The 101,938-nt window shown below is 44.3% G+C and overlaps 3 protein-coding genes and 2 non-coding genes across 8 annotated transcripts; 1 reads left to right on the top strand and 4 right to left on the bottom strand.

The window, feature by feature from the left end:
- Positions 1–17,525: 17,525 nt before the first annotated feature.
- Positions 17,526–78,446, bottom strand: LOC121571159 (DENN domain-containing protein 4C). 2 transcript variants are annotated; one of them, XM_041882490.2, is made up of 34 exons: positions 78,059–78,446; positions 58,163–58,473; positions 52,760–53,012; positions 52,195–52,264; positions 50,880–51,049; positions 50,062–50,303; positions 49,766–49,832; positions 49,624–49,682; positions 46,508–46,652; positions 46,126–46,301; positions 45,547–45,647; positions 44,234–44,452; positions 41,713–41,858; positions 41,163–41,201; positions 40,866–40,999; positions 40,552–40,684; positions 33,845–34,051; positions 33,469–33,597; positions 29,185–29,329; positions 28,708–28,851; positions 27,636–27,761; positions 27,338–27,469; positions 25,974–27,130; positions 25,468–25,672; positions 25,215–25,309; positions 24,778–24,953; positions 22,905–23,090; positions 21,994–22,165; positions 20,468–20,578; positions 20,039–20,176; positions 19,728–19,845; positions 19,333–19,486; positions 19,132–19,196; positions 17,526–18,937 (listed from the first exon to the last, which is right to left on the bottom strand). In XM_041882490.2, the coding sequence occupies exons 2-34, from the start codon at positions 58,459–58,461 to the stop codon at positions 18,801–18,803; spliced, it is 5,850 nt and encodes a 1,949-aa protein (XP_041738424.2). In that variant the 5' UTR covers positions 58,462–58,473; positions 78,059–78,446; the 3' UTR covers positions 17,526–18,800. The 2 variants fall into 2 exon arrangements, with proteins under 2 accessions (XP_041738424.2, XP_041738425.2); XM_041882491.2 differs by having other exon boundaries at positions 25,215–25,306.
- A 1,698-nt stretch (positions 78,447–80,144) lies between these two features.
- LOC121571157 (HAUS augmin-like complex subunit 6) lies at positions 80,145–90,976 on the bottom strand. 2 transcript variants are annotated; one of them, XM_041882486.2, is made up of 16 exons: positions 90,533–90,976; positions 90,234–90,329; positions 90,064–90,142; positions 89,804–89,936; positions 88,252–88,396; positions 87,847–87,909; positions 87,628–87,682; positions 87,345–87,518; positions 86,848–87,047; positions 86,481–86,610; positions 86,271–86,373; positions 86,104–86,182; positions 85,685–85,817; positions 82,190–82,288; positions 81,236–81,368; positions 80,145–81,133 (listed from the first exon to the last, which is right to left on the bottom strand). In XM_041882486.2, the coding sequence occupies exons 1-16, from the start codon at positions 90,658–90,660 to the stop codon at positions 80,376–80,378; spliced, it is 2,508 nt and encodes an 835-aa protein (XP_041738420.1). In that variant the 5' UTR covers positions 90,661–90,976; the 3' UTR covers positions 80,145–80,375. The 2 variants fall into 2 exon arrangements, with proteins under 2 accessions (XP_041738420.1, XP_041738421.1); XM_041882487.2 differs by having other exon boundaries at positions 87,865–87,909.
- LOC121573140 lies at positions 82,026–82,156 on the bottom strand. The gene has a single exon (XR_006002004.1). It is a non-coding gene; the product is annotated as a small Cajal body-specific RNA 8 (non-coding RNA).
- Positions 85,904–86,034, bottom strand: LOC121573139. Its single transcript, XR_006002003.1, has one exon. It is a non-coding gene; the product is annotated as a small Cajal body-specific RNA 8 (non-coding RNA).
- A 58-nt stretch (positions 90,977–91,034) lies between the features above and the next one.
- Positions 91,035–94,821, top strand: LOC121571158 (tripartite motif-containing protein 16). Of its 2 annotated transcripts, none has more exons than XM_041882488.1 (6): positions 91,035–91,862; positions 92,284–92,379; positions 92,589–92,879; positions 93,257–93,416; positions 93,533–93,592; positions 93,718–94,821. In XM_041882488.1, the coding sequence occupies exons 1-6, from the start codon at positions 91,272–91,274 to the stop codon at positions 94,245–94,247; spliced, it is 1,728 nt and encodes a 575-aa protein (XP_041738422.1). In that variant the 5' UTR covers positions 91,035–91,271; the 3' UTR covers positions 94,248–94,821. The 2 variants fall into 2 exon arrangements, with proteins under 2 accessions (XP_041738422.1, XP_041738423.1); XM_041882489.1 differs by having other exon boundaries at positions 91,036–91,862; positions 92,589–92,822.
- The last annotated feature ends 7,117 nt before the right edge of the window (positions 94,822–101,938 follow it).

Here is a 101,938-nt window from a genome sequence, read left to right as displayed (position 1 = left end):
TTCCTTCCAGTTCTCTGCTGCCAATGACTGGAACGAACTGCAAAAATCTCTGAAGCTGGAGACTCTTATCTCCCTCACTAACTTTAAGCATCAGTTGTCAGAGCAGCTTACCGATCACTGCACCTGTACACAGCCCATCTGTAAATAGCACACCCAACTACCTCATCCCCATATTGTTATTTATTTTTGCTCATTTGCACCACAGTATCTCAATTTGCACATCTATCACTCCAGTGTTAATACTAATTGTAATTTTTATCATTAACTTTATACAACAGGTGGGTCCAATCCTGAATACTGGTTGGTTAAAAGCGAATTCCAGCCGGTGTCTGTTCCACAAACTACCACCGGCTAAATCTATGACGTTAAAATGCCAATTTACTCTGTTCCATCTGACTGCTCAATCCATTGTCTCATCAACCCAGCCAGGCAAATTATAAACTTGATCTCCACTATAAAAAGCATCTAGACTTTATGTCACATTTCTTTTAGAATAACATTTAGTTTTCAACAGCGGAGATTTGTACAAACCTTGCTGTCAGTCTCTCCGACATTTGTAACATTGTTTCAATATTCAAATTCGATCTCCAGCTGTCGCATAGTAACGAAAGTGTAGGGTTGGGGAGTCGGGACGAGACAGAGAGGTAGCGTTTCTCAGCCAGTCGAAATCATGAATCAGCTGGCATCATTTTTATGGATATACAAATACATTTAAATTGAAAAAAGGTCAAACGAAACGAAGTGCAGCTAGTTTGCAATCTTTACAGCTTCAGTGTTTGAAGTGATTGTGTTAGCTGTGTTGTTGGCCTCTGAACAACAGTGTCCTGACGAGAGATCATATTTTCTATGCCAGGCGAAATCGCGCCTCATTAGCTCATTGTTATGGATGTATCCAAATAATATTAATAAATTAATCAAAATAAAGTTTTCATGAAAATATGTCAATCATTATTTGAATATGTTGGTAACCCCTTGCATAAAGTGATAATGCCCGATAATCTGGGGTTTGGAGGATATATTGGCAAGGTTTGCAGGACCTCGACTTCATCTCGGTCTTAACAACACCTGTGCCTTCTTAAAAGTTAATTTGTGGAATTTATTTTCTTCTTAATGCGTTTGAGCCAATCAGTTGTGTTGTGAGAAGGTAGGGGGTGTATACAGAAGATAGCCCTATTTGGTAAAAGACCAAGTCCATATTATGGCAAGAACAGCTCAAATAAGCTCGATTAACTTTTAACAAGGCACATCTGTTAATTGTAATGCATTCCAAGTGACTATCTCATGAAGCTGGTTGAGAGAATGCCAAGTGTGCAAAGCTGTCATCATGGCAAAGGGTGGCTATTTGAAGAATTTAAATATAAAATATATTTTGATTTGTTTAACACTTTTTTGGATACTACATTGATTCCATATGTGTTATTTCATAGTTTTGATGTCTTCACTATTATTCTACAATGTAAAAAATAGTACAAATAAAGAAAAACCCTTGAATGAGTCGGTGTGTCCAAACTTTTGACTGGTAGTGTATATGCCCAGGCAAAACAGTGTTTGTTAATGAATTGCTACATTTAATCAAAGTACAGTGTCCGCGGATTCCTTGTTCTCACAGCATCTCATCAACGTTTTCTCGACACTACATTAAGTTACATGTAGGCCTAATGAAAATAATATAGTAACTCGTAATTAAATGTAGCAATTCATTAACAAACACCGTTTTGCCTGGGCATATACACTACCAGTCAAAAGTTTGGACACACCGACTCATTCAAGGGTTTTTCTTTATTTGTACTATTTTACAGACATCTGCAGACATCTGGAGAATAACCGGCCCCAATCTCTAAAATGTTATTCTCCCCTCCTTTGTCCCAAACCATAGTATATATATCCTATGTAACCTGATATGGGTGTTTTCCCCTACAGACCAATCCCAGGACTCCACCTAACAGACTTCCTCTGTTTTAGGGTGCCCCTATAGAACTGCTCTCCAGATGCTCCCTTAAGCTGAGTCAACATCCTCTAAGACCATTTGCAACCGTCAGCAAAGTCATAAATTGTTCAGATACCACACTACATTTAAGCATTATTTGCAGTTGTCCTTTTGACAATGAACACACCCTGACTTGTGTGTCTTGTGTTACCACCTTCCAATAGGCAGTGTGCAGTAGGACGCGTTGATCAGTTGATTGACAGGTGTAAGACTGCAGAACGATAAACTGTTAGTGTCCTCTAGCCTGGCTGCTCACCAACGTTTTATAGTTATTGGCTTGGTGGATGGCCCTTAACTCTGACACAACATAACTAACTTTATTATCCCACTAAGCTACAGTGGGGAAAAAAAGTATTTAGTCAGCCACCAATTGTGCAAGTTCTCCCACTTAAAAATATGAGAGAGGCCTGTAATTTTCATCATAGGTACACGTCAACTATGACAGACAAATTGAGGAAAAAAATTCCAGAAAATCACATTGTAGGATTTTTAATGAATTTATTTGCAAATTATGGTGGAAAATAAGTATTTGGTCACCTACAAACAAGCAAGATTTCTGGCTCTCACAGACCTGTAACTTCTTCTTTAAGAGGCTCCTCTGTCCTCCACTCGTTACCTGTATTAATGGCACCTGTTTGAACTTGTTATCAGTATAAAAGACACCTGCCCACAAGCTCAAACAGTCACACTCCAAACTCCACTATGGCCAAGACCAAAGAGCTGTCAAAGGACACCAGAAACTAAATTGTAGACCTGCACCAGGCTGGGAAGACTGAATCTGCAATAGGTAAGCAGCTTGGTTTGAAGAAATCAACTGTGGGAGCAATTATTAGGAAATGGAAGGCATACAAGACCACTGATAATCTCCCTCGATCTGGGGCTCCACGAAAGATCTCACCCCGTGGGGTCAAAATGATCACAAGACCGGTGAGCAAAAATCCCAGAACCACACGGGGGGACCTAGTGAATGACCTGCAGAGAGCTGGGACCAAAGTAACAAAGCCTACCATCAGTAACACACTACGCCGCCAGGGACTTAAATCCTGCAGTGCCAGACGTGTCCCCCTGCTTAAGCCAGTACATGTCCAGGCCCGTGCTAGAGTGCATTTGGATGATCCAGAAGAGGATTGGGAGAATGTCATATGGTCAGATGAAACCAAAATATAACTTTTTGGTAAAAACTCAACTCGTCGTGTTTGGAGGACAAAGAATGCTGAGTTGCATCCAAAGAACACCATACCTACTGTGAAGCATGGGGGTGGAAACATCATGCTTTGGGGCTGTTTTTCTGCAAAGGGACCAGGACGACTGATTCGTGTAAAGGAAAGAATGAATGGGGCCATGTATGGTGAGATTTTGAGTGAAAACCTCCTTCCATCAGCAAGGGCATTGAAGATGAAACGTGGCTGGGTCTTTCAGTATGACAATGATCCCAAACACACTGCCCGGGCAACGAAGGAGTGGCTTCGTAAGAAGCATTTCAAGGTCCTGGAATGGCCTAGCCAGTCTCCAGATCTCAACCCCATAGAAAATCTTTGGAGGGAGTTGAAAGTCCGTGTTGCCCAGCGACAGCCCCAAAACATCACTGCTCTAGAGGAGATCTGCATGGAGGAATGGGCCAAAATACCAGCAACAGTGTGTGAAAACCTTGTGAAGACTTACAGAAAACGTTTGACCTGTGTCATTGCCAATAAAGGGTATATAACAAAGTATTGAGAAACTTTTGTTATTGACCAAATACTTATTTTCCACCATAATTTGCAAATAAATTCATTAAAAATCATACAATGTGATTTTCTGGATTTTTTTTCCTCATTTTGTCTGTCATAGTTGACGTGTACCTATGATGAAAATTACAGGCCTCTCTCATCTTTTTAAGTGGGAGAACTTGCACAATTGGTGGCTGACTAAATACTTTTTTTCCCCACTGTACCTGCCGCCCTAGTAGTTCTAGCTAACGTTAGCGAACATGAATGGAATAAATATAAAATTACACTTATACTTGTTTACTTGACTCTATAAACTCTACAAATGTACTCTTGCAAGTTTGCCACAGGCGCGCTGCAGTAGGGAAGTAAAGCGGAAGTCGAATCCATCACTTCCATTGTTTGGCAGTGCCCATAGCAACGTTCGAAAAAGAGGTGGATAACTTTGTTGAATTTTTATCAATGGCCACTTTTATTGTGCCAACAAGAAAATGCCATAAGTAATTTATGAAAACAAATTTAAAAATATGGTTTTAAAAACATTTTTTAAGACCAATAATTAAAAAATACGGTGTTGACACTGGTATGTTGAGAATGTTGGGCTGTACAGATAACTTTTGTATCTTTCTCAGCTAAAGTGGGGTGCAAAATACTCAGTAGGGTCTCTACTAACCAAATGTGGTTAGTTTTGGAGAGCGACTGTGTCGCACGGCCTTCTGCTGGCTTTTCACTCCACCTCCTCCATAGCCCCCAATGCAATACACTGTAATAGACTGTGTATGGGATACATATTGGCTTGTAGAGAGATAACTTTTCTACCTGTCTCAGCTAAAGTAGGGTGGAAAATACTCTGTATGGTCTCTACTAGCCGTTTCTTTAGAGAGAAATCAAATCATTCATGAGAGGAATAAAGTCAAGAACTTTGTGGAACACTGGGCTGAAGGGTGTTGCAATTTTCATTAAGCAAATATTCAACCTAGTTCTGCGCAAAAACGTGGCAATTAATTACAATGAGCATAATCCGTTGCCCTTGTTTGTTCCGGCTCAGAGAGGAAGAGGCAAAGCGAGATGTTTCACACTCGCCAAAATCTGTGCAAAATAAACCTGATGTGTTTCTGTGGGTTTATTTTGGACCTAAGCTTGTCGCCTGCCTTCCCGCCTTTGGGACAACGACTCCCATTGCTAGGGCATAGACATGAGCATCTCGTCATTGTATACAGATCTCTGGACAGATAGGCCTACACTTTTAAACCTGCTACCTTGGGTTAGATACACACAGACCACATGAGAGAGGAATGTACACAACACAAGGACGAGAGGGACAGAGACAGTTCGTGAACATCTACCTAATCTACTTTGAAGAACTAGTCAACTGATTTTGTCAGACAGCTCTGCAGCATACTTAGGATGACTAAGGACAGTAAGTACAGTATGGAGAGCACACTAGCTGACTGCTACTGCCTGAGCAGAGATGATTACTTTAAAGGACAAATCCACCCAAAACCACTCATTCCTTTAATTTACAGTGTTAAATAGCACAAATATGTGAAAACAATATTTTTTGTGAACAAATGGTTTATTTTGGTGTTATAAGGTTAGTAGCAAAATGGAAAATCGTTGTGGAAATCTGTTGCAGCTCCAGTCGACTACAAAGTCCACAATGCAATGCTCTCTCTATGGGCTGGCCGGCTAGCTAGCAAACGTAGCGACACACAATAATACCAAAAACAATATCAGCATATAACATAGTTCGCTGTAAAATCGCCTAAACAAACTGCACTATCAATTTAGGAGTCTACAGTCTCACAATGTTCAACCTGCAGATCGGAGTAGAGTCTAACATTCGCAACGGCAGATATACTTTGGAGGAGATGGAAAACGTTGCCCATGCTACGTCAATAGGCCGCGCAGTGCATTCTGGGCGATTCCGGGACAAGGAGAGTTCTCCTTCAAGGAGTGAATGGGAGTCTATTGGGCGCTAGCTCAAAAACCCAACATTAGCACGAATTTTGTCAACAAGTAGTACAACATTACAAATCTTTTCCGAGACGTGAGATAACTAACTTGCTATCTGTAGTATCGTATAGCTTTGGAATCGTGACATTACGTACTTTCTAGGAAAATAGGCACATTTCTCGACATATATGCTGACTTTGAGAAGGCTTGCGTGATGATGAATTTAGCAACCGCGTGATGCAGCATCACAACGTGAACGCCAATTGGTCGACAGTCTGCTGGGTGGGGCGTTATATGTTCCTTTATTCGTTGAATTGCTATCTCTTTTCTATAATATCTTGGGCAATAGCACCATGCAATGCACCCTGGACTAAAGAGGCAGACAAATAGGAAAAATGTGCTAGACCCTCCGTTAAATAAAACATTTATCGAGGTAGGAATATGGCAAAAATATGATCAATGGCTCATTCAAGAGAAGACATCCTCCCGATTTATGACATCGGCCGGTATTAAAATCTGACATGTATGATAGACGTTTGATATTACTCTATTGAGTAATTCCAAATAACAAATATTTGTATTTTATTAAAAATGTGTTCCTTTAAATATGGCCTACACAATAGCTTTCAATATACCAGTATTTGTGTAAACTTTAAAAAGAAATGCTGGTATAAATAATACAGTTGTGAAAACAGTTGTACTGCACTAGAGTGATAAAAAATATCGACATTTCCAAAGTTTATCATGTCTTTGCTGAGGGACTCTTATTTGTATTTTTTATCCGCGCCATCATAATATCCTGCTGCTAGGAAAATAGTAATATCGTTCCTCCACAGTTACTGCTACGTTTTTTAAAGGACTACAACTGCAACTAATCAGATGTTTGGCTATTAAAAAGTGGGCTGTACTTCCTCCCTCTTGTTGCCCAATCCCAACTCGACCCCTAGTCCCTATGTGCTTGTGAAGATCAGAAAGGATTGGATGTGTATACATTTATTATTATGGTTCCACTTTACCCTCTAATATGGTGGGATTTTTCATTTTCTTAAACCTATTCAAATTGTTAACATCCAAAAGTCAATAGAGGGCGAGGGCTAGTGGTTAATTTGGGATTGGGTGCAAGTCTGTGGCGCTGTGGTTGCAAAGGCTGAATTCCAAATCCACCATTAGTTCCTAGCACTTCATGCAGCTCTGAAAGAATCAGAAAGGTAAAATATGTAAATGATATGCTACTGTATCCAGACGTCACAGCTGTTTTGCTGCCTTCAAATTACAAGCCCTACAACAACAAAAAGTGTGTAATGTATCAAATGTATTATTTATTCTAAAGTTTCTATTGGATGGATTAAAAGCTCTTGATTGTAACACATGTAGGAAACAGGATACGTTTTTCAAGTGTATATTTAATTCACCCACCACACCAGAACCTACAGTCTATCAACTCTTGTTCATTGATAGCCGGGAAGATAAATGACCCTAATCCTTTTCTCCTTGGTCATAGGCCTACTCCAGATTCAATAAAGCATTTTCGCCCTCCAGTGGTTAGAATGGGTAAATACTGTGTATGTGTGTGTGTGTGAGTCGGAGAGATGTTTTCAGTGCTAAACCTGTGGCTGGCACAGCTCTCTGCCCTTCCATCTCTGAACTTCCCGATGATTACATAATCCGTATCACTCCTATACATCACAGTGAGAGACAACAGCTTCAGCGGGACACAGTTTGTGCTGAAATGGAAGGAAACACAATATTATTGAGCTACAGTGGTCCTCTGTAGCTCAATTGGTAGAGCATGGCGCTTGTAATGCCAGGGTAGTTGGTTCGATCCCCTGGACCACCCATACACAAAAATGTATGCACACATGCTAAATGGCTTATTATATTATATTACAACTGAGGTCACAAAATTCTGGTAAATTTACACAAAATTCAGAGGTTTTCCGTAAATCCTGGATGGATGATTCCCAGAATCAAGCGGGATTAAGCAGGAACTCCGGGAATCCTCCAACCGGGATTTCTGGAAAACCTGGGAATTTTGGGAAAGTTACCAGAGTTTTGCAACCCTAATTATAACAATCCTTTAGCATAATACAGGCATAGTAGAAATGAAACTACACAAAGTGGATCTCTACAGTGAGGGGAAAAAGTATTTGATCCCCTGCTGATTTTGTATGTTTGCCCACTGACAAAGAAATGATCAGTCTATAATTTTAATGGTAGGTTTATTTGAACAGTGAGAGACAGAATAACAACAAAAAAATCCATAAAAACGCATGTCAAAAATGTTATAAATTGATTTGCATTTTAATGAGGGAAATAAGTATTTGACCCCCTCTCAATCAGAAAGATTTCTGGCTCCCAGGTGTCTTTTATACAGGTAACGAGCTGATATTAGGAGCACGCTCTTAAAAGGAGTGCTCCTAATCTCAGCGTGTTACCTGTATAAAAGACACCTGTCCACAGAAGCAATCAATCAATCAGATTCCAAACTCTCCACCATCGCCAAGACCAAAGAGCTCTCCAAGGATGTCAGGGACAAGATTGTAGACCTACACAAGGCTGGAATGGGCTACAAGACCATCGCCAAGCAGCTTGGTGAGAAGGTGACAACAGTTGGTGCGATTATTCGCAAATGGAAGAAACACAAAATAACTGTCAATCTCCCTCGGCCTGGGGCTCCATGCAAGATCTCACCTTGTGGAGTTACAATGATCATGAGAACAGTGAGGAATCAGCCCAGAACTACACAGGAGGATCTTGTCAATGATCTCAAGGCAGCTGGGACCATAGTCACCAAGAAAACAATTGGTAACACACTACGCCGTGAAGGACTGAAATCCTGCAGCGCCCGCAAGGTCCCCCTGCTCAAGAAAGCACATATACAGGCCCATCTGAAGTTTGCCAATGAACATCTGAATAATTCAGAGGAGAACTGGGTGAAAGTGTTGTGGTCAGATGAGACCAAAATCGAGGTCTTTGGCATCAACTCAACTCGCCGTGTTTGGAGGAGGAGGAATGCTGCCTATGACCCCAAGAACACCATCCCCACCGTCAAACATGGAGGTGGAAACATTATGCTTTTGGGGTGTTTTTCTGCTAAGGGAACAGGACAACTTCACCGCATCAAAGGGACAATGGACGGGGCCATGTACCGTCAAATCTTGGGTGAGAACCTCCTTCCCTCAGCCAGGGCATTGAAAATGGGTCGTGGATGGGTATTCCAGCATGACAATGACCCAAAATACACGGCCAAGGCAATAAAGGAGTGGCTCAAGAAGAAGCACATTAAGGTCCTGGAGTGACCTAGCCAGTCTCCAGACCTTAATCTCATAGAAAATCTGTGGAGGGAGCTGAAGGTTCGAGTTGCCAAACATCAGCCTCGAAACCTTAATGACTTGGAGAAGATCTGCAAAGAGGAGTGGGACAAAATCCCTCCTGAGATGTGTGCAAACCTGGTGGCCAACTACAAGAAACGTCTGACCTCTGTGATTGCCAACAAGGGTTTTGCCACCAAGTACTAAGTCATGTTTTGCAGAGGGGTCAAATACTTATTTCCCTCATTAAAATGCAAATCAATTTATAACATTTTTGACATGCGTTTTTCTGGATTTTTTTGTTGTTATTCTGTCTCTCACTGTTCAAATAAACCTACCATTAAAATTATAGACTGATCATGTCTGTCAGTGGGCAAACATACAAAAACCAGCAAGGGATCAAATACCTTTTTCCCTCACTGTACATATACAATGGGGGAAAAAAGTATTTAGTCAGCCACCAATTGTGCAAGTTCTCCCACTTAAAAAGATGAGAGAGGCCTGTAATTTTCATCATAAGTACACGTCAACTATGACAGACAAATTGAGAAAAAAAAATCCAGAAAATCACATTGTAGGATTTTTTATGAATATATTTGCAAATTATGGTGGAAAATAAGTATTTGTTCACCTACAAACAAGCAAGATTTCTGGCTCTCACAGACCTGTAACTTCTTCTTTAAGAGGCTCCTCTGTCCTCCACTCATTACCTGTATTAATGGCACCTGTTTGAACTTGTTATCAGTATAAAAGACACCTGTCCACAACCTCAAACAGTCACACTCCAAACTCCACTATGGCCAAGACCAAAGAGCTGTCAAAGGACACCAGAAACAAAATTGTAGACCTGCACCAGGCTGGGAAGACTGAATCTGCAATAGGTAAGCAGCTTGGTTTGAAGAAATCAACTGTGGGAGCAATTATTAGGAAATGGAAGACATACAAGACCACTGATAATCTCCCCTCGATCTGGGGCTCTACGCAAGATCTCACCCCATGGGGTCAAAATGATCACAAGAACGGTGACCAAAATCCCAGAACCACACGGGGGGACCTAGTGAATGACCTGCAGAGAGCTGGGACCAAAGTAACAAAGCCTACCATCAGTAACACACTACGCCGCCAGGGACTCAAATCCTTCAGTGCCAGACGTGACCCCTGCTTAAGCCAGTACATGTCCAGGCCCGTCTGAAGTTTGCTAGAGTGCATTTGGATGATCCAGAAGAGGATTGGGAGAATGTCATATGGTCAGATGAAACCAAAATAGAACTTTTTGGTAAAAACTCAACTTGTCGTGTTTGGAGGACAAAGAATGCTGAGTTGCATCCAAAGAACCCCATATCTACTGTGAAGCATGGGGGTGGAAACATCATGCTTTGGGGCTGTTTTCCTGCAAAGGGACCAGGACGACTGATCCGTGTAAAGGAAAGAATGAATGGGGCCATGTATCGTGAGATTGAGTGAAAACCTCCTTCCATCAGCAAGGGCATTGAAGATGAAACGTGGCTGGGTCTTTCAGCATGACAATGATCCCAAACACACCGCCCGGGCAACGAAGGAGTGGCTTTGTAAGAAGCATTTCAAGGTCCTGGAGTGGCCTAGCCAGTCTCCAGATCTCAACCCCATAGAAAATCTTTGGAGGGAGTTGAAAGTCCGTGTTGCCCAGCGACAGCCCCAAAACATCACTGCTCTAGAGGAGATTTGCATGGAGGAATGGGCCAAACTACCAGCAACAGTGTGTGAAAACCTTGTGAAGACTTACAGAAAACGTTTGACCTGTGTCATTGCCAACAAAGGGTATATAACAAAGTATTGAGAAACTTTTGTTATTGACCAAATACTTATTTTCCACCATAATTTGCAAATAAATTCATTAAAAATCCTACAATGTGATTTTCTGGAGAAAAAAAATCTCATTTTGTCTGTCATAGTTGACGTGTACCTATGATGAAAATTACAGGCCTCTCTCATCTTTTTAAGTGGGAGAACTTCACAATTGGTGGCTGACTAAATACTTTTTTTCCCCCACTGTAGCTAGGCTACTGCAGTAGGCTATCTATAATGCATAGTGGATATTGAGTTTTCAACACACATATTGACTGATCTCTCCTCAGTTGGTCTTCTCTGTCTAAATCCTTCTATGGACACTCCTGAATTCCCAATGTGGCAGGTACTTCTGAATGGGATGACACTCCCATTATAAACACATAAAAGCTTAGGAGTTGGATGATCACTTCACTACCCAGTCTGCAGGCAAGATTATTGTAATGATGGTCGTTAACTAATGGTTAAATAAAAAATGTAAGTACACATGAATTTGATTGGGGTCGATGTGTCAACCTTACATAAAACAACATTGTGATACTGTATGCCTCGCTCATAACGATATCGACCAATATCGATATTGTATTAAATTATCGATATTGGCGCACACCACTAATTACAACAATTATGTTTGTGTGACCTTCCCACCTGCAGAAGGTAGCGTTGAACCCTGTAGGATCCAGTTGGCCAGATCGCCCTTGTTGAAGTCAACATAACAGTGATGGAGGCGACACTGTGGGTAAGGAGTGGCATCATGGCGGCGGCACTTGTAGCCGTTTTGTTTGGCCAGGAAGAGGTCCCTCCTCTCGACACTCCTCCTCATGCTGCAGTGCTGATGCTGTCTTCGCTCAGGGCCGAGCCCGTTGGTGTCAGTGGTCGTCTGGAGGCAAAGCGGCCTAGCCTGGTACACCACCAGCAGGGGCTCGCTGAGGGAGCTGCCCTTCAGGCAGTAGAGGTTCTGGGTCAGTGCCTCGTGGAGCACTAGGCTCCCACTCTCATCTGTGTAGCGCAGCTGGAAGCCCACCACATCCAGAGGCTTGGAGGAAAACATGAAGGGGGACACGTCAAACACGTTTTAGCCGGGTAGCTGATCCAGGGTCAGGAGCCTCTCCTCCAGGAGGAGACTCACGCTCAGGCCCCCCGGGTCAGGCTGTGTAAAGCCACTGTGACACTGAGGGGGTCGGGGTGGAGGGTCTTGCGGAACAGGACGAGCTCAGCCATCCTGGGGGGACATGTGATGGGTCTGCTTGTTCCAAGGAACATCCAGATAGACAATGTTGATCAATGGAGTTGATTGCATCAAAAGTCGGCCCATAGCACACAATAAACATAGACATGATGTTCCTGGGACAAGACAAGACACGGGCATCAATTAACAACATCACATACATAATTTTCCTGGGACAACTATGGTATACTGTAATGCAGTTGATATTAGTTAACTACAAGCTAACATTTTTTCAGGACTAACAGGAATTTAATTAGCTACAAATCAGAAAACATCTTTCTCAAATTCCATGTGAGGACCGATCAATGTCAGGAAAACATCTTATGTATGGTAACTGTTTCAAGTTAGGCTCCTACCCAGGACACTCTGCCCCAGTGTTCCATCAGAGCTGCCCAAGTCTCGGGCCTCTTGTGTGTCTAGGAGCTGGTAAACCTGTCTCATGTATGGGTGTGGTTTGGCCTGCTGGGCTGCAGACAGCTTACTGATGTGCAACATCTCCAGAAAAGCTTTGCCCAACTCCTTCTTCTCCTCCATGCCACCTTCCAGGTCGTCTGTGAGAAATATGCCCCAGACACAATTCAGCAGGAGAAGGAACAACATGACATGTAGGCATCTCAAACAGGCAGCGGTAGGTTAATGCACCTAATAAGCTGATTTGCATACCACCATAAAACTGTAAAGAAAAACCTTTGATCAAAAAATATTCTCAAACAGGCGCCGGAATGAGCCGATGTGTAATAATCTTATCATATCCCAGAATGATGGGAAATGATAAAGCCTAAATCTCATGCCTTAGAAGGACAGAAAGGCGGGTCGCTCACTAATTGGGTTGTTAGAACTCCATGAGCCATCAGAACTTTGTGAAAGCAATTAGGTATCACACAGACAACCTCTGGAATGGCACACTCCATTTGACAAGCATTGTTATAGTCACGGTCTCTGCAATAGGGGCTGAGTAGAACATTGTTCCCTTGTTCGGTTTTGGAATTAAAAAGCACTCTGAGATTTTCAGTTGCTGCTGATGTAAAAGTATGATCACATGTTTTATACCGTATAATTTTGTTTAAGAGACTGAAATATTTTTTTGCAGCACCATTGATTCCATACGTTGTTCAGATCACCTAATCAGAATATATACTGAACAAAAATATAAACGCAACATGTAAAGTGTTGGTCCCATTTTTCATGAGCTGAAAGCTTATTTCTCTTAAATTTTGTGCACAAATGTGTTTACATCCCTGTTAGTGAGCATTTCTCCTTTGCCAAGATAACCCATCCACCTGACAGGTGTTGCATATCAATATTCTGATTAAACATCATGATCATTACACAGGTGCACCTTGTGCTGGGAACAATAAAAGGCCACTCTAAAATGTGCAGTTTTGTCACACAACACAATGTCACAGATGTCTCAAGTTTTGAGGGAGCGAGCAATTGGCATGCTGTCTACATTAATGTCCAACAGAGCTATTGCCAGAGAATGTATTGTTCATTTCTCTACCATAAGCCCCCTCCAACATTGTTTTAGAGAATTTGGCAGTACATCCAACCGGCCTCACAACCACAGACCATGTGTAACCACGGCAGCCCTGTACCTCCACATCCTGCTTCTTCAACTGTGGCATTATAGTAAGGGTCAACAAGCACTTTACATGCAATGCCTCGATTGTTGTTTTAAATGTTTTAGTTTTACATTGCTCCACAATAGATAACTACTTTAAGAACAAAAGCTGCTCAATTATTATTTTTTTTTTACAATATTAAATAGTTTACAGTTGGGCAGGCGGCCGAGGCCACCCTTAAGCAGTCTAACCAAATCAAATGTTATGAACAGACTACTCAATCAATCAGTTAATGCATTTCCAAAGCAATACACTCATCACTGCTTTTTTCTGTAAATATGTAAAAGTGGCAATAGAGGGGGATAATTCACTAGACTCAGCCTGACAGAAGCTGATCATTACAGGGGAAATCAATAGTTGAAACAATAACAAAGCGGAGTCCCCACCACTGTTTCGGTAAACAGCTGAGGGATGGGGCTGGAGAAATGTAACCACTCTCAAATTCATATACAGAGCCATGAATGCAACGACTGACCATGCATGATAACAAAATTATAGTTTTAACCATGTTTTGAGGCTATATAACTGTTTATTTACATTTACTTTGTTTACAAACATTGGAGTAAAACAAGCTTCTATTTTGGGTTCTGATGGTTGAACTGAGCTCATGAGGCATTAACACGTTATATTCTTTAAGAATCAATGGGAACATATCATTAGTTTTAGAAGTCCAAAAATGTATGTAGCAACTGCTGATTGCCCCTTTAAGGTTAATTCAATTCAAAGATGCAGCTATGCTCCATAGTTTTAGGAATACTCTGACCACAGACAGGCAAACTTGTCCTACATGAAAAAATGATATATGGTAGATACTGAAATAAACGTTTTATGCCAACTCAAACTTCCCAATAGAAGTTGATAAAAGGCTTAATTACCAGCTTGCTAACAAATCACTAAATCTGTTTTCTATTAACTGGCTGATGAAAAATGTATTTGGTGCCACAGTTCTCTGAACAGCAGGGAGGTGGGTGTTGCCAGTGTGGGCAGCAAGTCTATCTGTTACTACTGTGTGTGTGCGTGCGTGCGTGCGTGCGTGCGTGCGTGCGTGCGTGCACTCGTCTATGTGTGTGTGTGGGTCTGCATCAGGAGATAAAGCTGGTTCCACTTATGTCCATCTTACACAAACTGCATGTGCCAATGGGCCTCAGGGAGCAATAAACCGTTTCTCAGGGACTGAACTAGCTAAAGCACTGTTTTTGCAGCATACCCCCTTTTAGATGTATTTTCTATTTTATTAGATTGTAAACTTTAGGATACTGGTAACAGATTTAGCTTTACAGTTTCTAGAAATACATTTTGAAAAGGTAGATCTCATCTTATGTAGAATAGAAGAAGAGTCAGGATTAGACAAAAAATAGTACGGTTGCATATAGGATGTAAAACTTTAAAACACTAAATATATATTTAAAAAATAATAATACTGTACTTTTATTTATATGGGTTTAAATCAGGGGAAGGGTCAAGGAAGAGGAGATGGTGAACAGTAGATTACACAGTGTTTGGTTTGACACAGGTCAAAGGTTATTCCAAAGTTTGGTGGCTTTGGTGTAGTTGGGTGTGTCACTGTGACGAAATATACTGATGGATTCTTACCTTGGAGTGAGACATGATTTAGGTTGCTTTAGACAACACTTAAGTATGTTGATGATACCCCTTTTGCATATATCAGAAACACTCTTCTAGAAGACTATGTTTTTTTGTTTGATCACTATCTGTATGTGCGAACAAGACAATGGTTCAGAAAAAGCTTTCCAAACAGCCCAAGTGTTTTCCCTGCATTGGGCGGCATCTGTTCATAGGTTAGGAGTAGGTTAGCCGACCTGCAAAGCAAGCACTTAAAAAACTGTAGGTGTTATTTTGTACTTTACAGTGCTGATGGCTTTCACACGAAAGACCACGAAAATAAACGTATGGGGGTAGTGAGACAGGAAGTAGGAGAGATAAAGACGTAGATAAACTAGAAAAATAAGCTTTGAAGATGTTTTTCTTGCGGTCATAATCAGATATGCTCAGCTGGTAGAGCACGGCGCTTGTAACGCCAAGGTAGTGGGTTCGATCCCCGGGACCACCCATACACAAAAAATGTATGCACGCATGACTGTAAGTCGCTTTGGATAAAAGCGTCTGCTAAATGGCATATTATATTATTATTATTCTATCTCAGCCCACTTCCTGTATATATTGACAAAGGTCTTGGTCCCAACCACAGTACCCTGGGAGCACTTAGAGGACCCCTACAAATATACCAATAAAGTTTTTATGATCTTGTACATTACTTGATTTACCTTGTACTCATGTATTGGTGTTTTTGCATCTTGTATCATTTATTGGCTATTGCAAAGGGCTATGATGATAATTGCCAATGTGCATTCATGTGTGTGAAGCCAAAAGGAATTGGTTTTACATCTACACTGAACAAAAATATAAACACAACTTGTAAAAGTGTTGGTCCCATGTTTCATGAGCTGAAAAAGCACAAAAAGCTTATTTCTCTCAAATTGTGTGCTCAAATTTGTTTACATCCCTGTTAGTGAGCATTTCTCCTTTGCCATGATAATCCATCCACCGGACAGGTGTGTCATATCAAGAAGCTGATTAAACAGCATGATCATTACACACGTGCACCTTGTGCTGGGGAAAATAAAAGGCCACTAAAATCTTTAGGCTTAGGGCCTGATTAATTTATTTCAATTGACTGATTTCCTTATGAACTGTAACTCAGTAAAATCTTTGAAGTTGTTGCATGCTGCATTTATATTTTTGTTCAGTATATATTTGTATTCTTTTTCTTAAACATAATTGTTAGTATTTTAAAATAATAAATTCTAAAGTTATTTTTCCAGAATTGTGTTGGTGTTTTGGTGGCAAGATGTACTCTCTTAATGCCATGTTGAAGAGTGGGTTAGTAATTTTCTCCAAACCCATGCAGTGACTACTGCAAATAAATCACTAGATGCAGGGTTTGTTTTGAATCAGGTCACAACTCATTCATTGCGGCACAATAGTGTATAGACATTCACATCCATTCCACAGGACGGTCGCGGGTCCATTTAACCATTTTGTATAGAACGGTCTTTTCTGTACAGCCTCTGGCGAGCACATCATCATAAGCTCTTAGCCAACAGGAAACGCTCAAATGTACAATGCCACATATGGTGGAATCACTTCGGTATAAGGAGAAGTTAGTCAAACCCATAACACCATTGTGTGATTGGATTGATACATGTTCTGTAGTCCATATGTTACCATATCATAATAATACATAGTTGGAATTAGGTTTATTTAAGGTTTCCTGTAGGTTTTAGATTCTCATCCCATTGTTTTGGAAAGAAATGGTAAATTAAATGTTCAGCGGTGGTAATTTTTGATGTTTAAACCTTTAAACATGTTGGAACAGAGGATACCGATTGCGGTTAAGTCATGTACTAATCGAAGCAGTGCATTCTGACCAATTAACAGAATATTCACACATCTGTGTATTCACCAATTGTCTTACAACTTGGTGTGTAGAGCCGTTGTAGGAGTTATGATACTTTCTGGAATGTAATTTGGGTCCGTATTCTTAAAGCGTCTTAAGAGTGCTGATCTAGGACCAGCACATCTCTCCTGTTTGAATACACTATACCACGTTGGTTTTAATGAGTCCTTTAAATTCTGTGTAAAGTCTCTTCCACTCTTCATTGTCAAAGTTGATATTCCATTCACAATCAATAGAAAACAAGAGACATGACAAAATGAATTAAGGCAGACCACACTAATATGTAAACCTTAAAAGCTAGCTTGTCCAAAGCAAACAGTATTTGCCTCAACTACAATACTTCATGATGCATTCCAAGGGAGATATACTAATCAATATATTATGGTTTATGATTAAGGAGTAACCCAAGCATGTACACAAGCAGATTTTTAATCACATAAATGCATATTTTACCATAATCGTTTTAACTGTACTGTATGTTGCAGTTAAAAATGAAATCGTTAAAAACATTACACAATGGACTGACTGACTGGTCACTACTCCTGCGGTACCACAGTAACTCACCATGGTTTATTTTCCTGTGAGAGAACAGCTCGTGTCTTGCTTAAGGCATGGAGCGATGGAGGGAGAAGGAAAGAGCTGCACTTCAGTGGTTTGGCATCTCAGTTCCCTTCCAATTCACGCTTACGTTTGATGTCTAGCCCCAAAATGTCTGGAACATTCAAGGTTTTTGATTATGCTATCTCTCTGCTATTGGGATGTCAATATATCATATTGTTCTTGCTTTTGTTTTAAGACACAAGTGCAGGGTTCTGGAATGTTCTCGAACTGATCTTGACTGACTGTCTGCGGTGGCCTCAATCCACCCTCATCCAACACTTATTTACACACAAACAAGAGAAACATACTTCTCAAAAATAAATTGCATCGAGAGACAAACACCCACAATGACAATAACATTAGTTGTTAAGACTGAATCTGGAGAAATCATCAAGGCATCAATATTCTTCCTCGTTTTGAAAAAAAGGCAATCCCGGTTTTCAAATTTCCCCCATGTACAAAAATATATAAAAAAAGACAACCAATGGATTGGTAAAACGACAGTTTCTAAAAGTGCACATCAATAACAGGATGACCAGTATTCTGTACATGGGTGAATGGCCTCCTAGGTTACTACAAGGTGGTTCTAGAATCAGGGGTGTAGAGGTCACCCTGGGGCTACAGGGCAGTAGGACAGAGCTGGAGCAAGACCACTCAGGACTGGGCAGTGAGACACACACACAATCGATCGCAAAAGGCCTTCATTCTCTCTACACCATCAATAAAGAAACACACCATTTCATAAAGAACAAGTCTGTCTCCCTCTTCCTCACCCTCCAGAATATTCACATAAATAACTATTTGAGTTACAAGCGGCCCGCGGGAAAAGCTGCGAGAGGCAGGAGAAAAAACATCAACAAAAGGGCCTTTCGGGCAAAGGGATAAATAAGTACCATCTTTGGGCGATATGAGGGTGTAAAAATGATCTGTCCAAGATTCTCCCTTACACCCTGACCCACCACTACCCATCAAGTTTCTTCCCCCCTTTCTCTGTCTGCTCTCTCTCTCTGCTTCTCTCCACAGTGTGGAGTGAGGGCCACAGGTGGAGCGTTTCTCAGACCGTCCAGCAGAGGGCAGCAGTGGCAAGATTAGATGACTGGAGCTCCGAAGCACTTGAGGCACCACTGGACGTTGCTGTTGGGTGGCCGGTCGATCTTGTGCAGGGCCTTAAGCTGCTCTGGGCTCAGTTTATCAAAGGCCTGGCAGTATTCACGGTCAAAGGCCTCTGTTGGAAACACAGGAGGGAAGAATATAGAATCAGAACATGATAGAAACATGGAAATAGAATTTGAAGGTTTTTTATACAAATAGCTTAGTGGTAACTATAGCCATCTCAACAAGGCATTGGTTGACTGGAATTACCCAAATCCAAGTCTTGGTTTAAAGAGAGTCATTGGGTCATGAAGACAGTTCACTCACCGACGTCAATGTTCTCCCTTCCCAATGCCACAAGCGCCAGGAAGAGGATCTCCCTATAGATACCCCTGATAAGAGACAGATCGATTGATTAATGAAAAGACCAAAACAGTACAGACAGACACCAACAGAGAACATGGACAAATGCAATGCTTTCAGCTCACAAAACGGATCACCCAAAAACATAAGCTTCAGAGGACAGACCTTTGGCGTTTGACCTCTGGGTGCCTCTTGACCTCTCGGAGGAGCAGGTTGATGGGGCCGTATACGTCGTTGGTCTGGATGCTGCGGACGATGCTGTTGAGGAGGGTCCGTGTCTCCTGGTGGTCCGTGGGGGCCAGGGTACCCTTCTTCTCCACTGGGGAACAACAGATAGTTCATTACTCATTACATTCACTATTCAATACATTAGAATAATGTGTGCCATGGGTATGGATCTTTTTAATAGCAGACATCTCAAAGTACTTTCCATTAACGAATATGGCCCAAAATACATTACACACACACACACACAGAGACCCAGAGAGACAGAGAGACAATGCAGTGTTCTGAGGATGATTGCTTGATCAGACATGTGTGCACCGCGTGTGTGTACTCACGCAGGGTCCTCCAGCTCTGGTAGAGGGGATCGCCAGGCTCCTGGTGCAGGTTGATGTTGTCCCACAGCAGCTGCACATACACCTGTTTACTGTCCTGGGACAGGGAGGTCTGTGGGAGCTGTATGAAGAATACAGACAAACATATTCTGTTGCCCTACTTTAACAGTGCTCTGGCGTGATCATAACTAGAGAGAGCAATGTTCGTAAACTGCGTGTGATTATCTGTGTCAGATTGACCTGTAGTCTATTGTTGCAGTACTTTCAGGTGAACAGGAGTAGTCTGTGTGTGTGTTCCCTGCATGGCCATGTACCTGTACGCCATTGTTGCAGTGTTCTGAGGTGAGGATGAGGCCAGGCAAGTAGCTGGGAAGGTCCAGGCGACAGAAATAAAACACCAGGTTCCAGAAGATGATGGGGTGCTGACTCAGGAACGTATGGGTGTAGATCACCTGATTGCGAATTAAACAGTGCTCAAAAAGGGGTACTGCAGCTTATTGTTAACATCTGTAAAGTCACTAGGATGATGGAAACAGCAAAAGTAAGTTTGAAAAATGACAATTTCATCTGCTAAATGACTTCAATGGAAATGGGCCACATACAATAGCTACATCTTGACAGTATTGCCACATACAATAAGTCATATTATATGTGACAATCTATGGGTTCTATTTTGCTGTCCTGTCTAGTCGAAATGTTGCTTCTTTCTGAACATATTCTTAGATCTGTTAAATGTGCGTTACCTGGTCTCCCTCGTTCTCCAGTAGGGTCTCCAGTTCTTTGCGGAGGACCAGGGGACTGAGGTAGGGCACAGACACTGGCATGGGGTTGGGACGCTTCTGTCCCAGGCCATCCTGATACACATACACACACACACACACACACAGGGCTTTAAGCAGTTGCGTAACTCCTTCTGACCATCCACACAATAACTTTTGTTGGAAGGTGAACCTTCGCCCCTGTCCGAGGTCCTGAGCGCTCTGGAGCATGTTTTCATCAAGGATCTCTCTGTACTTTGCTCCGTTCATCTTTCCATTCGATCCTGACTAGTCTCCCTGTCACTGAAAAACATCCCCACAGCATGATGCTGCCACCACCATGCTTCACCGTAGGGATGGTGCCAGGATTCCTCCAGACGTGACACTTGGTATTCAGGCCAAAGAGTTCAATCTTGGTTTCATCAGACCAGATAATCTCGTTTCTCATGGTCCTTTAGGTGCCTTTTGACAAACTCCAAGCGGGCTGTTGTGCCTTTTACTGAGGAGTGGCTTCCGTCTGGCCACTCTACCATAAAGGCCTGATTGGTGGAGTGCTGCAGAGATGGTTGTCCTTCTGGAAGGTTCTCCCATTTCCACAGGAACTCTTGAGCTCTGTCAGAGTGACCATCAGATTCTTGGTCACCTTCCTGACCAAGGCCCATCTCCCCCGATTGCTCAGTTTGGCCGGGCAGCCAGCTCTAGGAAGAATCTTGGTGGTTCCAAACTTCTTCCATTTAAGAATGATGGAGGCCACTGTGTTCTTGGGGACCTTCAATGCTGCAGAAATGTTTTGGTACCCTTCTCCAGATCTGTGCCTCGACCCAATCATGTCTCAAAGCTCTACATACAATTCCGTTGACCTCATGGCTTGGTTTTTGCTCTGACATGCACTGTCAACTGTGGGACCTTATATAGACAGGTGTGTGCCTTTCCAAATCACGTCCAATCAATTGAACTTACCACAGGTGGAGTCCAATCAAGTTGTAGAAACATCAAGGATGATCAATGGAAACAGGAAGCACCTAAGCTCAATTTTGAGTCTCATAGCAAAGGGTCTGAATAATTATGTAAATAAGGTATTTCTGTTTTTTGAATCTATTAGCTAAAATTTCTAAAAACCTGTTTTCGCTTTGCCATTATGAGGTATTATGTGTAGATTGTTGAGATTTGTTTCTCTCCATTTAATCAATTTTACAATAAGGCTTTAACATAACAAAATGTGGAAAAAGTCAAGGGGTCTGAATACTTTCTGAATGTACTGTAAATGCATGGCCAGTGTGCATGCTGCACTTCTAGAGTACCGGTAAATTACATTTCAATGAAAGTCCACATATAGAAATAGTCATTTTCGATTCATAAGATGAATTTCAATTAATACCCTGAATTGACTTAACTGAAACGTAATTGACTCAAGCCCTGGTGCGCTGTAAGTGGTAAGGATTGCGAGGACATTACTGGGACATTGTGAGGACATTATTGGTACATTATGAAAACATTCTAAGGACACTCACCACCTCTGTCAGGCTGCAGGGCAGGCTGGTGGTGGACACGCTGTGTTCGGGTTGTCTCTGGACAGAGACCAGGCTCTGTAGAGGCCCGCCCACGCTGTTACTGCGCGTCAGAGACGTCCCCCGCTGTTCCAGCAGGCCCAGAGGGTCCGACTGAGCCGGTTCCGGTACCAAACTGACAAACGTACAGAGGTGAGGGCAAATACAGAAACATAGGAACTTTAACAGCAGAAACATTTACAGCAAGAGTGAGTCAAGTCGTCAGCTTGTGATGTTTTGGCTCTGACAGTTCAATTTACAGGAGGAAGAAGTTAGCATCATTAGGGTGATGGCCCTTATAATAGTATCAAATATATTTATAACCCAAGATAGTTCATGTGTGTCTTTTCAATGGGAGCAAATGAAGCATAGTGGGCAGAACAAGAAAAGTGGGCAGAGCCAAGCACAAGCTAGATACTATTGGCGCATTCTAACATGCATTTGAATATTTCCGTTAGGGTTCATCTTCTCTGTGAAGTGAACAACGCCATTTTTTGGAAACTTTGGCAAAGGGTCACGTCTACAAAACGTAATGCACTCTGTTCGTAACAGATTCTAGTTTTGGGAGGAGAAAACTGTATTGAGATCGGGCTTCAGATCGGGCTATTGAAATCTGCAGAATGTAAGCCCAGTTCCATCTAGCTCGATACTTCCCCACTGCCGGCCACTGGGCTTCCTCTCCTCACCAGATTTATACATCCGGTGAAACATCTGGCTCCTTGTTCTATCTGTGTTAGTATCGTCACTAAGTCATTCACGCTAAACTGTATTAACCCTTTAATTTTCTGAATACAAGACACCAAATCAGATGAAGAATGAAAAGTGATATGATGGTTAAATAATATTTTTTGAGTCAGGCATTTCTGTGAACAGACCTCTTGTGAGTGGCGGTTTGGCTGGCCGGGGCCTCCCCTGGGTCCTCAGAGGAGGATTCTGGGAAGCTGATGAGATCCGGGCGCGGGGTGTCTGCTGCACCCCCCACCTTGTGCTCGGTGGAGCCCGTAGTTGTGGGTTGGTCGCTGTGGATACTGTCTCCTGATGCACTGGGCTTCAGGTAGAACCTGGAGAGGAGATCAATACTATGAAACAGAATAGAGCATACACAACTATCCAGCCACATACACAACTATCCAGCCACATACACAACCATCCAGCCACATACACAACCATCCAGCCACATACACAACCATCCAGCCACATACACAACCATCCAGCCACATACACAACCATCCAGCCACATACACAACCATCCAGCCACATACACAACCATCCAGCCACATACACAACCATCCAGCCACATACACAACCATCCAGCCACATACACAACCATCCAGCCACATACACAACCATCCAGCCACATACACAACCATCCAGCCACATACACAACTATCCAGCCACATACACAACCATCCAGCCACATACACAACTATCCAGCCACATACACAACTATCCAGCCACATACACAACTATCCAGCCACATACACAACTATCCAGCCACATACACAACTATCCAGCCACATACACAACTATCCAGCCACATACACAACTATCCAGCCACATACACAACTATCCAGCCATATACAGTGCTGTGAAAAAGTATTTGCCCCCTTTCTAATTGTCTCTATTTTTGCATATTTTTAATACTGAATGTTATCAGATCTTCAACCAAAACCTAATATTATATAAAGGGAACAAATAACAACAATTACATACTTATTACATTTATTTCATAAACAAAGTTATGCAACACCCAATGCCCCTGTGTGAAAAAGTAATTGCCCCCTTACACTCAATAACTGGTTGTGCCACCTTTAGCTGCAATGACTCCAACCAAACACTTCCTGTAGTTGTTGATCAGTCTCTATCGTTGCTGTGGAGGAATTTTGGCCCACTCTTCCATGCAGAACTGCTTTAACTCAGCAACATTTGGGAGTTTTTAAGCATGAACTACTAGTTTCAAGTCCTGCCACAACATCTCAATTGGGATTAGGTCTGGTCTTTGACTAGGCCATTCCAAAATTTCAAATTGGTTGCTTTTTAGCCATTTTCATGTAGACTGGATTGTGTGTTTTGGATCATTGTCTTGCTGCATGACCCAGCAGCGCTTCAGCTCACAGACAGATGGCCAGACATTGTCCTATAGAATTCTCTGAAACAGAGCAGAATTCATGGTACCTTCTATAAAGGTAAGTCGTCCAGGTCCTGAGGCAGCAAAGCATCCCCAAACCATCACACTACCACCACCATGCTTGACCGTTGGTATAAGGTTCTTACTGTGGAATGCAGTGTTTGATTTGCACCAGGCAAAATGGGAACCATGTGGTCCAAATGTTTCAACAATTAAGTACCTTACTGTGATTGTTTTAAATTAAAATGGTTAAAAAGAAACAAAAATAGTGTCTTAGCAAAGAGTAAGAATTTTGCTAGGCCTGTCTAGGAGTGGTCTGAGTGGGAAACTGAAAACTAGCTGTTATCGGCAGAGAGGTTTGGAACTCTTTCTTATTGGGCTATTAACTAATTTACCGCCTGGTGATGTCACCAAGCAGGCCAAAACTCCATCCCACCAAAACAGGCAGAAATGTCAGTCTTTTCAAACAGCTCTTACAATTAAAAGGGCATTATCATTATTTTCAGTATTATTCCAACCTCATAGTGGGCCTTTACAACAGGAAAAATTATTCATCCTATTTATTTAAATATACTATTAAATGGATCTATTCAATGATCGACAAATCCACAGACACCCACCCTGCGTTTGTGCGCAGGTCGTGGAACTCGACGTGGAGCAGGGGCAGGAAGGAGGTGCGGCAGAAGGGACAGGTGGTGTTGAGGTTAGAGTCGTCTGCCGTCCAGCCCGCCATGATCTCCTCGTCGTACACCAGACACTCACACGACCGACACTGAGAGCAACTGGACATCAGCACCTAGGGACACGCGGACACACACACACACACACGCAGAAGCATTACAGATGCACCTGGCATAGGCTACTTGAGGCTCCCTGGCTAGATAACAACAGCAAACTCCTGTTACGGATAGCAAGATGTCACAGTCCATAATGAGTCTATAGCTCCTATGTATGTACTGTCAGGTTATTAAAGCATTTGTACTCAGTCTTTGACTGGGTCTTTGTGAGACAGTATATTGAGTAGTGTAGCCAGTAATTGTGAGTATGATATTCTCACCTCTATGGCACAGTTCTGGTAGATACTAGAGGAGCTGGCGTGGTGGGAGCCTTGATCAGAGTCTGGACCTCTCCCTGGCCTTCCTGGAGCCACTTCTTCACACACACACACAGAGTATACAGTCACACACTTCTACACTCAGTTTTCAACCATACACCCGTCCACATCTTTTTACTGTGTTTGACTGCGTACATGGGTAACGCTGTGACTGTGGGCACGTACACGGGCGTGTGCGCGTGTGTGTGTGTCTTACGTGTGGAGTGAGGTCTTCTCCCTGTGTCACTGCTGCTACTGCTGCTGGCCAGGCTGGTGCTGCTCTGTGTCAGTCCGTTGGACACCAGGCCTTGGGTTGGCCCTCTGTGGGTGGGACTGTCTCCTCCTCCACCCCCTGACAGCATGGACTCATCCAGCCCGGCAGGGAAACTATCCCTATCCCTGTAGCCCGGGGCAAGCTCATCCTGCGGAGAGGGGGGAAATAAGAAAAAATGTAAACTTCTAAACCTATTGTGAATCTTCATATTACTCCCATGTACAACACTGAATGCATTCTGCAATTTGATTTGCGAGGTGAAACTGAAATGAGAAGCTCTGCTTGTATAGTGAAAGTCTTACATTATTTGTCTGTATATAATGGTGTTTGACAGTATGGTATCTATATCATCCGGCTGTTGCAGGTTATTATTGTGTAATTAATTACCATTTTACTGTTATTTCTTAGTTCATCTATGTATGTATGTTCTGCAGTCCACCCCCGCTCACCTCGTCGTCGGAGTAGGAGTAGGCGGAGGCCACGGCCCCCCACACCTTGCTGGCCAGGTTCCCGGCCTGCTTCATGCCCGACTTTAACACGTCCATCTTGGGACCAGAGAGCAGGGCATCCATCTTCATGCCTGAGATGGAGTTGATGACCGAGCCCAGCGAGCCGCTCTGCGATGACCTCACCAGCGCCGTCAGCGACGACCTCGGGCTGGCTACAACGCCGCTGGAAGAGGCGGGGCTCCTGGTGGCCTTAACGGCAAAGGTCTTGGAGCGAGTGACGGCAGCAGGGCTGCGTTTGGGCGTTGAGTCCCCGCTTGACCCCCCTGGATGTTTGACGGGGGGCACAGGGAGGCTGGACCTCCGTTCTATAGGTTGCTTAACTGGGGAAGTGTCCGGGGAAGAGTCCCCTCCCTGGAACCCCTGTTGGAGCTCCATGCTGGAGGACTTGGGGCCCAGTGGGCTTCGCAGGCTCATGTACATCTCAATCTCGTCTGCCAGGTTTCGGGACACCATGGTGGGCAGAGAGTGCGGCAGCTCCTGGCTGGTTACGGAGGCCAACTCTTCGTGCTCTGAGACCAGCAGGGAGAGGGGATCAGCCCCCATCTCCACCTCCTTCATCTCCAGGGTTGGCAGAGAGCTAGCACCCCTCCCCCCTGAATCTCCTTCCTCTTCTTCCTCCTCCTCCAACTTCAGTCCCATCTCACCCTCCCCTGAAGCCTCCTCCCCATCCATTCTCTTCTCCTCTTTCCCTAGCCCCTCCTCCAGTGGGGTTGGGTCCATTACAGGCCCCTCCTCTGACAGTTTCCTCAGCATCGGACCACGCCCCTCCTCAGACTCCAACTCCTTAAAAAAGGCCTTGGATGGCGGATTTGTAGGCGGGGGGGTGGTGCCACACCCAGAAAGGGCAGCGGCGAGGATTCGGGCATCGGCACCCATGTGTCTCGCGATGTGGTCCACGCCATGTTTCTCCATCAGCATGCCGGCACGACTCTCGGCGCTGAAGCTGCAGCTGCGCTCCGAGAAGGCCTTCTGGCGCTGGCCCTGCCCCTGGACCGCAGACCCCACCTCCCCGGAGCCACCCGGGGCTGCAGACTCACTCTCCTCCGGCAGAGAGACGTCCTCGCTCTGGCTGTGCAGAGAGAACAGCTTTCCTGGGGCTGGTGGTAGAGATGAACACAGAAGCATGCCTTCAATTCTGGGGGACGTTTTCTGTCCGGAAGTTTCCCCAAATAACTATAACATTTGACATAATGTCCCGCCCCCCAGAGTTCAGTGATATTGCAGACATGTTACCCTTAATATCAAATGTGTCAACCTCAGATTGAGATTAGGTTTATAGGTTTGAGTCTGCTCCTGTCACTTACCGGTGTCCCCTCTCTTCATGGCGGTATCGAAGCTCCCTCCTGTGGACAGCTTGACAATGCTGGGGACATGTGGGAGGGCTTCAACAGGGCTGGGGGGCTCCGCTACAACCACTACACTGTCCACCGAGCCAGCTATGTCCCCACATGAAGAGACATGATCCCAAATCAATTGAAGAACGTTTTTTTAAATTAATTTTTGCTAATAGAAAATCCTGAATAAAAATGCATGCTCAACCAGCAGATGAGCTCTTCTATATTAGACTGGAGTTTATATTCTGGAGATGCCGGTGTTGGTTACCGTTGTGCTGTGCTTTGGGCTTGCTGCAGTGATCCACATCGATGAGAGGGGCTGCTGATTGAGCCAAATCCACTAGCTCCTGATGCAACTCATCTTTAGAGCCGTAGCCCTGGTCAGACTGACCTCCTGTGGGACACAAACATATTGTTTTCATCTACCCAGTCCGTTCAGATCTGTGAATATCTAAGGGGTTGGGGGCTAGCAGCTAGGGGATATGGGCTAGGAGCTAGGGGATATGGGCTAGCAGCTAGGGGCTAGCAGCTAGGGGATAGGAGCGAGCAGGTAGGGGATAGGGGCTAGCAGCTAGGGGATAGGGGCGAGCAGCTAGGGGATCGGGGCGAGCAGCTAGGGGATCGGGGCGAGCAGCTAGGGGATAGGGGCTAGCAGCTAGGGGATAAGGGCGAGCAGCTAGGGGATAGGGGCGAGCAGCTAGGGGATAGGGGCGAGCAGCTAGGGGATAGGGGCGAGCAGCTAGGGGATAGGGGCGAGCAGCTAGGGGATAGGGGCTAAGGTAAGGGGGGGTAGAAGGATTACTTTATCCTATCCCAGGTATTCCTTAAAGAGGTGGGGTTTCAAGTAGCAGCTAGGGGATAGGGGCTAGCTGCTAGGGGCTAGGAGCTAGGGGATAGCAGCTAGGGGCTAGGAGCTAGGGGATAGGGACTAGCAGCTAGGGGATAGGAGCTAGGAGATAGGGACTAGCAGCTAGGAGATAGGGACTAGCAGCTAGGGGATAGGGGCTAGGAGCTAGGGGCTAGGAGCTAGGGGATAGGGGCTAGCAGCTAGGGGATAGGAGCTAGGGGATAGGGACTAGCAGCTAGGGGATAGGGGCTAGGAGCTACGGGATAGGGGCTAGGGGCTAGGGGCTAGGGGCTAGGGGCTAGGGGCTAGGGGCTAGGGCGTAGGGGCTAGGCAAAGTTGTTTGAGGGGCCTGGTCCAGTGTCTCCAGGCTGCAGTCTACCCGTGCTGCTGCAGTCTACCCGTGCTGCTGCAGTCTACCCGTGCTGCTGCAGTCTACCCGTGCTGCTGCAGTCTACCCGTGCTGCTGCAGTCTACCCGTGCTGCTGCAGTCTACCTGTGCTGTAGTGGTTGTCCGTGGCGTCTCCTATGATGAGGCTGCGTGCGAACAGTATGTGATCATCTCCATTCACCTCACTGGAGGGGTCTGCACTCCCGTGGCTCAGCCGGTCGCCGCTCACCAAGCCGCTCACCGACACCACTACAGAGAGAGAACAAGCCTACATCACTTCCTGTGTCCCAGATCATAGTTTTAGGTGAGTAAGCTAAAAAAGGGAGCTACTGCCCTTTACCATTTAGTAGTTATGCAAAGAAACAAAGCAAGTAGCCCTGTACCGTATAATATACTGTATTATTGTGAATTGAGTTTATTGTCCTACAATCAAGCACAGATTCATTATATTGCAAAGTTAAAATTGATTTTTTAAATGTAGAAAGAAATATGCATTTGGTGCAAAAACTGCGGTGATTCCACTCCAACCTAAGTGATTGACACTCAACCATTCTCTGTCTCTGTAGTGTTCTGACACCTCACCTGTCGTGATGGTGGGTCCTTTCGTGGCAGGCGTCTGGTGGAGTGCCTGTTTGAATTGGGCCACGGTGCGCACTACGTTGCGAACCTTGGCCCACATGAAGAGACCGCTGCGGTTCCGACTTGGCCAGGGGCCTTCCAGAACAGCCTGGAGTAAAGAGTGGATAGCAGGTTAACGTGGACCTGCTTTGGATATAGGTATTTGTATGAGCTAGTTTAAGTGCCCTAACCCTCCCTACCCCTACGCCCTAATCCTAAATGTTTGCAGATATAAGGTCAAATCAAATCAAGTTTTATTGGTCACCTACACGTGTTTAGCAGATGTTATTGCGGGTGTAGCGAAATGCTTGTGTGTCTAGCTCCAACAGTGCAGTAATATCTAACAAGTAATATCTCACAATTTCACAACATATGCCCAATACACACAAATCTAAGTAAAGCAACGGAATTAAGAATACATAAATATATGGACGAGCAATGTCCATTCAGTGAAAATGGTGCCGACAGAGAGGGCTGCCTTGCGTCTAGCCCTTAGGAAACGTTGCAGTATTTAGTTTTTTGATGTATTATTTGTTAAGTTATTAGCCCCCAAAAATTGTTTGTTTGTGTTATTACATACAGCCGGGAAGAACTATTGGATATCAGAGCGGCAGTAACTCACCAGCATTACGACCAGGAATACGACTTTCCCGAAGCGGATCCATTGTTTGCACCCCCCAGGTCAATTGAACTGATTCCAGAGGCCGACCCAAAACAACGCAGGCGGAGGAGAGGTACTCGGAGCGGCCTTCTAGTCCAACTTAGGAGGCGTGCACACCACCCACCACTTCCGATTATATTACTCGCTAATGTTCAGTCTCTGGATAATAAAGTTGACGAGCTCAGGGTGAGAGTTTCTTTCCAGAGAGACATCAGGGATTGTAACATACTCTGTTTCACGGAAACATGGCTCTCTCGGGATATACTGTCCAAGTCGTTCCAGCCAGTTGGATTCTCAGTTCATCGCGCACACAGGAATAAATATCTCTCTGGGAAGCAGAAGGGCGGAGGTGTATGTTTTATGATTAACGACTCATGGTGTAATTGTGATAACGTACAGGAACTCAAGTCCTTTTGTTCACCCGACCTAGAATACCTCACAATCAAATGCCGACCATATTATCTCCCAAAATAATTTTCTTCGGTTATAGTCACAGCCGTGTATATCCCCCCTCAAGCAGATACCACGACAGCCCTCAAAGAACTTCACTGGACTTTATGCAAACTGGAAACCACATATCCTGAGGCTGCATTTATTGTAGCTGGAGATTTTAACAAAGCAAATTTGAGGAAAAGGCTGCCGAAGTTCTATTAACATATCGACTGTAGTACTTGTGCTGCTAAAACACACGACCACTGCTACTCCAACTTCCGGGATGCCTACAAGGCCCTGCCCCGCCCTCCTTTCGGCAAATCTGACCACTACTCTATTTTGCTCCTCAACTCAAACAGGAAGTACCCGTGCTAAGGACTATTCAACGCTGGTCTGACCAATCGGAATCCACACTTCAAGATTGTTTTGATCACGCGTACTGGGATATGTTCCAGGTAGCTTCAGAGAATAATATTGACGGATATACTGATACGGTGACGGAGTTTATCAGGAAGTGTATAGGAGATGTTGTACCCACTGTGACTATTAAAACCTACCCTAACCAGAAACCGTGGCTAGATGGGCAGCATTCACGCAAAACTGAAAGCGCGAACCCCGGGAATTAACCACGGTAAAGTGACTGGGAATATGCAGAATACAAACAGTGTAGTTATTCCCTCCGCAAGGCAATCAAACAGGCAAAATGTCAGTATAGGGACAACGTGGAGTCGCAATTCAATGGCTCAGACACGAGACGTATGTGGCAGGGTCTACAGACAATCACGTACTACAAAAGGGAAACCAGCCATGTCGCGGACACTGACTTCTTGCTTCCGAACAAGCTAAAACACCTTCTTCGCCCGCTTTGAGGATAATACAATGCCACCAGCAGGCTGGTATGTTTATGGACATATTCAATCTCTCCCTATCCCAGTCTGCTGTCCCCACATGCTTCAAGATGGCCACCATTGCCCCTGTACCCAAGAAAGCAAAGGTAACTGAACTAAATGACTATCGCCCCGTAGCACTCACTACTGTCATTATGAAGTGCTTTGAGAGACTAGTGAAGGATCATATCATCTCTACCTTACCTGCCACCCTAGACCCACTTCAAATTTGCTTACCACCCCAATAGATCCACAGACGATGCAATTGCCATCACACTGCCCTATCCCATCTGGACAAGAGCAATACCTATGTAAGAATGTTGTTCATTGACTATAGCTCAGCATTCAACACCATAGTACCCTCCAAGCTCATCATTAAGCTTGAGGCCCTGGGTCTGAACCCCGCCCTATGCAACTGGGTCGGGAAGCCGGTCAGGATCTCAGTGACTTTGAAGGAGTGGTCTCAAAGGAGCATAGGGGGTTTAAAGGGTGTGTATATATAAAAAAAACTCAGCAAAAAAAGAAACGTCCCCTTTTCAGGACCCTGTCTTTCAAAGATAATTCGTAAAAAAAAACAGATCTTCATTGTAAAGGGTTTAAACACTGTTTCCCATGCTTGTTCAATGAACCATAAACAATTAATGCACCCGTGGAACGGTCGTTAAGACACTAACAGCTTACAGACGGTAGGCAATTAAGGTCACAGTTGTGAAAACTTAGGACACTAAAGAGGCCTTTCTACTGACTATGAAACCCCCCCCAAAGAAGAGGCCCAGGGTCCCTGCTCATCTGCGTGAACGTGCCTTAGGCATGCTGCAAGGAGGCATGAGGACTGCAGATGTGGCCAGGTGTCCATACCTTGAGACGCCTAAGACAGCGCTACAGGGAGACAGGACGGACAGCTGATCATCCTTGCAGTGGCAGACTACGTGTAACAACACCTGCACAGGATCAGTACATCCGAACTTCACACCTGCGGGACAGGTACAGGATGGCAACAACTGCCCAAGTTACACCAGGAATGACAATCCCTCCATCAGTGCTCAGACTGTCCGCAATACGCTGAGAGAGGCTGGACTGAGGGCTTGTAGGACATCAGACATCACCGGCAACAACGTCGCCTATGGGCACAAACCCACCGTCGCTGGACCAGACAGGACTGGCAAAAAGGGCACTTCACTGACGAGTCGCAGTTTTGTCTCACCAGGGGTGATGGTCGGATTCGCGTTTATCGTCGAAGGAATGAGCGTTACACCGAGGCCTGTACTCTGGAGCGGGATCGATTTGGAGGGGGAGGGTCCGTCATGGTCTGGGGCGGTGTGTCACAGCATCATTGGACTGAGCTTGTTGTCATTGCAGGCAATCTCAACGCTGTGCGTTACAGGAAAGACATCCTCCTGCCTCATGTGGTACCCTTCCTGCAGGCTCATCCTGACATGACCCTCCAGCATGACAATGCCACCAGCCATACTGCTCGTTCTGTGCGTGATTTCCTGCAAGACAGGAATGTCAGTGTTCTGCCATGGCCAGCGAAGAGCCCGGATCTCAATCCCATTGAGCACGTCTGGGACCTGTTGGATCGGAGGGTGCGGGCTAGGGCCATTCCCCACCGAAATGTCCGGGAACTTGCAGGTGCCTTAGTGGAAGAGTGGGGTAACATCTCACAGCAAGAACTGGCAAATCTGGTGCAGTCCATGAGGAGGAGATGCACTGCAGTACTTAATGCAGCTGGTGGCCACACCAGATACTGACTGTTACCCCCCCTTTGTTCAGGGACACGTTATTCAATTTCTGTTAGTCACATGTCTGTGGAACTTGCTCAGTTTATGTCTCAGTTGTTGAATCTTGCTATGTTCATACAAATATTTAAACATGTTAAGTTTGCTGAAAATAAACGCAGTTGACAGTGAGAGGACGTTTCTTTTTTTTTTGCTGAGATATATATATATATATATATATATATATATATACACAAATACACACACACACACACACACACACGTGTCTCAGTCACCAGATCTCAACCCAATTGAACACTTATAGGAGATTCTGGAGCGGTTTCCACCACCATCAACAAAACACCAAATGATGGAATTTCTCATGGAAGAATGTTGTCGCATCCCTCCAATAGAGTTCCAGACACGTGTAGAATCTATGACAAGGCGCATTGAAGCAGTTCTGGCCCAACGCCCTATTAAGACACTATGTTGGCGTTTCCTTTATTTCGGCAGATACCTGTAAGTGCATGGGCTGGTTAAAGTAACCTACCTTGTTGTAGTATCCATAGGTGATAGCGTTAGGGTGCACCCCCGCCTTCTTCATCTCCACCAGAACACGGACGGCCATGACAGGCTGACCGTACACACCACACAGCTGCATCACTACACGGTAACACACCTACAGAGGGAGAGATGGTGGCTAATAATAACTTAATAGCTACAGTAGACTTCCACTGTAGTCGTTATCCCTGTAGCGGGAATGATGACACCAACACACACACACACAAGCCTACTCAAAGACTCATGTTAACAAACATTGACAAACAAACACTACCCCCTTACATACCAATCTCCCCACCATCCCCACAACCAAAACCCCACAACGCAACCCTTCCCATACCCCCACTCCCCTCCCTTCCCCTCACCTCATCCAGGACCTCCACCTCAGAGGTCCTCATCTTGAGCAGGACGTTGTAGGCCTGCTGCATGGCCCAGCTCTTGGACTGGACCAACCTCACCCCCACGGGCAGACAGATGAACCACAGGCTGTAGCAGTGGCTGAACAGACACTTGGCCCACAGCGGAGGGTTGGAGTAGAAGCGCTTGGCCATCTTGTAGGCAAGCTTGATCTCCTGCAGAGGGACACAGACACACAGTTCATTTCTGTTCAGTTTAATTAGTTTTATTTGTGGAAAATGTGAATACAATTGACTGATTATGAGTGATTCCAGATGATTTTCAGTTTATTATTATCCTGTGCTATTTCCTCATAGTCAGAGTTGGGAGGAGAGAGTTGTAGTGAGTGTGACTTTGCACGTTCCTAATGGTGAACCTCCCCTCCCTCCTCTCTCCGTAGAACAGTGGCCTAATAATACCTGGCCTTATGAGGCGAGTCTTTCAAGCGCCACAGAAATATTAACGCCCACATACTCACTTGATATCTTGTCACGACACCCACCACGCAGTGTTTGTGGTACGTGTGTGAATATAAAAATGTGTGGTGCATATTATGTAATCCATTTATATAATTAGATTAGTAAAAATAAATGTTTTGTCATACCCGTGGTATATGGTCTGATATACCACGGCTCTCAGCCAATCAGCATCCAGGGCTCGAACCACACAGTTTATATTAAGTAATCCATTTATATACACAAGGTACTTTTTAGCTCTTCTACACGTAGCCAGACAAATACTACACATACACAGCAACACAAACTGTCTGAACCGGAAAAATATATTGGCCTCCCACAAAAGCGGAGGACGACAAAACAACAAGAATCACAAGACAAAAAAAGCCTGTTTCCTGGGAGGTCTATTATTCTAAAAACACGTCACAGTGACCACCGTCCCCTCCCCAAAAACACACACACACCACTCTTCCATCTCTGTCCAAAGTAAGTCTGACTGGCTTTGAGTCTGTACCTGGCCTAGACAGAGCTCAAAGAGCAGCGATGTTACAGCCCAGAGTCTGCTATTCTACTCTGCCCTGCTGTAAATAAGTAGCTGCTGATTACAGTGGTGAGTGACATATTTTTTATTGGAACCAGCCAGTGCACCATCCCAGACAGAGAATGGTTGTCAAAAATATTCCCTACATAGTGCACAAATGACCCTATAGGCCCTGGTCAAAAGTAGAGTACTATATAGGGAACAGGGTGCCATTTGGGACACGGCGTGAGAGAATGACTCAGCAGCCGACAGCGTCCACGGCAGGCAATGTTATTCCCTACCTGGGGAATTGGTCATGTGGTCAGGGCAGTAGACAGGGCAGAGTAGGTAGAACTAGAATGAGGAACAAGACTGATCAGGACAATGTCGTTGACCAAGATGGCGCTGCAGTGAATAGTAGCAGTCTTATGTGCTCCTGATCAATTCTGCTATTTGTGTGTTTTTTTATGTTGATCGAAATACTATGATCGAAAACAGCATCTGGACATCAGAACAGCTTCGAGGCAAGCAACACTGAACCATGCGTGATCTCGCTTTCCAGAGACCTTTAAAACAGGTTAACATTCTCAAGGCCACATGGCCAGACAGAATACCAAGACACATACTCAGAGCATGCGCTGACCAGCTGGCAAGTGTCTTCACTGACATTTTCCAACCTATCCCTGACCCGGTCTGTAATACCAACTTGTTTCAAGCAGACCACCATATTACCCGTGGCCAAGAACGCCATGGTAACCTGCCTAAATGACTATTGCCCCGTAGCACTCACATCTACAGCCATGAAACGCTTTGAAAGGCTGGTCATGGCTCATATCAACACCATCATCCCGGACACCAAGTGGTGAGGGTAGGCCACAACACTTCCGCCATGCTGACCATCAACACAGGGGGCCCCTCAGGGGTGTGTGCTTAATCCCCTCCTGTAGTCCCTGTTCAACCAGGACCGCGTGGTCGATGACGACACAACAGTGGTAGGACTGCTCACCGACGACGATGTGGCAGCCTATAGGGAGGAGGTCAGAGACCTGGCAGTGTGGTGCCAGGACAACAACCTCTACCTCAACGTCAGCAAGACAAAGGAGCTGATCGTGGACTACAGGAAACGGAGGAGCGAGCACGTCCCTATCCACATCGATTGGGCTGTAGTGGAGCGGGTCGAGAGCTTCAAGTTCCTCGGTGTCTACACCCCCTCAGGAGGTTGAAAAGATTTGACATGGGCCCTCAAATCTCAAAAACTTCTACAGCTGTACTGCCATCCTGGACCTCTATATCAGGCAGTGTGAAAGGAATGCCCGGAAAATCGTTAAAGACTCCAACCACCCAAGCCATAGACTATTCTCTCTGCTTCCGCACGGCAAGCGGTACAGGCGCATCAAGTCTGACACCAACAGGCTCCTGAACAGCTTCTATCCCCATGCCATAAGACTGTTAAATAGCTAACTAAATACACTACATGACCAAAAGTATGTGGACACCTGCTCATCGAACATATCATTCGCCCCGTTTACACTTTTGTATTATTATTTTTTTAAACCTTTATTTAACTAAGCAAGTCAGTTAAGAACAAACTTCTTATTTACAATGACAGCCTGCCCCGGCCAAACCCGGACGACGCTGGGCCAATTGTGCGCCGCCCTATGGGACTCCCAATCACGGCCGGATTGTGATACAGCCTGGAATCATACCAGGGTCTGTAGTGACGCCTCTAGCACTGAGATGCAGTGCCTTCGACCGCTGCCCACTCGGGAGCCCTGCTCGAGAGATCAATGGTGGCGAGCTTTACACCACTCCAGCCAACACTTGGCATTGCACATGGCGATCTTAGGCTTTGTGTGCGGCTGCTCGGCCATGGAAACCCATTTCATGAAGCTCCCGACGAACAGTTATTGTGCTGAGATTGCTACCAGAGGCAGTTTGGAGTGTTGCATCCGAAGACAGGCGATTTTTACGCATTACAGCACTCGGCGGTCCCATTCTGTGAGCTTGTGTGGCCTACCACTTGTCGGCTGAGCTGTTGTTGCGCCTAGACATTTCCACTTCCCAATAACAGCACTTACAGTTGACCGGGCAGATCTAGCAGGGCAGAAATGTGACGAACTGACTTGTTGGAAAGGTGGCATCCTATGACGGTGCCACGTTGAAAGTTACTGAGCGCTTCAGTATGGGCATTCTACTGCCAATGTTTGTCTATGGAGATTGCATGGCTGTGTGCTCAAATTTTATACACGTGTCAGCAATGGGTGCTGCTGAAATAGCCGAATCCACTAATTTGAAGGGGTGTCCACATACTTTGTATATACAGTGTAGCCAAATATATTTTATATTTGAGATTCTTCAAAGTAGCCACACCTTGCCTTGATGACAGCTTTGCACACTCTTGGCATTCTCTCAATCAGCTTCATGAGGTAGTCACCTGGAATGCATTTTAATTAACAGGTGTGCCTTGTTAAAAGTTAATTTGTGGAATTTCTTTCCTTCTTAATGCGTTTGAGCCAATCAGTTGTGTTGTGACAAGGTAGGGGTGGTATACAGAAGATAGCCCTATTTGGTAAAAGAACAAGTCCATATTATGGCAAGAACAGCTCAAATAAGCAAAGAGAAATGACAGTCCATCAGTCAATTCAGAAAATGTCAAGAACTTTGAAAGTTTCTTCAAGTGCAGTCGCAAAAACCAACAAGCGCTATAATGAAACTGGCTCTCATGAGGACCACCACAGGAAAGGAAGACCCAGAGTTACCTCTGCTGCAGAGGATAAGTTCATTAGTTACCAGCCTCAGAAATTGCAGCACAAATAAATGCTTCACAGAGTTCAAGTAACAGACACATCTCAACATCAACTGTTCAGAGGAGACTGTGTGAATCAGGCCTTCATGGTCAAATTGCTACAAAAAAAACACTAATAAAGGACACCAATAAGAAGAAGAGACTTGCTTGGGCAAAGAAACACAAGCAATGGACATTAGACCAGTGGAAATCTGTCCTTTGGTCTGATGAGTCCAAATTTGAGATTTTTGGTTCCAACCACCATGTCTTTGTGAGACGCAGAGTAGGTGAACGGATGATCTCCGCATGTGTGGTTCCCACCGCGAAGCATGGTGGAGAAGGTGTGATGGTGTGGGGGTGCTTTGCTGGTGACAATGTCTGTGATTTATTTAGAATTCAAGGCACACTTAACCAGCATGGCTACCACAGCATTCTGCAGCGATACGCCATCCCATCTGGTTATCTGGGACTATCATTTGTTTTTCAAAAGGACAATGATCCAACACACCTCCAGGCTGTGTAAGGGCTATTTGACCAAGAAGGAGAGTGATGGAGTGCTGCATCAGATGACCTGGCCTCCACAATCACCTGACCTCAACCAAATTCAGATGGTTTGGGATGAGTTGGACCGCAGAGTGAAGGAAAAGCAGCCAACAAGTGCTCAGCATATGTGGGCACTCCTTCAAGACTGTTGGAAAAGCATTCCAGGTGAAGCTGGTTGAGAGAATGCCAAGAGTGTGCAAAGCTGTCATCAAGGCAAAGGGTGGCTACTTTGAAGAATCTAAAATTTATTTTGATTTGTTTAACACTTTTTTGGTTACTACATGATTCCATGTGTGTTATTTAATAGTTTTGATGTCTTCACTATTATTCTACAATGTAGAAAATAGTTTAAAAAATAAAGAAAAACCCTTGAATGAGTAGGTGTGTCCAAACTTTTGACTGGTACTGTATATGTACATACAGTGGGGAAAATAGTATTTAGTCAGCCACCAATTGTGCAAGTTCTCCCACTTAAAAAGATGAGAGAGGCCTGTAATTTTCATCATAGATACACGTCAACTATGACAGACAAAATGGGAACAATTTTTCCAGAAAATCACATTGTAGGATTTTTTATGAATTTATTTGCAAATGATGGTGGAAAATAAGTATTTGGTCAATAACAAAAGTTTCTCAATACTTTGTTATATACCCTTTGTTGGCAATGACACAGGTCAAACGTTTTCTGTAAGACTTCACAAGGTTTTCACACACTGTTGCTGGTATTTTGGCCCATTCCTCCATGCAGATCTCCTCTAGAGCAGTGATGTTTTGGGGCTGTCGCCGGGCAACACAGACTTTCAACTCCCTCCAAAGAATTTCTATGGGGTTGAGATCTGGAGCCTGGCTAGGCCACTCCAGGACCTTGAAATGCTTCTTACGAAGCCACTCCTTCGTTGCCCGGGCGGTGTGTTTGGGATCATTGTCATGCTGAAAGACCCAGCCACGTTTCATCTTCAATGCTCTTGCTGATGGAAGGAGGTTTTCACTCAAAATCTCACGATACATGGCCCCATTCATTCTTTCCTTTACACGGATCAGTCGTCCTGGTCCCTTTGCAGAAAAACAGCCCCAAAGCAAGATGTTTCCACCCCCCATGCTTCACAGTAGGTATGGTGTTCTTTGGATGCAACTCAGCATTCTTTGTCCTCCAAACACGACGAGTTGAGTTTTTACCAAAAAAGTTCTATTTTGGTTTCATCTGACCATATGACATTCTCCCAATCCTCTTCTGGATCATCCAAATGCACTCTAGCAAACTTCAGACGGGCCTGGACATGTACTGGCTTAAGCAGGGGGACACGTCTGGCACTGCAGGATTTGAGTCCCTGGCGGCGTAGTGTGTTACTGATGGTAGGCTTTGTTACTTTGGTCCCAGCTCTCTGCAGGTCATTCCCTAGGTCCCCCCGTATGGTTCTGGGATTTTTGCTCACCGTTCTTGTGATCATTTTGACCCCACGGGGTGAGATCTTGCGTGGAGCCCCAGATCGAGGGAGATTATCAGTGGTCTTGTATGTCTTCCATTTCCTAATAATTGCTCCCACAGTTGATTTCTTCAAACCAAGCTGCTTACCTATTGCAGATTCAGTCTTCCCAGCCTGGTGCAGGTCTACAATTTTGTTTCTGGTGTCCTTTGACAGCTCTTTGGTCTTGGCCATAGTGGAGTTTGGAGTGTGACTGTTTTGAGCTTGTGGGCAGGTGTCTTTTATACTGATAACAAGTTCAAACAGGTGCCATTAATACAGGTAACGAGTGGAGGACAGAGGAGCCTCTTAAAGAAGAAGTTACAGGTCTGTGAGAGCCAGAAATCTTGCTTGTTTGTAGGTGACCAAATACTTATTTTCCACCATAATTTGCAAATAAATTCATAAAAAATCCTACAATGTGATTTTCTGGATTTTTTTTCTCTCCATTTATCTGTCATAGTTGACGTGTACCTATGATGAAAATTACAGGCCTCTCTCATCTTTTTAAGTGGGAGAACTTGCACAATTGGTGGCTGACTAAATACTTTTTTCCCCCACTGTATCTACCTCAATTTCCTCATACCACTGCACATCGACTCGGTGCTGGTACTCCCCATGTATAGCCATGTTATTTTTACTTGTCATTGTTATTCGTTATTCACTGTGTATTTACTCCTCATGTCACTTTTTCTATTTAATTTTTAACTCTGCGTCGTTCGAAAAGGACCCGTAAGTAAGCATTTCACAGTCAGTCTACACCTGTTGTTTTACGAAGCAAATAAAACGTACCAGAATTTGAATGTTGCAACTGATCCTCTGGTTGACTCTTTATTGTATTGTACACACCATTGCATCCATTCCATGGTCCTGCCACTGTGCGTGTGTGTATATATGCATGCATGTGTACCTGCTTGGTCCTCTTGGCCAGCAGTGCAGGGCTGCTGGACAGGCTGGCCCCTGGTGTGCTGCTCCTCAGCGCTGGCATCACCTCTCTGGGACGGTCAAACAGGTCCATACGCAACCGAGGAAAACTCTTATAACTAACAGAGAGTGAGCGAGAGAGAGAGGAAAACGCCACAGGTATGAGAGTGAAGTTAACGTAGACCCGCATCCCTTCTTCGGAGCCAGATGCACTGTCCACTGTAAGACACTACCAGGATCACTGGTGTTATTGTGCTGTCAATGTGTTAGTGGTGCAGCATGTACTGGAGGTTAGCTCACCTGTAGCGGGCAGGGAGGTCAGATTCGTCCTCGGTGGCGGGAGGTTCTGGGGGCATGACGAAGACTGTGTGCTCACTCTTCTGTGATTCGTCTAGTTCCATGAGCTTAATGTCCTCTGATGACTCACCCTCCACCTATGGAAAGGAAAACATGTTCTCAGTGTCCACGCACATGGCCGCACGTACACACACAGACAAATCAAAATCACTACAACCATTCTTCTAATGCATAATAATGAGACAGACTCTAGTTGGAAAAGGAGGTGTGTTAAAACTTGACTAGGGTCTGAGGGATTACCTTAGTGGCTTTGTCACTGCCTTTATCAGAGGGAAATAGCTGCAGAGGAAAAGGGTAAAGGAACAGATTCAATCAGAGGAAATGAGCCTTCCTCCGTCAGTCTCCCCTGGAGGAATGTTACGACTGAATCATCAATAAAACAACACGTTAAACAAATGCCACAAAAATCGGGTTCGAAAATTGACATCGGTCTGAGGCACTCGCCGGGGACGATGGAGGGAAGCCATGTTCTTGTCTAGCTGGGTGTGGGGGTCAATTCCAATTCAAAAATCTAAAAGTGACATTTATTTTCAAAGATTCATTTTCAATTCATTATTCATTCATTTTCAATTCACTTCCTGGCTTTATGGGAGTTGGAATGGAATTGGCCCCAACCCAGCAAGCAAAGCAGGAAAAATTGAATCATTACAACCAGTTTTGGCTGCTGGGAACACTGTTCAATTTGTCAAAATCATTCACTGAATTTCAATTAACTTCCTGGATTGATGGAGTTGATATGTAATGGACCCCCCACACTGACTCCTGTTGCCTGGTGCTTGATAACGCTCACCTTCTCGATGCAGTCGTCGAAGAAGGCAAGGCCTGTGTCCTTGTCGCTGACGAATGTGCACTCCTCGATGAAGCGAATGAAGATCTGAGTCTTCGTCAGCTGCGAGTAGAACTTCTGGTGGGCTCGCTCCCTGCTCTTTAGGAACCCTGGGAGAGGACAGAGAGCCAGGTCAATGGGCCTGTCCCATAGGAAACGCTCAGGAAATGCTACACAAATGTTCTCTAAACACTTAACAGGCAACGCTGTGTGGCCAGAGTTTAAATAAAAATGCTGAAAGGAAATATGCATTGTGTGGATTTTAGTGGCCTTATTTTAAATTACAATTCTCCAGTAAAAAAAAAGCTATATTATATTTCAGTGAATGGGTAGTATGGGACTCAGTCTTCAATACCCCAGTGAGATTGTGAACTAACCTTTTAAATCAAATGGGCAATAAAATAGAATGGTATAACTATATTTTCTTCCAAATGCATTATGTACAGTGCAGACCCCTTCACTTTTTCCACATTTTGTTACGTCACAGCCTTATTCTAAAATGGATTAAATACAAAAAATCTCATTAATCTACACACAATACCCCATAATGACAAAGAGAAAACAGGTTTTTAGACGTTCTTACAAATGTATTAAAAATAAAAAACAGAAATACCTTATTTACGTAAATAATCAGATCCTTTGCTATGAGACTCGAAATTGAGCTCAGGTGCATCCTGTTTCCATTGATCATCCTTGAGATGTTTCTACAACTTGATTGGAATTGTCCGTAGAGCGCCGAGACAGGATTGTGTTGAGGCACAGATCTGGGGAAGGGTACCAAAATATTTCTGCAGCATTGAAGGTCCCCAAGCAACACAGTGGCCTCCATTCTTAAATGGAAGAAGATTGGAACCACCAACCTGCCCGGCCAAACTGAGCAATCGAGGGTGAAGGGCCTTGGTCAGGGAGGTGACCAAGAACCCGATGGTCACTCTGACAGAGCTCCAGAGTTCCTTTGTGGAGATGGTTGTCCTTCTGGAAGGTTCTCCCATCTATCTATGCAGCACTCCACCAATCAGGCCTTTATGGTAGAGTGGCCAGACGGAAGCTCCTCCTCAGTAGAAGGAATGACAGCCACTTGGAGTTTGCCAAAAGACACCTAAAGACCCTCAGACGATGAGAAACAAGATTCTCTAGTCAAATAAAACCAAGATTGAACTCTTTGGCCTGAATGCCAAGCGTCACGTCTGTAGGAAACCAGGCACCATCCCTACAATGAAGCATGGTGGTGGAAGCATCATGCTGTGGGATGTTTTTCAGTGGCATGGACTGGGAGACTAGTCAGGATTGAGGGAAAGATGAACGGAGCAAAGTACAGAGAGATCCTTGATGAAAACCTGCTCCAGAGCGCTCAGGACCTCAGACTGGGGCGAAGGTTCACCTTCCAACAGGACAACGACCCTAAACACACAGCCAAGACAACGCAGGAGTGGCTTCGGGACAAGTCTCTGAATGTTCTTGAGTGGCCCAGCCAGAGCCCGGACTTGAACCCGATCAAACATCTCTGGAGAGACCTGAAAATAGCTGTGCAGCAATGCTCCCCATCCAACCTGACAGCGCTTGAGAGGATCTGCAGAGAAGAATGGGAGAAACTCCCCAAATACAGGTGTGCCAAGCTTGTAGCGTCATATTCGAGGCTGTAATCGCTGCCAAAGGTGCTTCAACAAAGTACTGAGTAAAGGGTCTGAATACTTATGTAAATGTGATATCAGTTATTTATTTATTTTTTTTGCAAAAATGTCAAACAGTTTTTGCTTTGTCATTATGGGTTATTGTGTTTAGATTGATGAGGGGGGAAAAATTAATCAATGCCATAGATGGTTGATTTCTGAGTAGGCCTGTGAAATTAGAGATTTGCCTGTTATGAACACTTGGAACAGCAGTCAGATAGGCGGTCTGTTTAACACAGCTCCTGGATGACATTCAAATAATGTATAATATACATTGCGCAATTATAATACTTGTGTAAGATGTTTTTTTTTCTCCCCAATTTTTGTTATATCCAATTGCGATCCAATTACGATCTTATCTCATCGCTGCAACGGGCTTGGGAGAGGTGAAGGTCGAGGTCATGCGTCCTCCGAAACATGACCCGCCAAGCCGCGCTTCTTAACACCCGCTCGCTTAACCCGGAAACCAGCCGCACCAATGTGTCGGAGGAAACACTGCCACAAGGAGTCGCTAGAGCGCAATGAGTAAAGTTTTAGTATTCAAAGTCTTTCCTTAAAAAACTGTCTATTAGCACATTTTACGTCTGTTTTGTGTAGTCTCTCGAGATAGACAATAGAGCCTGTGCGCAAGATTTTGTTCTGGGTGGGGTGATACATTTTGTGGGCAAATATATGAACGAAGGACTAAAAACGATCCATCCATTCCCCATTGTTACAGTGTAGGTCGTTTAGTAAGTCTGAGGCGGTGGCCTTATTGGAGCGGACCTGGGTGATGGGTTTGAGATAAGAGCGGTGAAAAACACCCACACACTAACCCTGTAGGTCATATAGTGAGTCTGCAGAGGTGGCCTTCTCGGAGGGGGCCTGGGTGATGGGTTTGAGGTAGGAGCGGTAGCCCTTCAGGATGTTGGCCATGAAGCGCAGCAGGGACTCTTGGATCTCCATCTCTAGGGAGGTCATCTTCTTGTGCCAGGTGAAGTCCGCCTCGATGGGGGTCATCTCCACCGCCAAGCCCTCCTGGGCCGTCCGACGCACTGGAAAACAGCCACCAGATGGGGATAATTACATTTCACATACTAAAAGGACTGGGGATAGTAGGCTAAACATACTATTGACTTACACTACCAGTCAAAAGTTTGGGCACACCTACTCATTCAAGGGTTTTTCTTTATTTGTACTATTTTCTACATTGTAGAATAATAGTGAAGACATCAAAACTATGAAATAACACATATGGAATCATGTAGTAACCAAAAAACGTGTTTAACAAATCAAAATATATTTTCATATTTTAGATTCTTCAAAGTAGCCACCCTTTGCCTTGATTACAGTTTTGCACACTCTTGGCATTCTCTCAACCAGCTTCATGAGGTAGTCACCTGGAATGCATTTCAATTAACGGGTGAGCCTTGTTAAAAGTTAATTTGAGGAATTTCTTTCCTTCTTAATGCATTTGACCCAATCAGTTGTGTGTGACAAGGTAGGGTTGGTATACAGAAGATAGCCAAGTCCATATTATGGCAAGAACAGCTCAAATAAGCAAAGAGAAACGACAGTCTATCATTACTTTAAGACATGAAGGTCAGTCAATACGGAAAATGTCAAGAACTTTGAACGTTTCTTAAAGTCCAGTCGCAAAAACCATCAAGCGCTATAATGAAACTGGCTCACATGAGGACCGCCACAGGAAAGGAAGACCCAGAGTTACCTCTGCTGCAGAGGATAAGGTCATTAGTTACCAGCCTCAAAAATTGCAGCCCAAATAAATGCTTCACAGAGTTCAAGTAACAGACACATCTCAACATCAACTGTTCAGAGGAGACTGCGTGAATCAGGCCTTCACGGTCAAATTGCTGCAAAGAAACCACTACTAAAGGACACCAATAAGAAGAAGAGATTTCCTTGGGCCAAGAAACACAGGCAATGGACATTAGAAAATAGTAAAAAGAAAGAAAAATCCTTGAATGAGTAGGTGTCCAAACCTTTAACTGGTACTGTATATCATTTTCACCAATCATACTATGCTGTATCAGATCATTTCCAGCATGGTTCCAAGCCGCAGACATGAAGCAGTTGCTATGAGACTCGAGAGTAAAGTTGAAATATAATTCTATGACTGTGTTTGTACCGATGCCCAGCTGGTGGTGCAGGTTGTTCAGGGAGTTAAACAGGCTCTTGCAGGGCTTCTTTGGGAGGTTCTTCCAGTTACTGTGTTTCTTCTCCTCAGACCTGCAGAGATGGTTCAGAATGTTAGTAAGGTGTATTTGGAATATGCTCATTCTGGTGTAAGTGATAAAAAATACCTAATTAAGCAATAAGGCCAGAGGAGGTGTGGTATATGGCCAATATACCACGGCTAAGGGCTGTTCTTATGCATGACGCATCGCGGAGTCCCTGGACACAGCCCTTAGCCGTGGTATATTGGCCATATACCACAAACCCCCGAGGTGCCTTATTGCTATTATAAACTGGTTACCAACGTAATTAGAGCAGTAAAAATAAATATTTTGTCATACCCGTGGTATCCGGTATGATATACCACGGCTGTCAGCCAATCAGCATTCAGGGCTCGAACCACCCAGTTTATAATATGCGATATATGGACTGGAAAACTGTCTCTGGGGTATCGACAACAGTTAGGGTAAGTGTGTTAACAGATCCATATGTCAAAATGGGGGAATGCTTCTTTAAAATGTCTGGATCTTACAGGTAGATAGTGTTGGTGTCCAGGTCCACACAGACCACGTCCGGCGGAGGGTCATAGAGGTCAAAGTAGCGGGAGTCCACGCCCACGATGAAGGGACAGGGGGCGTTGAGGACCCCTGCCAGGGAGAGCGGGCAGAGGGGGATGTACGGGCACTGCCACTGGAATGGAAATATCATCTAGATAGTAGGACACAGACGGAGAGAAAATCAAACTTCTATTTCACATTTTCATCCAACGTTTTCACATATTAACCTAACGTCATTCCTACATGGGCCACATCATGTATACAAACTCCAACCAACCAACCAATCATCATTTATATAGTCCTTTATAAAACACTTGTCACAATCAAAGCTGAGTGACCATATCCTTTATCACTCACCGCCACCACAGCCTCTGCTACCCCGGTGAGTACAGCGGGTCTCAAGGAGTGTAGCAGGATCTTACTCTCCAGCAGGACAAAGTGCAGCAGCGTGGCACAGTTCTCTGGGCCCAGGTTAATCAGCAGTGTACTGTAGTCTGCACCACTGTGGAGAGGGGGAGAGGGGAGGAGAGAGAAGAGGGGAGGAGAGAGAGGAGAGGGGGAAAGGAGAGTTGGGAAGAGAGGAGCACATAGGTATTGGGGAAAGGATTCAAATGAGACTCAGGGATACAATGGGTCATGAAAGGTTGGATTGGATGAAGGGCAGCCATCTTTGAAGGGGGGTTTGTAAACGGTACATGTGCAGTAAAGAAGGTGTGTGGGTAAATCAGGGAGGGGTGAAGGTAAACTGGATTGAGACAAAAGCTCAGGTTACATTGCGCCCTTGTGTCAAAACCTGGTTCTTTTAAAAACCTTTTAAGGGGAAAAATACTTTTATTTTATTTTCAGAGAGTAACCGGTCCAAACTTTGCATATCAACAAACAGCTGTGCCAAAGGCACTAGCCAGCAAGTCTTCCAGCCCCGAAAGGCATGAGCTCACTAGCTGACCATCATCTATAGAAGAGTTTGGGGTCATACACACATCCTTAACTTAGGTGCTGGGCTAATAAAGTGAACACTGTGGGGTTTGGCTCCGGCCCTGTTCCTGGGGGGCTGCCCTCCGGTGGGTTTGGCTCCGGACCAGTTCCTGGGGGCTGCCCTCCGGTGGGTTTTCAGTCCAACCCCAGTTGTAACTAACCTGATTCAGCTTATCAACCAGCTAATTATTAGAATCAGGTACACTGGATTGGGGTTGGAGTTCAAACCTGCGGGAGGGTATCTCTCCAGTAACGGGCTTGGAGTTCTAAACCCGTGGGGGTTGCATCTTCCCGGGTTGAAACCTGCAGGGGGTTCTCTCCAGTGGGCTTGGGGTTGAAACCTGCAGGGGGGTATCTCTCCAGTAACGGGCTTGGAGTTGAAACCTGCAGGGGGGTATCTCTCCAGGAACGGGCTTGGAGTTTAAACCTGCAGGGGGGGTATCTCTCCAGGAACAGAGTCGGAGAGCCCTGCTATAGACACTGTAGGCTGCGTTGTGTATTTCTTGTGGTTCTACACTATATATACAAAAGTATGTGGACACCCCTTCAAATTAGTGGTTCTGCTATTTCAGCCACACACGTTGCTGACAGGTGTATAAAATCGAGCACACCGCCATGCAATCTCCATAGACAAACATTGGCAGTAGAATGACATTACTGAAGAGCTCAGTGACTTTCAACGTGCCACCTTTCCAACAAGTCAGTGAATCAAATTTCTGCCCCGCTAGAGCTGACCCAACTGTAAGTGCTGTTATTGTGAAGTGGAAACATCTAAGAGCAACTACGGCTCAGCCGCGAAGTGGTAGGCCACACAAACTCACAAAACGGGACCGCCGAGTGCTGAAGCACGTAAAAATCATCTGTCCTCGGTTGCAACACTCACTACCGAGTTCCAAACTGTCTCTGGAAGCAACTTCAGCACAAGAACTGTTCGTCAGGAGCTTCATGAAATGAGTTTCCATGGCCGAGCAGCCGCACACAAGCAATGCCAAGCTTCGGCTGGAGTGGTATAAAGCTCGCCGCCATTGGACTCTGGAGCAGTGGAAACGTGTTCTCTGGAGTGATGAATCGTGATACATCATCTGGCAGTCCAGCGGACTAATCTGGGTTTGGCGTATGCCAGGAGAACTCTACCTGCCCCAATGCATAGTGCCAACTGTAAAGTTTGGTGGAGGAGGAATAATGGTCTGGGGCTGTTTTTCATGGTTCGGGCTAGGCCCCTTAGTTCCAGTGAAGGGAAATCTTAATGCTACAGCATACCAATTACATTCTGGACGATTCTGTGCTTCCAACTTTGTGGCAACAGTTTGGGGAAGTCCCTTTCCTGTTTCAGCATGACAATGCCCCTGTGCACAAAGCTAGGTCCATACAGAAATGGTTTGTCGAGATCGGTGTGGAAGAACTTGATTGGCCTGCACAGAACCCTGACCTCAACCCAATCGAACATGAATTGGAACGCTGACTGCGAGCCAGGCCTAATCGCCCAACATCAGTGCCCGACCTCACTAATGCTCGTGGCTGAATGGAAGCAAGTCCCCGCAGCAATGTTCCAACATCTAGTGGAAAGCCTTCCCAGAAGAGTGGAGGCTGTTATAGCAGCAAAGGGGGGACCAACTCCATATTAATGCCCATGATTTTGGAATGAGATGTTCGACGAGCAGGTGTCCACAAACTTTTGGTCATGTGGTTATATGTATTTAATGTGGTTATATGTATTTCATGTGCATTCCTTTAAAGAAAAATGACCTCCCATTTAGTTGATTTATTTAATAAACCTCATCGTCTGTGGTAAAAAATAAATAAATAAATAAAGTTAACATGAAAAGAACAGAAAGGTCCGCACGCTGAATATGCTCCCAATTTACCACCTTTATTGACAATGTTTCGATCCAACACGGATCTTTGTCAGGTGAAACGAAAATCTGTGTTGGATCGAAACGTTGTCAATAAAGGTGGTAAATTGGGAGCATATTCAGCGTGTGGACCTTTCTGTTCTTCTCACTAGCTGACCAACAACAACATATTCAACTTTGAAATGAAAAGTCTGGAGAGGAAAAAAGTCTGATGGAACACATTGAGGTTTCTTGACAGAATGCAATTGCAGCATAACAGTTTATTTCATCTGTACAGGCTGGATTTCTACACTAAATAATGAAGGACCTGTCCACAATGTGACAGACAGGCAGTGCTGTTTCTGGGACAGTCCTAGTGCCTGTTTTCATGTGGCAGTTTCAAACTGGAAAACTATCAGGAATTAATGCGTTTAGTATTACCGAGCCAGAAAGTTTGGAGGATTGCCGTTTCTAACCCCGGTATTTCCTCTGGAAAAACTGTGGTTGATGCTCTGCCATGACAACGGTAAGGACCGGGCCCTTTCTCCCTTTCTGTTCCTGAAGTTTTCCCTTGGGCCCTAGATTATCCTGTCTCTAAACTAGTTGTCATACGGACGTACCCTCTGAAATGCAGCTATTTTTTTTATGGCCTATAAAAGATCTTACCTGAGAGGCATAGGAGTACACACAGGCTGTGCGAGCATCAAGGTGTCGTGTGCAGAGAGCTGAAAGGGAAAACAACACTGTCACAACAGCGACACCAACATAAACTGCATTCGCCAGCACAAAAATCATAATGACATCTCACCTGGACCAAGATTCTGGGCCTCTGAGGTGAGGGGAAGGACACGTTGTGCATGAAGTGTGAGATGTGCCTGTCAAAGAAACACACGCAAGCAAAGAATAGCATTAGCTTCAAACCTCACTCCTCTCCAGACCTGGGTCAAATACATGTATCAAACACTTTAATCTTGAGCTGCGTCTTTAGTTTTCCTGGTACAATGAAACATGGAATAGTCCCAAAAGTGCAAACCCCAAGCTAAATCAAGCACATCTCCAACTCAACCCCACCCCCCCACCATTGACAAATGACGTCATCCTTACTTTTCAATGGGCAGCGGGTGGGGGCCCGAGACGGACAGCTTGTAGAGGAACATGAGGAACTTGCGGAAGGACTCGAAGAAGGGCCAGCGGGAAAGGAGGCAGATGCACTTGTTGGTGTTGACCGTCCGGTTGGGGATCATCTTCTTCTCCACGGTGGTGAGCAGGCCCAGCTGCACCTTCTGCTTCTCACTGAGGAGATCTATGGGGTAGGCCTCGTAGAACTGGATGGCTGCGCCGTACACCTGGGACAGATCAAATTACATTCGATGAAAGATAGATTCCGGTGATAATATTAGGGACGTTGACGAACGCCCTTCACACATTTTTATGACAGGGTGAGTAACATTTATGCACCCATGATTAAATAGCAAAATGCAACACATTTACATAAAGTACATTGAGAGGCAAATGCCCTATTCCCACTAGCTCAGGGAAATGCGACGTGGTTTGTGACATAACTTGTGATGAGATTGTAGTTTGCTCAAGAGGCAGCTGACATTCAGGTGCCTTGATACACACAGCCTGAGGAGAAAACTAATACTTCTCCCCAATCCCAATGTCACATGCAGCTCGGGAAGTGAGACTTGAATGTTGACTATTACAACTATCTATTCATATTTCTGTCACTGGGCTGTTCAATTCCTGTCTTGGAGGGCCAAAACACTTCTGGTTTTCATTCTCTCCTAATAAAAAAAAACTAAACAAAAACAAGTGTTTCAGCCCTGCAGGACATAAATCAAACAGCCCTGATCAATCTAGTCACGAATCATTGTAAATCCCTGTTTACTGATATAATGCCATTGTTCTAGTCCACCTACCTTTTCCCCAGAGGAGTTGGTTAACACAAAGGTGGAGAAGACGGGCAGAGGGTAGCGTGTGTTGGGGGCCCAGCATTCGATCTTAGCCCCCATGGGGAGGCAGAACAGGGGCACAGACTCAGACAAGGGGAAGGACTCATAGTCATCCTCTGGGTAGCGGAAGATGAGGCCTGGAGGAGAGTGAGCAATCTAACTTTTTTATACTGCTAGTCACACATAAAACATATAATAAACCTAGCTACATGTAATATGAATTTAATTGGTGTACACTCACTGACCAAATGAAATGATGTCAACAAAGCACACTACACAATCATAACACAACATTGAAGAAGTGCAGAGAGGAGGATGGAAGGAAGGAGAGAGATTGGAATAAGATCAAAACACCCTTTCCCTTGTCATCAGCCAGTGTGCGGAGATTCCGAACACATTCTTTTCAAAGGAAATCAACACCTTGCTAACCAATGAATGTTAAGAGAATGTTATAGAAAAAAAAAGCGATTGAAGGAGTAGGCGGGGTAGGAAGCAGTCTGTGGTCTGGCAAACAAACATCGTCACCTCACAGGAAGAAGGCCTAGCGAAGATAAAGCGTGTGTGCCTGTGCATGCGTAGTCTCTGAACAGGCGCCCGTCTAAGCCAACACCCAGCTCTGACCTCAGAAAGTAGCAAGTTCGAGACGGGGACAAACAGCTGCATTTACAAGAAGGTGGATACATAGTGTGAATGAAACCATCTGAACAACAAATGTCTGATTTAAGGGATAAATGTCTTCAGAAACATGACCTTTCTACACATGCATTTGTATAGTCCATAAGAACCTGTTTGGAGGTAATTTAAGTGAAAAACCAAAAGCGAAAGGATAAACCATTTCACACAGGGTGACAGCAATGACGCACAATGACACTATTTTCCACCTTGAAATAAATGGGCACCAGAAATAGGCTTAGAAATGCCAATGAGAGTCATCGTGAACCAGTCTAATGTGAGGCGGTGCCCATTTAACATCAGGGAGTGTGTTGTGCAGTTTCCAGGCATTTCAGTGACAGATAACAGAGCTGTCATTTGCCAGTGCATTTAGTCTTATCGACAGCACACAGAAAGCTCCTTTCAACTCAGTTCAATCATAGGAGATCAGCATACAATTACTGTGAAGTCAACTCAGGCACGAAGCAAGAGGAAAATGCATGGTAAACAGCATTGAACAAAGGCCAGGGAAAATAATAGCTATCCATCAATGAGCTCAGAAAATAGAGACTGATGCGGAGAGATGGGTAGATAGAGTAACAATAAAGAATCAATAGCGTGTGAGACTCACCGGCTTTGTAATTAATGGAGTTGGACACCGACACTGATTTCTTGTAGCACAGGAAAACACTAGAGCCCCACTGGAGGAAGAAAAACAAGACCATGTGACTTTGGGCTCAAAACAACATTTTCAAGGCGTCATTTCGACAGAATGTACTCAGCTAGGGGGTGAGTGGCATGGCCTGAATTTCATATCACGTTATATTCCAGATCCATACTGTACATTCCATCCCCACTGCTTCCCCAAAGCTCTACTTTTGTGGGCCAGACGAAGACCCTTTCAGGGGTCGAAATGTTGTAAACCAACCTAATAAAAGGTATGTGTTGGAGCAATTGAGTGTGTGGGCCTTAAGAAAGTAGGCGTGTCCAAACCAGAACTGCCCATAGGGCAGGAACCCATCTCCTGTTTCTGTAGCATGAGGCAGCTTGATGTCCACCCCTGCCATTTTGAGAGTCTTTGATATGACTCGAAGAGGGAAGGAAGCCCCAACCTTCCAATCTCAGGACGGAAACTCTAATCACAAGGCCACTGAGTTGGTCATGAGCCTACTTCATTACCAGTGGCCTCAACTCACCATGCCACAGTTGAGGTTCTTGTCCACCTTGCAGAAGGTGTGCGGCGGCGTCTCGCCCTTACTGGTGACAATGACGCAGATGTCGGTGACGGACAGGGAGTTCTGGGGCTGGACGGGCGGCGCGCGGCGTAAGGTGATGAAGATGCGCTGCGAAGCGGCAGAGCTGTTGTTGACGTTGGCACAGCGGCCATACGGTGTGGCCTGGATCACCTCACAGTCCTGGATGAGACGCTCCTTACCTTCATATAATACCCTGAGACACACAGACAGACAGAGCGAGAGAGGGGAGACAGAGCGAGAGAGGGGAGACAGAGCGAGAGAGGGGAGACAGAGCGAGAGAGGGGAGACAGAGCGAGAGAGGGGAGACAGAGCGAGAGAGGGGAGACAGAGAGGGGAGAAAGAGAGAGAGAGGGGAGACAGAGCGAGAGGGGGGAGACAGAGCGAGAGGGGGAGACAGAGCGAGAGGGGAGACAGAGCGAGAGGGGGAGACAGAGCGAGAGGAGACAGAGAGAGGGGAGACAGAGAGAGAGGGGAGAGAGAGAGAGGAGAGAGAGAGAGAGAGAGAGAGAGAGGGGAGAGAGAGAGATGAGACAGAGGGAGAGGGGAGAGAAAAGAGAGGTGAGAGAGAGAACAATATTAGTCAAATGACATGTACACATTCACATTCACCCACATCACACATGAACACATACAACAACAAACATTCACAAACGAGACGGAATCATTCTACAGATGAAGCGGATTGGAGGTTGGGGAAAAATGGATTCGGATGGATGAGCAATGACTGTGGACAGTTACAGAGCCTTTCACAAACTGGTAAGAATGAAAGTGAAACAAAAATACCCAATACCTACATGGCCAAAAGAAAATAAGCCTAGGTATGCCCAGTCCCTCTATCTACAGGACACCATGGGAGTGAATTTTCTAAATGTTGTCCTACATATCCCACAGGTAGGTAAAAACTAACACAGAGAGAGACAGGGAGAAAGAGAGAGAGAAAGAGTCACAGACTAATGCCTTCGCCCATGCGGCTACCCTCTGACCTGCATTCAAAAGGCCTGAGCGTCAACGTGTGAGGAAGCTGAGATTGGCGGATAGCAGAGTGTTGCAAAGTGCTGGCAGCGGAATGACTCCTGCCCACACATAATCAGTGCTCACTCAGACCTGGCCTTTTTTTCACTCTCTGTAGTAGGCAGTCACTACCAAAATACACTTACAAAAAGGTTTCACTGAGCTATCTCTAGAGTTGAACACCAATAGATACTGCACATTCTACTTTGAAAACATACAAATGGAAAATATTCTGAAGTTTATTCAACCTTGCAACACCAAAAGAGGTTTTGGAGTCTCGATGAGTTTGCATGGTGCAAAGTTTTTCAACTTCAGTGGTCATATTTCAAGTAAAGTCAATGGGGGTAATTTCTACGCACCTCCCACACTGGCCACAGAACATTACATGGCAGCTGGAAACTAAACAGACATGCAGCGAAGGCAAAACGCAAAGGAAGAGTGGATATTTTCCACTGGTGGGGAAATATCTGGTGTTTCTTCTCACCGAAGTGTTGAGAAACTTGTTCAGCCTCGTCCACAGCCTATGAAGTGAACCAACCAGGGCTCCGAAGCTCACCGAGCTCAACATGGCAGGCTAGAGATGAGGGAACCTGGTCCCAGATCTGTTTGTGCTCTGGCCAACTCCATTGAGATCATTGTCCAGCCAAACATGCTTGACGTGACAATGAGTGACAAGGAGTTGGCACGATAGCACAAACAAACTGACTCACAGGCTAGAGATGAGGTCGTGTGGCTAGAGAGGTGCTGTGGCCTAACATATTCTAGCAACCTTAGTACATTGACCTTAAATGCTCAGCTATGAAAAGACAACTGACATTAACTCCTGGAGGTGCTGACCTGTTGCACCCTCTACAACCACTGTGATTATTATTTGACCCTGCTGGTCTTCTATGAATGTTTGAACATCTTGAAGAACGATCTGGACTTAATGGCCATGTACTCTTAAAATGTCCACCCGGCACAGCCAGAAGAGGACTGGCCACCCCTCAGAGCCTGGTTCCTCTCTAGGTTTCTTCCTAGGTTCCTGCCTTTCTAGGGAGTTTTTCCTAGCCACTGTGCATCTACTTCTGCACGAGACAGCCTACAGGAAGGTGTTGAGGGCTCTGGGAGTGTGGTGCCAGGAAAATAACCTCTCACTCAACGTCAACAAAGGAGATGATCGTGGACAGGAAACAGCAGAGGGTGCACCCCCCTATCCACATCGACGGGACCGCAGTGGAGAAGGTGGAAAGCTTCAAGTTCCTTGGCGTACACATCACTGACAAACTGAAATGGTCCACCCACGCAGACAATGTGGTGAAGAAGGCGCAAAATAGTTTTTTGGCTTGGCACCCAAAACCCTCACAAACTTTTACAGATGCACAATTGAGATCATCCTGTCGGGCTGCACCGCCCGCAACCACAGGGCTCTCCAGAGGGTGGTGCGGTCTGCCGAACGCATTCCCGGGGGCAAACTACCCGCCCTCCAGGACACCTACAGCACCCGATGTCACAGGAAGGCCAAAAAGATAATCAAGGACATCAACCACCTGAGCCACTGCCTGTTCACCCCGCTATCATCCAGAAGGCGAGGTCAGTACAGGTGCATCAAAGCTGGGACAGAGAGAATGAAAAACAGCTTCTATGTCAAGGCCATCAGACTGTTAAATAGCCAACACTAGCACATTAGAGCCTGCTGCTGCCTATTGAAATCACTGGCCATTTTAATAATGTTTACATATCTTGCATTACTCATCTCATATGTATATAACGCATTCTATAATATTTTACTGTATCTTAGTCCATGCCGCTCTGTCATTGCTTGTCTATATATGTATATATTCTTAAATTCCATTCCTTACTTAGATTTGTGTGTATTGGGTATATGTTGTGAAATTGTTAGATATTACTTGTTAGATATTACTGCACTGTCGGAGCTAGAAGCACAAGCATTTCGCTACACCCGCAATAACATCTGCTAAACATGTGTATGTGACAAATACAATTTGATTTGCTTGCTCTCTGGGGTTTTAGGCTCGGTTTCTGCATAAGCACTTTGTGACAACTGCTGTTTTAAAAAGGTCTCTATAAATACATTTGATTGATTGACCTAGCGATCAAAAGATTTGGACCTCTTGGTGTAAGGGCTAAGGTGTTGAACAATCGCAGGAACCTAGATTAAAGTCCTGTTTGGGCTACCTCCTGAATTCGCTGTGATATCAAGTGCACGCTCACAGGTTGAGGGACGTGTGACGGGGTGGGTAAATGATTTATCTATTCTATTTACCAATCTCTCTTCATTTACTGTAAAAAAAAAAAAAATCCCAGTTTAACATGACATAAACATAGCCATGACAAGTAATCACGGTTTTCTATTTGTGGAGAGGAACTTGGTAGTTTGTACAGCATTAAAAAGGGAGTATGTGGCCAGAACTCCCTGTTTCTGAGGAAAATGTTTTTCCTATCAAGGCTTCCCCTTAAATGAGTCAGTCCTTCCTCTGAGCAGAGCTCCTCCAGGTCAGACATCTTTAGCACATGACTCATTTCAACCTCCAAGACAGCAGAGAGCAAACTGGGAAACTGGGAGCTACCATGTACTGATGAATTACAAGAGGAAGTTGACCGAATAACTAGGCTATATCTTGTGTATTTAGTATTATAGCAATGCACGTCTTCAGATTTCAGTATTCTATGGGTTTTTAAAACTTCCTCACTGTATCCACCCACACAGGAGTCTAGATGTTTTCAGGAATGCAATCAGTCTACCGCTGCACTAGACTCAGAGTGACAGGAATGACTGCAGGGGTTCCAAAGCAACAGCTATGTGTCTGAAAACGTTCCTAGCAGTCAAATCCTTGCTTCCTCCTTGGTTCCTCCGACCTTATATCCTCCAAGGATTTGACAGAGGAAGCAAGGATGACAGCTTGTAACGTTTTCGGATACAGCCCTCGTCTCTTCTGTGCAGCAAGCCTTGGGCACAGCCAAGAGCCTTGCCCTCCTTGTACCAAGTCATTGGAATCTTGGGAAGGTCACAGGAGCCGATGAAGGGTCACACTGTGGCATGAGGAGGAACACAGACAGGCTCTCGTGCTTCATATCTGGCAGCCGGTACACCGTTCATTCTGAATGGGAGCCAAAAGAATCCAAAGGAAGGACAAGCAAACTCTTAATTAAGACACAAAAAGGAGTCCGAGTTGGAACAGTGACAGACAACACTGAACACGGAGGGCAAGGAAATGGGGTCTTACAACTGCAGAGGATAGCAGAAGGAAGATGAATAATTTACAGGAGCCATTTTTATTTACCCATTCTTATGGTGAAGCTTTCCGACAGAGACGAATGTCATGTGGAATAACCATCAGCAGAGGGCTGGGATGCCTAGGAGAGCGTCACAGAGCCCCCCAAAAATTCTGACCTTATCTCCACCTCTTCCTCCCCCTTGCCTGACAAGAAGTGGACCCTTCCAAAACCTTTACGGAGTCAGCCTGTGAAACAATCCCATGGTGCAACAGCTAACAAGGCCTGCAGTTCATAACACTTGTATGTGCCCAAACCCCAAACCAGTCCCTTCCTAAACAAAGGTTATGGCTCCTCTCAATGACTGTTGTGTATTTTTATATTTTTGGGGAAACACTTGATATCTGATCTGCTGTTTACACTCTAATCAGTGAGGGCTATAGAGACTTGTGTGTTCAAAAGCAGGACCGAGGATTTCAAAACATCAGTCGAGCCAAGTAACTGGAAACTCCAGTTTGTTGTTTTGGCTAAGAAGAGCGGATAGATGTGGCTAGCAAATATTTCAACAATCTACTAAACCGAGAACAGCGCGTTATGACAGGCATCAACAAACCACTCGGCTCAAGGTTAAATATCTAAATAGACACTAATTACAGTATAGCGGGAGGCATCACTCTTCCAAAACGCAACATTATTGGGTTTATTTCCCTAATAGATAGAAAAGGAAAAGTGCCTGAAAATGAAATGATTTACTTCACAAATTGGGATGCATTCAATTAATCTAGCAAATAACCCAGTCAAATGTAATATAAGCACTCAAAATAATAAGCAAGCACTATATCACAAAGGGGTTAAATAACACACGAGAAGCAATTTTCCACTACCATTTTCTCTCTTATCAGTGGAAATGTATTAAACGATATGTACTTATCAGCTTTATTAGAGGTGACTACTCTGGTAACTGGTCACATTGGGGAGAGTAAGGGATTTAGAGGTTATGGTTTCCTGTTTTAGAGTTAACCCTAATGATCCCATTGTGTAACACTTTTTTTAACTGGTGTGGTGCTCACACACTTTGAATAGTTCATTTGGGTTCAGAGCAGAGCACACACCCACCCGATGTCAGTGAGTGGGGGCTTGTCGCGGCCCCTCTTGTAGCAGAGAAATATCTCGGGGCTCTTAAGGCTGCCGTGGTTGAGGTTGGCCTGCTGCGCACTGTAGGTGCTCTCGATGCAGGTGAAGCCCTCCGGCACCGTCTCGCCCGCCGACTTGTTGATGACGGCCAGGTCAGTGATGGGCGCCTTGGGCCCGCTGGACTTGGTCTCCGACAGGTCCTGCTCCAGTGGCGTGGACTTGTCCGTCAGCCCGGCCACCACAAAGTAGTCGGTCACACGGTGACCCTTGTCCACAATCATGACTGGGCGTGCCTGAAGAGAGAGAGAGAGAGAGAGGAGGCAGAGGGGAGAAGGTCAAAGGTGAGGATAAAGGTCAGAGAATGTAGCCTAGGTCTTAGTCTGCATCACAAATGGCACCCTATACCCTAGAAAGTGCACTACTTTTAACCAGGGCCCATGGGGCGCTCTAGTCAAACGTAGTACACTATGTAGGGAATAGGGTGCCATTAGGGTGCTAAAATAGTCCAATATATAGAGAATAGGTTGACTTTTGGGACGCAGCCTTAGTCTATAGATGGTACAGAGGAAGTCACATGGGAACAACCTGCTCTATATCTATCTATCTATCTACACACATATACATATATAAATAAATAACACTTTCACCATGGAACAGGCCTATACATTCTAACAGCGTATGTAGAATCCCTAATATGAGTGTATATGTCTAACAGTAGGTGGGTGTCTAAACAGCATCCCACCATAAAGTACCTAATGTACCTAAGAATGACAGGGGTCTTGTGAAACGACTGGACATGTTCACTTCCTGGTCCCAGACTAAGGGACATGGAGAGAGTTAGGAGCTTCGTGACTAGGGAGAGGCAGAAGAGAGCAGAGTGGAATGGAATGTACCAAAACACCACTGTGAGCATAAATCAAGTCTTTAAAAAAACGCTCTGTGAAAACTAAAGAATTGGAGTCCTGTTTTTCTTTTCACATGGAATATAAAACTTTTCCATCCGTAGAATAAGGACGGCTAAATGCTAAAGCTCAGAGATGATTTAACAGATGTTCCTGCTGTAGAAGACGTAGCATGATGACAATTAGCAGTAATAAGCACTATGGGAAATATTTAGTAATTAGCACATGTAATTAGTCATATGCAATTTATTCCTCATGTTATTATTTCTCTCTGCATTGTTGGGAAGCATTTCACTGTTAGTTTACACCTGTTATTTACAAAGCAGGTTTGACTCCGTTAGATGGGGTGGCAACTATCACAGCTGCTCTCTCTTGGTGTGTATAAAAACCAAATTACCTTTATAATAGTATTTATGTTACTCAAATCCCTTAACATATATCTTTGAACAAGCCATTGACTAGGCACGATAACCACAAGCATAAATACTGTCAATGGTACAGTCTCTCAAATAAGTTGGCAGCATAAGACCAGGTCATCTTACTTGCATAATGTGACGTGTGAGAGTGTGGGGATCCCTCTGAAGACAGACTGCTTTATACACTTTGGAGCAATTGGAGGAAGTCTCTATGGTGCAAATAGGGCTTATTCAGACATCCAAGAAAAACACTGGGCTTTGGAAGGAGAATAAAGCATATAGAAGCAACAAGGCCATCTAAGAAGAAAGAAAAGCTAAGAAAGCAGTGGAGACCCACGCAGGAAGAGACATTTTCCAGTCGTGAGTCAGCTGCAGCATGGGGCAGGAGCCAGAAGGAAGAAAGGAGAAAAGTGGCTCCTCTGAACTGAAAGAAGAGCACACGGCTCTGGACTTAATTTAGCCGACTTCATAACAGTGTTTAAATCATCTCCGTCTCTGACTTTTAGCACGGCACCATGACCTTGTTCTTGCCACTTAATTGGTCAGATGTTATCCAGCGCGTCACGTGTAGCAACATGAGCAACAGAGGAAGAAAGGGTTAAATCTCCCACAGGCTGTTGGGGAGGGAAGTATAGCACGGTTTCTTTATTCACCAGCAGCCAAAGTCAAATGGGAGTTTAGGATATCCCTCTCAAATGAGCAGCCTTTTATTCTCTCACTAAAAAGGTGTAGGGATAAACAGAACTGCTACCAACTCAACGAAGAGCAATCCTTTAGATCAGCAGTACACAGCTCAGCATGTATCAAGCATCTCAGAGTAGGAGTGCTGACCTAGCATCAGATCCCCCCCCCCGTCTATGTAATTGTATTAATTGTCATCAAAAAGGCCAAACTGATCCTAAAATCAGCACTCCTACTCTAAGACTCTTGATACAGTTACAGTATGCTAATCAAAGACTGATTTCCCAGCACGACTAAAGAGTCTGAGTGGTGCATCCCTGTTGGATTTCACCCTCAAAGCATTACATCATGGTCCAGAGCCAGAAAATACAGTTTCATGTTTTGTGAAAGATCGAGGAAGAATGACTCAGGGTTTCCACAAACAAGAAAGGCAATAAAAAATGCCTTGAATAATGAGGGAGGGGTGGCGCCCCCTTTCTGGTGTGGTTTGGTTGCTCCAGGGGAGCAGAATAGAATGGAAATGCTAAAGTTCCCTGGAGCGTTCCAATGGTCAAATGGGGAGGGAAGGGGGACGGACGACATATGCACACAGTGGCTTCCTCTTTGGCTAGCCCAACGGAGAGAGTGAGTAGGACAGGCAGGCCCGCAGGGCTCAAAGGAGCTCACAGATGCATCCCATAGAACACTCTTTCCCGTGGCCATCTCCTTTGCTCTGAGGGGAGGGGGGGCAAAACCACAGCCAGCATTCCTTCCATACCATGAGGGTTTGTCATGCTATTGAATCTATACATGTCCCATGTAGTCTAACTGTGGGTAATGTTAGCCTACTTAGGGGTACATTCCAAATTCTGAGGATAGAGACATACGCTGGTTACTGATCATAGCTGACATTGAATCTTGGCCAAAATTCTTCCTCAGAGAATGTGTATGTGTGTGTTTGCGAATCAAAATGCAGTCTAGTTCTTTTCGCGTCGCACAGTAAACAAAGTTCTCATCCAAATAATGTTGTTTGTCCAACCCCTTCACCATTCAGATAGTGAGCTAGTTTGATTCAACAAACCCCTTAGTATGCTATGCAGTGCACTATAGCAGACCGAGGAGACAAGGCACTGATGGTCCTACTTTCTGCAGAGATTTACATCGTATCCATGGTTACACCTCACCGGTAACTGAGTCAAGAACTACTTTTTTTTTTATACATTGTTTACCATATAATAAAACACACCATAAAATGTGTTCCAGCTAAACGCTCTGTCATGACACAGAGAATGTGTTTGTCTGGTGGTGGTTAGTGGACTTGTGACTGGAAAACAACTTGTCTTGTTAGTTTTTAAATGCGTAGGCATAGCGTGGTCTGGCTCTCTCAAAGTAGTGTCAGACATTTCACATCAAAACTCTGAAGTAGGCTTTTAACAGAAGCAACACTGGTCTGGTGTATGCATTAGAAACATTGGTACCTTAGAGCTTTAGGTTAGAAAAAGCTACTCCTAAATAAATATATTTCAGATGTCGTTAAGGCTTCTGAGTCAACATGTTTGTGTGACCACTCAAAGTACAAGATGAATGACATTGGAATTGTGTCATCTAACACACACACACACATCCCAATTCTGATCTATTTCCACTAATTGGTCTTTTGACAAATCACATCAGCGCTTTTCACATCAGATCTTTTTCAGAGCTGATCTGATTGGTCAAAAGATCAATTAGTGAAAAAAAAGATCAGAATTGGACTGCCAGTGTAAACGCACCCACAGAAACACACACAGCTGAATTTATAGGTTTTTGCAGCATGGCAACATAACACAAAACTTAGTGGCTGACGTATTGTTTGTTTCAGAGCTAATCAATCAATAGCATACTGTATGTTTCACTTAACACACACCTGGGACTGAGACATTTAAATGCATCTTGCCATAATATCTAAATTATTACATTGCATTACCCACAGCTTAACAAGGCTAGCCTGAATGGGCTTTTAAAGCAGCTTGCTAAGTGCCCTGTGACAATGAAAATATGGCTATTGATGGACTATGGACACCTTGTCATGATAACTAGACCAGAGGTTATTCAGAGTAGGCTCTAGCCTTGTTCATTCAAGCAGCTGTCACTCAAAGTGTGTTGTCACGTTCGTCTGAGTCTGACGCCTAAAGGGGTCTACACAAACAGAGCCGACAGAGGTCCGTTTGCGTCGCTCTAGACGTAGTTGTACATACATTTGCGCTGCTTAATTTTTGGAATCTCTGTCGGCTCCGTTTGCCTAGACCCCTTTAGAGTGAACAGAGGAGTGAGTGTTGAGAATTAAACTATGAATTGGCATTGAGCTAGGGTGGATGGGTGCTAGCCTTAGCGCCATGCGTAGCTAGGCTATCCTGGGGTGCTAAGCTCATGTTAATTGATGAGAGGTCAGGGGTCAGCTGCAGAGCAGACAGTGTTCATTCCTTGACCCACAGGCCTTCATTCTCTAGCACTGTCCATGTGATGCCAGTATGGAGGAACTTGATTTCACAAATCACTTAATGTGGTAAGTAGTAGTAGTAGTAGTAGGCCTAGTAATAGTAGTAGTAGTAGTAGTAGTAGTAGTAGTAGTAGTAGTAGTAGTAGTAGTAGTAGTAGTAGTAGTAGTAGTAGGCCTAGTAGTAGTAGTAGTAGTAGTAGTAGTAGTAGTAGTAGGCCTAGTAGTAGTAGTAGTAGCAGCACTAGTAGTAGTAGTAGTAGTAGTAGGCCTAGTAGTAGTAGTAGTAGTAGTAGTAGTAGTAGTAGTAGTAGTAGTAGTAGTAGTAGTAGTAGTAGTAGTAGCAGCACTAGTAGTAGTAGTAGCACTAGTAGTAGTAGTAGCACTAGTAGTAGCACTAGTAGTAGCAGTAGTAGTAGTAGTAGCACCAGTAGTAGCAGTAGCAGCAAGTAGCAGCAGCAGTAGCAGTAGCAGCAGTAGTAGCAGTAGTAGTAGTAGCAGCAGCAGTAGTAGCAGTAGTAGTAGCAGTAGCAGCAGCAGCTAGCAGCTAGTAGTAGCAGCAGTAGACTAGTAGCAGTAGCAGTAGTAGTAGCAGTAGTAGCAGTAGCAGCAGTAGCAGTAGTAGTAGTAGTAGCAGTAGCAGCACTAGTAGTAGTAGTAGCAGTAGTAGTAGCAGCTAGGCAGTAGTAGTAGTAGCACTAGTAGTAGTAGTAGTAGTAGTAGCACTAGTAGTAGTAGCAGTAGCAGCAGCAGTATAGTAGTAGTAGCAGTAGTAGTAGTAGTAGTAGATAGTAGTAGCAGCTAGTAGTAGTAGTAGCTAGTAGTAGTAGTAGCAGTAGTAGTAGTAGTAGTAGTAGTAGTAGTAGTAGTAGTAGTAGTAGTAGTAGTAGTAGTAGTAGTAGTGTGTTTGTGTGTGTGTAAACCAATAAAGCAGAAATGATCGACACCGATCACTTGTCGCAGGCATTTTGCTGGTATCGTTCATTACGATAAGTAGCCTATACTAGAGACATGGGAAGTTTGAAATGAAATAAGTTGACCAATATGGGGGATTGTTAATGGGACAATTGATGGCTACAACCATAAAACCAATAGTAGTAGTTTCAAGGGTAATAAAACATTTAAAACTGTGGTGCAGATTAATGTTATAAACGTATCATTCTATTTATCCTTATACCATCAATTAGGCAATTTATCGTGATATGGATTTGTCCATATAGCCCAGGTGGGGGAGTTAGGCCACTAAAATCCACTTACACAAACCATATTGCCTTTTGGTACATATTTGCTGTTGACTAAAATGACCAACTCAAACGATTAGTTCACAATCTCACTGGATTATTGAAGACTACACACACACACGGAGTATAAAGCATTTTTACTGTGGACACTTAACGTTAGGCCACGAACATCCACTAACACAAACAGAACTCCTTGTTCTCTAGCTGCCAGTGTGGTGCCAGCAGGTGTGGTGAACAAACCCTTATCCCAGATCATCCTTTAAGGTGGTAGAACTAGTAGTGGTGGGGGGTATGACTCATTCATGGCCATGCCAGCTTCCTGGCAGCATGGGCACATATGCCTGCTCCCTTTCATTAACAAGGAACACATGCAGACCGACATGCAGACATGTGGTCGCTGTTGGCCATGAGAGGATCCACACGACAAACAGAGATCGGCAAACCAACACTACTGCCACACTGTACTGCCTGACCTGCCAACCCACCATTATGCCAACGCAGTAAGGTGTAGGCCTACATCAAATCTGTCAATCTGCACCTTGTAAAGCTCAGAACAAAATAAATCCCCCAAAACTCCCCTACAACCACAACGAAGTCATGACGTAATTTGTGTAGGCCTATGTAAACTAATGCACACAGCATGGGACTGTGAGTTCGAAAGATGGGACTGTGAGTTCGAAAGATGGGACTGTGAGTTCGAAAGATGGGACTGTGAGTTCATTAAAACAGAAGAGGCATCATCACTGTTTCGTATTCAGCACAGGGTCCTGACAGTCATTAGCTCCACCGCCGTTTCCCTGACAACGGCACTCTCAACCAACCTCGCTTGGAATTCTGCAGCACAATGGATTACCTGCTGAACACCTACACTTGGAAAAGTACCCTCAACACACACCACACCCACACACATCCTGAGAGAGAGAGAACGAGATGTGCTGCCTGCCTGCCAAACACCTACTCCACCATGCCAAGAGCATCCTACTGACAGATAGGCCAGATCAAATTCCTCCGACAGACAGACAGACAGAGAGACAGAGAGAACCGAGAACGAGAGGAAAGAGAGACAGTGAGAGATAGAAAAAGAGAAAGTTGAGAGAGAGAGAGAGAGAGAGGCCCTTGTCGGGTGTGTCAGGCCACATGCACACACACAGAGCAGAGGATGTAGGTGTTTCCTTGTGGGATAAAACAGTTACCCTGAACACACGATACGATTCACATATTGCACTAATACAATAAGAAGGAAGACAAGTAGGCGGCCAGTACGTTGCAATAAACTTTAGTGAACTATTAACAGAAAATGTTGACATAATAATACATATATTGTGACATGACTGTAAGTCGCTTTGGATAAAAGCGTCTGCTAAATGGCATATTATTATATAGGAGTAGATAAGCATTGTACATCAGGACGCACAACTGCAACGTGTTTCGGCAACTAGAGTCTTCCTCGGGCAGCATTGTACAATAAGAGAAGGACAAGCAGAAGTTCTTCTCTTTGTGGGCAGACCGTGCAGGGTAAACAAACACTGGCGCTGCCATGGCAACCCAACCCCAACAATGCCAGGCAGCCTGGTGTTATTCCATCTGGCCAGGGGTGAGTTGCCGCAGGAAATCAATCTGGTGTGGGTCTTTAAAGGGTGGCACGAGGAGACTGTATCCCTACATGCACTCTGTGGCCTTCAAACAGTTCAAATCAGATGTAGGCCATTTTAAAGTCCACTTTAAACATCAGGAAAGCAAATAAAGATAGCTTGGGCAGGGATTGAACTAAAAGCCTTTGAGGTTTGTGGTACTTTATGGCTTAGTTGGTAGAGCATGGCGGTAAAGCATTTCTCTACACCCACAATAACATCTGCTAAATATGTGTATGTGACCAATAAAATGTTATTTTGATTCTATTGGGAGTTCGATACCCGGCGCCACCCATACGTAAACTGTATACACACGACTACATGTCGCTTTGGATAAAAGCACCTGCTAAATAGAATACATTAGTATATATTAAAAAGAAGCGTGCATGGACTCCATTCTCATTCGGCCATCTTGTCTTGTGAGGATAGCGGCCTATGTAGACTACGGGGAAACATGGCAGAGGCATCGGCCAATCAGACTGCGTGGCCAGAACTAACCGTTTTACAATCTGACACCAACATAAAATGAATTAGCAATAAATGTGTTCAGACAAAAAAAGTGACTAAAGCAACTGCAGGCCTCAGACTAATAAAACAAATTAATATGAGAGCATTATCAAGCACAGAGGTTCATAATAATAAAGGACAATTTAACTGGTCTGTGAAATTTCCATTGTACTACAGTCTTTCCTAAATGTTGTAACTTGAGCCTGAGTCATTAAAGGCTGTGAACATAAAATAATGGCCCCTCCCTAAGAAAAACCTGTTCCTGTGTACCTCTGGGGCAGAGCTGAACTACTCGGGCGTCACACTGTATTTGTTTGGCCTTCACTATGAGGGCACTGTCTCCACTGGGCTTGCTGTGTGAGTGAGCAACAGAGGCCCATATCAAGTGCCAACACTACTCTAACCACTCTTGTTTCACCCAACTTTCACGTGTCGTATTTATTAGACACAAAAACAGAAGACAATGGACAGAAAAAAAACTGACTAACAGGGAGGGACAACCTGGACTTCTCCAATAAACACTCATTTTCGTTGCAAAACTATTCGCTACGGTTTTCCCTACTGAATATGGCCCAAGAAAAAACCATTCTGACATGGAGATGCTACCTGGACTTCTCCAATAAGAACAGACATTGTCTGTACATTGTGCCCTTCAGAACACAGCCCTGCTGAAAGCCATATGGCAGAAGTTCCCTTCGTCTTTGGCCGCTGGTCAACCAGGGGGGCGTGCTGGCCAGTTCCTCACTCCCAAATTATATTCATCTCCATTGAGTCTCTCTATTCACAGGGAAAGGGAGGCCAGGCCCCTCTATGCATGTGTATTGATGGAGGTCATGTTTCTTGGCTGTGGCGCTGGTCTCAACTTGAAAACCTGACAAAAGCATGCAGCGCCGGTCCAACGGTCCTCAGGCAGAGGAGGACTTTTCTAGGAACCCTCACCACACGCAAACACACTAGGGTGGCTCCCTTAACAGGACACAGTGTGCCAACTGCATTTTGGACTCCCAGTATATTACAACAGCGATAGACTGAAATAGTATGTCACCACTGCTCAACGAGGATAGCCTAGGCAGCTGCCAACACCTCAAAACATGACACATATACGCCGACATCACCCCAGTATCCCTACCACCCGAGCAAGACGAAAACGCAAAAAACTAAGTCTTCTATCCTTTGCATTGAAGCAGCAGATTCTGACCGGGCCGAAGAAATTACAAGAGCAATAGGTACAGTTGAAGTCGGAAGTTTACATACACCTTAGCCAAATACATTTACTCAGTTTTTCACAATTCCTGACATTTAATCCTAGTAAAATTTCCAGTTCCAAAACCAAACCGTGACCCCAAAACCGCAATTCGTATCGAACCGTGGGTTAGGTGAACCATTACACTCCTAACGGTATTTTAAAAATCCATACTGGTATGTACGATATATCGCCCTTCCCAGCACTCTTATAAAGTTTATGATTTTACGTTGTCAACTTCTAAGCAAGATCTACGCAAATCAAGCGACTAAGCAGTAGGGGCAAAAAGGCCTTATCTATAGGGTTATAGTGGTTCATTGTTCAGCGTGGAACACCCCTAACTCCATCCCCAATGGTCTCCCACACCCACAGTTGGTGATCTCATTCCTGTCACACAAAAGACCATGGATGCTAGATCTTGTGGGGGGAGGGATGGGGGCGAGTGTGTGTGTGTGTGTGTGTGTGTGTGTGTGTGTGTGTGTGTCGTCATGGACAGCAGACAGCCTTGTCTCAATTATTCCAGCAGATCAGAGCCCCCGTCATGCAGCTCCGCTCAGTGGGGACTGGGGACCAGCTTGTCTGAGGAGAATGGCAATGGCAGTGAGTGACACACACACACACACACACACCTGTCATACGGAGTTAGTGAGAGAGATATGAGCGCGTCACAGAAAGAACTAACAGAGTTCGCCTACCGAAGAACAGATGCTTCTCTCTATAACTGTTTACAGAAAGTTTCAATAGGTTGCAATGACACGAACCGATCACATTACCTTATTTTCAAGCATCTAAGTTACCGAGTTGAAACCCTACACAATTTAGTACGCTATCTCCTTCCCATTTACAGTACTATAATCAAACAATACTTCTGAGCGAACACTAAGCAATTGAATTGATATAAACTTGAGGCTCATTCCAGTTCACACAGCAAATATTGCTCTGACAATGAATTCAAACCTACATTCTTAAAAAGACAAGAACAACGTGTATTTTGTCTCATCCCCATAACATGAGGAATCTGGATATAGATTTTGATGAAATATCCTTCTAAATACTTTAATATACAAGACACAACAGCATATCACATATAGCCTGCCCTAAACTCATGGTAAGAGCCTCCTTTCATCAATCTGGTGACAGTTCGGACTAATACCCCTATAGCGCAGGACCCATGTCTCCCTCAAGTGCCACTCCATGGTTATAGTCTGCCTAGAGCTTGTGGCAAAGCAGCGGCGCTGCCACCTGTCATCACAGAGCGGTGTCTGTCTGTGCCACAGAGCTGGGACAAGGTGGCGACGTTGAAACAAAACTCCTATTTGAAAGGAAAGAACAACAGTAAAACCAGGGCTTCTGGTCTGGAGGAGGAGTCAGGCTTTTAAATGGGGTCAGTTCAAGTGAGGTGAAAACCCCTCTGCCTGATTGGATTCAGATGGCAAAGGCTGTGTGTGTGTGTGTGTGTGTGGGGGGGGGGGGGATTCCAACAAATTACCTCAACCATTAATTAATCAAAACAATACGTTGTGAGAAGACTAACCACCCTCTTTGGCATAGGAATAGTTGCTAATATCTCTCTAGGTCAGTTTTGGGTTAAGAGTAAACAAAAGGGGGGGGGGGGGGGGTGCGAGAGAAGAGATGCGTTGAGAGATGTTGCCATTTCAGTATGCACGAGGCATTCCACTCAGTGAGACCTAGGCCAACAACACTGAGGCCTATCCCTGAGCCTACTCATGCCAGCCAATGAGTCAATCACCAATGTATGTTGATTACCTAGTCATTACTTGTCAATCATGACTGAGAATAACTCACAAACAAGGTCATGGTTACAGAAACACCAATTTTTACCCCCTCCCAAACACATTTGGTCATGTCTACACTTGACACTTACATGAGACTTCTGCTATCAGAATATAAAGATCGCATTGAAAAGACAGGTCTAGACACACAAAAGTTGCTTTGTGGTCTGATTGTGTTCAGATCTGTCTGACCACTTCAGGGAGGTGGTCAGGGATGCATTGTGTGTGGATTTCTCCTCAGCCTGGACGCAATCAGGCTACCGAAAGCGCATACAGTGGGTGACATCATCAGCACTCCTCCCACAAGTCTCCAGAAAAAAAATTGTTTTTGGGAGCGAGAGGCACCTTTTCATTATAACGTTGGAGGAAATACGTTCCTAGCATGTGAGGAACGCGTTTACTGGCCTCAAATGCTAGCCAGCTAGCTTATATTTAGAAAAATGTTTTATTTTGGGTGGGTGAGAGTTATGTTAACCCGTTTGCAATCCCTTTAACGTTGCTTGCTAGCTAGCTACAGAGGTTAGCTGGCTAGTTAGCTACTACCATCAGTTGTAGCGTTATATTTAGCCTATTTATAGAATGCATATTGGCATTTGAATATAGCGCGGGAAAAGGGAATCTGGACAAGGTAGACACATTTTAATGTAGGTGTAGACACGTGACACGTTTGGAATTCCATGATCGGAACTCTATGATCTGAACACTAAAGCTGCATGAACTGTCAAGTCTAGACACGGCCTTTGATAACAGGCAGCAATCAGCCAAATGCCACCAATGCGCAGGTAAAGCGGAAAATATCCAATAGCTTATTAAAAAATGTTTGCCGGAGGCAATAAGCCTCATCTGCAATTTGCAGCAAAAGGGAAAACATATCTGGCTACATAGATGGAGAAAATCATGCAGCCATCCAGCAGAATGGGGAAAACAAGAAGACAAGTGAAAACCCACATGACTGGGAAAAAGAGCGATTCAAACGTATTCCATGGGCACCACCTGTTTTTCAGTGCAAGCAACATGTTGATTCAACTCCTGATGTTTTTTCCTTGCTCTGGGTAACCAAGTGCAGTCCAACGTCAAGACTAGTACATTACACAACTCAAATCAGCTAGACCTAAAGCATTAACCTAGGCCAGGGTTTCCCAAACTCGGTCCTGCACGTTTTGGTTTTTGCCCTAGCACTACACAGTTCATTCAAATAATCAAAGCTTGATGAGGAGTTGGTTATTTGGATCAGCTGTATAGTGCTACGGCAAAAACGTGCACCCAGCAAAATGTGCACCCAGGATGGGTCCCAGGACCGAGTTTGGGAAACCCTGGTCTAGCCAACCTCGAAAATAAGCCTAGTCATCACTGAATTACGTCTTTCTAGTTCTTGACAGAGAGAGGGAAAACAGATACCTTTTCTTATCATTTGTCTGGGTCAATAGTCAATATTTCTGAGGTGTGAGATATAAAGCAAAGAGCCGCAGGGAAATAGATAATTCAGTGTAAAAACATGGCCTGTAACCTACTACTGACATTGACAATGATGATGAAAGACAGTCTGCAAACAGGGAAATGGTTCCAATCATGTTTCCCCATAGGAGATTTTAGAAACACTTAAAATAAGGGCAGTGTTTGATGTAGGCTTACCTACGATATGATAACCATGTAAATCTCTCTAGGACAAGGTGACTTATCAATACATCCTTGCCAGCTCCTGCATGTCATGTCTAGGTGACACCTTCACTAACAGGTATTGTGTCAATTTAAAACTTGCACAAGACAGTTCACAGAATTGGCCACTGAAAGAAATGTAGCTGATTTATTAATGACTAGATTTAGCCAACATTAGATGGTAAGAATCTCTGGATTAATTTTTGCCTCGATTCGGCAGTCTCATCCAGATTATCATGGCATTTATAGTTCTTTATGATTGCCACATTAGCAGCTAATTAGCATTTCATTTGTTGGGGGGGTAAATACAGGCAAAGTCCTAGAGAGATTTACACGGTTATCAAAACGTCACGCCAGGGTAAGCCTACACAAAACACAGCCCTTATTTTAAGTGCATCTAAAATCCCCAATGGGAAAAATGAATGGTGGAAAAACGATTGGAACCATTTCCCTGTTTGACCGCTAGGTTTTATGGGTATTATGACTCATACTGTGGTACTCTATGATAATGTCATACTGCTATTTCCTTAAAGAAATAGGCAATGTTCCATGTCCTAGTGATTATCCGATTTCAGTCGGAGCATCATCTGACTTCAACAGACAAGCAGAGTATACGCAACAGTCGAGAAATAGAGTGGCAGAACAATCAATTCTATGCACCACAAGCTGTAAACTTCCCTCGCACCAATTCTATGAAAAGCTGTGTCAAAAGTTATGAGTTTTTCCAAGGCAATTTCATGACGCATCTCATGTAGGCATAAGAGCACAATAACACATATCATCAGCACAAAAAATGTAAATATGTTTTGTCACATACACCGGATAGGTGCAGTGAAATGGGTTGTTTTACAGAGTCAGCTATAGTAGTACGGCACCCCTGGTGCAAATTAGGGTTAAGTGCCTTGCTCAAAGGCACGTCGACAGATTTTTCACCTTGTCGGCTCGGGTATTCGAACCAGCGACCTTTCGTTTACTGGCCCAACGCTCTAACCGCTAGGCTACCTGCCGCCCACAAGTTAAATACAATAGGCTACATTACAGTGCATACATACGCAAGAGCACAATATCTCAATGCATATTTGTGGCTTTCCCAGGTGGAGTGACTGCTTCACTACCAGCTAATGGAAAAAGGTGACATGCAGGCAGTGTTAAAAAAAAAGTATATACCGGGGTCAGTTAAACTGAGTGACACCGACAGGGGTTGGTTCACTGACTGTATGAGGTTATGAGGGTAATTTATGGGTGCTTTTGAATGACAGTGTGTTTATAGTGATCTACAGTGCCTTCAGAAAGTATTCACACCCCTTGACTTTTTCCACATTTTGTTGTGTAACATCCTGAATTTACCATGGATTCAAATGAAAAAAAATGGTCACTGGCCCACACACAATAACGTCAAATTGTAATTATGTTTTCCCAATGCCTCGCAAAGAAGGGCACCTATTGGTAGCTGGGTAAAAATATAAAAAAGCAGACTTTGAATATCCCTTTGAGCATGGTGAAGTTATTAATTACACTTTGGATGGTGTATCAACACACGCACTACAAAGACACAGGCGTCCTTCCTAACTCAGTTGCCGTAGAGGAAGGATACTGCTCAGGGATTTCACCACGAGGCCAATGGTGACTTTAAAACAGTTCGAGTTTAATGGCTGTGACAGGAGAAAACTGAGGATCTACAATTTACTCTACAATACTAACCTAATTGACAGTGTGAAAAGAAGGAAGACTATACAAAATAAAAAATATTCAAAAACATGCATCCTGTTCGCAACAAGGCACTAAAGTAACACTGCATAAAATGTGGCAAAGCAATTAACTTTATGTCTTGAATACAAAGTGTTATGTATGGGGCAAATCCAATACATTACTGAGTACCACTCTCCATATTTTCAAGCATAGTGGTGGCTGCATCATGTTATGCGTATGCTTGTAATTGTTAAAAACTGGGGATTTTTTCAGGATAAAAAAATAAAACGGAATGGAGCTAAGAACAGACTAAATCCTAGGGGAAAACCTGGTTCAGTCTGCTTTCCACCAGACATTGGGAAATTAATTCACCTTTCAGCAGGACAATAACGTAAAACAGAAGGCCAAATCTACACTGGAGTTGCTTACCAAGAAGACAGTGAATGTTCCTGAGTGGTCGAGTTACAGTTTTGACTTAAGTCTACTTGAAAATCTATGGCAAGACCTGAAAATTGTTGTCTAGCAATTATCAACAACCAATATGACAGAGCTTGAAGAATTTTGAAAAGGGTAATGGGCAAATGTTGCACAATAAAGGTGTGGAAAGCTCTTAGATGCTTAGCCAGAAAGACTCACATCTGTAATCACTGCCAAAGGTGCTTATACAAAGTATTGACTCAGTGGTGTGAACACTTATGTCAATTAGATATATTTCTGTATTTCATTTTCAATACATTTGCAAACATTTCTAAAAACATGTTTTCACTTTGTCATTATGGGGTATGTGTGTGTAGACGGGTGAGATTTTTTTTTTTTTTTATCAATTTTGAATTCCATCTGTAACAACAAAATGTGGAATAAGTCAAGGGGTATGAATGCTTTCTGAAGGCACTGTAACTACTACAGACAGGACGATACCAGTATCGCAAAATGTTTTCCCATGGCAAAAATGAAAACACTTAGCAGACCAAACATGTAAAATATAGTCTACTATAACTTGGAAAATAAATAACTCTGGATGACAACATAATGATGTACATTGGCAACATTAGTGCTGTTTTCCTAAAGAAGTTGAACCCACTTTGTGTTTGTTGTTTATCACTTATTTTCTTTGGTGCAAATAAATTAAACCTAAACAAAGAAAATCCTATATAAAAGCACTGAAAACATCTCGTCCTTGGAGCTAGCAACCTGAGGCTAGAATGCTATCTCTAAAGAGAGTCTTGTAAAGAGAGATGTCAATACAACCTGACGAGAGAGTGAACATTTTCACTCATCAGTCGGGCAACTAAAAGCAGGTTCTCACTCTGTGTCACAGTGTTCCATTCTAAGACGGCTTTGTTACCATCTGAAAGTAGAGCACTATGAAATATAGTACTGTTGCGTTGGTGTTTATAATGCACTTAATGTGAAAGAATATGTGCCGCCTACATACCCAACAAAAGACATGCTTTACATACAAGCCTGATAAAACATTTGCACTGCAAGGCGTGACGTTGTCTACTGCCCATGACAGCGGTGTTGGCTGTAGGAGATACAGAATAAATACAAGGCTAACTAACCCTCTTGATCATCTGTCTGACTTATGATGACTATAAGCAGGAAACAGAGAGAAAATGGGAGAGAAAGAGTTTTCAAAAGGCTAAAATATACTTGAAAAAGGCTTAATTATAATATGTATTATTTAATAGCCCTGGTGCCATTGTAATACTTTGGGGTGCTCATTGACAGATGAAGTGCAGCGGGGTCGAATCAGACAGAGGTAGCCGAGGGGTGAAGGAGAGCTCAGCCGAAACGTCAACTCACTGCCTCCTTCCTCGAGCGTGACGGGCGGCCAGACAGAAAGCATTGTTTCCACAGGGAAGTGGAGGGAGGGGGGAAACACTCACTGCCCTAACTAACCACACTGACAGACAAAAAGCACCCAGATCCATTGAAAGTTCAGAACAAAAAGATTGCAGAGACATCCGAGTCAGGGGAAATGAATAGGTCACCTGAGAAGACACCAAAGAATGGATTCTTTCAATTATGCTTTAGCAAAGTTGGACGAGTAAGCCTATCTCCATTTATTGTAAGTCGCTCTGGATAAGAGCGTCTGCTAAATGACGTAAATGTAATGTAAATAAACAACTTCCTGACTGTGTGTGATGTGCACGTCTTATTTAGAAAACTGGAGGCATGTGCTACAGTGTCAATACTGCATTGTGGCTTCAGGTGAACTGAGGCCCATGATGTCTATAGAAACATGAGTATTGGGATGCAAAATCGTCAAACTAAGAGTAGGACTAAATTTAAATACAGTATTTAGAAAACAAGACCATTTAAAAAGGCTAAACATAAAGCTTTGTTGTGAGCATTAGAATACCAATTAATTTTAACTATACATGGCCAAACTAAATTCCCTCATATGAACTATTGCTGTAACTCAAATAAGATTGAAGCTATATTCATATTTCTCCTCGGCTTCACACATAACGGAGCCACAATCGCCATCATAATTTCCTTTGTGGCACATCTGAGACGCACCTAAACAGCATGGACCTAAACAGAACGCGGAAGTGAAGCATATAAATGGTATCATATTTCTTTTTCACAGGAAAAGGCCTACCTAAGTACTGCAGTACAAATGAATGATTACCTTTTCAACATTGTATGTGTCAGCGCATTGGCAGTGCCATTGAGGCCAGCTCCATTTTGAAGTAGTCAATTTTCTTCTTCTTCGAGTTGGTAAACAAACTAAAAGATTGTGTACTGCCACTTGAAGTGTGTGTTTGTATATAGCCTCCCTACTGTTATTTTATTATTCTGCTGCTCTTTAATTATTTTTTACTTACTTATTTTTCTTAAAACTGCATTGTTGGTTAAGGGCTTGTGAGTAAGCATTTCACTGTAAGGTCTACACCTGTTGTATTCGGCACATGTGGCAAATAAAATGTGATTTGATTTGAACAGGTACAAAAGCCAAGGTTGGCAATTTACTGCCACATGCAGTTATGGAAAGTTTGCTCAAGAGTATAATTAATTGGCTGATCTCTCCTGATGACCCGGATGGAATTATGTGATCCTTCCTTAACCCATAGGAAGTCCCACCCAGTTGACCACTTCAAAATGGTGAAAGTCCTCAATGGCGTTGCCCATGCTAAAACAGGCTTTTTGGCACTAGAGTCCTCTATCTCTATGGTTGAGCCCTGTCAGTTGTTGTTCCCTTGCCAGTCTGCTTCCTTATTTACCCCCAGTCACCTGACACAGACCTCCTGGCACATAGTTGTGGCGCAAATTAAATATACATATGCACAAAGACACACCCAACTGGGGCCATGACCCAGTTAGTCATGGTAGCTTAGTGGTTAAGAGCGTTGTGCCAGTAACCGAAAGGTCGCTGGTTCTAATCCCCGAGCCGACTAGGTGAAAAATCTGTCAATGTGCCCTTGAGCAAGGCACTTAACCCTAATTGCTCCTGTAAGTCGCTCTGGATAAGAGCGTCTGCTAAATTACTAAAAATAAAAAACATTTTAAAAAACATTGAATGTGGCAAAACTTACTCCAATACCCACTCAGTGACAAGTTCTCACAACAGACACACTAGTAAGTACTATGGTAGCACTTGCTACAGAGCAGCATTTCAGTGCATTCCAACACTAGGGGTTGGGCTGAAATATTGTTCAAACTAGAAATCTGACTAGATTGAATCATTGTTGTGTAATTCATTGTTTCCCATGCAGAGACAAGTCAGATAATGTTCCTCCCTCACGAGAGTATAGCCTTATTTTAGAGAATACTGTGCCACAAACTGCATTGCTAGTAAAATGCCTGAGCTGACGCACACCCAAAAAAATGTGTAGAGGTGCTGACTAACGAAGAGCAAACTGTAGAAAAAGAAAGAAAGTCACACTTTATATATGGTCAACTATTTCATGTGTTAATAATTTAACCTAATCAACATTTTGGCAATGCAGCACCAATGTACCCATTACATTTGGGAGCATATAGAGCATGGATGGGAAACTGGCGGCCTGCAACCCCAGGATCAATATTCTCTCCGCCCATGGAATATTGTGTAGAATTGTAGCAAACTTGCTTTAAAACTGCAACATTTTTTCTACGCCCCATGACAAAAGTTGTACAATTGCAGGGCCCCCAATCGCAGGGCCCCCAAAAGGCTAGGTAACCTGCTCTGACTGCATATGGACAGGCAGACCAGCGAGCCACTGTGGCCCCTCATGATGAGTTAATATATTTTGTGGCGCACACCTGCATCAAATTTGCCCATCCCTGATTTAGAGGGTGAGACTTTCTTTATTTTTGCACAAACGGCATTGCTACTCTAATGAAAACCTGAATGTGGCTACAGTACCAATGGGGAAATACCATTATATGCCCTGCTGGGACCAATGCCGTAGACAACTGGCACAGAGATGCCATCAAATCAAATCAAGCTTTATTTATACAGCACATTTCAGACATGAATGCGATGCGCTTTACAGGGATTTATTTTTTTAAAGCAACTAAAATAAAAACATAATTATTTACTACACAAACATAAGAGGATAAAAAAGAACAATAAATACGGAAAGACTAAAAAAGCACCCTAAGGAAAAGCGAAACTAAAAAGATGCGTTTTAAGATCTGTTAAATATGTCCACAGTTTTGGCCCTCAGGTTGCCATGGCAGACACACACAGAGGCCCGCATAGAGGTGGGAAGGAAGGAATGGCACATTCTGTTTGTCACTGCAGTGCCTCAGTTGCTTGCTGGCAATCAGTCAAGTGCTGAGCAACAGGTACTGTATGTGAGCACCTTGGCTTGTAGGAACCTGTAGGCTACAGAGCGTCATTGACAGAGATTGAATTCTTACTCAATTTAGTCAGGGTCACACGATTGCAGACGGATGTTGCAAATTCAGTCACAAAAGTGCAATAAAGCTTAGCCTAAACTGAGGTCCACACTTTGAATGACATGTAGTAGAGAGTTGTTATGGAATTACTAGGCTACTACAAGTGTTCTCTCTGCATGTTTCTTTTTTAGTTCCATTACCACATGAAAAATATTATTTTCCAGTGGAGAATATGGCATTATTAGTGAAAAACAACAAGGTAATTTTCTAGTTTAAAAAAAAAAACAGTTATAGTATGAGTGGTGGTTGTTTCATTTGATAGTATATTGTTGGACTTGATCTTAAGACTTTCTTGCTGGGAAAGCGAGGAAGATATTTCAAAATAACAACGCTGGTTTTGCCTGCCAATAGACTACCTGAATGTTGACACGCCCAAGGCCTACAGGAGAACCCATCCCTCACATTATAAGGGGCCGAGAGGGGGCGGGGGAAGTATTACCTTCCAACTTTTGCATCGTAGCCTATGGCTTTATTATAGAAGTAGGTCAACATTTGATCACTCAACACGTCTGAAAACAAAGCATTTCACTCTCAATAAGAGACCCTTATGTTGCGCAGTAAAAAACAATCATGCAGACACCGGGCTCTTGCAATATATTCACGCAAATCATTGCGATTTGAATGTTTGAAATATTGTATATCGTTCAACTGCATCATAAAGTAACATTTTATCCGAGTTCATTAATACAAAGTTAAAGCGCATAGAATCCTAACAAAAACTTGCTTTAGTTCCCTAACCAGAATAGACGCAGGCAGTGCTGTAATACTTACCAGCTGTTTACAACACTACAAGAGACAACGTTGACATGTAGGCAATTTGCAGCTTTCACCCGCTCGGCCTATTCCGTTCGAGTTTTAGATTACAAAACCACCACTGAAGGCACAAAGTGGCCCACTTCGATAATCCTTGGAAACTTTGTGTCACACTTGTTCGCTGAGGTATGGCTTGTTCACGACACTCTTATCGGTAGCTGTCGGTGCAAGCAGTGGCCATGTTTGTGTTTGGTCAGATACTTTGGTGAGCAAGTCTTGGGTTTTTTACACCGCTGCATGAGGCAGAATGGAACCTCCCAGAGGATAGTGACTGGCACTCAGATGACGAGCCCTCTCCGCCTTTTCTAACCGCCTCTTAAAGCCAGTTTATGCTTGATCTGAAAATGTGGTCAGAGGGTTCGAATGGCGGATGTGACGCAATTGCGGAGCCTCCATAGGCACGCAGAGGCCAAATCAAGCTCTGTACGGGATCGTGGTGCGCCTATCAAATTTTGTAACAATGCGGAGGTCTCCGTATAGCTACATTGACATGATTGGTTGACGGTAGGTGGGGGCGGGAGGTCCTATATAAACAAAAACTCACTTCCTTGACAACAGCTCTGCTCCACGAAGCAAAAAGTATGTTTGCTCGGACTTCTGCGGAGGCGCATTGCAGTAAATGCTGTATGGTCACTGCAGAGAGCCGATTGACCATGTAAAGCCTATGCCCCCCCCCGAAACGCAATGCATGATGTCTAGACACTAGTATATTGTAGGCTGCAAATTCAACAGGTGTTATAGAGTGCTATAGTATTTTACATTTGTTTCATTTAGTGACAAGATATTTTATCTACAAGCTCCCATAGTCAGTTTGTGTGTTTTATAGCCAATACTAAGTCTACTGCATAAATAAGCAATTCTTCAAAAATCGAGTAGGCGCATATTTCATTAATTGAAAAGTCCAATGAGAATCCGAAAATTGTGTAGTTCACCCCTTTAATCCAAACATAATCCATTGATTATTCTGGATAATGTATAGTTTCCCATGACTAAATGTTCTTACTGGTGAGACCCTTAAGAAGCTGAAATATTTCACTTTTATACATTCCCCAATCCCTAGAAAAATGGGTCTGAATTACACTGAACAAACATAAAATCAGAAAATGTAAAGTGTTGGTCCCAAGTTTCATGAGTTGAAAAAAATCTCAGAAATGTTCCATATTTACAAAAAGCTTATTTCTCTCGAATTTTGGGCACAAATTTGTTTACATCCCTGTTGGTGAGCGATTCTCCTTTGCCAAGATAATCCATCCAATTGACAGGTGTGGCATATCAAGAAGCTGATTAAACAGCATGATCATTACACAGGTGCACCTTGTGCTGGGGACAATAAAAGGCCACTAAAATGTGCAGTTGTTGTCATACAATGCCACAGATGTCTCAGGTTTTGAGGGAGCGTGCAATTGGCAAGCTGACTGCCGGAATGGCCACCAGAGCTGTTGACAGAGAATTGAATGTTCATTTCTCTAACATAAACCGTTGTTTTAGAGAATATGGCAGTACCTCCAACCGGCCTCACAACCGCAGACCACGTGTAACCACGCCAGCCCAGGACCTCCACATCCAGCTTCTTCACCAGAAACCGTCTCAGGGAAGCTCATCTGCGCAGTCGTCGTCCTTGCCAGGGTCTTGACCGGACTGCAGTTTCGCCACACAACCGATTCAGTGGGCAAATGCTCACCCAGTGGTGGAAAAAGTATCCAAATTGTCATTATAAAAGTAAAGATACCTCAATAGAAAATTACTCAAGTGAAAGTCACCCAGTAAAATACGAGTAAAAGTCTAAAAGTATTTGATTTTAAATATACATCAGTATCAAAAGTAAATGTAATTGCTAAAATATATTTAAGTATCAAAAAATAATTCATTATGAACTGTAACTCAGTAAAATCTTTGAAATTGTTGCATTTGTTGTTTAGTGTAGTTTGAATGATTGAACCCCCAATAACCCCACGCAAGTGTAAACAAGGCCTTTACAAGGCCAGGAAATTAATCTGCAAAAAGTATTAAACCTGATTGACATTGGTAACAATTTAATCCATTTAACAATATACAATTCATGTTTGTTTATTATCACCCATCATATTTCACTTTAGACAACAACAAAAAAACTATTCAAAACATCAATGTAAGTTTCTGTAGGAAAAACAGATTGGCACACAAATATTAGAATTGCAAGTGTATTGAAATTAGTTAGCCTTAATTGTGAAAAAGTAAGAAACTAGAAGACTGCGCAGAAAATACTTTTTAAAAAAGACACTACAGGTCGGAGACACTACAGGTCGTCTATGGGGGAGAATGTGAACAATTGCGGGAGGTTATACTGCCCTTTTCTTGGCGGCGAGGGGCTCTCTAGAGTGTCCAGATCCAGGGAAAAGACCTTGTCCGTCACTTCCACTGTGGCTGCAGTCTCCAGTGTTGCTGCCATCAGCCAGTCACTGGCGTCCAGGCTCCTCTCGCCATGCTGTGGGAGAGAGGGCTCTGGTGCCCCCTGGCGGCAGTCCATGAAGGAGGCCTCTCCAAAGGCCTGCTGGATCTTTTCCAAACGCCTGCGTGCGTCCAGCAGGGCTGGCTCAGTCTCAGTGGGGGGGATGTGGGGGAGGAGCAGCTCTTCCTCCTCGGTGTTGGACGTGTCCCTGGAGTTACTGGAGCTCAGGACACTGCTGTCATTGCCCGGCAGCTCGGGGAGTGTCTCCTGATCTATACTGAACTGCTCGGGGAAGACCTCTTGGTCGATGCTGAACTGGACCACGTCGCTGCTGCTCAGGCTATTGAGGGCCTCCATGTTGGAGGAGTCCCAGGACAGGGTGGACATGAGGGAAGCCTGCTGGGGGGCTGCAGTACTACAACCGTTTGTGGGATCCAAGCTTGTGCTCAGGGAGGGAAAATCGTGGCTAAGGGAGGCCTCCTGTACGTCGCTGAGGGGCATGAGGCAACCGAGGATGTCGTCGCAGTCAAACGTAGCAGACAGGAAGGCCTTCTGAGCCTCTCCTTCCTCCACCGCACTTCGCCAGGAACTCTTCACATCCAGAACTGATCAAAAAATTAAAATTACTCCTCTGGCCAACAAAAAGCAAAACTGGAGAAAAGAGCATTCTGCCTTTCAAAGTACATCAAACAAGGTCCAATACTCACTCAAACTCTCTGGGGTGCGTGGAATCTGCTTCCTGGTGGAGAAAGGGTCTGTGCCAAGAGTGTCGAGTAGGTCTCCCAGCTCGAGTCCTCGTAAACTTCTGTTGCCAGGGCTGGTGGTCACAGCCTCTGCAAACTAAAAACGCACACAAACCAAACAGTAAGTTATGCTCCATGCATGCATGGCATGTTAAGCAACATGGTACAGACTACATACCAGTCATATGCAGATCAGGGGTTGGAAAATAACCCCTATTTATTTAGTTCCGTTCCAGTGTTCCGACCAGCATTAGAAAGTTCTGAACCGGTTCGAACCAAAAAAAGTAACGGTTCAAATAGTTATTTTCTACCCTTTGAAATCAACAGTTTTTACATTTAGCCAAATCATTTACTCCACCAATTAGTGTAGATAGAGCACCTTGCTATGGAACATGTAAGCTAATGGTTTACATGTTTGATGGACAGTTAAGTGCAGGCGCGAGACGAGATCGATTTGACGGGTGGGGAGAGCAAGAAAGAGGGGTGGACATGGAGGGGGCTGGAAGCGCTGAGAATCATAACATGTGAATTTGAAATGTTTAGGCTATTATTAGCATCGTAACTTCACTTAATTATATACAAGACATTAGGAATATTGTTTGAACAAAAATAACATTAACTGGTTCTCAAGATTTGAAGGTAACGGTTCTGTTCCGGAACACTCGAGATCACTTTCGTTCCCAGTTCTGTTTCCGGTCCTCAAAATTTCTCTCCTCTGTTCCCTGAACCGGTTCCAACCCCTGATGCAGGTAAGGGCTGTCTACTCCGTATCTGTCCGTTGCGATTTCACTCAACTCGCCCCGGTCATCAGAGAGCAGGTATGCTATAGGGAGCGCTAGTGACGGTCAGAGCACAGCTCAGGACTGACCAGGTATCTGCCTCCCGCCAACCCCCCCCCCCCACGTATGGAAACGGTACCTGATTTGCCAAGTTGTCAAACTCAGAGTCGAGGATCTGAGCCTTTTTCTTCACTGAAGACACCTTTGGAGACGCACGAGGAGTCTTCCTTACAATGGCCTATAAGAAACCAGAATGGTCACATAGGTGATTAAACATACAGTGGGGGAAAAAAGTATTTAGTCAGCCACCAATTGTGCAAGTTCTCCCACTTAAAAAGATGAGAGAGGCCTGTAATTTTCATCATAGGTACACGTCAACTATGACAGACAAATTGAGAAAAAAAAATCCAGAAAATCCCATTGTAGGATTTTTAATGAATTTATTTGCAAATTATGGTGGAAAATAAGTATTTGGTCACCTACAAACAAGCAAGATTTCTGGCTCTCACAGACCTGTAACTTCTTCTTTAAGAGGCTCCTCTGTCCTCCACTCGTTACCTGTATTAATGGCACCTGTTTGAACTTGTTATCAGTATAAAAGACACCTGTACACAACCTCAAACAGTCACACTCCAAATTTCACAATGGCCAAGACCAAAGAGCTGTCAAAGGACACCAGAAACTAAATTGTAGACCTGCACCAGGCTGGGAAGACTGAATCTGCAATAGGTAAGCAGCTTGGTTTGAAGAAATCAACTGTGGGAGCAATTATTAGGAAATGGAAGACATACAAGACCACTGATAATCTCCCTCGATCTGGGGCTCCACGCAAGATCTCACCCCGTGGGGTCAAAATGATCACAAGAACGGTGAGCAAAAATCCCAGAACCACACGGGGGGACCTAGTGAATGACCTGCAGAGAGCTGGGACCAAAGTAACAAAGCCAACCATCAGTAACACACTACGCCGCCAGGGACTCAAATCCTGCAATGCGAGACGTGTCCCCCTGCTTAAGCCAGTACATGTCCAGGCCCGTCTGAAGTGCATTTGGATGATCCAGAAGAGGATTGGGAGAATGTCATATGGTCAGATGAAACCAAAATATAACTTTTTGGTAAAAACTCAACTCGTCATGTTTGGAGGACAAAGAATGCTGAGTTGCATCCAAAGAACACCATACCTACTGTGAAGCATGGGGTTGGAAACATCATGCTTTGGGGCTGTTTTTCTGCAAAGGGACCAGGACGACTGATCCGTGTAAAGGAAAGAATGAATGGGGCCATGTATCGTGAGATTTTGAGTGAAACCCTCCTTCCATCAGCAAGGGCATTGAAGATGAAACGTGGCTGGGTCTTTCAGCATGACAATGATCCCAAACACACCGCCCGGGCAACGAAGGAGTGGCTCGTAAGAAGCATTTCAAGGTCCTGGAGTGGCCTAGCCAGTCTCCAGATCTCAACCCCATAGAAAATCTTTGGAGGGAGTTGAAAGTCTGTGTTGCCCAGCGACAGCCCCAAAACATCACTGCTCTAGAGGAGATCTGCATGGAGGAATGGGCCAAAATACCAGCAACGGTGTGTGAAAACCTTGTGAAGACTTACAGAAAACGTTTGACCTGTGTCATTGCCAACAAACGGTATATAACAAAGTATTGAGAAACTTTTGTTATTGACCAAATACTTATTTTCCACCATCATATGCCAATAAATTCATTAAAAATTCCTACAATGTGATTTTCTGGATTTTTTTTCTCATTTTGTCTGTCATAGTTGACGTGTACCTATGATGAAAATTACAGGCCTCTCTCATCTTTTTAAGTGGGAGAACTTGCACAATTGGTGGCTGACTAAATACTTTTTTTCCCCACTGTATACAGTGAGGGGAAAAAAGTATTTGATCCCCTGCTGATTTTGTACATTTGCCCACTGACAAAGAAATGATCAGTCTATAATTTTTAAATGGTAGGTTTATTTGAACAGTGAGACAGAATAACAACAACAAAAATCCAGAAGAACGAATGTCAAAAATGTTATAAATTGATTTGCATTTTAATGAAGGAAATAAGTATTTGACCCCTCTGGAAAACATGACTTAGTACTTGGTGGCAAAACCCTTGTTGGCAATCACAGAGGTCAGACGTTTCTTGTAGTTGGTCACCAGGTTTGCACACATCTCAGGAGGGATTTTGTTCCACTCCTCTTTGCAGATCTTCTCCAAGTCATTAAGGTTGAGGCTGACGTTTGGCAACTCGAACCTTCAGCTCCCTCCACAGATTTTCTATGGGATTAAGGTCTGGAGACTGGCTAGGCCACTCCAGGACCTTAATGTGCTTCTTCTTGAGCCACTCATTTTGTTGCCTTGGCCGTGTGTTGGGTCATTGTCATGCTGGAATACCCATCCACGACCCATTTTCAATGCCCTGGCTGAGGGAAGGAGGTTCTCACCCAAGATTTGACGGTACATGGCCCTGTCCATCGTCCCTTTGATGCAGTGAAGTTGTCCTGTCCCCTTAGCAGAAAAACACCCCCAAAGCATAATGTTTCCACCTCCATGTTTGACAGTGGGGATGGTGTTCTTGGGGTCATAGGCAGCATTCCTCCTCCTCCAAACACAGCGAGTTGAGTTGATGCCAAAGAGCTCCATTTTGGTCTCATCCGACTACAACACGTTCACCCAGTTCTCCTCTGAATCATTCAGAAGTTAATTGGCAAACTTCAGACGGGCATGTATATGTGCTTTCTTGAGCAGGGGGACCTTGCGGGCGCTGCAGGATTTCAGTCCTTCACGGCGTAGTATGTTACCAATTGTTTTCTTGGTGACTATGGTCCCAGCTGCCTTGATATCATTGACAAGATCCTCCCGTGTAGTTCTGGGCTGATTCCTCACCGTTCTCATGATCATTGCAACTCCACAAGGTGAGATCTTGCATGGAGCCCCAGGCCGAGGGAGATTGACAGTTCTTTTGTGTTTCTTCCATTTGCGAATAATCGCACCAACTGTTGTCACCTTCTCACCAAGCTGCTTGGCGATGGTCTTGTAGCACATTCCAGCCTTGTGTAGGTCTACAATCTTGTCCCTGACATCCTTGGAGAGCTCTTTGGTCTTGGCCATGGTGGAGAGTTTGGAATCTGATTGATTGATTGCTTCTGTGGACAGGTGTCTTTTATACAGGTAACAAACAGATTAGGAGCACTCCCTTTGAGAGTGCGCTCCTAATCTCAGCTCGTTACCTGTATAAAAGACACCTGGGAGCCATATATCTTTCTGATTGAGAGGGCGTCAAATACTTATTTCCCTCATTAAAATGCAAATCAATTTATAACATTTTTGACACACGTTTTTCTGGATTTTTTTGTTATTCCGTCTTTCACTGTTCAAATAAACCTACCATTAAAATTATAGACTGATCATTTCTTTGTCAGTGGGCAAACGTACAAAATCAGCAGGGAATCAAATACTTTTTTCCCTCACTGTACATAAATTAGGGACATTTTGGTATGCAGGAGCGGCTGAAAGGCCAAAAGTCTTTAAATCTGAGAAGCAGATTTATAATATTGAATTAGCTAAAACAATTAGCCTTTAAAAAATTATTTAAAAAAAAGCTGAATAGGATGCTTGTTGCACATCACCTACCGGCAGGGGGCTTGGTGAGGGAGCCATGGCAGGTAAAGCCATTGGAGTTTCACAGAGTGCATGGAGGGGAGTCAGTGGGGAAAAGTCCACACCAGGAAGACATGCAACCCTCTCAACAGCTGGAGGGCAAAGGCTGTTCAAAAAAGAGACCTGTTATAAAGACATCTTCTGTGGATCAAATGTTGGAGCTATGGTTAGAAAAAAACAAGACTGAATAACGGTTGTCTGCTCCGTATCTGTCCGTTGCGATTTCACTCAACTCGCCCCGGTCATCAGAGAGCAGGTATGCTATAGGGAGGGCTAGTGACGGACAGAGCACAGCTCAGGACTGACCAGGTATCTGCCTCCCAACAACAGAGGAATCAGACTACAAGTTGCCCATTAGCAATGAATACAAGTCAAGCAGAGTATTAATATACCTTTTGAGGGCATAATCCATTATGGTTACAGTCTCCTTTGGAACAGAGTCAGTCGCCACAGGCTTCTCTTCAGGAAATTCTAAGTTATGAAAACACCACAAGTTAAAATATTCAGTTAAACAATAAAGCAATTTAGAAGTGGTAATGTTTTGTTTCGCTTTACTGACCGGGTAGCTTGGCCGGATACTGAGAGAAAATGCTAGATTTGAAGCTGGCTTCGGTGGCCGGCTCAAAGGACAGAGGAGCCATTGGGAACAGAAAGTCAAGGGCCTAAAAGGAGACAGAGTACAGCCCTCAGTCCGAGTTGAATAGCCCTGGCCTAGGGAGTAGCGGCTGTATCTGGACAGAGTTGTTTAATAACTGTAAAAGGCACTTACAGGATCCTTGTTGAGAAACGCGGTCAGCGGCATGCGTTTCAGACAGTCCGCCCATTTCCGGTCCCACTCCGCCTCCAACTTTCTGATGACGGTCTTCACCTCGGGAATTTCTTCCTTTGAAATCCTCTTCCTGGAAAAAGAGAGCGACAGTCAGATGCAGTGATGCCAGAGAGAACAGAGCTTGACAGTTATAAATAGGTATTACTACTGCTCAATATGGATTTAAAATTGCTGTTGCCCTGTCTTCTGTTAAAATAAAATGAATTACAAACATGTTAAATGCTGCTATGCAACTCAAACAGTAATACATCAAATGGGTAGCAGTTCCCCAACAAGCAAGCCTCTGCGATAACAGTTTGTAGCCCACCTCATGAGTCGGAGGTCCTCCAGGGCGCGTGCCATCTGTAGGTTCCTCTCCTGCAGGTGCAAGGGGTGGAGCTGGGCAATGGGGGTGTCTCCTGCCACCCGGCACCTCTCCTCCCCCAGGAGGCCCAGAGCCTGACGGAGCAGCTCCAGCATACGGAGGATGTTCAGCTGGCCTGCCTCGTAAACACTGCCCACACTCGACTGGAGCACACACAGAACTTACTTAGTGATAAACAGAGCAGTACCCACATTACTCCCAGCAAGTTCCACTTATTTTATGCATTTCAAGTACTAGCATACCTGATTCAATCTGTTAACTAATCACCATTCCTTAGTTTCATCTGTTGTGCTAGTTCTGGAACATATCAAACATGTGGAACAGCTGGGGGTACTTGAGGAGAGGTTTGAGAAACATTGCACTGAAATATGGATTGGGTTCCAAACGCACCGTCACCCGCTAAGCTAAAAAGGCAATGATTTAATTTTTGTGCATCTCACCAGGTGGGATAACTGCTCTAGTCGCTCCAGCAGAACCCGGGGGATTTTAAGGGAAAGGTCCGTCCCGTCCAGGGTGTACTGGTCAACATCTCCCCTGATGACACACTCCACCACCCGCCGCTCCTCCTCCAGGGTGGACAACACTCCGTCCATGGACGACCACAGGGAGCGCACCTGGGGTGTGTTCAGGGGTGAAACGGTCAGACTATTGCAGATGGAAATGTTTTGAACATCCATTTCTAGTCATGTTAAACGAACTGTCATTTATTAAATGAAGGAAAACCTTCTGAATCTTCTCAGCTTGAGGGGTTCCCTCCTGGTCAACTTTCTTGTGACGCCTGCACAGGGGAAATACATCATTTTACCAGCTGCCATTGATTATTAGCACTTTTTTACCAGCTGCCATTGATTATTAGCACTTTTTTACCAGCTGCCATTGATTATTAGCACTTAGGAGCGTAATGTTTGATGCAAAAAAATTGAACACATCTCAACTACATACTTGTGCAAATCATCATACTTTGCGTCTTCAGCCCTCCAATCCCTCAAAGACTTCACTCGAGACCTACAAGAGAGGACAGATGTAGAATGGCAAAACTAGGCATATTTGAAAAGAAACAACAGTTGACGGGCAAAGGCAAGACATTCACCTCAGGGCATACAAACTCCAAACCTCTGTGACCACCTGGATTTATGAGGGCGACTTGATTACCTGCTCATCATTTGCACCTGTGCTAATTAGCCAGAATCACACGACACACCTAACCAATGAAATAATGTTTTTTATCCAACTTAAAAAGGTATCAACAAAAATGGGACACTTTGAGGCATTATAAACATCCAGAAAATATAAGTTTATCTACAAACACATCCAATGCCTGTGGTTTGTGCAGTTGCCATGACTTACTGGGCTTGTCTCTGGTACTCCTGCAGCATCCGATCCTGTTCCACAGCTCCTCTCAGGAATCTGGTCTTCACCAGCTGAAACCGCTTCAGCGCCATTTCCACAGAAGAGGCAGGGGCTGCCGCGGCTTCTGGGACCCACGTGCCATCTAACACACATTGGCTGCGTTCACACAGGCAGCCCAATTCTGATATTTTTTGCACTAAATCGGTCTTTGACCAATCACATCAGACCTTTTCACATAAGATATTTTTTCATAGCTCATCTGATATCAGAATTGGGCTGAACATAGTCACTAGCTAGGTTTCCATCCAATTGGCGACGGATTTATGCGAATATCCTAAAATCTGCATAAATAAAATGCCCGTTTTCCCACCAGAGATGTGTTTCCATCAAATAATAATATGTACTTAATTCTGATAAAAAATAAATAAAGTATGTGCGTTATGACGTAGTGCACATAAAATAACTTTTGTGGTTAAATCCCCATGTACCAAATAAAAAAATACAAGTTAAATTGGTTTGCTTCACATTTTAAACTCTGATGGTTTTGTCACAAAAAAAATGTGCCTTATATAGCTAATGTGCCCACTCTGTTAATGCACGTGCGCTCTAGCCAAAAGCTTGCAGATACAATGCGGGTATAGCCTACATGATGAGATTATTATGGACAAAAGCGCAAGATTATTTTAATTTGTCAAACGGCAGCAAAGCATCGATGATCATGTCACCGGAATAAGACCCTCGATATTTATTGGAAAGCAGCATCAAGGTCCTCACCTTGCACTTTCCCCACCCTGTGAAGTTAATCATAACTTATTTAATCTGTAGCCTAATAAACTGCATGTCTTCCTGAGTCGTAGTGGGAGGACCACACAACATGTCATTGCGTGACTCCCAAGTTTACTTCAATATAAATGGTTATTATATCAATATTTGCGCATTAAAGCGTTTCCACCGCTATTTCTCGCATAATACATTTTACAGACAAAATAAATCCCACCTTCTCTAGCATATTTGGTTTTGTCGACATTTGGAATGTTTACCTACAAAGTAGCTGTTTCCATCAGGTCTGTCGTGCCATTTTCCATCCAACATGTACTTTATGTGCATAAAACGGTTGGATGGAAACCTGGTTATTGACAAACAACTCCAGACAAACGCTTGTAATTCACAGGGAGACGAAAAGCTATGGAGTCTGTCTTTAAGGCTGCGTTTAGACAGGCAGCCCAACTCTGATATTTTTCCCCACTAATTGGTCTTTGACCAATCAGATCAGCTCTGAAAATGATCTGACGTGAAAAGCTCTGATGTGATTGGTCCAAATCTGCCTGTGTGAAAGCAGTCTAAGAAGTCCAAACCTTGGGCTAGTCATACTGTAAATGTGATATTTCAGTTTTATTTTTAGGTATAAATTAGCTAAAAAAATCTACAAACCTGTTTTTGCTTTGTCATTATGGGGTATTGTGTGTAGATTGATGAGGGGAAAAAACGATTTAACCCATTTTAGAATACGGCTGTAACGTAACAAAAATGTGGGAAAAGGTCTTCCTACCTGTTGAAAATGTCTTCATCTCATTCAACATGACATGATTGGCTAGATGGAGCATCAGGTTGACGAACCTGGGACCACCAGGCGAGAGGAATAGAGACGCCACCACTTTGGGAACTGTGCTCCCCTGCTCATCCTGAAAGCACAGATCAAGTTCAAACGCTTTAGACCTGTTGACCAGACATACTTACAGACAGTATGCATCTGCTGCAACAAGTTGATCAAATACTGAACATCTGAAAGAAGACATGTCAAATCCTTACCATTAGATCTCGCAGCCAAGCACAGGTCACCTTACGGAATTCAGCATCTGCTTTGTGGTCCAACGCTGGCCAGCAATGCCTGCATACAAGACCCAACATATTACATGATTGCAGAAAATGACAAATGTGTGAAGAGAAACAACAAGTCGGGAATCGGACCATCATCATACCTGTATGCATCGTGGAAGCGTGCGGGGTTTAGTTTTTCTAACAGGAAATGGGTAACTATGTAGAAAGCATCCTTGTTTGGTTTGTCAAACATATTGCTGTTGGTGAGAGAAAGAAACTGGTGTCAAAACAGGCTTTTGACTGACCTGAGAGAATGGAGTCGTTCTGCCTATTATTTTATTTTCATTGTCGTGCCATCACCAGTTTGTCTCACTGGATTGAAACAGGGTTGCAAGACTGATGTTGATCATGTTAACGCTAACTGTTAACTTTAGCCGTTACCACAACAATCAATACTTACGGTCCAAGAATGATGTGTTTGACATTGGCTTTGTTGGCCCCTGATGATGCTGCGACTTCGGGTTGAAATCCAAGACCCAAAAGAGACCACCACAGATATTTGCTGTTAGTTCTCTGAAGAGTCGACATTCTTCCAGCGAGCTGAAAACTTTTAGATCTCAAAATGATCTAACTGCTAGCTAGCGGAAGACTGAAACATTCGATGCAGCTAAGTTAACGGTAGCTAGCTAACTAAATTGGCTAGCTAGCTAACGTTAGTTGGGCAGAAACAGAAAGCGAACATAGCTAGCTATAGTAACTAACGTTACCGTCCTCGAATTTCAACAAACGATACAAATACAGTTGACGTAAAAATTAAAGCATGTACACCATAAATATCTAGCTATTCGACATTACGCAGGCCAACTTTGATTGTCTTCTTCAAACCGCCAAATATTTCAAGAAGAAAATAATTAGCCGGATGTTGATACGCGTACGTCCTGTGTTGCGCATAATTCTGTCCCCTGCAGATCTCGGATTGATCCTTCGCTGCTAGTCGATTCAACAATAACAACCACATTTGAATTGTCATATCTTGAATTGAAATCACGACTGGTAAAATGTGTATTATTGAATTGAAATTAGACTAGTTCAACTGGGGGACTGGGAGATATTTTAAACGTCTAGCTGTCTAGATTCATCCATGTTTTGTTTGCATGTAGCATTTCTGCCGGGGTGTGTCTTTGTGAGTGATCAGTGAAATGGCTGAGCAGGGAGTTCTCCTGGACCAGGGCCAGTTCTGCTGCTCTATCTGCCTGGATTTACTGAAAGAGCCGGTCACTATCAACTGTGGACACAGTTACTGTAGCAACTGTATTGAGGACTCCTGGGATAAGGATGATACAACGGGTGTCTACAGCTGTCCCCAGTGTAGACAGACCTTCTCTCCAAGGCCTGCTCTGATGAAGAATAGCCTGCTAGCCATGGTGGTCGGGAACATGAAGAAGACAGGACTCCAGCCTACTCCTCCTGCTCTGTGCTTTGCTGGACCTGGAGATGTGGAATGTGATTTCTGCAATGGGAGAAAGCAGAAAGCTCTCAAGTCATGTCTGGTGTGTCTAGCCTCTTACTGCGAGACTCATCTCCAGCCTCACTATAATGTAGCTCCGTTGATGAAGCACAAGCTGGTCAAAGCCACCACACAATTGCAGGACAATATCTGCTCTCATCATGACAAACTGATGGAGATTTTCTGCCGGACCGATCAGCAGTGTATCTGTTATCTGTGTACCATGGATGAACATAAAGGTCATGATACAGTCTCAATCACAGCAGAAAAGACTGAGAAACAGGTGAGAATCAGAGCTAATCTTAGAGTTATTGTGATCAAAACAACATGGCAAAAAAACATCACATTTAGATAGGCATATGAGACAGTTTTGCATTATGTCACATCAAATTAAAATCAAATCAAATTGTATTTGTCACTTGCGCCGAATACAACAGGTGTAGACCTTACCGTGAAATGCTTACTTACAAGCCCTTAACCAACAATGCAGTTCCAGAAATAGAGTTAAGAAAATATTTACTAAATAATCTAAAGTAGAAAATCAAATAAAAAATCATAAAGTAACACAAGAAAATTACATAACAATAACGAGGCTATATACAGGGGGTACCAGTACTGAGTGATGTACTGGGCCGTACGCACTACCCTCTGTAGAGCCTTACATCAATACCATGTAGCTCAGTAAAGTGTTTTTTTGTTCACAGAAGCAGATAGGGACGAGTCAGCAGAAGGTCAACCAGAGAGTCCAGGAGAGGGAGAAAGAGTTGAAGGAACTGCAACAGGCTGTGGAGTCTCTCAGCGTGAGTATTGACCAGAGGAGATTAACCATGTCATCTTTGTTGCAGTCGTGTTGCGCAGATCATCAGTTCCCACACCGCCTGGAGAAGTGTTTGATATCTCAGGAACCACAATGATATGATATAGCAATCTTCTGAGGCTCCAAGTTAGAGAAAGAGAATATACCTTTTTAACATGAAGCCGTCTCTTGTCTATGTTTGTGTTATAACAGCGCTCTGCACAGGCAGCAGTGGAAGAAAGTGAGAGGATCTTTACAGAGTTGATTGACTCCATTGAGAGAAGGCGCTCTGAGATGAAGGAGCTGATCGTAGCCCAGGAGAATTCAGCTCTAAGTCAAGCTGAAGCCCTCATGGAGCGTTTGGAGCAGGAGATCGCTGAGCTGAAGAGAAGAGAGATTGAGCTGGAGAAGCTGACACACACAGAGGATCACATCCATTTCCTGGAGGTAGCTTCACTGAGTGACCATCCGTCTGTTATTGCAAAAGGAACTCATTATTCTGGGGTGGGTTTAACAAAGCCTTTGTAGCTAGCTAAAGTAGTGAGTAGTATGTTATTTCTATAGCTAGCCGACTTACATTTACATTTTAGTCATTTAGCAGACACTCTTATCCAGAGCGACTTACAGGAGCAATTAGGGTTAAGTGCCTTGCTCAAGGGCACATCGACAGATTTTTCACCTAGTCGGCTCGGGGATTAGAACCAGCGACCTTTCGGTTACTGGCACAACGCTCTTAACCACTAAGCTACCTGCCGCCCCGACTTAGACTTAGGTCTCTCGTTGAACAGCAAAGTGCTTCATTTTAGGAATTTGTTAGTTCACACATAGAAGATTGACTGTCAAACATCCATAAAATGTTTTAACAAAATCTCTCTCTGCAGAGTTATCAGTCTCTCGCCAGTCCCAGTGTATTTTCAGACTTGCCCACCATCGATGTCTGTCCTCTTCAGTACTTTGAGGATGTGAGTGAGGCTGTGTCTAACCTTAGAGAGAAACTGGAGGGCATCTTGAAGAGAGAATGGTGCAGAATTTCCACCAGAGGTAGGTTAGAAAGTAGAGTTAATTCTGCATACTTTGATGAGATTGGAGTTCTAGCCTACACTGCATTTATATGGTCTAATCATAACTCTTTCACTGTGTGTGAATGTGCGTTTCAGTGAATCTAGTGGATGTTCTACACCCACCCAAGCCCAAGACCAGAGCCGACTTCTTACAATGCAAGTCCCTTTATCCTGAAGTTGCTAACAGTCGTATTTTCAATGATACTCACCACAAACCCTGAGATAAAAGTAAAGAGGGGGACTCATATCATATCTTTATTTCTTAATTTCTCTTCCCTCAGATTCATGTCGGCTCACCCTGGACCCAAACACATTATACAGACAACTCTTTCTGTCTGAGCGGAACAGAAAGGTGAAACTGAAGCGCAAAGGCTACTCCTACCCCAGCCGTCCAGACAGATTCACTCAAATGTGTCAGGTGCTGTGCGGGGAAGGTCTGTCTGGGCGCTGTTACTGGGAGGTGGAGTGGAGTGGGTGGAAGATTTATGCAGGCGTTTCGTATAAAGATATCAGCCGATCTGGGCCTGCGGATGATTGTCAATTTGGACACAATGACAAGTCCTGGAGTTTAGAGTGCTGTAGTAATGGTTACTTTTTCCGACATAATAATGTAAAGACTGAAGTGGCACGCCCTCAGTCCTCCAGAGTAGGAGTGTACCTGGATCACCAGGCCGGCACTCTGTCCTTCTACAGTGTCTCTGACAAAATGACCCTCCTCCACAGTGTCCAGACCACATTCACTCAGCCCCTCTATCCTGGGTTCTGGCTTCATTGCTTTAAGACCACAGCTGAGTTATGTGAGTTAGACTAGAGGCCCATGTAAGTGATGCTTTAACTTACTATTTTGTGAGTTGTTTATCATATACAAACATTTCCTTCAATGAATCTCAGAGGATTGACTCTCACAAATTGAGCTCTCTGTAGTCTAGATAGAATTTGAGGTTATTTTCCCCAAATTTTAGGATGTTGAAAATGAAGTAGTTTGAGAAAAAGTTAATCTAATGTTCGTGCTAGTCAGACAATCCATATCACTAGTGAGATTTTACTTCTGACAGTATATAGTAGGGCAGGCAATACATTGTTTTCAGAATGATCTCTGAACTTGACCTGTCTGTGTGTTATTGCGTATTCTATGTCAGCAATTTTTATGTAGGCTACTGTACATATGTTGCAGTGAAAGTTTTTTTCCCCAGTATATTCAATGTTTATTTGTCCTAGAACTCATGTTGCATCATGTTACAGGTCCCCTCGAGGTCCACATTATACCAATAGTTTTTCAATCAACTGAAGTAAGTAGTTTACTGAGCCCTTATTTACAGTGTTCACTCAATATTGACAATGCTGAACCAAATGCAAACTGATAAATAAACAGTGTATTTGTTGAACATCTGATTGGTGAACTACTTCTTTAACCTTCAGAGCCTAATGCTCTAGTGACAATCAGTAGTTGGTGTAATATTTATATTTGAGTCATTCAGCAGATTATATTATCCAGAGCGACTTACAGTAGTGAGTGCATACATGTTCATACTGGTCCCCCGTGGGAATCGAACCCACAACCCATGCTCTACCAACTGAGCCCATCCAGTATAATATGCCATCCAGGGTTCCCACTCAAGCAGCATGAATAATCTGTTTTGAAATACATTTAACCAAGTGAGTTAAGTACAATTCGTTTTTGTAAAATAAGATAAGTAACAATTGTTACAACAAGTAACAATACTGAATTAAATATATACTATTGCATTCAATTAATTTCCATTGTATTATTTGTTAGATTACAATTTTAAGGTGTTCCAAAAGTCTTTGTTGATGGCTGAGAACATCCTGACAAAGATGGAGGGTTTGTGTTTCTTCTCCTCGGGTTGAGAAGTGGAGGGACGACTCTCCTGAAGTGGAGCCATGACAGCCTTTGGCACTATGCAGGGTGCTAGAGACCGAAGGGGAAAGTTGTCAGGTACTTCAGTAGGACTACATAGATTTTATGTTTCTCACATGTTGCTAATGTTGTGGCACTGGAAAGTATCTAAAAGTGATACAATTATTGATTTGCAGACTTAAGTATACAATGCGCCTCTTCACGGGGAACCTTAATCTGGTCCTGAGCTTCCTCGGAGGGCTGTACTTCCTTTTTGTTGTTCCGTTTGAAGCAATAATTATTTCAAAATACAATTTATATTAATCACAAATGGAATTATTAAAAAGCCATAATGTTTTGATAACAGCAATTCACAGGGTTGTTCATTGGAAAGTAGACAGGTATTAAACCAGGACCATTTCCGGTTTACCTTGAGATTGATTCTGAACTTGGCCATCTTTGGGAGGAATCTGAACCTCCCTCTGCCTTGTTTCACAGCCTGAGGAGAACTGGAATCACTCTGGGCCTGCTCCTCAGACCCAGTGGCTATGACAGATGCCTCTCTGTCATGGATGATGTCAGCCATTTTAACTGGTCGAACTTCAGCTGGAGGAGTGACTATTCCATGTTGTTCTGTCTCCATTGTGGGACTAGAGGCCCCAGACATGTTGTCCATCACTTGGTGACAGATCGCCCTTGTGAATAGATTCACGGTAATGTGGTAAATCTGTGAGAAGCTGCCAGACACCAGAGAGCTACAACCATCAAGTACAGTCACTCCAGAAGTAGTGGAACTTGAGCTGCGGCGACTAGATGCTCTCGATGGAACATCATGAAGGGAGGCTTCCTGATCCAACCCCCATGATGAAGGAAGGAAGATCAAATGAAGCAGCAATCGCTTCACTATCTACTCAGCAAACATGTAGATGAGTTCGGAGGAGAAGGGTTTCCCCGCTTGATTTTCTTTCCATGCATGGTTTAGCAGAACTGTGTCAGAGACACACTTAGCGACTGCCACCGAATTGATTAGTGGGATGCTGTTCTGCTCTTGAATGAGGCTCTCAAGTTGATCAACAAGGTCATGGCACAATGAGAGAATCTTCTCCTTTGAGATAAGTTCTTCCAGACGTGTTAGATCAGAGTCTGGAGAAGTGGTCTGCTGCAGCACTTCAGGATCAAGATTTTCAATGATGAAGCTCACCACACCATTCTGGGTTTTTCTTAGGTCACTCAATGAGGCCCCGAATGCAATATCATCTCTTGCATCAAATGTAATTTTAATGATAGGAAAGCCATTGTCCAACTCAGTTGACATTGGACAATACTCACACTCTCCCAGTAACTCCAATCTCTGAGACCTTGAGCCTTTTGAAGCAGTAGATAAAGAAGATGAAGGTCTTTGAAGCTCTTGCCACTCCTGCTCTTTATCACCCTCACTGCAAACTGTCTCCACACCGTCCAGCATTGTTCCCACAATGTCATGGAGTTGCACCAGCTCCCCTGAGGTCATCAATTCCTCCATTCTGCTCATGTCCTCTTAGATGGCAATCAAGATTTGACTGATCCTTTTCTTGGCTTGCGCCATGGTTGCATCTGTGGTTTTTACATCTGGTTGATGATACCGGGTGAAAAACTCTCTCAGGTTGTTCCGCAGGTGCCTATAAATAGTCTGTGCTGTAGACCAAAGTTTAAAGTCAGAAATGGCAACACCATTTTGCCAGCTCTTGCTTGAAGTCTCAGAATAACTTGAGGTACCACGTAGAAGGGCAGAATCAGTTGGCTGTAGACTATCAGTTGATTCGGTAGTCTGCAACAGGCTCTTCATGTCTTTCACAACGGTTGCAACAACACCAAAAGCAGATGAGTCAATGTTCATAGAGGAAGTTGAGGAGGAATCCTGTAGAATGCCAAAATCAGATTGACTGACCCAACTAGTGTGGGACTCTGATCGGCTGGAACTTCCCGAGTTGGAAAAGCACCTGACAGATTTAATTAGGACTTGTTTCACTCATTTAGCTGCATGTCTCTGAAACGTTTCACTGGAGAGTTCGCAAATTACTGCATTAGGAGCAACGCAAAAACTCTCTGATGAAGAAGTTGCGTAACTTGCGGCAGAGATGTCCTTTAACCAAGCTATGTCGTGGTCCCAAACTTAGTAGCCAAAAGGGACGTATCCGATAATATATTTTTATCTGAATATTTCAATTCCTCCTCAGGAACCTCTGGCTTGAAACATGACACAATTGTGCTCATAACCTCCTTAGTGGTAGAGTCGAGGTGAAGCTGAATGATCTGAGGGCTAAGAGCCATCATAGGTCTGGAGCTTTCGCTCTGACCTCTACAAAGAGCCACTGCTCCTGGTGAAATGACCCCTGGAAGCATAGGCTCACTCTTGTTGGTTCCAAAATACTTTTGGATCAAAGTAGGAGCAGAAATGTTTTTAGCTTGCTCTAGATTCTCCTCTTTGTCTCGATCTGAGCTTTTAGGGGCCAAAGTCGAGAGTAAAGTCCCCTCAGCATATTCTGTAACCTTTTAGCAAGGTTAAGGGCCACGGGTAGAGCTTTCACTTTTGTGAAATCTGATTGTGCGATACACTTCAAATCGCTCAGAAAGGAATCTATAATTTCAGAGGCTTCAGAACCTATATTAATTGTAGATATTAAATGTTCTTCTGGCATATCTGGCAGATTCCTTTCACTGCCTAGATTACTTGAAGGCTCAGGTGTGCAAGCAGACATTTGTGCAGATAGACTTCTGCTAGACCTAATGAGCACTTCGCTAATAGCTTTAGTGACTTCTGACTTAAATTCAACACTGGAAAACTTCTCAATGGTTGACATTACAGGAGATCCAAGCATTTTCTCAGAAAGTTAAAGTATGTTTTGACTCACCATGCTGCCAGAGGATACAGTCTCTTTCAGAGATTTTTTCTCTACTAGGGAGTCTTCCAGAAGACCACGAACACTATCCCTTGAAGCGAAACAAAATTGACTTTGTGTGCGATTTCTCGAAGTGCATCCATTGTTCCTTACTCTCCTTCCTGGCATTTTCTGGAGATGACCATAACAGTCATGACCTCTCCTGTCAACGGTGCAAGGGAAGCCTCAATGTCCACATTCTCCTTAGATGGATTGGTTTTGGCTTGAGGCGCAGCCTGTCCAGTGACGCCAAACCTCCGCAGCTTGGCACAGATAACAGACACCAGGGGCGGCCTGCATGGCATATCGCCTGCCAGTGTCACACAACACTGGTCTTGATTTAGCTGAGCTGGAACAGGAGATGATCAGTGAGATGTCAGAGTTAACCTGACTCACAACATATCTGACCACAGATCTGGCCAATCCAGGTGAGCCAGAAGAGCAGGATTGATCACCCAGCGCCTGGAGAATTGTGTTCTCTGTGATCCCAAAGAGGGCATTCAGAGGATCTGTCAGTCGAGCCTCTCCTCCATGTGCCCTCTGCAACAAGGTCTGTGAACTTCAACACAAACAGAAGAATTGATCAATCTTATATAATATTTACATATTGATCTCTACAAATCAATACTTTAAATTCACCTAAATCACAATAATTGTAATATTTCGTTCTCTAAAGATGTGGTGTCTGCCTTATTACTTTACCATAAAAATAGTAGTTATTTAGCTTTTCATTCTTAGAACTGTCAAATGCTGTGTCATGTGTTGAAAAGTTAGCTTGAATTCAGTATGTATACGGTGCTAAGATCAGTTGGGTCAGGCTGTGATGAGGTGATTTTGAAGGAGTCAGGCGCACGAGGGTAAATCACAGCATAACAGGATTTATTCTGAACCACAGAGTTACGCAGTAATGGTGCCTTACTCTGGGTGCACGCTGAGCAGGAGGAGACATACACCCTCACGTCCTTAGCCAAGGTAGGCCACCAGTACTTTCCGGTCAGGCAGCGCACTGTACGACCGATACATGGGTGACAAGAGGATGGGGACGTGTGTGCCCAATATATCAGACGGTCACAGACAAGAGAAGGCACATACTGCAGCCCAGCTGGACACTGAAGTGGAGATGTCTCTGTGTGTAACGCCCGCTCTATGTCCGCGTCCATCGCCCATACTACCGCCGCCACAATGCAGGAGGTCGGGAGTATGGGCCTCTCCTCTGGGTCATACAGCCGTGAAAGTGCGTCTGCCTTCACGTTCTTCGTACCCGGAATGTAAGATCAAACCGGGTGAATAATAGGGCCCACCTGGCCTGGCGAGGGTTCAGCCTCCTCGCTGCCTGGATGTACTCCAGGTTACGGTGGTCCATCCAGACTTGAAAAGGGTGTTTCGCCACCTTAAGCCAGTGCCTCCACACGGTCAGGGCTCGAAAAACAGCCAACAGCTCCCGATCACCAATGTCGTAGTTCTGCTCCGCCCAGCTGAGCATCTTGGAGAAGAAGGCACATGGGCGGAGCTTGGGTGGCGTGCCTGAGCGTTGAGATAGGACAGCGCCTATCCCTACCTCGGACGCATCCACCTCCACCACGAACGGTAGTGATGGATCGGGATGGGCCAGTACCGACGCTGAAGTGAACAGAACCCTCAGGTTACTTAATGCCCTGTCAGCCTCAGCAGACCAGCAGTGATGTGATGGGAGCTGCGACCTTGCCAAAGCCCCGGATAAACCTCAGATAGTAGTTGGCAAAGCCAATAAAGCGCTGCACCTCTTTAACCGTGGTTGGAGTCTGCCAATTACGCACGGCTGAAATGCGATCTCCCTCCATCTCCACACCTGAGGTGGTAATGCGGTATCCGAGGAAGGAGACGGACTGTTGGAAAAACAGACACTTTTCTGCCTTGGCATAAAGGTCATGTTCCAACAGTCGGGCCAGCACTTTGCGAACCAGGTACACATGCTCGGCGCACGTAGCAGAATACACCAGAATGTCATCGATGTAGACCACTACACCGCGACCAAGCATGTCCTGAAACACCTCGTTCACAAAGGACTGGAAGATGGATGGAGTATTCATCAAACCGTACGGCATCACCAGGTATTCGTAATGCCTCGTGGTTGTGCTGAATGCTGTCTTCCACTTGTCCCCGTCTCAGACACGCACCAGGTTGTATGCACTCTGGAGATCTAATTTTGTGAAGAAGCGCGCCCCATGCATTGACTCAATCACAGATGGAATAAGGGGTAGAGGATAACTATAACGTATTGTCCCCTTGTTCATTGCTCGGTAATCAATGCAAGGGCGCAGACCTCCGTCTTTCTTCTTCACAAAAAAGAAACTAGAGGAGGCGGGCGAAGTGGAGGGACGTATGAACCCCTGGCGCAGGGACTCGGAGACGTATGTCTCCATAGCCTCCGTTTCAGCCTGCGACAGAGGATACACATGACTCCTGGGAGGCACAGCGTCTACCCGGAGGTTTATCGCGCAATCCCCCGCCCGATGAGGTGGTAATTTGGTTGCCTGCGTTTTGGAAAATGCGTGCGCCAAATCGAGGTATTCGGGGGGAATGCGCACGGTGGAGGTGGTGTTTGGACTTTCCACCGTGGTTGCACCAACAGAAACCCTTAGACACCTACCCTGACACTCTCGCGACCACCCCGTGAGAACCCTCTGCGGCCAGGAAAAGGTGGGGTTGTGTAGTGCTAACCAGGGAAGACCTAACACAACAGGGAAATCAGGAGACTCAATAATAAAAAAAAAAGTGACTTGCTCTCGATGAGTCTCGTGGGTAACCATAGTGACTGGTGCTGTAACCTCCCTAACGAACCCGGACCCTAATGGTCGACTGTCAAGTGCTCTGATGGGGAGTGGAATGGATAGGGGAACCAATGTAATGCCTAGACTATGTGAAAATGACCTGTCCATAAAATTCCCAGCTACGCCTGAATCGACCAGCGCCTTACACTGGGAAACTACCGTGTAATCAGGAAAGTGGATGTGTAGGGTACAGTGCGCAGCAGAGGGCTTTGAATGAGTGTGGGTGTTCGATACCTGGGGTGACGTGAGAGTGACCTGCCTGCCGCCTCCAGACCCAAAAGAACGCCAACGACAGCGTGCAGCAGAATGTCCTCCCGTGCCACAAGAGTGACACTGGCGCTGTCGTCCTCCACTGTCCCGGATCGCCGCTCCATCATCTCGTGATACAGGTTGGTGGGGGGGGTAGAACGGGCAGGCCCCTTCCAGGACATCCTCTAGAAGCCAGCAGGTTGTCCAACCGGATGGCCATGTCCACCAGTTGATCGATAGACAACGTGGTGTCCCAGCAGGCTAGCTCCCTTTGGACGTCCTCTCGTAGATGGCACCGGAAGTGGTCAATGAGGGCCCGCTCGTTCCACCCGGATCCAGCCGCTAGAGTACGAAACTCCTGGGAGAAGTCCTGCGCGGTCCTCGTCCCCTGCCTCAGGTGGACCAGCCGCTCGCCCGCCTCTCTACCTTCGGGCGGGTGATCGAAGATGGCCCGAAAGAGGCGAGCGAACTCCCCGTAGTTGGCCCACTCCAGGGCTTTCCCTGAGAGGCAGGAGACAAGGGCGGACACATTCTCCCGCTCTGATGGAGCCGGCTGATGGTCGAGAAGTATAATTCCATTTGTAGGAGGAATCCCTGGCAGAGGGCAGCTGTCCTGTCAAAATCCCGTGGTCGAGATATGTGAATCCCTCTGGGTGCAGGGGTGTGG

This window comes from Coregonus clupeaformis, chromosome 8 (genome assembly GCF_020615455.1).
Source record: "Coregonus clupeaformis isolate EN_2021a chromosome 8, ASM2061545v1, whole genome shotgun sequence".
Taxonomy (NCBI): domain Eukaryota; kingdom Metazoa; phylum Chordata; class Actinopteri; order Salmoniformes; family Salmonidae; genus Coregonus; species Coregonus clupeaformis.
This window is presented reverse-complemented; position numbering and strand designations above follow the sequence as displayed.

Bases quoted from the DNA above. Each gene is read 5' to 3' on its own strand.
- LOC121571159 (XM_041882490.2), bottom strand. From the start codon at position 58,461: ATGATTGTGGACAAGGGTCACCGTGTGACCGACTACTTTGTGGTGGCC. The intron at 27,762-28,707 runs GTAGACTGCAGC...TGTGTCCCACAG, and splicing joins GGACAACCACTACAGCACAG to GAGGTCAGTCTGACCAGGGC. The intron at 25,673-25,973 runs GTGAGCGGGGGT...CCCTCTCCGCAG, and splicing joins ACTCCTACTCCGACGACGAG to GATGAGCTTGCCCCGGGCTA.
- LOC121571157 (XM_041882486.2), bottom strand. From the start codon at position 90,660: ATGTCGACTCTTCAGAGAACTAACAGCAAATATCTGTGGTGGTCTCTT. The intron at 87,910-88,251 runs GTAAGTCATGGC...CCTCTCTTGTAG, and splicing joins GAGTACCAGAGACAAGCCCA to GTCTCGAGTGAAGTCTTTGA. The intron at 87,519-87,627 runs GTTTTCCTTCAT...AACACACCCCAG, and splicing joins AAGCTGAGAAGATTCAGAAG to GTGCGCTCCCTGTGGTCGTC.
- LOC121571158 (XM_041882488.1), top strand. From the start codon at position 91,272: ATGGCTGAGCAGGGAGTTCTCCTGGACCAGGGCCAGTTCTGCTGCTCT. The intron at 91,863-92,283 runs GTGAGAATCAGA...TTTTGTTCACAG, and splicing joins CAGAAAAGACTGAGAAACAG to AAGCAGATAGGGACGAGTCA. The intron at 93,417-93,532 runs GTAGGTTAGAAA...TGTGCGTTTCAG, and splicing joins GTGCAGAATTTCCACCAGAG to TGAATCTAGTGGATGTTCTA.